The sequence below is a fragment of the Trachemys scripta genome, chromosome 6 (assembly GCF_013100865.1).
Source record: "Trachemys scripta elegans isolate TJP31775 chromosome 6, CAS_Tse_1.0, whole genome shotgun sequence".
Classification (NCBI taxonomy): Eukaryota; Metazoa; Chordata; order Testudines; family Emydidae; genus Trachemys; species Trachemys scripta.
Window position 1 is genome coordinate 38,831,234 of NC_048303.1, and position 144,179 is coordinate 38,975,412.

The 144,179-nt window shown below is 40.7% G+C and overlaps 2 protein-coding genes and 1 long non-coding RNA gene across 7 annotated transcripts in view; 1 reads left to right on the forward strand and 2 right to left on the reverse strand.

The window, feature by feature from the left end:
• The window catches only part of LOC117879243, a 21,986-nt gene extending 14,618 nt beyond the window's left edge, over positions 1 to 7,368 (reverse strand). The window contains exons 1-2 of the long non-coding RNA XR_004646210.1: positions 6,317 to 7,368; positions 1,675 to 1,786 (exon numbers count right to left, since the gene is read on the reverse strand). This is a non-coding gene — a long non-coding RNA (uncharacterized LOC117879243). The remainder of the gene's footprint in view (positions 1 to 1,674; positions 1,787 to 6,316) is intronic.
• Positions 7,369 to 15,988: 8,620 nt separating this feature from the next.
• Positions 15,989 to 75,381, forward strand: SREK1 (splicing regulatory glutamic acid and lysine rich protein 1). 5 transcript variants are annotated; one of them, XM_034774290.1, is made up of 12 exons: positions 15,994 to 16,224; positions 30,253 to 30,386; positions 39,337 to 39,452; positions 44,637 to 44,801; positions 46,144 to 46,322; positions 47,023 to 47,153; positions 48,275 to 48,389; positions 52,779 to 52,898; positions 57,113 to 57,709; positions 65,123 to 65,218; positions 67,756 to 67,900; positions 69,018 to 75,381. In XM_034774290.1, exons 1-12 carry the CDS (start codon positions 16,064 to 16,066, stop codon positions 69,168 to 69,170), a joined length of 2,112 nt encoding a protein of 703 aa, XP_034630181.1. In that variant the 5' UTR covers positions 15,994 to 16,063; the 3' UTR covers positions 69,171 to 75,381. The 5 variants fall into 5 exon arrangements, 4 of the variants coding, with proteins under 4 accessions (XP_034630181.1, XP_034630182.1, XP_034630183.1 ...); XM_034774291.1 differs by having other exon boundaries at positions 15,995 to 16,224; positions 67,759 to 67,900; XM_034774292.1 differs by lacking the exons at positions 15,994 to 16,224; positions 30,253 to 30,386 and adding exons at positions 34,279 to 36,781; positions 38,922 to 39,045.
• A 15,298-nt stretch (positions 75,382 to 90,679) lies between these two features.
• On the reverse strand, positions 90,680 to 135,801 carry LOC117878759 (interleukin-6 receptor subunit beta-like). The gene is made up of 15 exons (XM_034773192.1): positions 135,756 to 135,801; positions 135,485 to 135,535; positions 127,819 to 127,930; positions 121,302 to 121,468; positions 119,078 to 119,214; positions 116,514 to 116,655; positions 116,293 to 116,375; positions 113,212 to 113,422; positions 108,544 to 108,702; positions 107,390 to 107,512; positions 106,561 to 106,713; positions 103,973 to 104,116; positions 101,422 to 101,518; positions 97,379 to 97,460; positions 90,680 to 91,171 (listed from the first exon to the last, which is right to left on the reverse strand). The coding sequence occupies exons 1-15, from the start codon at positions 135,799 to 135,801 to the stop codon at positions 90,680 to 90,682; spliced, it is 2,199 nt and encodes a 732-aa protein (XP_034629083.1).
• Positions 135,802 to 144,179: the final 8,378 nt, after the last annotated feature.

Below are 144,179 nucleotides of genomic sequence, written 5' to 3' on the forward strand. Positions count from 1 at the left end.
TGTTTTGTACTTATCTAGTGCCTTCCATCTAAAGACTTGCTGCACTTTAATAATAACTGGGATTTCAATAAGGCTTAATTCATTAAAATGATTAAAGTATTAGCCACACTTTATAGATGGGGAAAGTGAGGCAGCAAGCAATTAAGTGACTTCCCCTAGATAGTGAACAGCTTCTTTTCCAGGACCACAGATTGCACATCTTTCCAGATCTGGCAAGGGCTAACCAATGGAGACGGTTAGATAGATCCAGGTACCACTATTTCAGGAGTGTGCGGTACCCAGAGACATTCCTATACCCTACAAAATTGAGCATCAAAGCTCGAGTGGAACCAGGTCAACAACCTGTGTTCCCTCTAAGCTGCGTGGTTGGGCGGCCGCCCAGGAGAGATTCAAGTGCTGCCCACTTGAACAGCAGAGCCGCGCACATCCGGCAGCGTGTTTTTAGGTGCCCCTCCTCCCCGCTGCTTTGCAGCCATATTGCTCCTGCAGCTGCTCCTGGGACCCTCCTGCTGACTGTGCAGAGCGAGGAGGAACAGCTGCTGATGTCAGGGTGTCCCCAGCCCCTGTACCCCATCTCCACAGAGCAGGGGGGAGGGGACAGGGTTCAGGACTTGTAGCAGCTCTCAGGTCTGAACAAGCCTCCCAGTGAGTGAGAGCCTTAAAGCGACAGCGCACGGTCTCAGACTTCTCCAGCAGCCAGCATACACAATCTCTGTGTCTTTTTCTCTCTCTCTCGCACGTGCACACACTCTCACAGTCTGTGTCCCACGTGCGCACAGTGTCTTTCGCTCTTTCTTTCATTCTCACACACACACACACACACACACACACACACACACACACAGTCTGTGTGTGTCACATTCATCTCCCCATACCTACTTATATTATTATTGTTGTTGTTACTTGGTACTTCCTGCAATGCACATATATTCTCTGTAATATTATTCTTTCAACGTGTGTTATTTTAGTCTTTTGACTGGTCTATGCATTTCATAATTTTTATTTTTCTTACACTTAAATTTAAAAACTGAAAATTGAACCCCCTTTGAGTAGTGAGTTCTAAAATGCCTAACCTGTCCTGGCTGGAGTAATTATCCCTATTGGTAACTTTTTAAAAATATATATATTATATCTAGGTTTTTTGTTTCTACTGGTGGTGCACATCCACACATTACCTTGGTGCACATATCAAAATTTATTCCGCACATGGATGGAAAAAATTAGAGGGAACATTGACAACAATCCAGAGGTTTGGTTTTGCTCTTTTCTGAGGCTACTGTCTTGCTGTCTAGATGTTGTTGTTAATTTAAAAGCTCAGAAGTCCCTAGCCCTTATGATTGCACAGACAACCTTCAAATCAAGTGTAACTGATGCTGTGACGTTTGCTGAATTTGAGAATGCTGCCACATATAAGCCTTGAGCTCCCAGCATCCTTCACGGTTATGTCAACAGAGCTACAAGGTATAGTGGCTTTGAGAATATTGAATATAGGTAGGACATGCACTAAAAGCAATGAAAATGGATCTCAGACATGACCCATTTTCATAATGTATTTTTCTTCTTTGAATGATGGTCCCTATTGTATTCCACTGTGGGCTACACGTATCACCCATGTGCCCAGAGCCAGAGGATTTGAAAGTAGTGTCCGTTGATCCACGCATGCACCTGGCTCACCTTGTGCCTCCGACTGAGGGGATAAAGAGCAGGGTGGACCAACCACCTCTCCAGTTCCTTCTCACTGCCACATGATCCAGGTTGGAACCTCTCTGTAGCTTCGTCTTCATCGCTTAAGAGAATATTTAACTTTGTAAATAGTTTTAGCATCTTGTACCGTGAAGTTTTAATGTTTCCATAGTTTTAGTGCTAGATTAATCTATAGGGGAACACTTCCCCTTCCCCACCCCATACCCTGTGCAGGTATTGGACTACAGCCTTTAAACTCTGTTTCTTACCCATGATCCTTCTCGGTCAGCAATGACCACCAGCACTGCCTGTATGGCCTTGGGGAAGCTCACATTGCAGTGAGGTGTAGTATTTGCCGCTCATTCCCTAGCCATATCTGAGAAGGACAGGAACTCCACCTTTGAAAACGCCTCATGGAAAAGACCATATGGCCTCAATCGGACCCAGGGTCGGAACCCCCACCCCATACATTGGCCTGAAGCAGCAGGAGGTTTACCTCTTGCTGAAAAGTCCAACGCTGGTGCCAGAGAATCTACCCTCAGACATTCCTGGCTGTTACCAGATGTGCCCATTACTTTGGGGTATGCTCATTTATTCGGGTTACTCCTCTGGGGAAGAGGTTCTGTAATCCTGTCAATGTACTGCTTGTGTCACTTGTGTTTACATATGGAGCTCTACTTCTCCCTTCTGCAAGTCCCCTCCCAATGGAGCTATCTTGCAGGACCTAGAGTCCCTAGGGCTGGGTTACTCCCACCCTAGAACCGGATGAACACCCACACATACATTAACAGAGCAAGTCTGAGCGGACTGGGTCAATCAGCACTGTCAAGCTGACCCCTTATATGTCTCTGGGCTGGAGGAAGCAGCACTTTCAAGCTGTCTCTCCTTATATGCCCCTGGGCTCCATGGACTGGGTCAAGCAGCACTTTCAAGCTGTTACCCTTATGCGTCCCAAATTCAGCACGTCCCTATCCCCACTCCCCCAACACAATTGTACTGACAGTAACCTACTCGATGAGCAAACCCTACAGTATTTTGGGCGCTGCAGGGATCTTTAGCTTAAGTAAAGTAGAGTGAATGGGGGAAGCTAAAAACACAAACGAGTAAAGTTCAGCAAGAGCAAGAGAAGCAACCAACTTAACCACAGAAGTTATTTATTGAATAATAGTGATAACTACACACGGAGGACTAAAGCAACGTAACATACATGGTTAAAGGCTAATACCTAAGGTAGACAGGAAAACGGGGGGGGGGTCTCACCGCTCCCTGAAGCTTGAACTGGTCGGGTGGTAGCTGAGGGTCCTGAGGGCAAGAGGCAGGCAGAGTCCCCAGCACGATCAGTGAGGAGATGATGGAGTTCCAGTGGAACTGATGCCTATTTGGATCCAAGCATCAGAACCCTGACTAGAGGGATTTTTGTAGAGAAAATACAGTGGTTCAAGGGAGAACACTAAATTTGTTTATAGGTAAACTGATGACTCAAGGGTTTTCTTTAGACTAGACAATAGGAGCTGATCACTCTTGGCTATGAAAAAACAACAAGGAGTCTGGTGGCACCTTCAACACTAACAGATTTATTTGGGCATAAGCTTTTGTGGGCAAAAACCTCACTTCTTCAGATGCATCTTGGCTATGGGTGGTGTTTTCTTCCAGGGAGCTCACAATACAACTCGGCTGCTTCAGTATTTGGATATCAATTAAGGATTCATTACTAGAATTGGTCTGATAACTGCTGAGCTGGGTGTGTGTGCAGGTGCAGAGTAGCAGCCGTGTTAGTCTGTATCCGTAAAAAGAACAGGTACTCCTGTTCTTTGTGCAGGTGTAGGTTCATTAGCATCTGGAGCAGAGATTCCCAGGATGCAGTGCTTCCCTGCTTTTTCTGGTCCCAGAATTCAGTGTGGTTCTCTGTCTCCATTCTGTATGTAAATTGAGATGTCTTCCTGTCCCATCTTTCATGCAGATGAGGCTAGGGGAGTTGTCTCTGCTCTCCATTCTGTATGCTAATGGAGATGTCTGAATCTTGTCACCCTTGTCGGGAGGGATCTAGGTGTGTCTCCCAACGCCCTTCACTGCTCTCTGCAAGTTTTCTTCCTCTGATGGGTTTTGGTTTAAGCAGAGGCTGGGGGGGAGAAGGGGGTTTCTTTCATGAGTCAGGCTGGGCTGTTGCTGAGCTCTGTGACTTTATCCTCACACACAATTATTTCAAATTTGGTGACAATATATACCTCCAGACCAGTGGCACCGCCATGGGCACCCGCATGGCCCCACAATATGCCAACATTTTTATGGCTGACCTGGAACAACGCTTCCTCAGCTCTCATCCACTCACGCCCCTTCTTTACCTACACTACATTGATGACATCTTCGTCATCTGGACCCATGGGAAGGAGACCCTGGAAGAATTCCACCATGATTTCAACAGCTTCCACCCCACCATCAACCTCAGCCTGGACGAATCTACACGGGAGGTCCACTTCCTAGACACCACAGTACAAACAAGCGATGGCCACGTTAACACCACCCTATACCGAAAACCCACCAACCGCTACGCCTACCTTCATGCTTCCAGCTTCCACCCCGGACACACCACACGATCCATCGTCTACAGCCAAACGATGAGGTACAACCGCATCTGCTCCAACCGCTCAGACACAGACCAACACCTAAAAGATCTTCACCAAACATTCTCAAAACTACGATACCCACACAAGAAAATAAAGAAACAAATCAACAGAGCCAGATGTGTACCCAGAAGCCTCCTGCTACAAGACAGGCCCAGAAGAGAAACCAACAGAACTCCACTGGCCATCACCTACAGTCCTCAGCTTAAACCTCTCCAACGCATCATCAGTGATCTACAACCCATCCTGGACAATGATCCCTCACTTTCACAGACCTTGGGAGGCAGGCCAGTCCTCGCACACAGACAACCTGCCAACCTTAAGCATATTCTCACCAGCAACCACGCACCGCACCATAACAACTCTAACTCAGGAACCAACCCAGGCAACAAGCCTCGATGCCAACTCTGCCCACATATCTACACCAGCAACACCATCACAGGACCTAACCAGATCAGCTACAACATCACCGGCTCATTCACCTGCACGTCCACTAATGTTATATATGCCATCATGTGCCAGCAATGCCCCTCTGCTATGTACATTGGCCAACCTGGACAGTCACTACGCAAGAGGATAAATGGACACAAGTCAGATATCAGGAATGGCAATATACAAAAACCTGTAGGAGAACACTTCAACCTCCCTGGCCACACAATAGCAGATGTAAAGGTAGCCATCTTACAGCAAAAAAAACTTCAGGACCAGACTCCAAAGAGAAACTGCTGAGCTCCAGTTCATTTGCAAATTTGACACCATCAGATCAGGATTAAACAAAGACTGTGAATGACTATCCAACTACAGAAGCAGTTTCTCCTCCCTTGGTGTTCACACCTCAACTGCTAGCAGAGCACCTCACCCTCCCTGATTGAACTAACCTCATTATCTCTATACTGCTTTATACCTGCCTCTGGAAATTTCCATTACTTGCGTCTGATGAAGTGGGCATTCACCTACGAAAGCTTATGCTCCAATACTTCTGTCTTAAAGGTGCCACAGGACCCTCTGTTGCTTTTTACAGATTCAGACTAACACGGCTACCCCTCTGATCCTAGAATGATGTTCGCTTTTTTGTGCAACAGTATTACATTTTGACTCATATTTAGCTTGTGGTCCACTACAACCCCCCGATCCCTTTCCACAGTACTCCTTCCTAGGCAGTCATTTCCCATTTTGTATGTGTGCAACTGATTGTTCCTTCCTAACTGGAGTACTTCGCATTTGTCCTTATTGAATTTCATCCTATTTACTTCAGACCATTTCTCCAGTTTGTCCAGATCATTTTCAATTATAATCCTATTCTCCAAAGCACTTGCAACCCCTCCCAGCTTGGCATTGTCCACAAACTTTGTAAGTGTACTCTCTCTGCCATTATCTAAATCATTGATGAAGATATTGAACAGAACTGGACCCAGAACTGATCCCTGCGGGACCCCAATCGTTATGCCCATATATTCCAAAATGATATCTATCTTTTTTGTAACAGCCTCACACTACTGACTTGTATTCCATTTGTGATCTGCTGTAATCCCCAGATCCTTTTCTGCAGTACTGTAGCCTAGCCAGTTTGTTCCCATTTTGTATTTGTACATTTGATTTTCCCTTCCTAAGTGCTGTACTTTGTGTTTGCTTGAATAGAATTCCTCTTATTGCTTTAATAGAATTTTCTCTTTAAATTCTCCAATTTATCATGATCATTTTGATTTCTATTCTAACACAATGCTCTTCATGCACACTCAGCCCCATGGCGCAGACACCTGACAGTTATACTTGGCTTGAAGCACAATATGGCTGACATACCATCTTGTGATTGGCAAAGAGTGTGGTATTTTCCATGTTTTACTGAAGTATTATTAGTATTGTACGCTACATTAACCAGACAATTGGCAGCCAAGCTTCCTTACGGATTCCCAGAAACCCTATCTGTTCTTACTCACATCTCAGTGGCAGTCAAGAGTCTTTCATCTGTTTTATGACAGCAGAAGAAATATTAAGAATAACAATAGTCTCACCTGACAGTTGCACTCCTTCAAACGCTGTTCAATATCATTTCAATCAAACAGAAAGTATAGCTGGTTTGCTACAGTGGGCAGTTCTGGCCATCAGTCATAAAAGACTTTGTTAAGATCTTTCTCTTTGAGGAAGATAGATGATGATGCAGGATACTAGTGGATTGTCTCTGTAAAGAGGTCAATAAGTTTTCTTAAGAATATATGTAAAGTTTCTAAGAAGGATGAACATTACAATCAGATATGTACCAACTATAAAAGATATGGGCAAGAAAACATCACACAAACATCCAAAGACTTCCTTAGACTATTGGAAAATGTCTATTATGGCTATTTATTGGAAAATGTTTTTCTGAATCCCTTATCAACCAAGAATGATCTACTGAGGGATTTAACTGAGGAGAGAGCCTGACCTTTGCATGACACAGGGACGGGCACTTAAACTTGTTAACTACAGAAGAGTTCTCCATTTTGAAAGAGAAGGAGGAGAAAGAAGCACAAGGGCGTCGTGTGTCCATAGCATGTCTGTGTTTTGTCTCTGAGAAAGAGATGCTGATATATTTAAAGGGTTTAAGTGGTTTCTCTAACTTTAGTAAGTCTCTGCCTTAGTTTTCTGTATTATACTGAATTAGTGTAATTGCATATGGACAAAATATTGTCTATACATGTTTTCCTTTGCACCATTTTATTGGAAGGGAATAGTACACTTGCATCATAGTGTAGCATTTACAAGTCTTTACATGATTCAAATGAAATCCTAGCCATCCTATATGTCTGAAGGATAGCAATATGTAAATAAAGTCCAGAATCAACCAACCAAGATGTCCAGAGCTTCAACTATCCCTAGCTATTATCAGGGAGAAGTAGGGTGAATTTGATTTAAATCAAATTGATCTAAATCACTAGTCAGGAAGACTGGGTTTAATCATGGATTTCTACATAAAAAGTACATTCTTGGTGGTTGCTATAACCTTAATACACGTTCTTCACAACTCAGAGGTAGATGTAGGTTTTATTTTTAGAAGGTAACACTATACATTTTTTAAGTGATTTATTTTGAAAACTTTTCAGAATAGTTTTACAGCTATATCAGAAAATGAATGATTATTTTGTTTACCAAAGGTAACTGAAGCAGATACTTATGAAGTCATTGGGAGGTGAACTATCTCCAATTCAACTGGTTAATCGCTAATATTTGGAGGATTTTCTTGCCATGATGTATTAGGAGGAGAACATCACTGTTAGAGAAGAATGAGCAGGTTGACCCAGAGGCGGATTTGTGTACGAGCTTCTTTATTGCAATACTTGTTCCCCTCAACAGAATTGTCGAGTGAGTACTGGATTAGTTACATAACACTTCTTTTATTTAAGTTAGTATGTAAACGCCTACATTCGCTACAACACCCCAAAAAACCTTATTAAGTAATAAACTCCCATACTATGATTATACCCACCCCTATTGACTGATTACAGCATTACGCATATTATACATACATTTCTTTGCAATAATTGTTGCTACAAGTTCCCTTAATCAGCAGTTCTCAGGGGAGGGAGTGAGGGAGGGACCATGACCTGAGCTCGTTTGTGTAGCTGGGAAAGGAAGGGAGGGAGAGATAACACTTCTTTACACAAAAGTATCCTTTAGACAACTACAATTCTTATGCAGCTGCAACACTTATTTATTTCCAGCAAGCTGAAGGAGAGGGCGAGGGATGGACACTTATTCTGTCAGGCACAGAAACGGTGCCTGCCTGTGACTCTCTACTCCTTAATACCATACCAACACACCAGCTGTTTCCCAGGTCTCTACTTAACCCTTATATATCCCAACAATCACCAGACAGACATTTAATTGTTTTATTTAACTAAAACAATAATGTTATGTATTCTGGATTTTTTTCCTCAAGAGCAAACATAATATTTTAACAAAACAAGCATATGAATTTTTGAATTTAAACATTCAAGTTTTTTAAAATCAGGTTTGTTTTTGTTAAAATTGTTTTTAACTAAAAAAGTTAAATGAAATATTTTTTTAAAAAAATTTAAATAGACTATGTCAGCCAAGTCAACATGAGAAACTTAAAATATTGGCTTCTGCAGCTAACTTAGTAGTCTTCACCTTCATTTTCCTATTTGTTCATAATTTGGAAAAGAAAAACAAGCTTTCCTGCTTTTTCAGGTCCCAAATGATTTCTCAACTTGGAATGAATTAGTCCAAAAGAAGAAAATATTCTTTCTACACCAGCAGAAGAAGCTACTGCTGTTAAAAGTGAGATTATCACTTCAACAGTCTCTGAATCCACGTGTTTAAGTGACTTCCACCAGTTCACTGGTGTGACTTTCTTTAAAACATCATCAGCAAACATATTTCTTGAATAGTTCACCCTTAGCTCTGAAGTTTATTATAGTTGGCATTATGGAGGGATGATTGCTGGATGTCCATGTCATAGATAACTAGGGTGACCAGACGTCCCGATATTTGCTTGTTTGTCCCTTCGCTCTGGTGCACAGGCTCTTGCCCCCCCCCCCCCCCCCCTCTGCCCCCTCGTCCCCCCATTGTCATCAGATTAGGCCAGTTCTTGATATAGTGCTCAAAACAGTCCACTACTGAGTTCCATCGCACGTCTTGTGGGAGAGTTAGCTTGGTTCTTCCCACTTTTTTCAGAGCAGCTGCTGCAAAGTGGTTGTTATGGAAGTATTTTGCAATTTCAACAACATTAGCCTTTATTTCTGGAACACTGAAGTCTTTGGCTAGGAGGTGCATCAAATGAGCACTGCAGTCGTATTTTATTAGCTTGGGACTCTCTTCACGCTCTTCTAAATTTCTTCTCATCTTGGATACATTTACAGCAATGTTTGTGACCAAGCTGCGTACTAGACATTCGAATTTTTTTTTCAGTTTACTGCTGCTTCTTGTAAGTATTCTGCTGTGTGTGCATTTCCTGATGTATCAATTGTTTCTGTAAGGAAGATATTCCCTTCTTCTGTTGTCACACAAGCACATACCACAGGATCACTGTGGACTCTGCTCCACCCATCAAGATTCAGGTTAACAATTTTACCCTCTAGACCTTTTGCACACTGCTCAATTTCTCTTTCATACACTTTATCCAGCAATTTGCCTGCGACATCTGCTTTGTTGGGTGGACTGAATCCTTAATGACTGAACCATGTTAATGAAGTGTGGGTTCTCAATCATACGGAAAGGAGAGTTTGTTGCATAAACAAACCGGGCAATTTTTTCATCAATTACCTCTTTTTGTAATCTGCTGGTTCTTATCACAAACTTATCTATGGTTGTTTCTGGATGATGGAGATTTTTTTCTTTTTTGCTACAGGTGATATACTATGATTGTGACATGCATGATGTGACCGAAACACTATCATTGGCAGATAACTCTGAAACTATAGAAAATGATGGTGATCTTGAAGGTGGATAGTCTTCAGAATCCTGTATGTTGAGGATGGATTCTCATAAACAAAATAAGTCAATGCAGTTATTTAATTATTACCATACTGTTCATTTAGTATTACTCACTGCATTCACTGACACTCAGTACTACTTTAAAAGGTGAAATTGTAAAAGGAAGATCTGCCTATTTCAGCTATTTATTTTTTTATCAAAACTGCATCTAAAAGGATAGTACCATAGAGTAACAATTATATTTTTTTGCTCAAACATGAGAATTCAAGAATAGTCCAGAAGGAAGACCAGGCAGTTCTTTACAAAGAAATATGAAATAAAAAAGTTTACCAACCTGAAGATTTTTGCATGTTCAGAGATGTTCCTTTCATCATCTTCCACGCAGTTTCCTCCTGAGAAGGAATGCTTCTCATGATGTTGTTTCTCGGGTAACCAGGCCTTGCATTTCTTTGTTGCACTGTGTGCATTTTGCACACATGCCTGTCTTACCCACAGATAGAGGAACTTCATTAAAATATTCCCAAACTGGGTCTCTTTTACGGCCTCCTGCCATTATAGGCTTTCCTTTCTAGAGAATAGTATGGTAGATCTCAAATCAATGAAGGCTCTCAAATCAGAAAGAGTTCAAGACTTCTGGAATATGCTGCTCAAACGGTTTCACTTTTGTTTCTACTGCCTGTCCCTCCCTTCTCACATTTATCTCCAGACTTCTTCTCCTTGTTCAGATCTAATCTACCCCCAACAATCTTCTATTCAACTTTTTGAAACTTTGCACTTTTATAGAGAGGTAAGGGATTGACTGTGTACACAAATTTGCAGAAGGACAATAGGGTGGAGGTCTGTTATTTCTCACCTCTATTATTTATTTATTTAAAAACATTTTTTGCTGTTAACAAGCATGTTATCTCTGGAGAGACAAATCCACAGTTTGAGAACTGCAAAACTAAGCATCTCTGATGGTATCTTCTAGACTGAGCACTGAATCCCATTGGGTAGATAGAAAGATTAACCTAACTAATCTATACAGAAGCTCCTGGAACCCCGTAAGATTGGATCCCTAATCCATGAACTATTGGAACTCACTTACAAAACTTTTCTTAAACATTACATGAATATATTGTCTCATACTATAGGATTAGAATTTATAATCTCTATTCCATTATGAGATATCTTGACCTATAATGTATCTTAAATAAACTATCTTTAGAAAGGTTTTTTCCCTCAAAAATCCGATTTAAATAAAAAAAATCTTTTTTTTTTTTTAAATAATTGATTATTGCCTCTCTCCAGGGTGGATAAATATCTACCACATGTGGGTTCAGTAACTCAAGGTACTAACTAAAGTCATAGGGCCCAGTGCAGGCAACAGATAGACCCAGACAGCCCTTAGTGAAATCACTGGAAGCTGTGCATGCATGTCTAAGGACAGAATGGAGCCCAGAAGGTCAAGATGAGCATGCACCTGTGACAAGTTTTTTTCTGTAGTATTGAAACTCATATGTTTGTAGAGTGAAGATCTGGTCTGTGCATCCACGCCCTTTCTGAAACTCATACACTTTTCCTGGCTGGTAACAGCTCTTGTTGTATACAGTATGTCTTCTTATTGCTTACTTTTAATTCTCTTGACTCCCCTGGTGCCCAAGTCTCAATTTTTTTCATCCCCTTCCTTCCAGGATTTCATAAACTCTAAAACAGATAATCTCTCTGACCAGCTACATATACCTCAAAGTGGAGAAATGGCAGGATACAAACCATTTTATCACGGTTTCTCCTGTATAGTCTATCTCCCTTCCCTCTTCACTTCTTTGTATCTCTTCATCTTTCTCTCACACATCAGGCTAGCAGTGAGCAACAGTGCAGCACTAAATGTCAATCATAGCACTACAGCCGTATTGTGAAACTCAGAATGATGGTCACTTCACTCATTTGCACAGGCATCAGGATTCAGTGCTATGCTGATACCTTCTGTTGACCCAAAGTCCCTGTCTACATTAGTTTTTAATTATTTGTATCCAAATTAGTGACAAGGCTGGTTCAGCTGTGTCCATATGTACGCATTTACTTGTTTAGTAACCATGGCAACTAAAAATATGTTCTATCACCGCCCAGAAGCTTAGGCAGCCACAGAGTAGTCCTCATATAACTGATTCAGCACAGCATAATTTGCAGTATAGACAGGACCCTCTGTGTCTGTATAACTGATCTGTCTGGTCAGCTTTTCCTCTTAGCTTTCTTTACAGTGGACTATCTCAGAATACATTATTCCAAATGGGGGTCGCACTTCTCTGTAAGTGTCATCTGTGTATCTCTCCCTGCTGAGGTACTGCTTGTAGGGAGATTCTTTTTCCACAAATGCAGGAAACAAATTTAACAGTGATACAAAGAAAACTTCGCTGTAGATAAAGGCAAAAAAACTGAAAATCCTCAAACTTCCTGTACGTCCCACAGACTCTGTAAGGATTACATGTGAACAGTAGCAGTTACTACTTTCTGTTATCATTCTAAGCTTGTTTGTATGGTTTTTTTTTTTCCAGGCTAATTATTGCCTACTTTGGCAGAGACTTTTGAGTTTAGAATCAGAATCACTTTGTCATCCTATGGTGTGTTATGGAAACTGGCCCTAAAACAAGGCATTCTAAGTCTTATACTTACAATGTAATTGAATCCCTACTCTACTATTTTATAGTTAACCTAAGTATGTAAATGTTTTACTTGTCTGTTTCACAATCACTGCATGGAGAGGAGCTAAAATGGACAATTCCCAGGATCCAAAGAGCATGATTATTCATGAGTATGTTTATCAAAACCTCAATTGTAAGCCAAATTTGATCACTGTTACTTCAGCAAAGCTAGTCTGGGAATTTCCTTTAACAATGTTTTCCATGTCACTTTATTTTCACTTCAAAGGTTTGTCTGTTTTATATTTTGGTGCTAAAATTTAGAAAAAACTATGAGAAGAATTATGATGCGATGTCCATTTTTTCTAGCTTGTGTAAAAACGAATATTCGGGTCCAGAGCAAGAAGTCTGCCAAATGTAGGCCTTGGCACACTAAAATTCCCTGCCCTCAGATCCTCTGTGGACTCTCACATTTGTTATAGAGATATTAGTCTTTTGTCCGTAATAATGATTTCAGCATATTTTCTAAGAATTCTTCTTGGTGTATATTTAAGCCGTCTTGTTGATCAGATATTGTTGGAATGGGTTTCCAAGTCATCTGTTTTTCTTGATGTAGTTTACAGCTTTTGTTTCCATCTTTGAATTTTTTTCTTCCAGTTTCTGTTGTTTCCCATGGAGTTGATTATTTTCTGTTTCTCCCATATTAGATTCAAGATTAATTACCTTCACTTTGACCATACAATTTCTTCTATTGATTTTTTTAAAATACTTTTTTTTTTTTTTTTTTTAAATATATTACTTTGAAGAGTTTGGCCAGAGCAAGACCCTAAGTTTTTCTTTTGGTCTCTATGTCCACTGTGACAATAATTTAATACTCTTTGGGGGATAAAATTTAATTTTTACTATTTTTAAATGGGTAATTTTGTGCCCTGTAGTTTGGGCTGTTAAACAGCATTTTTTTGTTGGGGGGAGGCGGGTGTAGGTGTAAGCTGTGGTTATTTTTTATCATAATCATGATCAAAGTGGCTCCAGGGAGGGCGTCTCAGACATCTCCTCAAATAAGTTTTTCCATGAGGTTTACTATTTCAGTGCTTCCGTACCAGCTTAGCTGTTGATACTAGATCCCAGCCAGAGAAGAGAGATGTAACTACACTCAAAAACAAAATCATGTAAAACTTTAGAGCAGTGATTCTCAAAATTTTGTACTGATGACCCCTTTCACATAGCAAGCCTCTGAGTGCGATTCCCCCCTTATAAATTAAGAACTTTTTAAAAATATATTTAACACCATTATAAATGCTGGAGGCAAAGCGGGGTTGGGGTGAAGGCTGACTCCTCACGACCCCCCACATAACCTCATGACCCCCCGAGGGGTCCCGACCCCCACTTTGAGAACCCCTGCTTTACAGCCGACAAGTTCACTCAGTCCTACTTCTTGTTCAGCCAATTGCTAAGACAAACAAGTTTTACATTTACGGGAGATACTGCTGACTGCTTCTTATTTACAATGTCACTTGAAAGTGAGAACAGGTGTTCGCATGGCACTTTTGTAGCTGGCGTTGCAAGGTATTTACATGCCAGATATGCTAAACATTCATGTGCCCCTTCGTGCTTCAGCCACCATTCAGGAGGACATGCTTACATGCTGATGATGCTCATTAAAAATATGCTTTAATTAAATTTGTGACTGAACTCCTTGGGGGAGAATTGCAGGTCTCCTGTTCTGTTTTACCCACATTTTGCCATATATTTCATTTCATAGCAGTCTCGGATGATGACTCAACACATGTTCATTTTAATAACACTTTCACAGCAGATTTGACAAAAAACACAAGGTACCAATGTGAGATTTCTATGGACAGATACAGCACTCGACCCAAGGTTTAAGAATCTGAAGTGCCTTCCAAAATCTGAGAGGGACGAGGTGTGGAGAATGCTTTCAGATGTCTTAAGAGCAACACTCCGATGTGGAAACTACAGAACTCGAACCACCAAAAAAGAAAATCAACCTTCTACTGGTGGCATCTGACTCCGATGATGAATATGAACGTGCGTCAGGCCGCTTGGCTTTGGATCATTATCGAGCAGAACCCGTCTTCAGAATGGACACATGTCTTCTTGAATGGTGGCTAAAGCATAAAGGGACATACGAATCTTTTGCACATCTGGCATGTAAATATCTTGCGATTCTGGCTACAACAGTGCCACGTGGAAGCCTGTTCACTTTCAGGTGACACTATAAACAAGACGTGGGCAGCATTATCTCCTGCAAATGGTAACCAAACTTTTTTGTCTGAGCAATTGGCTGAAGGAGGACAGAGTGGACTTGTAGGTTCTAAAGTTTTACATTATTTTATTTTTGAATGCAGTTATATTTTGTACATAATTCTACATTTGTAAGTTCAACTTTCATTATAAAGAGATTGCACTATAGTACTTGTATTAGGTTGTAATAAAAAATAAATATAAAATGAGCACCATACACTTTGTATTCTGTGTTCTAATTGAAATCAAGAACATCTAAAAATATTTAAATAAATGGTATTCTATTATTGTTTAACAGGGTGGTTAATTGTGATTTTTTTTAATTGCTTGACAGCCCTACTATTTACCAGTGTGGGCCATATCTACCTGTATGGCCCTGAAGATGTCACATAGCTCAGTGGTTCTCAACCTGTGGCCTATATCAATCTAGTTTTCAGATGTACAGCGGGGCTGAGATAGGATATGGGGCATCCAAGTTCAAGTGCCTGCTCCAATGCGTATTGAAAGTGGCACCGCTTCTACAGAGAAATGGAAAGAGCCCACTACCAGACTATCCCATTGCCTAGGGAGCACTCTCCAGCAATGTAGGAGGTCCAAATTCAGATTGTTGAACCTGCCTGGGAGGGTTCCCTAACCACTTGGCTAAAGGCTACAAGGGAGGCTGCTTTTCTCAACATGGCCAAACCCAAAAGACCGGAAATGGGTGAAACGAACCCTTGTTTCAATCTGACAAAGTATTTTCAACGTTTCATTTTGCCAAAAAAAGTTTTAAAAAAAATCACTGTTGGTTTGCCTTGACTGACACTGAGAACAGCTCACCTGGGCCAGGAACCAAAACTCCACTGGGCCCAGCTCTGCCTTAGCCAGGAGACCCCTGCCAATGGGTCAAAAAGCCAACGGACAAAGTTCTTCACCCTGTGCAGGCGCGTGCTCCGGGGCCGGCGGCGCCCGCCTGGCAACTCCTTGGCTTCAGCTGCACCCGCTGTGCAAGCGGGAAGGGCACAAATGGAACTGGGTTGGTTGCCGCTCCCCTAACGCCGGCCGAGCCACCAGCAGGTTCCCGGCTCCGCGCTAGCGCAGCACCCGCCCAAGCCGCTTTGGCCGCCGTGGGTGGCGCACAGCACGTGCCCGGTGGGTGACCCGCGGAACAGGCCGGACCCAGAAGGCACGCACGGCCGCGCAGCAGCCGCCCCCCGCGAAGCGACCGGCAACGCCGTGAACCTCTCGCAGGCCCAGCCCTGCGCCTCGACGCCTCCCCCACGGGGCTAGGGGAGGCTGGAAAGAGAAAAACCGCCACTGCCACTGAGTAGCCGATGTCGTTGCTAGAGCGTCCCCACGCCGGGACATTCTAACAAGCACCGCACGCTCTTCTCTATGGTTGGCCCCGCCTCCTGAGCCCTTGGCTGCGAGTGCACAGCACGGAGCAGTGGTGTAGGTGCTGCCATGATGAACAGCGGTGGAATCGGGGTGCCGCTCGGCTTCCCCTTGGGCCCTACCTCCGTCATCCAAGTCACCAACCTCTCCTCGGCAGTAACCAGTGAGCAGATGCGGACGCTCTTCGGCTTCCTGGGAGAAATCGAGGAGCTGCGCCTTTATCCCCCAGAGTAAGTGAGGCCTTGCCCGGGCCATAGAGAGGGTGAGGAAGAGAGGAGCCCAGAGAGGCTTGTGGGATGCCGCGGAGGCCATCTTGGTTATGGGCGGCCGGCCCATCTCCTTGGGGATGGGGTCACGTGACCCCATTTATTTGGGCTTTGCCGGTCTATGGGAAGGAATGTTGCCCGAAGCTAAGATGGCGGCCGCCGTCCGCGGCCTGGGAACTTGCCCCTCCCCCAGCCACAGGGAGGGAGCCGCGGGGTCTCTGTTGTCTCCGCTCCGACCCAGAGCGGCCTCTGTAGCCTAGTAACCGGAATCAGGGCTGCGGGCTCCCGACGCGTCAAGTGCCTTGGGCTCAGCGACTGTAGAAAAGTGAACCTGAGTCGTCCCCCGCCTGCTGTCCTGAGACTTCCCTGAGCCCCCCAGTGTGGGGAGTTTCCTCCTCCTTACACCGCCACTCTGGCCCTTGCCCTGAACCTTCGCCCACTCTGGTCTCAGTCCTGAATCCTCCCTCCGCCCCCCGTGAGGGCGCACTCCTCTGAACCTACCCCCAATGATGGGAGCCTCCTCCCACTCTCACCCTTGCCCTAAACCCCTCCCCAGTGAGTGGAGCTGTTCTCCACCCCCCTCCCGTCCCTGCCCGATGAGGGGGGCCTCGTTTCTTACTCCCTCTCTCGGCCTAAACTAAAGTCCACCCCAATGGGGGAGTCTCCTCTCTACCATCTGGCCCTAAACCTCACTCTGGTGGTGGAATCTCATCTGTTTATAAAGAATATAAGCTCAGAAGTAGTTCCAGGTTAACAGGTACTACTATATCTGTCCCTAAGCCCACCTACCATTTTTTTTTGTTTTACAGTAAGTGTTGCTCTGTAAAAGGTATACACAAAGGGGAAAGTGATTATCACTTTTAAATAATGAAACTGGCCTTACACTAAGTGTTCTGAAATGTTTACAGTAAACAAGATTGAAAAAAGAGAAAAATAACTAATCTCTTTTAACTATAATAGTCTTGAGTTCTGTGTGAATGTGTAACGACAGTACGTAAAACATTTTCAGACAGCATGATTTTTTTTTATGGTTTAAATTGAATGTGTTCCTTTTAAATATTTGCTGGACTTATGGGTAGGACTTCACAGCAGCAAATAGGAAAAGGAAAAAGTGCCTTCTCCCAGATGACATATCTGTCCTTTGAAACTGAAAGTATATGTATTACTGAAGGTTTGAAAGCTATAAATAGGAATGGGAGGTAGGGGGAAATAAGGATACGTCCATCAAAATATATTGGACTAGGAAATTTCTAAATGAGGAAAGTTTAAAAAAAAAAAAAAATCCAAAATGAGATTTAAGATCTTATTGACTGACATACAATACAATCTTCTATACCCACAGGGAGAGACTTAAAATAGCCTTAACATAGCACTTATATGCTATATTTTATTTTAAAAGTGCTCTACAGATATTTGCTAATTAACATGAGTTTTCTTCCAAATGTATGGTTGGATGTAGCTGTTGATCTCATTTATTATTGTTTTATATTGTAAGATTTAAATAAAGTGGATGCTCCTTTCACACCATAGAGAAATCTGTTTATGCAATATATAGTATATATTTAAAACTTAAATTAAACTGAAATCCAATACCACAGCAAATCTTAATTTACATGTGCATGTTAAAAGGATTTAAACCTCAGCTATGGTGGATCCATTCTGTGTTCAGAAATTTTGTGGGATAGAGGATATATTCCCATTTTTCTGTAATTTTATTTTAGATTTTATTTTATTTAAACCTCTTTTAAAATAAAAAGAAATCCATAATCTAGTGCCAAATGGTACTGGAGTTCCAAGACTTGACATGGTTTGCAATTAATATTTTAGATAAAACTGAGGATTTTAACTAATTTCTTTTGTGAACCAACAATAACATACTTGTTGACAATTTAAAATTAAAATAAATTAAAAGTAGGCTTTCTAAACACAGCAGTCATTTGAAAAGCACTTTTTTAAACATTAAGACAAGCACAGGGTGTGTGTGTGTGTGTGTGTGTGTGTATAGCTAGATATATCTATATATAGATATATATGTATTAGTAACAAAAGCATATTTAGGAAAAAGTCCTTTGAGTTAACAAAGTGACAGCAACGAATATCAGACAGGAATTCAGTACAGAATGTTGAGAATACTTTTCTGCTTTCTTTTTGTTACATATTTATTGGGTTTAGATTTTAGAATGGAAGTACATTTCCAAGAATCTTCCTCAAAGCTTTAAGAACAAAAAAGTACACATTATGAATAGTAAAGGGTCACTGTTAAGCAGTTTGGGTTCAAAATAGAAGAATATTTTAATATTTTTTAAAAATTCAAGTGATGATAACTTTTATTTGGATTTACAAATTTAGGTGTAGCAATTTCAACTGCAGTGTGGCAGCATGGTACTGCACCCGAGAAGAAGAAAGTGAAATTGACTAAAAAAAGTGAAGCTGACTATTTTGTCTTCAATTTCCAAGTAAAATAAATAAATCAAACAGAAATGATGATAAAAAAGTTAGATTTTAAAATTTTATCTGGTTTCAGTTATCTGAGCTATTGGTGCATAGATAAAAAAAATTACTCTTTTAAAAAAAAGTTTCATTGTTTTAACTTGACAGTGTCCGTTTGAACTCCCATACTTTCGGATGGAATTCACAATATTGGTTATCTTAGAGATCACCTGTCCACTATGTGGCAATTAAGATCTTCAGGATCACTCTTGTTGGTAGTTCCTGGAATTGTGCTATGTCCGACAACGGTGATGGGGCATTCTCAGTTAAGAGGCTCACTTTTGGAATAAACTGTCTCTGACATACCAGAGCCCAGATTTGATGACCTTAAGGAAACAACTCTCTTTTCAGTTAGATCTCCAAGTGAATGGCATAATTCGGGGCATAGAATAAGTGAACCTCAGGTTCTGCCATGAATAGCAACTCTTAAGTGACAAATATTTAGATACATTTTTTGAAGTGCTGTTTCATGTTTAAAAGTGACAGTTTAAAAATGGTTCTGGGGGCTTCTATTATTATTTTTATTATGGTAGTGTCTAGAGGCCCCACTTGAAATCAGGACCCTACTAGGCACTGTACAGATGCATAGTAAATGACAGTCCCTGTTCCGAAGAGCTCACAGCCTAATTGAACAACACAGAAAAGGGGTAAGGGAGAATTATTATCCCCATTTTCCAGATGAAGAAATGAGGCAGAGAGAGATATTAAGTAATGTGCTCAAGATTTCTCAGTAATATTCATTTTCTGTCATTGAAACCATATTGAATGTTTATTTCACAAATAAAAAATATTTTAATGGCCAGTTTTGCAAACTAAGTCTCAACTCCGAGAGTCAGTGTGGGTTTTTTTCCCTTGTATGCATCCTCTCCGGTAATAGTTTTTGTAGGATAAATTAGGGCTAAAGAGGTGCTTCTGTAATCCCTTGCCTTTAACGAGTTTGCACATATATAATTGATTTTAACTTCTGTTCCAGTTCTACTGGTGATTCACAAGAATTGCTATAATCCATCTCTCTCACTCTCTGCTGTGGAAGCTATACCGTGCTAATAGTAGTAAAATTCAATACAAGTTCATTTTAAACTGCAGTCTTGCTGTTGGATCCGTGCAGACACAATGGTCTGCCTATGAAGATCAGATTACAGGATTGAGGTTGTGATCTCTAGAGCCTCAATTGTGCAAGATTGTTGTTGGGGCAGGGGGGTGTAGGGGACAGCAGTCTTCGTATCTGGAGAGAGCATGCAAGAAGTTACATGATTGGAGCTCAAAGTAAATAGCTATGATTCCTAACATGAATCAGGAGCAGATCAGTTGAATATGAAAGTATAGAGTAGAACTACATTTTAATGGTTGTCAGGCACCCAGGTGTCTCAGCAATGGGTGCCATATAAAAATACATAAATAACATTAAGTATAGCAAAACCCCAATTTTCTAATCGGGAATCAAAATATTATGGCCTCTTCCAGATGATTAAATGTTTATTATTAAATAAAATTATAAAGTAACACCCCCCCCCCAAAAAAATTCTATCATTTTTGATCATAGAGGCTCAATTTAAATGTATACCTCAAATTAAAAAACATAGTAAAAGAACAAAAAATGTGCCACTGTGGCTAAACAACAAAGTAAAAGCAGCAGTGAGAGGCAAAAAGGTATCCTTTAAAAAGTGGACGTTAAATCATAGTGAGGAAAATAGAAAGGCACATAAACTCTGGCAAATGAAGTGTAAAAATATAATTAGGAAGGCCAAAAAAGAATTTTAAGAATAGCTAGCCAAAGACTCAAAAAGTAATAGCAAAAAGTTAAGTACATCAGAAGCAGGAAGCCTGTTAACCAGTGTGGGGCTACTGGATGATGGAGATGCTAAAGGAGCACTCGAGGACAATAAGGCCAGATGGTATTCACCCACGGGTTCTGAAGGAACTCAAATGTGAAATTGCAGGACTACTAACTGTCATCTGTAACCTATCATTTAAATCAGTTTCTGTACCTAATGACTGGAGGATAGCTATGTGACACCAATTTTTAAAAAGGGCTCCAGAGGTGATCCCGGCAATTACAGTAAGCCTGACTTCAATACCGGGCACGCTGTTTGAAACTGTTGTAAAGAACAAAATTGTCAGACACATAGATGAATATAATCTGTAGGGGAAATGTTTTTTGTAGAGGGAAATCATGCCTCACCAATCTATTAGAATTTTTTGAGGAGGTCAACAAGCATGTGGGCAAGGGGGATCCAGTGGATATAATATACTTAGATTTTCAGAAAGCCTTTGACTTAAGAACCTCAGCAAAGGCTCTTCAGCAAAGTAAGCTGTCAATAGGATAAGAGGGAAAGTCCTTTCATGGATTGGTAACTGGGGTTAAAAGACAGGAAACAAAGGATAGGAATAAATGGTCAGTTTTCAAAATGGAAAGAGGGGTCTGTACTGTGACCAGTCCTATTCAACATATTCATAAATGATCTGGAAAAGGGGGTAAAAGTGAGGTGGCAAAATTTGCAGATGATACAAAACTACTCAAGATAGTTAAGTCCCAGGCAGACTGCGAAGAGCGACAAAAGGATCTTTCAAAACTGAGTGACTGGGCAACATAATGGAAGATGAAATTCAATGTTGATAAATGCGAAGTAATGTACATTAGAAAACATAATCCGAACTATACCTATAAAAAGATGGGGTCTAAATTAGCTGCTACCACTCAAGAAAGAGATCTTAGAGTCACTGTGGATAATTATCTGAAAACGTCCACTCAAAGTGCAGGGCAGTCAAAAATGCTAACAGAATGTTGGGAATCATTAAGAAATGGATATATAATAAGACAGAAAATATCATATTGCTTCTATATAAATCCATGGTACGCGCATGCCTTGAATACTGCATGCAGATATGGTTGCCCCATCTAAAAAACTATATATTACATCTGGAAAAGGTACAGAGAAGGGCAACAAAAAGTGATTAAGGGTATGGAACAGCTTCTGTATGAGGAGAGATTAATAAAACTGGGACATTTCAGTTTGGAAAAGAGACGATTAAGGGGGATATGACTGAGGTCTATAAAATCATGACTGGTGTGGAGAAAGTAAATAAGGAAGTGTTATTCACTCCTTCTGATAACACAAGAACTAGGGGTCACGAAATGAAATAAGTTGGCAGCAAGTTTAAAACAAACAAAAGGAAGTATTTTTTCATACAACGCTCAGTCAACCTGTGGATCTCTTTGCCAGAGGATGTTGTGAAGGGCAAGACTATAACATGGTTCAAAAAAGAACTAGATAAGTTCATGAAGGATAGATCCATCAATGGCTATTAGCGAAGATGGGCAGGGATGGTGTCCCTAGCCTCTGTTTGCCAGAAACTAGGAATGGGTGACGGGATGGATCACTGGATGATGATTTGTTCTGATCATTCCCTCTAGGGCACTTGGCATTGGCCACTGTCAGAAGACAGGATACTGGGCTAGATGGACATTTGGTCTGACCCAGTACGGCCACTCTTATGTTCTTATGTCATCCTTATATTTTCTCTTTGCACAGTACAAGCTATCAATTCTTTAGTCCAATCGTTAAATTAAAATATGTTACATATAAATATTTAAATCTCTCAAAGTTACAATACTATTCTTGTGTGATACCAATTTTGATCATCTTTTGATTGTTTTTAACTTACAGAAAAATATGGGCTGTGATTAAAAAAAAAAGAAGAGGAGAAAAATGGGTCTATAACTATTATCCCATAATATTGCTATGAACTAATGGAAAGAATTAAGTTTTAACCCATTTTCCACCAGGAAGCACAATGAAAAGTTTGTAGGGGAGCACTCCTCACTGCTTGACAGAAGTCTTTAATTTTTTCCATTCTTGCAGGGAATGATCATTATATAATAGTTTCAGATTCTTTCCAACAATATAGCCCCTTTGCAGTGCTGTGATGGGTAGAAGAAGGATGCCCCTGTTGTAGGAGAATTGGTGGCAAAGAACCCAGCATAACTGGCTACAGACCACCCTACTCCCAACTTCCCTGTATAGGGAGGACAAGGGCTTGTTTGGAATATCTGGCACTGTCCAGCTGGCATTCTGGTCATTGTAGCAGTGTCACAGCTCTGCTGTAGTTAAGCTTAAGACCAGCTTTCTGTTTAAAGCTTGACTGTTCTGAGTGCTCTGAAATCTACAGGTTAGTTGCCTTGAAATTTGGTGTGCAGCATGGGATATGACTAGTGACCCAAAGTTGGGACCATTTGATCAACAGCTTCCTGAGATATAGCCTCTGGGATCAGAGGAGGCTTTTCTTAAAGTGGACAGATTTTGGCAACCTGTTTTTGCTCACAGGTACAAATCAAACCAGGTCTTAGATCATTGCATAAGGGTCTCAAATGCTTGAGGATTACTCCAACAGAGTGCATGGCACCCACCAGCCCTTGGGGGAAATCAAATTAAAACAACATTTGAAAGAAATGTTGCTTCTCCTGTTAGTCATGCAAAGGCTCATGAGCCTATTTATACACCTAATGGATTATATTGAGCATGTGTGGACAGAGGAATAAATAGGATTGTTAGTCTTTAAAGTTTCACACCAGCAGTATAACCAGTAGTCCTTTGAACATGACCCATTCTGCCAGCATCAGGCCTGGTCTACACCTAAAACTTGGGTCAATCTAGCTTTATCTCTCAGGGCTGTGAAAAATTTCACGCCCTGTGAGATGCAGTTAGGTCAACCTAACCCCCACTATAGATGCAGCTAGTCAACCTCGCTACCACCTCTCAAGGGTGTGTATTTACTATAGCAACAAACAAACAAAAAACCACTTCCATTGCTGTAGCAAGTGTCTGTACTACCGCAGCATAGTTGCAGCTCTGCCACTGTAGTGTTTATAGTGTAGATATAACCTTGGTTCAAGTCACATCTTGTGTAGCAATATGGAAAAGATTGGGTGGCATGTTGCTGAAATCTCTGAGTGAGGCTTTTTCAAATTTTATTTTGGGGGAATATAATCAAAGTATTTTTGTTTAAAAAATAAATATGCGAATGCTTGCTGGCAGGGGAGTAGAGGAATGGAGGGAATAAGGGTAAGATGAAGGTTTAGAAGTGCAAGAAGGGGTGGATAAATGGGGATGGGTAATATGGGATGTGAGAGCGGTTGGGGGCTTTGGGGAGGTACACATGGGGCTGAGTGGCAGAAGGGCTGGGGGAAAACAGGTATAGGTGACTGTTGACCTCACATTTTCCCCTTCTGTATATATGCCAGGATCTGGGTGGTCTGAACCCCTCTCTCTATCCCTCGTGAGCTGGGATCTGGGAGTCTGCACCCCAGCAGGCACTCTCTGCCCCCTGTGTGTGCCAGCACTGGGCCTCTGAGAGTAAATATATATATAATTCTCCTTTTAACATCATCCGTGGACAATATTTTTTGTATGTATATGCCGTGTACCAGGACTTCTTGTGCTAATAGACTATTTATGGGTCCTACCATCTTCTTCAGTCCAAGACTGTGACTCTTCTTTTTTAATGGCAGTACTGGAGACAGTTTATAGCTGTTCACAAGACCCAAAGGCTTGCTCACACACCGCATACTGGCTGTCAGCACTCCTCCCTCACCCATTGAACTCCCTGCTTTTAAGCATTGGTAGCAGTGAGCAGAATCTTTTTACCTCATTCCATCGTCTGCCTTAGGGGACCAAATGGCTTCAGGGGCTTTACTTCCCAAACAGGACCATCCACTACCTTCCTTCGCTCTGTTTATTTCCTCCTGCGTTATCATGGCAGAGCAAGCCAAAGGTTAAGAGGTCCCTATGTGAGGAGACACCCAGAAAATACAGAGGAGAAGCTCTGCCAGACTTGGTCCCAACCCACTGTTGCTTTGCTAAGGCTCAGTGTTTTGTATGGCTTTTAGTAACCTCTCCATTCCCTTGCAGCAGCCGAGATTCCTCTGGAGAGACCACTGCAAAATCTGTTCAGTCCTCTTTAGCTCTTGAGTCTCACCAAACCAGACCATTCAAGACTCTTTGGGGTAAATCTGAAAAGCTACCTGATCACTTGCTCCAGCCCACCTCTGAAGGGCGTCTGGTCCCATCCTAATCTCTTAAGTAGGTAAATGAGTCGCTTGGCAAAAAATTGAGTATCCTTTTTCCCCAAGAGAAAGATCTGGGCTCTTAGGGATGTTTCCTTGTTCTTTCTCTCCACCTACATTTTAGATGATGATTAGCCTGCTTAGCTGAAGTTCCCTCTGACAGCAAGCTGGGTCCTCTAAGGTAATACAAGAACATCTTCCTTATGAGTGTGACTACACCCCCACAAAAGACAAAAGTAAACCCTAAAAGCCAAAAATCTCATCTCCTTCCTTCAATTGTAGCTCTTCTCCTAAAGAATTGGTTTTGGATCGCAATAACTCTGAACCAGAGAAGCAGAAGTCTCTCTTTCTCTCAGCTGTTTGTGACAATAGGGAAGAAGGCAGTAGCCCCATAGAGTAAATGTGCATGTGCAGACTAAAGCAAATACATAAAATTAAATCAGAATTCACCTTTTTCCTTCTTTCCTCGGTTTAAGAAGTCGTTTGGGAAACTCCTGACAAAGGAGAAGGCTCAGTCAAAAAGTTCAATTCTTCAACTTCTTGATCTTCCTTAAAGTTGATGTAGCAGTGACGTCCCTGGCAAAGATTGTGGTAACTCCTGCTAAGGGGAATTTCTTCCTAACCGCTCTTCAACAGACTGGGTGATAGAAGAAACCCTTAGAAAGAATATTGAAACTTCTTCATTAACTCTTAAAGCTTCACTGGCAACCGTGTCAGATCAACAATTTTCAGGTGGGATATCTTAAACAGTTTCAACCCTCAGAACCATGACAAATACAGTTAATAAATTCATACATCATAAGGCCAGAAGAGACTATTGTGATCATCTAGTCTGACTTCCTGTATAACGCAGGCCATAGAACTTCCCAAAGTACTTCCTAGAGCATATCTTTTAGAAGAATATCCACTGTTGTTTTAAAAATTGTCGAATGGAGAATCTTGGTAAATTACTCACCGTTAAAAATGTATGCCTTATTTCCAGTCTGAATTTTTCTAGCTTCAGCTTTCACATGCTCCCCCCACTCCAGCCCGCAGAATTCCTGTGCTTCCCTGCTGAAAACAACAGGGAAGCAAAGGGAAGCCGCACCAGGGGGAGGGGATGACCATGGGTGCAGTTTTTTTGGGGGGTTGTCCCCCCAAACAAAGGCAAGGCATGGGGAGGCACACAGGTTTATGTGCCACTGCCCCCCCCACCCCCCAATTTCTGCAAGCGCAGAGATGCCCATCTGAAGGAGGCTTCCTCTCAACTCTGCTGACGCTGCAGTTCTATGCCGCCTCTGCAGCTGAACGCTGCCTCCTGGGACCTAGTGCCAGTCGCGCTCTCCTTCTGTGTGCTGGGAGCCTTCCTGTTTTCTGTGCAACAATGAGTGTCCATGGTGGGGCTGGATAAGGGGTGGTGGAGGGGGAAAAGAGGGAAGAGAGGGTGGGGAGAAGAAGCAGTGCAAAAGGAAGGGGAGTGGAATGGCAGGGGATGAAGAAAGGAATAGGGGAATTGCGGGAGGAAAGCGGAAGCCCATCATGCAGCGTCCCCTCGGCAGCAACTGGGGCAGCAACTGTTAAGCAGGCCCATTGAACCCTCTACACTTGGACTCTTCTGAGCCCCTCATACCCAGATCCCCACCCCACTGATCCCCCAAGCAGCTGCACCTGGACCCCCACCCCATCAAGCTCCACTCCCCTAGCACCTGGATCCCCCCCACAGAGCTCCCCTCACCCCCTGCTGAGCCCCAATCACCTTCACCTGGATCCCCTGCAGAGTCCCATTGCCCCTGCACCTGGAACCGCCCCAACAAGCCCTTGTGCATCCAGATCTCCCACTGAGCCACATGCACCCAGATTGCCCCACACAGAAGCCTCTCAACCCACACCTGGATTCCCCCACACTGAGCCCCTCCACACTTGGATCCTGCTGGGCTGAGCTTGCCCACCCACACCTCATGCACCTGGCGCAGAGGGGCAGGCCCAGCCTGGTGTGTTTGGGTCAGGTGCAGCCTCACTGCCGAGTCCCTGTACCGGGGTAGGTGAGGGCTTCAGGGTGATCTCCCACCTCAGTGCAGTCTGTGGCCTGTGCTGCCATGCTGGAACCACATTTATTTATTGACATAAAATTTGCAGAAATTTAAAATATTGTGTGCAGAACTTCTAATTTTTTGGCACAGAATTCTCTCAGGAGTATTTTCCATAAAACCATGTTGATTTGCATTAATTACACTGTCTTCCTTTAGTTCTTTATTAATCAGGTTCCATATCAATCGCTCCATTATCTTGTTCAGGATCGATGTCAGGCTGACAGGTCTATAATGACCTGGGTCATCCTTTTACCCTTTTTAAAAATCAGCATAATGTTACGTTTCTTCTGATCTTTTGGAACTTTTCCAGTGTTCCAAGGCTTATTGAACGCTCCTCAGCAAGCTCCTCAGCCTGCTCTTTTAAACCTCTTGTATGCAAGACTTTAAAATGTCTAAATGACTGAATTGGCTTCTCTATCAGCTTTCCACTACTCTTCTAATAAGAGTGATTCAGAAGATAAAAGAGGAGGTGGCAGTGGTCTTGGGTCCATTGTACTCCGATCTAGTGGAAGATTGCATGGAGATTTCTGGGACATCATCTTTCCTGGAGGCCTGCTTATGCATTTCAGTCAAAACTACATGAACCTAACAGCTTGGTGTTAGTAGCAAACCCTAAACAAAATAAGAGAGGCCTCTAGAGTAGTAAAGACTCTTATCTTCATGCAAGGTTTCCACTCTCTTTTAAGCTATGCCAGTGTTTAGACAGGATTCTGCAACTGGTGTCAAGATAGAAAGATCAGTCTTTGAAAACAAAGGAGTTCAAGGTCATCTGGATTTTTTCATAGCAAAAATGTCGAACATCTGGCCTACAGGCCAGATCTGACTGCTTGATTTATTTATTTAGCAATATGGCATATTCAGAGTCTACTAAAAAAAGAACAGGAGTACTTGTGGCACCTTAGAGACTAACAAATGTATTTGAGCATAAGCTTTCGTGGGCTACAGCCCACTTCATCAAAAGCTTATGCTCAAATACATTTGTTAGTCTCTAAGGTGCCATAAGTACTCCTGTTCTTTTTGCGGATACAGACTAACACGGCTGCTACTGTGAAACCTGTCAGAGTCTACTGAATCTAAAGCATTTTGGGGTGGGGACCCAACCCCCCAAAAACCCAGTAAATCTCTAGTCCTTAGGGGTTCAAAATTAGCCTTTTAAATGTGAACCAAGAATAAATTGATTTCTTATCAATTTCATTCCTTCCTTAAATACCTGGGCCACCCAAATCCTCCATAGCCAGGTGGATACATATTGTGTCGCAGAAGCTTACTCAGCTGCAGATAAACCAGTTGCAATAGACCTCAGAGCCCACTCCACATGTTTCTCTGTGTATACCATTCTGCTTAGGGGTGTGCATTTTTCACACTCTGAGCAGCATAGTTATGCTGGCCTAATTATTTAGTGTAGACCAGGCCTACATTGTTCCGCAGGAGCATTCTTTTGTGGGAAGGTGAATCCAAGAAGTGGTTCCAAAGTAGCGTAATGCTGCTAATTTTAGGAAAGAAGGGGAAACATGCTTTTTTCTGTTCTTCTGATCTCTCACTCACCTATTTATTTTTTCTTCCCTCTTTCTGTGTGCCAAATGCCTCTGATTGGGGGAGAGGTCAGATCCAGAATGGCAAACTTTTTACCTAATGATTATCTTTCTGGAAATGACCCCCTCCACTCCAATCTACTCATGCTCTAATATTTAAGTGCCCTTGGGTTGCTATGTAATGATACTTCAGGTTAATTTACATAGTTAATATGGTGAAATAAGGCATTTCTGTTGAGAAGTTTATGTTCTGTTAATTAGGATTTAGTAATTGCACACAGTTCTGGAAGTACTCAACTGGAGTGAGGACTTAAAGGGTGTAAGCAACCTCAAGTGCCTCATGGAAGGTGTGAACTGTTTCCAGTATTTGCAGGAAGAGAGCCACTGTTTAAATATATCTGACAGGGGTAGAGGCCAGTCTCAGAAAGGAAATAATCAAATTCCATTGTTAGCTGCTTTATTAAAAGACATTATCATATGAGCTTCTTCTAGGTCTTGTTGAATGCAATTCGCAAATCCCAATAATATCCCATTTTGTGTCTGTTCTTAATCTTTTAAGACCTCGAACATACCACTAATCTGCTTTTGACATGAGGAATATAAAGTAAATATTTGTACAATGGATACAAACCCTGTTTAGAGAACACTTCTGAAAAATTTATTTTAAAATTATTTTAACTGATTTCATTGTGCATAGTTAGACTTAAAGGATTATATATTTTTATCAGTACATGTCGGCAAATGTCGATTTCACCCTAGGCATGCAAATATTTTCCTCAATAACAATAAAAATTTACAGATAAGCAAAGTTAGAAAAATGCTGCTTGAGAATTTACTAGAGTTTGATTTAAGAATATTTACTTTGTCAATATCACATGTTAAAATATACAATTTGGTTTTTTATTACTATAAAGTTTTATCTTATTTAATTTTAGTAGATGCTAATATTCAAAAAGTATTGTCCAACCACTCTATAATTTTCCCCAATTGCAAAAATTTTAATAGATTAAAATAAAAAAAGCTTAAAAATTAACATCAGTATTATCCCTCAAAATTGTTTTTTAAAAACATTAACTTCTGCCAAGCCTATGCAGAGCATATGGTACATAGATATGAACTTGACTGGTCAAGACCATGGCATTTAGAAGAAATAAGGCTAAAACCTTGATTAATAGGATGTCTAATGAATGTGCTGACAGATTTCTTGTTTTTTGTCTTACTGTGTTTCACCTTAATCTGATCTGTGAGTTTTTTCATGACAAAGTTATTACATACTTTACTGCACCATGCTAAGGTAGCTGATAGAGCCCTTCTTTCCACCAGTAAGCTAAGACCAATTTTCCTGCTATTGGAGAACATTTTTTTATTAACAAGAATGAACAGGGTCTAATTAAGGGCATAGACACGAAAGTCAATTAATATGTGCTGATGTCTGGAGGACTCACTACAAATGACTCAATTTTGTGTTCTACAGTAAGTGAACAAAGGCTATTTGGGAAAAGAAAGATTAAATGTTCTCCATTTATTGACAAGTGTGCTATAGTTCAATTTACAGTATGATTTTTGGATTATACTGATAAATGTTCTATAGCAGGTTTTCTAAAGGCACTAGTGCCTTATTAATAGAACTCATAGCTACACTCTGCCACTACTAAATCCTTTCTAAGAGGAAGATAGTACCATTTTTGTGTGTGTGGATGAGAAATGAGTGATTCAGTTAATTTTTGCTATAGGTGTCTTCCTGTGAATGTATATAAGTAAACTAAAAAAGACTTTTGAGGAAAACGAAAATCTGTGTTTTCATGACACTAATTGATTTTTCCTTTTTATTTTGCAGCAACGCTCCTCTTGCCTTTTCCTCCAAAGTATGTTATATTAAGTTTCGTGAAGCATCAAGTGTTGGTGTGGCCCAGCATCTAACTAACACCGTTTTTATTGATAGAGCTCTGATAGTCGTACCCTGTGCAGAAGGTTGGTATTTCAGACATTCTTCTGTAATGTTGGTCTTTGTCCTGTATGTTAATAGCTTTCCCAGAAACTGGCAAGTAACTGTTGCTCTTCTTTTTATTTTCCCCCCTCATCTTTTTGTAAGCAAAATTTTAGATTTGAAAAAGGTAAAAAGAATAAAGTGTTAGAAGAAGTAGTAGTAAAATATGTTGGCTACACTTTTAAACATCTTTTGTATACATTTAGCTGTAACTATGCATAAGCAAAATTAATAAGTTAATTTAAATTAGTAGTTTTATTCTGGTTTTCCATACTTGTATATGGAAATACTTGAAAAAACTTTATGAAATAAGACTGCTATCCTCCAGTCTGATCCACATGAGCGGACCCTTATGCCTATCCAGAGTCTTCATTCACATCAGTGTGCTCCTGCAAAGGTGAGGGAGTCTCCCTGCACAGATCAGATTGCAGTTCAGGGCCTAACTGTGCTTCGGTTTATTGTTGTTTTAAAAGAGTTTAGTAATCCTTTTAGTATTCCTCTTAAATTATAACATCAATTAAGCTGCAACTTCATTTGGGACCGGATTTGTAAAGGCATATATAGGAATTGCTGCACTCAGCATTGCAATACCTAACTAGTTTAGAAATCAGTCTCCTTTCCTAGTGAGATTTAGGCACTGTGGAGCCTAAATCCTTCAGAAAATGAGACTGAGACTTTTAAATGAGTTAGACATTGTAGTGCTGAGTGTAGCAATGCCTATATGCATTTTTAAATCAGAGCCTAAAGCTAATTTTTTGATAAATTATTTAATCAAATCTTTAAATAAAACTTCAGAACTGGACTGTTGTCAGGAATTCCAGTTCTAATGTTAAGTACAGACATGACTAAGTATTTTGTCAATTTGGGTTTCTCCAATAGAAATATTTTCAATGTTTATGGTTCCATTTACTACTTGAATATAAAACGTTTGAGTTACTAGTTAAGCGCTTTGCAAATTGTGGTCTTGATACTGCAGTCTGATGCACATAGACAGATCCCTGCACATATGCAGAGCCCCATTGACTTCATTGGGATGCCATGTGACATTTAGGCCAGGTCTGCACTTAAAATTTAGATCAACATAGCTACGTTGCTCAGAGGTTTGAAAAATCCGCACTTCTAAGCACTTCTATGCTGACCTAACCCACTTTGACGATGCAGTTAGGTTCCATCAGTCTAGCGACTGCTACTCAAGGAGGTGGATTACCTATAGTGACAGGTAAAACCCATTCCATCGCTGTAGGAAGTGTCTACATTATGGCACTACAGCACCATAACTATGCTGCTTTAGTGACTGTAGTATAGGCAAGCCTTAAGTGTCTGTCCACATAGATCAGATTGTAGGATTTGGGCCATAAGTCCATAGAAATCACTTTCTTAAACCAGTGGAATTCAGCCATCTTTAGGTGTACATACCAGCTGTCTTACCTTGCACAGGAAATCAGAGTGAGCTAATGGTAATCTGCAAAGCTAATACATCTGTTGAATGCCACCACTAACCAAATAATCAGTTAGTTAATAAGTCTTAATTGATCTTTAAAAAAAAAAATACTGTTTGGCTCCACAAAGTCTATTTTTGGCTTCTTTGGGTTTGTTAGCAGTACCCTCCAGAAAGCTTTATTTTGGCACAGCAAACATACCAAGAGTTGTTGCTTGAGTTCTATGCCTACAGCGGAGGTGGGCAAACTTTTTGGCCTGAGGGCCACATCAGGGTTCCAAAACTGTATGGAGGACTGGGTAGGGAAGGCTGTGCCTCCCCAAACAGCCTGGCCTCACCCCTTCCCACTTCTTGCCCCTGACTGCCCCTGCCAGGACCCCAACCCCCATCTAACCCCCCCTGCTCCTTGTCCCCTGACTGCCACCATTTCCCCCCACCCCACCCCCCGGGACCCCTCGCCCCTAACTGCCCCCTGGGACTCCACCCCCTATCCAACACCCCCTGCTCCCTGACTCCTCCTACCCCTATCCACACCCCTGCCCCCTGACAGGTCCCCCGGGGACTCTCATGCCTATCCAACTGCCCCCCGGGACCCTCTGCCCCTTATCCAACCTCCCCGCCCCCTTATCATGCCGCTCAGAGTACCAGGACTGGCAGCTGCACCGCCCGGCCGGAGCCAGCCACCGCACTGCCCAGCAGGAGCTTGCAGCCCTACCGCCCAGAGCGCTGGTGGCACTGCAAGCTGAGGTGGTGGGGAAGGGGGGAACAGCAGGGGAGGGGCCGGGGGCTAGCCTCCCCAGCCGGGAGCTCAAGGGCCAGGCAGGACGGTCACGCAGGCCGATGTGGCCCGCGGGCCGTAATTTGCCCATCTCTGGCCTACAGAATGATCCGTACTGGGATGTCTGTAGCAAACTCAGCAGAGCAAGCAGACTTTCATGGATCCTTGAAAGTATTTTTTTAAAGGTTATTTAAATCTTATTTATGTGCTACTACACCCACAACCATGTTAATTTGTGCATACAGCACATATTTCTGAGCTTCATGGAGTATAGGTTTTGATTTTTTACATTTACCTTTAATACAGGGATGGTCTAGACAGTATTTGGTCCTGCCATGAGGGCAGGGGACTGGACTCGATGACCTCTCGAGGTCCCTTCCAGTCCTAGAGTCTATGAATCTATAAGTCAGGGAGAAAAGAATAATACTGTATCCAATTGAAACTGCAAAAGGAATCCAGGTAGGCAGAAGATATCTGATGAGCGTTGATACACTTGAAAAGGTCACACAAGATCATTCATGAGGATGATCGGGAACAATTTTAGTTTTTATGTCTCATCTAGAAAACTCAAACACTGGTTCAGTACTACCAGAGGGGGAAGATTTGCTTCCTAATGAATCAACACCACTCTTGGGTTTTTCCTTGTGATGGGGTCATGGCAGCAGGCAGGTAAAGGTGAATTTTTCTCTGTCTCTTGGTGATAGATAACAATAGAGGAAGAATACAACAGAAGTTATGAGAACATATTTTTTACCTCCCCAATCATGTTCAAGCCATTTCATAGCTGACAGAGGCAATCTGAAAGCAGGACTATTATTGTATAGCAGTTTGTTTACAAGTCACTGTGGACTCTACAGAATAATACAGAGCTTGTGTACAACTAACTGAACGTGATTAGGTTGTGGGACAAACCCACTTGAAAATTTCACACCATAAATATGCTGTTTCTATGCAACTTTATTACAGAACCATTCATGTTAGTTTGTAAATACTATCTGTATTGATGATAGTTTAACTTTCCAAGGAGATGTGTGCTGATATATATGGCTCTGAAGAGCACAGTGCAATATTTGGTGATATAGCTGTAAACGTGATTGATACTATGGGCTGCTGAAGCAGTAACAGCTGTGTTCTACTGCAAAGTTTAAATTCTGCCGTTGGCCAAAAGTGCCATTTCTGAAAGGCTTGGTGTACAGAAGCAAAGCTTGATGGGATGGATAGGAAAGAGAAAAGGATACAGAAAGCTTGGTTTAAAAAAAATAAATAAATTTAGAATGCCTTTCAACAGTGCAACCTCAGTAGTGTGTGAAGGGGAACCCCTAAGCATTGAAAATAATGTTCATTTTTAACGTTCATATATGTACTTCACCATTGCTACTTTATTAACCAAAAATGATATTTTAAATGAAGTAAAATTTCATTGCACTGTCAAAATGTTACCCTTTTCTTTGTTTCTGCATCACAGGTTTCCTGGGTTTTGTTTTTGTTTTGTTTGTTTTTTAAATGTTATACCTTTAGAAAGCAAAGGTTGAAACGTAACAAAGATGTTGCCCTAACCATCATTCTAAACTTTATGTCCACATTTTCTGGTAGATGGATTTTGACTATTAATTTGGTTTTGTATGTTTTCTCTGTGTGATATTTGTGCATTATTAGATGACTAGACTGGCCAAGGCAGACCTGTTACACTTGCCTGAGTTAGGCATTGTTTGCCATGCCACTAAACCTGCCGTCAAGTGAAACCTTCATGGGGGAAATGAGATCGAAGTCTGGCCCGCTGAAGATGGACGCCCTGTCTCTGTTTTTATTTTTTATTTTGCTTTCCTTTCTTTTTTTTTTTATTTTGTCCCTTTTTTTGTTTTGTTTTTTGTTTTTGCTGAATCTCTTTCACTTCTACTTGTGAACTGGTTCTTCAGTTCTGTAAAATGGTGTTTCATAAAGGGGTCATGATGTTTCATTTTAAAGTTGACTTTCTGAAGCTGTTTATGAGGGTGGTGGATGGTATATTAGGTCAGCTAAATTCTCTGTTGTAAACTAGGGATAAACACTGCCTTAGAGATATGTTTAAGGATCTTAATTCAACTATGACAGGCAGATCAGTATTTGATGTCTGAAGACTAAAATAGTGATAAAGATATATCAGCTCTCACGTGTGTGTGTTCCTCCTTGGACCATATTTTCAAAAGTATGTCTCTGAAAAAGCCAGCTGAAACTTTCTTTCTTATTACTTCTTTCTTAAGAATCTAGCTTTTCCAAACAAAGTCATGGATCTTAATCAGTCTCTTTCCCATGATCAGAAGCACAGTTTTATTTTAAGCTTGTATAACCAGCACAGCATAATGTTTCTGTATTAATTTTTAATATGAAGAAGTTAAGATATCTATTTTGGAATGACTCTAGAGAAAATTCTGAACATTCTAGAATTTTTATTCGCTGTGGGTGAAATTCTGACTCCATTGACGTTAACGGAGGTTTAGCCGTTGACTTCAGAGGGCTTGGGATTTCATGTATTACTTTTGTTTAAGAAAAACCTTTACCACACGTTAGTGTAAATGGATTCTGAGGCTTTGATGGGAGAGTATTTTGTCAGATATGTTGTCTTTTAACATTGCTATCTGTGGGAAGATGGAAACAACTTTTTGGTTTGTTTGTTTTTTTTGGGGGGAGGGGGGAGATAGCATTGTTTGTTTGTTTGCTTGTTTTTTAACCTTTACACATTAGAATGGCATTTTCATTTAGCTGCAATAGAAAGGGAAATGGTTTCATCCATAAATTTGTATTTCCCAGTGATTAAACATATTAGGAAAATAATTTATTCTTCTAATCTCCAGATTAGATATGAGCATAAAGAGTCTTTGATTGAAGATACTTGTTCATCACTGAAGCTGGGTTTTTTTTGTTTGTTTGTTTTATAATCTATCAGTTTATAGTACAAAACACAAGGAAACTGATCCCTTCTGAACACTTGCATGAGAATGGAATCTTGTGACTAATACACTATAATTTTACTGATCTCAGGCCTAATTGTCATTTACACTAAGGCCATTTTACATTGCTCTGATAAGCCATGTCTACGCTACAGAGCCAATGCTATCATCGCTGTGCTGGCATAGCTCTTCAGTGAACTTGCAGTGCACACTGATAGAAGGAGTTTTCTCCATGTGCAAGAGCACCACCTCCCTGAACAACATTCTAACGAAAGCATTTTTCTGTCAGCATAGTTGTATCTACACTGGGGCTTTTGACAGCATATCTATGTCGCTAGGTGATGTGGATTTTTCACACGTCTGACCCATATAGCTATGCCAGTATAAATTTGAAATGTAGATCAAGCCGCTGATCCATTGAAGTGTCTTAAAATGGATGTAAAAGTAATTTACGCCCCCCTTAAGAGGTCCCTCTGTAATGCTAGAATAGTCTAAAGGGGCCTTATTGCAAATGAGAATCAGATCTGTCATTAATTATTGAACACCCAAAAGTCATTAAAACTATTTTAAGGCACCGGCATAAATTGAAATAGATCAAGAAATTGATATACTTTTTAAATAAATACATATTTGGGGAAAGCATTTCAGTTCAACTTTTAAGGCTTGACTTCACCCATCCCATAGCAATATGCATTAAGAAAAACATGCAAGCCTTAAACTTAAATGTCTTAACAGATATCAGATTGTGCAATAGCCTAAATGTTGTTCATATTTTTTCTGGGTTTGTATTCCTTTTTTATAAAAAAGATTAAGGAAGGTAATAAAATATTACTCAAGAACATAACAGGTTCCTTTGGAGCTCTTAAATTGATTTTTAATGCTAAGTAATCTGATCAGCTTTTTATTAGAGTTCCGTTGGGGGGAGGAAAACAGGTTGTTGTGGGTTTTTTTGGTGGAAAATTTCTGAAATTTCTAAACTGTTTCCATTTTTCAGGGTTCTGAATTGATTCATTTTTTGGGACAGTTTCCACAGGATTTTAGTGTGTGAAATTTTTGTTTAATATTTTTGAGCATTAGTTTGATTTTAAAAAATCAATGAAAATATTGAAGAAACATCTGCAGAACCCAGATGTTGATAATTTTTCATGAAAAGATCTTTGAGAAAAAGCCACTTTTTTTTCTTAAGTAAAACTATGGAAAAACTTTGACCAGATCAACTTAATTTTTTTAACATAGGTGAGAAATCAAAAGTATTAGGGAAATTTCAATAAAAATTTCAATTTAAAATGCATGTTATCCACCTGGCAGTCTGCTATAATAGTTTACCTTATGCGGTCATGAGTCAGCAAGTTACTTTAGCATGTACCTAATTGTAAATGTATGAATAGTCCCATTGACTTCAGTGGCATCGTTCTTACTCTGGAAGTCTAGGCACATGCTTAAGTACCTTTCTGAACTGATGACCCTCATTCAACTAAATATTTATGCATGTTCTAAATTCATCCCTATTCAACAAAGCACTTAAGCATATTAAGCATCTACTTAAAGTTAAGCATATGTTTAAGTGTTTGCAGAATAGGGATAGATTTAAGTGCATGCTTAAATTAGGCATGTGCTTAAGTGCATTATGGGGCCTACATTAGAATGCAGCATTACTACTAGCTTCCTGTAGGTGGATCCACCCATGTAAAGTCCCATTGACTTTGTGGGATTTTATATAGGTGCCAAGTGTAAAGACGGGAGGATATCTCTGCAGGATTAGGGCCTCATTGCTCTGTAATATCAACGTTCGTGGCTAGTTCATGTTTCAACAGCAATTTAAAAACATAAATTATGTTCTCCCTAAAATCAGCTGTGTAAATATATGCCTAATTTGCATGCACAGTTACTGTGGTTATGTAGGTAAATGTCTGTTCAGCTGCATAACTGACAATTTGTGCAAGCAAATACCTGTTTTTTCATGAGCAGTCATGCAAATCAGGCATTATAACTTCACATGCTATCGCATGTCTAATTTTAAAACAAGGCTTGTAAAGCGCTATATTCATGCTAAATACAATTTTGGCTTTAGATCAGATATGTTTTTTAAAAGTTACGGAAGAAGTTACTTTGAAGGTAATTTTCAGATACTAATAATTTGATTTTATTTTTCTCTTTAAGATAGCAATGTGGCTTGGTCTGTTGTACATTATGGACCAAAGTTTCACAGAATGTATCTTAAAGTTAAATAGCTGTGTGTTTGATTAACAGGAGTGCAACATAATATTTTAGATGAAATTGTGTTTTTTATTGCTTTCATTCAACATCTATTCACATTAAAATTGAGTTTATTTACATTTATTTTCTTTTGGACAGAGCAACTCAAATACATTCCAGAGCTGCAAATTGTGGTGCATATTTTCAAAACATTCTTTTAGTCAAATAACTCCTGTGGGCTTTAATGGGAATTGCACTGCCAAAACTTTTCATAGTGCTCTGAAAATTTACCCCATATTTTACTTTTAAATCAGGAGTCCTTTTGTATGTATTCATTATAAACTCCTGAAGTTAGAGATCTGTAATGAAAATGTATGTGCAAATTGAAGTACTACCAGAAGAGTACTGTTACAGTACTTATAAAGTTCATTATTGTAGAAAGCCATTAACACCTCTAAATTGCATGAGATAATGTATGAGGGCTGTTTTATGGTTACTTTGGCAATTTGGTGCAGATTATGAAGTCCTTAATTATTTAGTGTGATTAGGAATTCTCTGACAGTTTTTCAGTTCACTGTTTAGATTTTGTGGTGATTTAATTCCCTTAAATTGGAAATCAGTATTTGCATTTAGCAAATTGTTTAAATATTATAGAGTTTAATATTCTGAAGATTTCTTAGCCCAGCATTTTTGTTATAACTATACATATAACTAACATTCATTTTATTCAGATGAGAAATTATTTTAATAAACTATTGGCATGACAACAGGGGGAGTTTGTTAGTCACAGCTGAAATATATATGAAAGTGTAGTGCATTTAGAAGGGAAACGTAATGGAGCAACTATCTCAGTAAATTTACAATTAGGCGACAAGAGATTTAAGTCTTGTAGTCCCGGTTACATTGAGACAACCTAGAAAGAGAAACGGTGCAGGTCTTTTTTTTTCCTATTGACTCTACCTGCAGTACAGAGTTTGTATGGGGTCAGTGGTAATTTTTATATTTATTTATTTATCAAAAGCACGTAGCAGCCGTAAAAGAAAAGGGACAGATTTCAATTAGCACATACTTTTTTTTTTTTTTTTTTTTTTTTAAACTAATTTGGTTATTTGCCATTTCTGGGGATTAAACTTTAAAAAATGTTCTTCTTTTCTGTATCTGATGTTCTGTGTGCTATTAGTGATGCAGCCTACACGAACGGTTGTCATGTGTAACACAACTTTCGATCACCGCGAAAACACCGCCCTGGGAAAGCGTCCATGCTTGATATCGTTTGGTTCATGAACATTAAGTTTCCAGTACAGGTGACCCATAGCTCAAAGTGTTAAATAATTGTCTACATTATTCAGTTTTTAAAATAATAATCCATTAATGAGATTGCTAGTCTTTGAAGTTTTGCTCACTTTTGTTTTTCCTAGTAGAGCAGGGTAAAAGGAAAAACTTAAGTTCTTATTTGTTTTTTGTTAGGATCTGGTAGATAGATGCATTTTTCTTTACTGTTGTTTTTAAGTGCAAGGGTAAATAGTAAAATCATAAAAAGAATAACATTAGTTTGGTGTTCAAACTCTCTCTAACACTTCCATTTGCTTCTCCAGGTAAAATCCCAGATGAAGCCAAAGCCCTCTCTTTATTGGCTCCTGCTCCTACTATGACAAGCCTGATGCCTGGTGCAGGGTTGCTTCCTATACCCACACCAACTCCTCTGACTACTGTAAGTAAAATTAATCTCTTTGACTTGGAGTTAATAAATTGTTCTGTTTGTTCTAGCTCCCTCCTTCAGCCCAACCAAGAATTCTCCCCTTCTGGGTTGAGAGAAAAGGAATATCCCGGTTCCATGACATCACACCCTACCTACTAAGTTGGAATAGCCCAGTCCCATGACATCACACCCTACTTAGTAAGTCAGTGAAGACACTAAATCCCTCTGTCTTGATTTTTCTCAAGAGGTCAGGCTAGAGTATGGCCAGCACATTCACTCTGTTTTTCTTTATTTCCAAATTCCTATTCTGCAAAGTACTGGACTAGATTCTGTAGTTGATTACATCCATCTTAGTTGAATGGGTATAGACGGAGCAAAATCTGACACAATGCGTATACTACCAACCATTCCCCTTCCCCAAATAATAATAAAGTTTAAAATACTAGAATTAAACACATTCAGTCCTGTGGAAGGCTAGAATGCCACATTAGGATGCTCAAGGACACTCCCTCCAGTGACTGGGGCTGTTGCATGTTTGCCTCAAAATGGGATCACTGCAAAAAGAACGGAGGCTTTTATATTCTCTAGCTTCTACTTATTGCATATTCAACTTCCCTTTTGTTTCTGCTAACTCTTTCTGGCAGCAACAGGCTACCATCCCCCTTCCCTCTCCACCAGGAACGAAGGAATAAGCAGACCTTCCTTCAACAAAAAAGGGCTTAATGAGTCTTCCCTCTGTTCCCCTGTCATCAGCCCCACGTTATTTGAGGAAATGGGGCCTTGAGCTACTGACCTTGCTGCAGCTCTGCATTCACCAGAACCGTTATTCGTACCATCCTAGATTTCTACATTGTGCATTTGACAGCACCACTACAGACACTGGCAACAACAGTGTGCCCTTGAATGGCTCCTCACCAAACTCTGTTACTGGCATCTTTAACAACACCTTGAATTTCTTGGTTTGATATTGATCAAACCTCTAGAAGAAATGAACATTCTAAGGTCTCTTCCTCATATACAAAATGGCATAAGAAAAGCAGGCTTGGCTAAGGGCTCAGGCAATAGTTTCAGAAACATTGGAAAGGACTCTTTTCTTCCTTCTGGTAAGCATTATTCCTTTTTAGAATATGATGATTTCTGCCCTATTAGTCCTTGTAGACAATGTGAATATTCATAAAGAAGCAGTAGTCATTCAGCCACTAGTTAGACACACATGATAGATTCCTACTGACCTTCTGCAAACTAATATGCACAGTATGACACCGGCTCACCGTAGTAGTTATATAAGGGACACTGTAGTATTTTAAAAATTTTCCTTCTAAAATGAAAAGACAAAATTCCTGCAAAATGATCAATAGTTCAATCCTTTTGTAATTTCCTATAAACAGTACCCATCCTCGTTTACATGCCAGGGAAATTCATTAGTCAAAAATGTTGTTACTGACACTTTAATGCCTTGTGCGCATAAATGCCCCTGCTCCAGCCATAAATAATCCACCGTTTGTATTGTGAACCAGATTAATCTAATCACCTAGCTCAGATTACCCCTGTTTATTATAAGTCATCTTCCAGAAGTTAACTGCTCAGTTTATCTGCGCTCTAGGACTTTAGCCAAGAGAAAATATTCAACCTTCAGCATTGTAAATAATTTTTTAGAATCTCTGCCCAATTCTACTCTCAGAATTTTCTGTTATTAAAGTACACCTCTACCCTGATATAACGCTGTCCTCGGGAGCCAAAAACTCTTACCGCGTTATAGGTGAAACCGCGTTCTATCTTTCTTGGTCAAGGTATACTCAAGTCCAGACTCCAGAGAAAAATAATAACAATAATGATAAAAATAAGTAAATAAGAAGATTTTGGAGTGTGTTCAAAAGCATCTGGCGGTCTGGATTTGGCTACCCCTGCCTTAGAGCCATCTGGCATATTAATTACGGTAATAGGTTTGGATCCACTTTAATTCCTCTATAGGTGGATGGATGTAAATGTGGATGTTTTAACATATTTTAAGAAAATTTCTCATCAACACCAGTGTGGTGGTTGTGTTATTTCAGTTTTAAAGATTTGTTTTTAATACTGTCAGTGTATGTTTGGGAAACCAGATTTGCTGTAAATAGCGCTCAGGTATTTTCAGACGCATGTACAAGAGAAGACCATTACTCTTAGCATTTTTATCTCTGGTAGTTTACAGACTAAAATGAAAAGGTCCTTTCCAGTCCTCAAAAGTGTATTTATTTTTCCATTGCATGTTCAGATTAGATCAAAAGATAATGTTTGTACTTCACAGTCCAAGAGACACAGACCAGGCTTTCATCTTGGGGCCAAAAGACCAAACATATCGAGACACTTGATAATAGCCTTTAATAGGCTGAGAGACTACTTACACGTGATCTGAGCTCCTTGCAACCACAAAATAGTGACCTTTTAAATGCCAGATAAAGGACTGACAGTTGTGCTTGTGTAAAGCATTTGACGATATTTGATGTTTGTTTAGAAAAATCCTAGTTCTGTATTCTTTATGGATTCTCCAGAAGGTAAAAGGAGTGAATACAAGCCAAAGTGAGCTGCTGTTTGCCAATGAATACATTCTGGCAGAAGAGGAAAGAGGGTGAAATTTGGTGCCAGTGACCAAAAACTGGAGAATCATTAAATTTAAACTAACGCCCATGATTTCCATTCTGGAATTAGGAAAATAGTGATTTATACATAATCTTAGAAAATAGCTCATCCCTGCATTTTGAAAAAGGAGCAGATCTTAACTACTTGTGTTTGTAACTTCAGTTATCAACTAGTATTTCTGTGTTACTTAAAAAGAAACACAGAAGTTTATACCGTATAAAGATTTGGAAATAATTCTAGAAATTCAGAGATTGACATACATTTTTTCTTATCTCTGGTTCAGGAGCAGTAGTTGGAAAATCATAAGAACGTTCTTTGTACTCCAACAATAGATATTTAGTTCTGGCAGCTCAGAATACAGAAGATTTTAAGTCACATTATTCTGATTACTGTCTCACTTATTCCTCTTCAGTTGTGGCATGATTTTTGCAGCTGATATCTTGAAGAGCTGCTAGAAATAAGACTAAATGCTCTATAATAGGAAATTCTCAACTTTTTCATGGCATACATTACATCTTAATGGAGAGTGTGCCTGGTAGACCAACTCCTCCCATCTCTCCAGTCATAATCCTGTATACAATTGTGCAGCGTGCTTACATGGAATGCTAGTATTAAGAAAGTTTTAGGTACTTTGTTTGTTTGTTTGTTTTTTTAAGCAATTAGTGTTTTGTCTGTTTTGGAAAAAATAAGTATCTCCTGCTCTTTGTTTCATTTCTTTCTGTCATCGGTCCTATTTTTCACTCTTTCCCCCAATCAGCTACATGTATTTCTCTTTTGCTTGATCATCTTCTCTCCCTACATGTGCTTTGTTGCTGCCTGTTCCTCTTTGTTACGGGCATATGCTGTTTGGCCTTTTGGTTCATTTCTCTGCTCCCCTGCAGGCTTGTCCTCCATTTCCAGAGGTACGCTGCTTGGTGGTCCTCCTCCCCACCTGCCTGTTTTCTTTGTTCCCTGAACATTTTTCACCTGGTGAAGGGCTCCCTGCACCTCTCGTGCTAGTGCATTGGCAGTTCCATTCCCTGAGATCAATTACTCTTTACTTTCCTCCTCCTCCTCCTCTTTTTCTTATTTCAGAGTAGCAGCCGTGTTAGTCTGTATCCGCAAAAAGAACAGGAGTACTTGTGGCACCTTAGAGACTAACAAATTTATTAGAGCATAAGCTTTCGTGGACTACAGCCCACTTCTTCGGATGCATCCACGAAAGCTTATGCTCTAATAAATTTGTTAGTCTCTAAGGTGCCACAAGTACTCCTGTTCTTTTTCTTATGTTGCAGTAACCCCTAGTGGATATAGCTAGACTGGCACCTGGTGGATGTAGCTAGACTTTGTTTTTAGACACCTGAACTCATGTAGAAGCAATTGGAAATAAGGAGGAAATGGTACCATGTTACTTACCACCTCTCTGTTGCCTACCAGATAGTGCTTTATAGTCCACAGAATTGCAGCATAATGCTGTTTGAATGCTAGAATTCCAGGTTTTCCACCAGCATAAGGAATATGAAAATCTAGCAATTGTCAAGATACTCGTTAAAATCACTTTGGAATTCAATTGCGTGTATGTATGTAACGAAAAGCGTGATAGTTATTTGAATTGTTGGATTTTTAAAACCAAATCTCTCTCAATCTACCAGGGATAGAAACAACTGCTGTATACTAGCTATGGAATTCTATTTTCCACTGGTACACGGTGTTCATTTACCTCTCTGATGTTGCACAAGATCTATCACTGATCCCCAAGACTAATGCTGCTTCTGTAGTTCTGGACCAGGACTGAATAAGGAATATTTAGACCTCAGCCAGTTTAGGTCCTCCTCTGAGCTTTCACATTAGCAGTGGGTCCAAGCTAGAAATGCTTTAGGCTGAGATGTCAAAGCCATGTAGGGGATTTGGATGCTCATTTTTCTTTAAAATTAAGGAGAACGGTGTGTCTAATTATTCCCATTGGGCTCTCCATGGCCCCTGTAAACATTGCAACCAAAGCATTAATCATAAGAAACTCCTTTGTTGAGCAATATTAGTCTTTCCTCCTCCAATTTGTCAATTTTTATATTAATCTAGGGGAAAAACTCAAATCTAAGCACATGTTTCACAAAAGAAAATGTAATCTGGTCTCTTTCTCTACAATTTAAGACTTGGGAGGGAATTATGTCATTCTTGACGGCATAGCTATGGAATTCTTGTTTATTGTCTCATGCTAGGAAGGTGCAATAGACACAAAGTAGAAAGTTGCCTTTTCCCTAGATGCTAATTCTATGTTTATTAATATCATGGGCATAAATGTTCATGTTTTATATTCTGCAGGGGAATTCTTCCATTATCTTTCTGTTTGATTATGCTATAGCATCACTAGCCAAAAAGCTCAAATAAGATGGTGACTGTGGCTGAATTTTGGAACATTTAATATATGAGAGGCTCAATTTGGGGGATAGAATTTTTGTAAGGTGAGGGTTTAACTGTAAAAATATTGTCTCTTTACTTAATTTGTATTTTATTTATTACTCAAATGTACTTGGGATAAAAGCCTTGCTGGGACACACAATCTCCCATTTGTTTATAAATCATGTTCTGTTTTTTTAGCTTAGTGTTTCACTTGGCACGTTGGGAGCTATACCAGCAGCAGCACTGGACCCTAATATTACAGCACTTGGAGAAATACCACAGCCACCAATTATGGGAAATGTGGATCCTTCCAAAATTGATGAAATTAGGAGAACAGTCTACGTTGGAAATCTGAATTCTCAGGTACCATCCTTTTTGTCAAATTTGAAATGTTAAATGTAGTTTTTAGCCCATGTCAGTGTGATTTATAATCTTAAACAATTTTGAAAAGACCCATATGTGCATAATGAGTTTGTTCCACATGGTAAAAGTAGAAGCTAATAGAAGATAATTCAAATAAATAGAAGAAGATACTTTTGTGGTTATTAGTTGTGTTGTGAATGCTGCTTGGGAAATGGCATGGGGTGAAAGGGAGAAGACAGCCTGTAGAATTCACTGCTGCAAAGAAACAAATACTACAGATTTTGATGGTTTTATCACTGTGTATTCTGAAATAATGATGATCTGTATCAGAATAAATAAATTGATCACTTCAGGGATTATGAAGGAATTAGTGTCATCCCCCCATCCATGTGCAGCATTGCTTTGTGGGGAAGGAATTTACCTTTTTCTCAAGTATGAATAATTGGCCATCACAGGAGGCTCGTCTTGGTGGACTTGTATAATCTAGTATGAAAAGTCCTCTGTATCCATAACAGGGAAATGAAGTCCTCTTCCTTAAATGGCCAATTATTTATCAGAGGGTTATTTAAATATGAAAATGCCACTCAATCAAGAGTAAATGTGGCTTTTGTTTTGTTTGCCTAACAATATACCTAAGTAGAAAGTCACTACTGTGATGAGTTCCATTCTAAAACCCTGGATGGGTGAATAGATAGAAACAACATTTTTAAAAAATATTAAAAATATTATTTTGATGCACTTTCAATCAGTATATGTAATGCAAATGAAATTTTTCAATTTGAAATGTAAATAAATTGCTTTTTAATGGATGATTTCAAATGAACTACCCTGAAAAAAGCAGATCTGTATGGAAATACATTAATTATTCACAGGTATGATGAGTTCAGGGCTTGCAGTGATCCTTTCCTTCATTTCTACAGGCAGTTGAAGGGGGAGGATAAGCATTTTCACCTTTCCTTTCCTTGATTATTTTAATTTGTTGGATTAACATACCTCTGTTAAAATGGTTGATCCAGAAACATCTTTTTTTTTTTTTTCCCAATAATGTATAATTTCCAAACATCACCCTTTCAAAATATCTTCGTATTAGTGGCACCATTTTAAATAGAAGCAGACTTTTTAGATGTGTGGAGAAAAAAAATGTTATCCTCCCTTTTCTAAATTGGCTAGTTTCCAAATAACTTGTATGGGGAAGGAAAGAAATGTAAACGTTTTGGTTCATGTTGCCTTTGACTAATGAAATATTTTTTCTAATCTCTGAAGTTCTTAGGTTACTTGGTATGTTGGATAAGTGTTTTTCATTACATATTTTACTTCACCTGAGCTTTTTGACTTTTTCTAGACTACAACAGCAGATCAGCTGCTTGAATTTTTTAAACAAGTTGGAGAAGTGAAGTTTGTGCGAATGGCAGGTGATGAGACACAACCAACACGGTTTGCTTTTGTGGAATTCGCAGACCAAAATTCTGTACCTCGTGCTCTTGCCTTTAATGGAGTTATGTTTGGAGACAGGCCACTGAAGTAAGAAATTAAACTGAAAATATCCAAATGAATTCTGAACGAAAGATTTCTCAGTATCTTTATAAATATGTCTGTAATTATGCCTCTCATCTGTGGAGGTCTGCCATACAAAGCAGTTTGCAAGGCCTGTATTAGCAGGGTACTGCTTTCTGTAGCCTTTGATAGCTGTTGTTTTACACTTTCAAGAGTGAAATATGACTTCCCCTGGATATGGGTATAGTGTAGAACAGAGCAGCCTATATTAATATTTAATCTCTGAGAGTGAAATCCATCACCGTGTAGATAACCTGCGCTAAGCTCTAATTAAGCCCTAAATATGGTGCTTATGTGGTGAATAGGTTTCAGGATATAAATTTTACCTTTAATAATTTAAAAAAAAAAAAAGTTAAATTTCTTACTCTTGTATTGTTTGAAAATATGCTTGTATGCCACACAAATATGGGCATCACCATGTGTATTAATGCATTTATTCAAGGTAAAAAAGGTTTTAGGCAATAAAAACCAGGTACTACGTGTAAATACTTGAATTGTATTGTGATTATAAGGAAAAAATCTATAAACACGCTAATTTTGGATAGGGTGCATTGTATATTTATCTTGTGTTTGTTTTTTTTTTGCTTTTGTTTTTGTTTTTTTAATCAAGTTTAAAACAAAGTGTGCACGGGCATAAATTTAAAGCTAGGTTTGTTCCTTACTTTAGAATAAATCACTCCAATAATGCAATAGTGAAACCTCCTGAAATGACTCCACAAGCTGCTGCCAAGGAGCTGGAAGAAGTGATGAAGAGAGTAAGGGAAGCCCAGTCTTTCATATCGGCAGCTATTGAGCCAGGTAAATCCATTATGTTCGCTAGTTAGGATGAAACAAGTATATCTCAAACAGTGTATCTTGACATGCATTTATAGAGCATTTTCAGACAGAGAAAAGGACTCCCCCAGGATGAGCAGTATTTGTCTTTGGTAAAAGTTGAATAATCAAAATTATTTTCTTATGTGACAAGCCAGTGGGTTCCAGGTTTCTTTTCAAATTTGTTTTGACATATTTTGTTTTCAATGAATGCTGTCAATAGCTTAAAACTGTGAAGTCAATACTATTATAATACCTAATAATGCTTAATGCTAGTGCTTTTTTATGTTCAAAGTGCTTTACAGACATTATATTTTTCACTCTATCAGTTCTTTGTTGTCCTCTGCTTGTCATTAAAGAATATGAATTGGCTTATCTTTTTAAAAAAACTTGTAATTAAGATAAGAATGAAGATTTTTCATAGACCTTTGAGATGTTTCATTATCATTAACAAACCTAGATGCTGCATAATTATTTGCCTTGTACAAAACTGGAAGACACAACACTCTAAAATTTCCTAGTTATTTCTTTAATGCATTAATACTACTCATAGTATCATCAGATGGGACCTGATTCACTGCCCATCAAAGTCAATGGAAAACTTTCCATTTACTACAGGGTTTTTGGATCATACCTTTACTTACTTCTCCAGAGGGTTGTGAGGATTAAGTAGTTATTATTTATACAGTGCTTTGAGTGCTGAGTGTCATTTAACTTTTTGTGCACGTTTTCAAAATTACTACTCTCTGAATTTTGTCTATTCTCAGAAGTTAATTTTTTTCAGAAAAAGTAATTTATATAATTGAATAAGCCAAGAAGAGAACATGTTGTAATCTTGTGCATTGTGGCAGCAACATAAATCCCATTCCTTACTCAGCTAGCTGTTTATAATTATCTGGTTTATGTGTACTGCTGCAGGATGGCTGCACTCAACGAGTATATGCAATGACTTTCTTGGATGTTTCTGAAGGATTTTTGCAAAGAAGGAAGATGTGCAGAGAGTAGGCCCATTGCACTATATGTGGTACATTCCACTTGTGCCAGATTGTTAACTGGGATCTTTAAATGTTCTGAGCTTACACTGCAAAGTGGTTTTTTCCTCTCAGAGTCTGGAAAGAGCAGTGAAAGAAAAGGCGGTCGATCTCGTTCCCATTCTCGTTCAGAGTCCAGATCTAGTTCAAAATCCCGATCTAGAAGGAAAAGATCACACTCAAAACGCAGGTGAGAATACTTTCCATTTTACACTAAGAGATTACACTGTGTTTCTTGATGGCAGTAGCTTTTGAGATTATCTTTGAATTCTGCTGGGAGAGATTTATTGAACTACCTGATACTGTTGACTGGACCAAAATAAGAACGTTCTGTGTTTTGGGCAGATTTTCATTCCCCAAAACCAGATAATCATCATGGAAAAGCTATTTTTGGACAGTGTTGAAAAGATACAGGACTGATTTAGAGCAGACAAAGATAAAATGCTCACATTTTAGTAGCTTGATTTTTTTGTTAAATTTTGAAAGGTCTGGATTTCAGAATGTGATACAATTAATTGTTTTGCTGGTGGACAATGTAGTCAGATTTTTTTTTTTTCTATTGATGGATTGTTCGATGGTTTGGTAGCTTTTACTGGTATGATACTCCTAGCATCCCAAAATTATAAATGTTACTTAATGGACTCAGTCTGAAAATGCTTCTGACACAAAACCCCCGCACCAATTCTGGCTAAATTTTTTCATACTTAATCCCCGCTATTTTGGTCTGAGAATTTGTTTTGATTTTCAAGGTTTAAAATTTGGCTAGGTTCTAAATTCCAAATTATTTAAAAGTGGAAGAAAACTTGTCTGTATACTCTTAAAAAATTACCTGAAAACTTTTTTTTACCCATAAATGAGACAAGGGTAAACTCTCTTGTTATCTCAGTTTTGGAAATGTCTCCTGAAATCAGAATTCCTGTTCTCTGAAACTTAGAAATATTCCCAGAGCCATTTAGATAATCAAGGTTATGTACCCACTACCTCAGATAGCAAAAGAGTGAGAGAAATTTAGCATAGAAGTGAATGTAAAGTAACTTTTTTTTTTTTTTAAAGTTGTTTCCTCAGTATTGCATCTGCAGTTGTGTTATGCCCCTGAATGCATTGTCCTGTCACGTGGCAACTACCAGAACTCCATGGTGGGCAATGAGGTGACCCATAGGGACTCACCACATCCATATACTACCAAAGAGAAGCGATTTGTCAACCGCTGAAGGGTTGGCTTTAGTTTTATGGTTTGTTCCAGTAGGTGTAACCAGAGATTGTGTTCTATGATGTTAGAAGATTGAAGAATTATTTTTTTACAATCAATTACTTGCTGAATGCCTATTTGGGACAGTAGGCACATAACTAGACAACTTTTTCTCTTTAGGAAAGCTTTACATGTCACACACTACAATTTTCAGATTCTTTTGTCTATGGATAACTCAGAACTGACTATGCTTTAAGAGCCAAATTCTCACTTGCCTATTTCAAAATTAGATACAGGTAAATAAATGTCTGAATCCAATGCTTTGCATAGTAGTATGATGGATTTATTTTGAAGTCAGTTCTGGGGACTTATTGAACTAAAGATCATTCTGATCCTGGCAGAGAGTCAACAGCGTTTTCAGAATAAACCTCCCTCAGTCATTCCCTGTTTCTTGGTGGCTTGTCATTCCCGAGTTACTTTCATCTCAAATTCATCAATCACAGAGGTCTTATTCTAAGTGAGCTGGAATTAGTTGACAGTCTATTCCACATTAATATGTGAAACACAGCTGTAGGCAAAACAACCCTAACCTTTCCCCTGGTATTACCCTCTTTTGAGTATGCATCTTGAATTGCAGAACACAGGGAGTGCTGGCATTTTGTGCATCTTTTTGTTCCTCAGGATTTAGACAGTAATAAACATGATTGCTTCCTGTCAACCTCCACTTTCCTTGGTAAGTTTAGATGGGGCAAGGCAACTTAAAATTGGTCCCTAAAATATTAAACTCAGTAGAACTGATCTGGAATTTTTTGATGAAACTTCTTTTTTGTCAGAGAATGCTGATTTGTCAAATCCTAAACTGTTCATGGGAAAGGTGTTGATGAATTTTTTGTTTTGGTATTTTTTTGAAAGAAAGTCTTGAAATTTTGACATTTTCTAAACAAAAGTTCCTTTTTTGGGGTTGACACAACATTTAATTTTTAAATTGAAGTTAATTTATATGTTTAAAAAAAAGGAAAAGCGAAAGTTTGAAATTGAAACAAAGCATTTTAAAATTCATTAAATGAATTTGTCTGATCCAATCCTTCTTCTACCGTAACCTCCCAGATTTCTGGTTTGTGAACATTTTCAAGATTTTCATCCTGATTTGGGACAGGAAACTTTTCAAAATCTTGAAAATTCTTGTGGGACAAAAACAAACAAACATTTCCTGCCCAGCTCTAGTACAAAGTTTTCTGAGCGGATGTACTTTTTTCAGAGTTAAAAGAAAAAAGGTTCAAATCAGTAAATTATAATTTATTGAAAATAATGTGGAGAATATCACAGCATGTCATTTTCTACACCAATCTGATTGCATACTGAGTATGTTTATACAGAAATAAGTCAAGCATGTTTCTACTTAAGTGTCTGTACATTGGAATAAATCTATTTGCATTTATTTCTATGATTTGGCATTCAGTAAATGCATATACTATATTGGAATGTCATATATACAGACTCAGAGAGAATATATGATGATATGGTATAAAGGATTTATTAGCGTGGATTTGAGATGGCCATGTTATACCCAAGTGCAAAGCCACAGATAGGTTGGGCAGATAATCCAAAATGAGGACTATTAAAACTTTATATCACACCATCATATGTTTTGGATCTGCCACCTTTTTCAGAAAAAACACTTGAGAGGTTTCAGAGAGTTTTTAAAAGTATGTTAGTACTAAGGCTGGAAAGCCAAGCTAGATTAAACCTGTAAAGCCAAATTGCTTTAATTACCATGAGCCAACTGAATAGGACTTGGAGGCAGGGGAAAATGTAATTAATTTTTAGAGGATTGTAAAAATTAAGTGCTGTGTCCATCAGTATGTGTATACTGCACTTTTTTCTAGCCCTGATGGTGCCAGATGTAGAACCTTGAAGAAGACAAAATAACATAGGAAAAGAAAGACAGAGAATGGAGCGGAAAAAAGATAACTATTTACCCAACATAGAAAAGTCAAATTGAAAAAGACAAAAGATAAGAATCATGGTGGTAGAAAGGGAAAAATAAAGTTAAGGAAGTTAAAAAAGAAAAGAACAAATGCAAGGGAGAAAAAAAATCTACCTAATAGATACTGTTCATGCAAAATGATACAGTTGTGTTAAATGGGATGGGAGTGTGAAATGGGTAGGGATAGCAATTCACCTAGAATCAATCCTACCTGGCTGTCTCTTCTCTCTACTGATTTTTTTGTTGAATAACATTCTTCCTATTGTATTTCTGCACCCCATTTTTTTTCTATGATTATACCTATGCAGACTGAGACCAGTACTGGAAAACTATGTTCTGATCTCTCTATTTTAAAAAAAAAAAAATTGACAAATTGGAAAGGCTTTGAAAAAGAGCTAGAAAAATGGTTTGAGGTCTGGAAAACCTGCATTACATTGGGAGACTTTAAAAGCTCAATCTAGTTCGCTTATTCAAGAGAAGGTTAAGAGGTGATTGATCATGGTACCTTTAATTGGAACTGCTTACTTAAGGATATAGTGGATTCTTGATTGCTTGATGTGTTTTAAATCAAGATTGGATATTTTTTCTAAAAGATATGCCCTAACTGAACCAGAAGTTAGGAACTTTGATGCCAGAATTGCTAGGTGAAATTTTGTGGCCTGTGTTACATAGGAGATTGATTCTTTCTGGGTGTAGAAAATGCAAAAATTAAGATTGCCTGTCCACACATTGAATGATTGAAGAAATGCAAGAGAAAACATTATTAAATGTAACATTGTGTTAATTTAAACACAGGAATAGGGTGATCCAAAATATTGTAACTGAGCCATATTGTGTATACATACGAAGGTATAGATTTAACAGCAGTATATTGTAAAATTAAATTGTTTATCTTACAGTAAAATTCAAATAGCACAATCATACTTAATTATTCCTGTGGTAAAAATATGTTAACTGAGTGGGCGTAGTTTCTATATTGCATGCCAGCAACATGGACTGATTAGTGCAAATTGAATTTTTTAAATTTAAATTAAATGCATCATATTATCATCCCTCGTTGGGATGATAATATGATGCATTAATATTTTACAGTATATTCAAGGAGGTTCAATTGCTGTATGATTCATAACTCTGCTTTTCCTGATATTTCTGTGTGTTAATTCTTTGCTATGACATTGCAGTAACAGAGTTTTTTTAAATGGTATATTGTTTTGAAAGAGGTGGAACAGCCTGATCAAATTTTAAATTTGGAGAACTGTGAAAAAGTTCACTGTGGGGTAGGCATAATAATTAGATGAAATACCATGTATTTATTTCCATGGTTTATGTATTTTTTCAGTTGTTTCTTTTCTGAAGTCTCAAGGTTAAATGTAGTATTTATTCTCTGATGTTGTTTGCTGCAGGAGTAGATCACACAATAGATCACTCTCTAGTCAGAAGGATAGGCGTAGATCCAAAAGTCCTCCCAAAAAACGTTCCAAGTCTAAGGAAAGGCGGAAGTCAAGAAGTCGTTCTCATTCCCGGTGAGCTTTCTTTGCTAACAGTTGGTGTTATTATCTAGTTTATAGCTTCTGGAAAAACCTTTACAAATTTAGACTGCAGGTGAAAAATGAAATCTCTAAGTTCATCTCTAAGCTATTCTGTCTTGAATTTTCAAATTATTTCTATTTTATACCTACCTTTGTGATATCAGTTTCATGGCTGTAGAAATGTGGAGATTTCCATGGTGTTTGAAATAATGTTTATTTCCCCAAGAAGAAAACTATGCAAAATAAATACTATGGTTAAAATTTTCAAACTGGGGTCCCTTAACTTTAGGTACTGAGCTTCCTCAACTTCCACTGAAGTCAGTGGTCACTACAGTTGTTCAGCATCATTGGAAAAAAAAAAGATAGTTTTTAGTTAAATGCCAGACCTTAGGCAACCAAGTTTGGAAATTTTACTCTACATGACAAATTCAACCGTGGTGTAAGTGGGTACAAACTATCACTCCAAAGTTGTTGCACTGGCTTAGACTAGGGTTGAATTTGGGCGCAAATCAGCAAGTATTCAGAAAACAGACATCCACCGTGTGTGTGTTAGCTCTGCCAATTTTCTAGTTATTTCGGGGTGTTGTTTTCCCTCCTATAAATAAAACTATACATCTTTGTGTTATGAAATATTTACTTGTTACCAGCCTAATCCAAATCCAGTTATTCATGATCAGTCCCCTTGACTATCTGGCTTGGCCAACTACAGGATTCCATTAAGCTAATTCTTCATCTTATTGAACAATAGCATAATTCTCATACACAGGCAATCCATCACTCTGGGAATATGCACATCAACAGATACTCATTAACGCAGCTTACTGGATAGAAGTTTTGGCGCCAAAATGGTCTTTAGTGTCCTGCCTCCATCTCCTCCGTCTGGCAGAAGCATCTCTATATACTCTATCTCAGGGGTTTCCAAACTATGGGTTGGGACCCCAAAGTGGGTGAAGACCCCATTTTAATGGGGTCGCCAAGGCTGGTGTTGGCCTTGGGCCCCAGCAAATCTGAAGCCCAAGCCCCAATGCCCAGGTCCCAAGTCCCAGCGCCCTGGGCTAAGGTTACATCCCTCCCCCCCGCCCAGGGCAGAAGCCCTTGGTCTTCAGCTTCCTCCGTCTCCGTTCCCGTCCCCCCAACCCCACCTGGGGCGGTGGGGCTGGGGTGGGCTCAGTCTTCGGTCCCACCTCCTGGGGTTGTGCAGTAATTTTTGTTGTCAGAAGGAGGGTCACGATGCAATGAAGTTTGAGAACCACTGCTCTACCTTAGGGAGGCTTCAGACTTGCTTTTGTAGGTAATTTGGCCTCTTCTCTCCCCATGACACACACTTCTCCTCCAGCATGTCAGAGAGCAACGCACCTCAATGGTGGAATTGGTTGGGCCTGATCCATCGATGACTAGCTCCTTCTGGCCACAGGGTATTAGCACTGCCCTGCTCCTGACCTGTTCAGCCTTTCTAGATGGTATGTCCCATTGGTGGGGGCAGTGGTCTTCACAGGCTCCTCTTAAAAGGTGTCCCCACCAGAGCCTTTGGCCACTGGATCTTGATCATCTGAAGGCCTATGTGGAAAGAACTTTGACCAAACACTGGTTCTGGTGGAGAAAGGTAGGGATCATGGGGACATGGCTGGACTTTGTCTGAAGGGAGCCCTAGCTACACTTATGAGCCTCCTAGAGTAAGTCCCGTACTGGTGACCAAAGCAGCTTAATCTTTCTCAACCAGTCTAGGTATCCTGGGCTTTGCAAACCTATTACTGGCTCCTCTTATTGTGATCTCTTCTGGCATTTATCCTCACAGAGTTTTTACTTATCCCGAAATTTCAGTGTATTTGTTTTGAGATATTTATGCAATCACATAAGCTTTTCACTGGGTATCTTTTTGGAGGGATCATCCCAAATGAGCCCCACAGCCAAGAGAAATCTTCAGATTTCATCTGACTCGTAAACAAAAACCACCAAAACAAAACCAACCAATCCTGCAAGATGGAACAATTGCTTCCAAAAGCTCAGTGGCTAAAAGATTGGAACATTTTCTGAAAAGTGATTCTGATGCCTCTTCAGCAACCTCTGCTCTCAGATGACTACTCCTCACCAGAGACCTTCTGATTCAGAGATCATTTTGTTGTCAAGACATCGACAAGTTGTAGGTGTTCTTGTGGAAGAACCTGAGAGGATGAATCTGTGGGAACTTGGGTACTCCAAGCAAATACTGGATGTATTCCTCCAATCCAGGAAGAATTATACGCGTCAGGCCTACTAATATGTCTAACTTGTCTTCAAAAAGCCTTGGCTCATACTTGTCTTCAAAAAGCCTTGGCTCATATTAAATAACTGTCAAAATTAGTCTTCTTCTTTGATAGATCAAGTAAAGGTCTGAACCTCAGCCCCTTATATGTCCATATGGCTGCATTATGAGCCCTCTCAGCTGGGAAAGGAGAGTTTGTGTTCAGACTTTCATATTTGCAGGTTCACCAAGGCAGTAGCAAAATTTCATTCTCCGATCAAAGCTTCTGTGGCCAGCTGGAAGCTGAAATCTTTTTGGTTGAACTAAAAGAGCTGCCCTTGGAACCAGTGGGTGCTTCCTCATTTTCTTTTCTTTCCATCTTGGTTCTGTCCCAATTCTTCTTCTCATTCTAGGGAAGTTAAATGTCTGTCAATCCATTAAATATTACTTGGACAGAACAAACTTGTTCAGGAAAAAGATCGTTTTGGCAAAACCAAAGGCCTCATAGCTCCAAAAGTAACCATCTCCAGCTGCAAAAGAAACCATCTGCTGATGGCTACAAGTAATAGATGTCTTATACAAAAGATGGTAAAATTCTTCCATCTATTATAAGATGCAATTCTACAAAATCTGTATCCACTTCTCATGCATATTGAAATTGTTTGTTACAAAGAAATGTGCAAAGCAGCACCCTGGGCATCTGTCCACTCTCTCACAAAATATTACAATGTGGATATCCCATTTTCCTCAGGTACAGCATTTAGACATCAGGTTCTACAGTCTGCCATCCTTTCGTGAGCCATATGTTTCTGTTTTCTTCCTCCGTTTCTGCGTTTTGGGTAGCTTGCCAACTCCTAATAGCTTAATCCAGACTGATGAATTGCCTCTATATGAGAATAAGACAATGTTGCCTTTGCCTGTAAATTTGCCTTTTTATAACAGGGAATCCATCGGTCTGTATATTTTTCCCTCCTTTGTTAATATGTACGTTAACTTCCCTTGTTTAAAGTCCAATAACAATTATCCTGGATTTGTGGCACAGTTCAGGATATATATGTATGTATATATGTGTGATGGAGCAGTTTAGGACTAAAACTTATAATTTGAGTTTCTTTTGTGAGTTCCTGCGGATGTGGTTATCCTATAGCAGGGGTTCTCGCAACAAAATTTTTGGTGACCTCAGAGTGTAGCCACCAACTCTTGCTGCTGGTATCCCTTACAATTTTTCCTAAATACTTAAATATGCACATATATACATCGAAATCATTGTACTTTATTTGTGTAGGGTTTCTTTTTTGCAGACTCAATAAAAATAATGTACAGTTGTCTCTATTCTTTACTGGACCTAACCACAAATAGAAACACTGTCCTATAGTCCATTTTAGGGTGATGGATTCCCTGTTATGAGAAGTATCAGAGGGGTAGCCATGTTAGTCTGTATCCACAAAAACAACGAGGAGTCCGGTGGCACCTTAAAGACTAACAGATTTATTTGGGCATAAGCTTTCATGGGTAAAAAAACCCACTTCTTCAGATGCATGGTTTATGCCCAAATAAATCTGCTAGCCTTTAAGGTGCCACTGGACTCCTCATTGTTATGAGAAGAAATATTTAAAAGCCAAGTTTAAAAAAATCTGATTTCCCACAAAATGCTGGAAAGTCTACTTCAGCAATCAGGTTCCTACAAATGTCCATAGGCTGTATACTGCTCTTATTCATAGTCTGTTCCTATGCTATTATGTTATCAGTCTAAAGATTAATTGTTTTTTCTTTCTTTTTTATACCTCTGCCTTCAGCTGCTGCAGGGGGAAAAAAAGCTAGATTGTTAGGAATGAGGTGGGTGGGAAATTTACATTTTGCATAGTTGTGATTATTTTTGAAGGAGAGAATTATGAGTTTTGTTGAGCGTTTATTAGTAGGGTAAAGGAGTGAATTCAGCTTTTTATTAGGGTCATTTCAGTGATGAATGAATGTTTCTTTTTCATAGGGACAAGAAAAAAGACAAAGAAAACAAAGAAAAGGTCAAGGAAAAAGAAAAGGTCAAAGAGAAGGACAAGGACCGAGACAGGGAGAAGGAGAGAGACCGAGATAAAGAAAGAGAGAGGGAGCGGGACAGAGACAAAGAGAGAAATAGGGACAAGGATAGGGAGAGAGATAAAGAAAAAGACAGGGACAAGGACCGAGAGAGGGACAGAGACAAAGAAAAGGAGAGGAACAAAGACCGGGAGAGGGTCAAGGACAGGGACAAAGAGAAGGATAGGGAGAAGGACAGGGACAAGGAGAAGGAGGTAGTCCGGGACAAGAAGGAAACGGACCTGGAGAAAGGGGGGGACAGGGACAAGGAAAAGGATCGGGAGAAAGAGGGGGAAAGGGAGAAGGTTAAGGAGAAGGACAGGGAGAAAGACAGAGAGAAGAAGGAGGGTGACAAGGAGAAGGACAAAGACAAGGAAGGGGACAAAGAGAAGGAACGGGAAAGAGAAAAAGAGAGATCCAAAGAGAGTGATGATAAAAAGAAGAAAGAGAAGAGATCCAGAACACCTCCCAGAAGCTACAGTTCTCTAAGAAGATCTCGTAGTTCCAGCAGGTTTGGTTCTGTTTGATAATTTTGCTATGCTATTTCTTAACCTGTCAGTACAATGAGATAACACAAAACCTGAATATTATGCATCAGTATTGCAATGTCATTTATTAATAAGATAGAATTTAATTTTCTGTGATATTGTTCTCTCTAAATTGATTTTGGGGAGGAAACCTTGAAGCTTTGTTTCTGTTCAGAAATTATTACATGTTTTATTTCAACTCCAGGGAAAGCAACATTTAATTGCATTTAGCTTTATGACATAAATAATCAGCAGGAAGTTTGGTTTTTTTATGTCACAGATGAGATTAACATAGAACAGGACTGACAAAAGTTTGTTTCAGATTTAGTCTGGTCCTTCTGATAATTGTGCAGTATCCTCTCTCAGCGTGATAGTTAGTTCTTTTTTGAGGTGGTTGCCTGCTTTGAGACACACTCTTGAGATGCACCTATATTGAACACTGGATTACTTTAGAAAGCTTTGTCTGTGAGGCAGCATGCACGCTCCCTTGTCTCACCAACCATTTGGGCTCCAGGTTATATAGTTCCTCAGTTACTTCTAGCCACTAGAGCCTCATTGCATTGTTTCCTACATGCCAAAAACAGCCAAGAGACGCCAGAGGAATATTAGCTATTTATCTTGTTCTACTTAGCTTTTATTGTAGTTTAGTAAAGTTAGTGTGAATTTGCATTGTGCAGTTTAATCCTGGTTTGTTTTTTTGTATTTGTGCCAAGGGGATCTTCTTTTGGAACTGAGGACCGATACATCTGGCTTCAATGGTGCCCTTTGCGTAAAGCCAAGATGTACATGGCAGACTCACTGACACAATACCTCCTATACTTTAGTGAAACTTGCCTATCTGTGAGGTTCTCTCTAGTGCCACTTTCACCTGAAGAGCTCAGAGGGATTGATAGTCCAATTTCTGGTAATTTCTGATAGGCTAGCTCAGAAGGACTCTCCATGCACATCAGAAGCAGGCCCTTTTTGATGGAAGGCCAAGTTGAATATGAATTCCAAAGTGCAAAAAGAGACCAGTCAGTTCAGGGACTAAGAAGAGTCAAAAAGGGAAAGAAATGTCACTCTTCTTCTGAATTCTGTAAATTGGACGCCCTGAAAGAGGCCATCATTACTGAGATATTTCTTTGTGCGGGAAAAAAAAACAAAATGCATCCTCCTCTGTCTCAGTACTTGAAAGGTTCTGGTGATGCTGAGAATGCTGCTGGTTTGAGGCAAATCTCAGAGCCTTCCCCAAACTCCTCTATTCAAATAAGCAGGGAACCAATTATGAATGTGCAGAAATTCCTCTTTAGAATAATTCTGTGGACTGCCATCTCGGAGGGAGACTGAGGATCATTGTGGGAGTTCTCATTTCCATGAGGATGTCCCACTTGCTCCCTTGTTTCTGTCAAATTTGGCTGTGGGAATAATGGTGTAGACTACTGCATCAGGATCCAGACTGGGCTTCACTTGACCCTTTTCACTCAGTGAAGGATCTGTTTCAGACTATCACCTAATCTTCTTGTTCTTTGCACTGTCATGTTAAGACCTACTATTCAGGATGGCCACTAGGGAGCTGAGAGTAAGGAGATAAGAGCCTGTGTAAACAGGAAATAAAGACAGTTTTGTATTCAGGGTATCAGAAATGAGATCAAATAAAGACCTAACAAATCCTTAGAATCCAAGAATGTCAAAGAATTAGTCCTAAAAAGTCAAAATAAATCCCTGATACAAGACTGAAGGTTTAGGCAGGCTACCCTATTTATTTGTGTTTTGTGGTGATTAATGAAAAGTTTGGATAAAGGTTTTATCACCCTTCCGTTTTCAGAAAGAGGGAATATAGTGTTAGTTTCCATAGTGTTGGCATAGCTCTGTAGTGAAGATGCATACCCCAACATACAGAGTTTTTCTGTCAGCAGAGGAATGGCATTAGCTATTTCAACTGAAGTGTTATTCTGTCAACCTAGCTGCATCTGCACTGAGGGTTATGTTGGCATATCTACTTTGATCCCCCTTACCGATGTAGCTATGATTCTATAACTTTCAAGAGTAGACCAAGCCTTCGTGTAGAATCATAGAAATGTAGGCTGGAAGGGACCTTGAGAGATTATTTTATCCACCCTCTTGTGCTGAGGCATGAATACTTACGCCTCGACTATCCCTGACAGTTGTTTGTCTAATCTGTTCTTTAAAACTTTCAATGATGAGGATTCTACAAACTTCCTTGGAAGCCTATTTTAGGGCTTAACTAGCATTATAGTTAGAAAGTTTTTCCTATTATCTAACCTAAATCTCCCTTGCTGGCGATTAAAGCCAATTGTTCTTTATGTCCATTGAGGGTAGGGCAAAATGTAATCAAACACCGTCCTTTTTATAACAGCCCTTAATGTACTTGAAAATTATCAGGTCCTCCCCTCAGTCATTTTTCTTCTCCAAGATAAACATTTCCATGTTTTTAATCTTTCTTCATAGGTCATGTTTTCTAAACCTTTTATCATTTTTGTTGCTGACTTCTGGATCTCTCATATTTTCCTCATCTTCCTTGAAGTTTGGTGCCCAAACCTGGACATGCCATTCTAGCTGAGCCCTCACCAGTGCTGAATAGAGCAGGAAAATTACCTCTCGTGTGTTATGTATCATCCTGTCAATACTCCCCAGAATGATATTAGCCTTTTTTGCAGTTGCATCACATTTTTGGCTCATGTTCAGTTTGTGATCCATGATACCCCCCAATCCTTTTCTGTAGTGCTACTGCTTAGCCAGTTATTCCAATGTTGTATTTGTACACTTGATTTTTTCCTTCCTAAGTGTAATACTTGTCTTTATTGAGTTTCATCTTGTTAAATTGGAGAACTGATCTAAAATCATCATTTTGAATTCTAACCCTGTCCTCCAAAGTGCTTGCAAGCCTTCCCAGCTTGATGTCATCCACAAATTTTACATGTATACTGTTTACTCAATTATCTAAGTCACTAATGAAAATATTGAGTAGCACTGGATCTGGGACAGACCCCTGTGAGACCCCACTAGATACCTATTCCCACTTTGACAGCATGTCACTGATAACTTTCATGAGTATGGGCTTTCAACCAATTATGCATACACCTTATAGTAATTTCATCTAGACTGCATTCTGTAGTTGGCCTATGAGAATGCCATGCAGGACTGTGCCAAAAGACTTACTAAAATCAAGATTTATCACGTATACAGCTTCCCCTCTATCCAGTAGGTCGGTAACCCTAAAGGATGTAATTAATTATATTGGTTTGGCATGATTTGTTCTTGACAAATCTATGTTGGCTCTTCCTTATCGCTGTATTATCCCCTAGGTCAGGGGTGGGCAAACTATGGCCTGCGGGCCAGATCCGGCCCACCAGCCATTTTAATCCGGCCCTCGAGTTCCCATTAGGGAGGGGGGTCTGGGGCTTGCCCTGCTCCGATGCTCCAGCCGGGGAGCAGGGTCAGGGGCCACTCCACGCGGCTCCTGGAAGCAGTGGCATGGCCCCCCTCTGGCTCCTATGCATAGGCGCAGCCAGGGGGCTCTGCTCTGCATGCTGCTCCCGCCCAAGTGCCACCCCCCCCATTGGCCAGGAACTGCAGCCAATGGGCGCTGCAGGGGCTGTGCCTGTGGACGGCGCAGTGTTCAGAGCCTCGTGGCCACACCTCCACATAGGAGCCGGAGAAGGGACATGCCGCTGCTTCCGGGAGCCACTTGAGGTAAGCATCGCCCAGAGCCTACACCCCTGAGCCTCTCCCCACGCCCCAACTTCCTCCAAACCCCTGGATCCCAGCCCAGAGCACCCTCCTGCACCCCAAACCCCTCATCCTCAGCCCCACCTCAAATCCCGCACCCCTGCCCCAGCCCTGATCCCCCTCCCACCCTCCGAACCCCTCAGTCCCAGCCTGGAGCCCCCTCCTGCACCCCAAACTTCTCATCCCCAGCCCTCCACCCTGGAGCCCGCACCCCCAAAAAAAGCCCTCACCCCCTCCTGCACCCCAACCCCAATTTTGTGATCATTCATGGCCCGCCATACAATTCTATTCCCAGATGTGGCCCTCGGGCCAAAAAGTTTGCCCACCCCTGCCCTAGGTGCTTACCGATCGATTGTTTAATAATTTGTTCCTGTATCTTTCTAGCTATGGAAGTTAGGCTGACTGGTCTATAATTCCCCAGGTCCTCTTTGATCCTCTTTTTAAAAAATAGGTACTGTGTTTGCCCTTTTCCTGCCCTCTGGAACCTCATTTCCTTGAGTCTCAAAAATAGTTGCTAATGGTTTTGAGACTGCTAGTTCCTTAAAAGTACCATAGAGTGAATTTCATCATACCCTGCCAATTTGAATACATCTAATTATCTAAATATTATTTAATCTATTATTTCTGTATTTTGCCGTGGGTTCCTTCCCCTTTGTTGTTAACATTAATTGTGTTAAGTATTTTGTTACAGTTAACTTTTTTAGTGAAGACTAAAGCAAAATAGGCATTTAACACATCAGCCTTCTTGATGTCATCCATGTGCTCTCTTTCCCTAAGTAGTAGACCTACACTTTCCTTTGTCTTGCTATTGCGCCTAATGTATTTATAGAACCTCTTATGTCCCTTGCTAGGTGTAATGCATTTTGTATCTTAGGGTTTGTCTACACTACACAGCTTTTAGCAACATGGCCGTTGAAGGACATAAATCCACACCGTGTAGAGGTCAAGCATAGGAGTTTATTACACACAGCGCTAGCGGAGTGTCACCTGGCTTATTAGGCTCAGAGACACTTTCAATCAATTGATTACAATGGAATATATAGATTTACCATGGGCGGGGGAAAGTGACAGGGTAGGCAGTTCCACACCCTGGGATAGGTTTTGCAGCAAGACAAGTTAGCACAGTTGCTAATGGTTAAAAAGGTTACATAATGTCTCGACCATGGTCTCAAGTTAGCAAGTTAACATTTAATTAATACTTTGATAAAATGTTATTAGTATAAAATATATATGTTGAATTCTGATTTGGGGTCCATAGGAATGGAGCAACTCCTTTGATTGTCCAACAGGTACATACCTAGGGGTTAAAGCAAAGAAACAGTGAAAGCATATGGCAATAGAGATTGTCTCCTTTATGTCGTAAGGCAGGTCATTGGTCCCTGGGAAGGGAGGTGGAAGGATGCCATATCATTATAGTGACATGTGCCAATTTTTCATAAACTCAAGGTTGGATCTGTGGGAAGACTGTTTTCCCTTCAGGAGAAACACAATAGGAACAGGGATCCTTTGTTCAATTTGAAACATTGGATGAAACATAATTATTCAGTTATTGCTTCAACATCTGGCATTTCTACTGATCAAGCATATCTTAGCAAAGACAATGTTATCTTATTTATTCTGCTTTTCTCTTAGCTAATCACTATTTGCAAGGCCTCTGGTCTCCGGACTAAACTGGACTTTGGGTCTGGAAATGAGCTGGCACAATCCATATAGCAGGTTGTTATATAAAATGCACATGGATTTTAATTCTTCAGCCGTGTTGCTAAAAGTCGGGCAGTGTAAACCTGTTTTGTCAGCACTTCTGCTGACAAAATACTTCCACCCCGTACATGCAGAGTTCGCGTTGTCGAAACGAGAGCGCTCCTGCTGACAATGAGCCATTTACACTGCCACTTGCCGTGGCAAAACTTATGTCTTTTTGGGGGCTTTTTTAAGCACTTGTGAATGACAAAAGTTTTGTCATTCAGTTGGCAGTGTAGACAAAGTCTTTACCTTATTGATTTTGTCCTACAGTCTTGTGGTATTCTTTTGTACTCTTTCTTAGCAATTTGTCCTTGTTTCCTCTTTTTGTAGGCTTCCTTTTTGATTTTCAGGTCATTAAAGAGCGCCTGATGGAGCTATATTGGCTTCTTACTATTCTTTCAATCTTTCCTTTGTATAGATAGTTTTCTGTTATGCCTTTAATATTGTCTCTTTGAGAAACTCCCAGCTCTCCTGAGCTCTTTTTGTCCTGCTTGGTCAAATTTCTGAAATAAACCATGACACAATTTTCTGTTCTGAAAAATGCCAACAGGAAGGGGGCATCCATTTTGATATCACTTCTACTCTACTTTAATATTAAACTGTCTTTAGATCTAGTTAACTTATTTTTGTTTTATGCCTGGTTCATTGTACGTGCAGTCAGAGGGAGTTATGAGAACTCAGCAACACCCTGAATTAGATCTTAGAATAGCAAACTTTGGTAACTGGTAAAAAAAAAAAAAAAAAAAAACCCTACCAAACTCCTATTTAAATAAAATGTTAAGAATCTGACTTAATCTGAACTTCCTGTGTTTGTTGGATTTTGTTGGGCTTCAACCTTCCCATACAACTATTGTGTCCTATATTTTTTTTACACAGCATTGTTTGTTAACGATAGCATGTCATCCTTTGAGAAATAATAATAATAGAAATGTTTTAATCCATATTAAAATGTTCCCTGTCATGATTTACAACAAACACCTCTGGGACTGATACTGTGTGGAACTGGGTCCTCTGGTTCTGATCCCACAAAGCATTTCAGCTCGTACTCAAGTTTAAATACATTAGTCTATTGAAGCGGGACTATTCACATGCTTAAAATCTGTGCACATACCTAAGCGCTTTCTTTGATCAGGGCCGCAGGAATCATATTTTACAATTGAGCTTCAGATCACTGTAAGGCATGCAGCTCCATACAAGGTAAATTGTAGTGGTTTCATCAGCTCCTGTAGAGGAAATTTAGATCTCCAAACTCAAGACAAGACAGTTAAAAAGCTTTCTTTCATTTCCCCTTTAAAATGTATGTATTTGTAATTCTTAAGGTATGTGTTCTAGTAATAGTTTATCTTTCATTACTCATCAACTCAGCTGATAATTTAAAGATTCATGTTTAATAATGATAATTCTTGGCTCTTATGTTGAAGGAGGAACATTTCTTGTATTGCAAACTCTTCAGAGGAGGGACCATAGGTGACCCTGGCCTCGCTGAGGTCAATAGCTTCTAGTACAATGAGGTCCTCATCCTTGGCTTTACTGTAATGACAATAGGTAATAATAAATTTAACTCTTATCAGGTTCCCATTATCACCTGATAGAGGTGTTTGGGCTGAGAAGGTAAATTTATTCCCTTCCAAAATGTGATATAGCAGAAATCTGAAGAAGCATAATCTCCCTCTGCTACTTCCCTCTGCCATTCCTCCTCCCACAAAACTCTCACTTACACGAAGCTTTAAATTTCTTGACTTGTGTAATGTATGTACAATCAGTGAGGCATACACTTAGCAGTGGCCAACATGTTGCAGGACATTAACAGTGTCAACCAGTTGTCATGCCAAAGAATAATGTTAAGAACCATCTGTTTTCTTATGCCATTGTCTAATTTATTGTGCATCTTCATTGCCTAATTTTGAACTTGTTGGTCTTAACAGAGAAAGGCGTAAGAGGAAGAGTAGAAGTCCTTCCAAGTCTCCAAAAACATCCAAAACATCAAAGAGAAAGTCCTCTCGGTCTCCATCACCAAGGAGGTGGGATTTATATACATATTAGAACTAAAACGGACAGCTAAAAAGGAAAATCTTTAATGATCTTTCTCCCATACTGAAATTTCATCAGCTTCCCAGTATCAGTACCAATATCATGCAAAAAAAATTGTTGAGATTTGGATTTCTTCTGGGCAGTTTTTTTTTTTTTTTTTTCAGTACATGTAAGAAGCTTTCTACCTATCTTGTACGTAAATGACAATGACAAGATCAGCCCTCTTTCTCCAAAACAGAATCTTAGATGGAGAATTGGAGAATATGAAAAAAACTTGTTTGGAAACACTGTTCTCATCAGTTTATCACCCCTGCCTGAGTCTCTTTTATTACACTTCCGTCGCTGCAGATAATTTCATTTGGTCAAAGTGATTCAAGTCTCAGTTCAATCTTGCATTGATTTATTATTTTGGAGCTCTTCACATTCTTTACCTACAAACCAATCAAAGATCCTTATTGTTCTGTACAGCTGTCCTTTGTGTGACAGACCCAGACCAGTGGGGTACAGGAGTCTGGTAGAGGGCAAATATACTGGTCACTAGATAAGTAGTTTTCGGTTCCCTGAGTGACCAGAGCAGGGGCTGCACTAGAGTTATCAGGAACCTGCTAGAACCAGTTAAGGCAGGCTAATTAGGACACCTGGAGCCAATTAAGAAGAAGCTTCTAGAATCAATTAACGCAGGCTAATCAGGGCACCTGGGTTTTAAAAAGGAGCTCACTTCAGTTTGTGGTGGGAGTGTGAGGAGCTGGGAGCAAGAGGCGCAAGGAGCTGAGAGGGTGTGCTGCTGGAGGACTGAGGAGCACAAGCGTTATCAGACACCAGGAGGAAGGTCCTGTGGTGAGAATAAGGAAGGTGTTTGGAGGAGGCCATGGGGAAGTAGCCCAGGGAGTTGTAGCTGTCATGCAGCTGTTACAGGAGGCACTAGAGACAGCTGCAGTCCACAGGGCCCTGGGCTGGAACCCAGAGTAGAGGGTGAGCCCGGGTTCCTCCCAAACCTCCCAATTGACCTGGACTGTGGGTTCTTCCAGAGGGGAAGGTCTCTGGGCTGTTCCCCAACCCACCTGGTGAATCTCTGAGGCAAGAAAATCCGCCAATAAGCGCAGGACCCACCAAGATAAAGGAGGAACTTTGTCACACTTGTCAATTTGCTCCCCTCTTTGTATATTTTTGAAAATTAAATTCTTTAGCTCTTTTGAGTAAGAAAATTGACAGTGTTTTGCATTTTTACAAATATTTAATTTCTTCTCTCTTTTACCCATTGTTTTTGAAAGTCTCACAGATGCGGGTCTGGTTTGCAATTTAATGTTTTGATAGTAATTCTAGATCTAATTGGAGATTAAAGGAATCAAACTGTAGTTACTGATCTGCAAACCATTGAACTGCTTCAGTCAGTTGTTCATAAGAAAAAGATTGTGAATTTACTTTCCCAAAGTCTGATAGCTATTAAACAAAAGAGCAAATGATGAAAACCTTATATGTGTGAGCAGTTATTTCCAGATCAATGTGAGTGACTTGGGAATGTAAGATAAATTACCCTTCTTTTCTTTTTTTTTTAATGGATATAAGTATACAATACAGCACAGTAACTTCTCATTTAACGTCCTGGTTAACATTGTTTTGTTGCTGATCAATTAGAGAACATGCTCGTTTAAAGTTGCACAATTCTCCCTTATAACGTTGTTTGGCAGCCACCCGCTTTGTCTACTGCTTGCAGGAAAAGCAGCCGTTGGAGCTAGCTGGTGAGGGCTTGGAACCAGGATGGACCGGCAGCCCTGCTATCAGCTCCCCTAAGTTCTCTGTGCAGCAGCTGCCCAGCAGGCTATCAATTGTGTTAACCCTTGAGGGCTCAGCCGAGTGCTGGTTCATCATTTAGCAGTAAGGCATTCCACCCTCTTGACTCCACCACCTCAACCAAGCTTCACAAGCATCATTGCTGTGTACAGTATTACATTGTTTAAAACTTATACTGTGTGTGTGTGTATATATTCTTTTATCTGGTGAAAAAAAAATTCCCTGGAACCGAACCTCCCCACCCCCATTTACATTAATTTTTATGGGGAAATTGGATTCGCTTAACATTGTTTCGCTTAAAGTAGCATTTTTCAGGAATATAACTACAAAGTTAAGCGAGGAGTTACTGTACTGAATAAGTTTTGCGTGTTTGCACATATGGACTTCGGATTTTTTTTAGCATTGTTAGCTAAGTCATATATGTATTCAATTAGAAATACTTCTGATCACTATTATTTGGCATGAAGAGATTTGTCCTTTCAGTAAATTCTGCCAGCTGTACATCTTCAGGGTCTCTTAGAAGTATGCTACCTGGATGATTCAGAAAATTTACTTTTTAAAATAAGCTGTGGAATTACACAGTCTCTTACATAGGAGCCTCCAGTTGAAACACATTAATGTTACAGTTCAGCACTGAAAATGAAGGGTTGATTCTAAGAATTACAGCTTTCTAAAGATAACTTCTTAGTATTAATTTGGTTTACTTGATTATTGAATGTCTAAAAACTTTCTTAAGCAGAAATAAGAAGGACAAAAAGAGAGAGAAAGAAAAGGATTCAAATAATGAAAGAAAAGAGAGAGAGCAATCCACATCCAAGAAAAAAAGTAGCAAAGAAAAAGATGGGAAGGAGAAGTCTGACAAAACCACTACTACACTGAAGGTAAGCACTTGTGAACAACTGATGAACAGGAGAGTGACTAAGCAGTAGAGTTTGATTGATTCTTGGCAAAATCTGTCATTTCTGTCTTCATTCTTTGCTAGTTTGGACAGTTAAGTATAGTTCCTACGAGCAAGAGACAGGTGCTACAAAAGAAAGTGACTTTGGCAGATCCATTAGATTAGGTCTCCCTACTTGAACCTTCCCAGCTCTTCAGGTGCTTGAGTGGGTAGGTAGGGAGAAATGAGTGGGATGGAATAAAGAAGCATAGGGTAAGGAGTGGGTTGACTACCTGTAGCCATCCAAAAAAGGCAGCTCAGTTTCAGAACTATGTGTCTACCTTGCACTTCCCTTCCACAGTGCTGCCTCCTGGTTCCCCAGGGTTAAAGGCTGGCTAGAGAACTCTACAAGGAGCAAAGCTTGGACGAGCAGGCTCAGTAGGTGGGTCAGGGAATAGAGGTATACGGATATTATTAGCAAAAATCAAGTATTCAGACTGATTACCTTGTGATCTTTTGATTTTAACATTTCAAAAGTAGCCTGTCCTTGAGAGAATTGTAATTGTGGCTATTTAACTATAGAAGTGAAAAAGTGAGACTGCAAGTGTCCAATTTAAAAAGTGGCTGACTTCTAATTGCTTCCTCTACAGACTTCAATAATTATTTTATCCAAGAGCTATCATAAAAATGTAGTGGACATCTGAACAGAAATTTTGGTAAAATATTTAACCATTAAAACTAGAAATAGAGAGATCTAGTCCTCATTTAAATGGAAACTCCGCAACGTCTTAACTATGGAGTTGTTAGTGATAGCTCCCTAGTATTGTTGTTCTGTTTTATTTCACTTTTGAATAATTGTATATAGCAAAATATAATTCTTTAAGGCAAATATTTCCAGAAGTGATTGGTGTTTTTTGGGTGCCCAACTTCAGACACCCTTAAATGGGACAGATTTTCAGAGGCTGTTGAGCACCCACACTCTTAAAACTGGCCTCTTTAAGCTGTCTCACATTGGGTATCCAGAAATGTAAACATCCAAAATCACTAGTTACTTCTGGAAATCTTGGCATAATAAGGAATATTGTTATTATGAAAATATAACTTTTTAACATTCTTGGTAGGACAAAGATCACACTAAAGAGGATCCGAATTCAGAAATTAACAAGACAGTAGACAACAATGATGTACAAAGGACAGAGGAAGTCAAACTACAACAGAATGGGAACTGTCAACCAAATGAAGAAAACCTTTCAGTTAAAATGGAAGAGATATAAAGTAATGAATGGACCTCTGACTCAACTGTGGGGTGAATCCAAAGCTTTTTATTTCCCTGAAAGAGGAAGAAAACATCAAAGCAATCTACTGAGCAGGTTGATATGTACTAGTAGCTCTTCCAATCCTTGTGATAGCTTTGTTGTCTTCTTGCTGGAAAGCAAGAAAGACTATGGACCAGTAATATATGCCATGATAAAGGCAAATGCCATCAGAACTATTCATCTGTGAGAATCCATGCATTTCCATGATGGCTGTACTTATTTGTAAAATGATTTATGTTAACTTTTGCCAAGAACTGTTTCAAATAAGTGGAAGTTGAAAGATGTAGACCTGTATAAGCTGGCGGTATGCATTGGAAGTTGTTAAAATATTGCTAGTTAATGAATTTTGTATTGTTTTTCCTTGTGGTTTTTTTTTTTTTTTTTTTTTTAATTTCAATGTGTACTGTTTTGATGATGTGCTTGGAAATGGTGCAAAAATACACACTTTCCCTTGTAAATGACAGCTATGGAAAAAAGGGTTTTTACTTTAGTACATAGTTTTGCTGTTATTGCGTTAAACGCCCACTGACTATTAAGTTTTCATTTGCTCACTGCTTGGATTCATTTTTTCTTATTTAAAGTCATTTTCTTATTACTATCCCTAAAATGAATATTTCTTTTAATAGTAGTTGAACAAGGCATGCTACTGTCCTATTTATAGAAGGAACAACCACCATATTGTAGATAATAATTTAGCTTACTGGGTTTCTTTCCCCTCTCCTACCCTCAAAAGTGAGCACATCTGTACAGTGGTATCAGAACTTCTGGTTTTGTTTTGAGCCATATTGCAGTGGGTCTGTTCAGCTGCATATGGTTCAGGTCTCATTATGAAAATCAATACCCCTGTTTTCAAAATAGTATATGGGAGCACAAGCTAAAGCTTTAGTGCCTTCTTAAAATGTGGTATATTTTCTGGAACTTTATGTATGCTATTAATTTTCAATTACATCTTACATAATCTCGATGGCTGTTCTACCAACACCACACCAGTAGACAAGAATGTGAGTGTTTTGTCAGAAAAGCTGTGCTGGGTTCACTTGGTACAAGATTGAAGCTCCATTTTTAAGAAGAGATTTATAAATGATTGCAAAAGTGCAGTTTGGAGACCATCGTACTATGAAGTATGGTAACTGAATACAGAGCATGCTCTAATTTCACCAAAATCAAAGGGAGCTCTTTAAACTTTTTCTGTACATTGAATGGCCTTAATCATTACCTCTCAATCATCTTCTCTAATGTTGGTTGTGTGATGTGAAAGGAATTGTGTGCAAAGTTTGTTTGAAAAGAATAGTAGTTGAATTTACATTAGAGTTATATGATAGAGATTCTATGTCCTTCTTGGATCCATTCTTTGGGGAGAAAGCATGTAACTTGAGAGAATGACACACTGCAAATATTTTGTCAAGTAAAATGTGACTTGTGCTCTGAAGTAATCTCATCATTGTAAGATTTCTAAGTCAGACCTTTAAAACTTGTTTAATACTAAAATCAAGTAGACTTATTTTTAATACAGTGTAATACAATCAAAAGACTTAATTGCCTTACCTCATGGGAAGAGTTATTTCTATCAATTTTAAAAGCTAAGTAGCATATTAGTTAGTTACTTTCAATTTGATTTTCCTTTTTAAAGTTAATACTTACAGAAGCCTAAGTGTTTTATGGGGAATGAAAAGTTGCCCACTTTATAAGGTAATGAAACCCAGTTTGTGCAGCTGCTTAATCACTCTTTATTTTTGTTAGGATTTGAAGTATCTCGCCATTGTGTACCATTAAAACTATAGAAAATGCTTTACCGTGTAAAGTATAGATGGTCATTTTTGTGATGTTTAAGCCACATGCAGTTGGCTGGTGAACAGCTTATTCCAATAAAAGAATGACAAATCTGTATGCTTATAGAAAGACTGAAGGATCAGGTCTTGCAACAACAGCTGTCTTATTTATGTGTAAGTAGCATAGAGCAAAGATTGTTTGTATACTTGTTATCTTTGGTACCATTTCACTAATAAAATTAAGTATTTTAGAGGGAAGTTTTTGCTTATATACATATATTTGAAAGGAACATTCTTAGTTTATTATTCATCTACTTTTTCTCAGGGGGTTGCTTTGATTTGGAAAGTGCATGCCAGTAATATACATAGCATTTAAAAAATTAGCTTTTATATGATATCTTTCCTTGTGAGAAGTCAAACATGGCTTCATGTTTCAGATGTCAACATTTATTTTGATTCCTATTGGTTGTTTTTCTTTCTAGTATTCTGAAATTGCACAGCTCTATAATATGGTAGAAATTCATAAAAGATTACCTACGGTTGTCTAAGAACAGTATCTTTGAAAAATTGAAAATTTGCAACAGCAGACGAGCAGTTTTACTAGCTAGTTGGAGTATGTGTTCCATAATTTAGCATATTCTCTTGTACTGCGGGATTTTTCCTAGAAAGTGTGGTAGTTTTCTTTCTCTGAAAAAAATAGAAATTGCTGTTTTCTTACAAGCCCTAGTTTTTCAGTTTGCTTTGTAAATATTTTTCATTTCTATTTTCAGTTTTTCTTTAAAATAATTTTTATTTTATTACTCCATTTTTCCTTCCCCAAAAGCCCACCACCAGGGAATTAGCCTCATCCAAGAATAGTGCCTCTGCAGTAGGTAAATTGTATTTATAAGGCTGGTGCTTAGTAATACAGTTCATGCCCTGCTCCCCAAGGATCGTGTGCATCAACTATTCAAAATGCACAGCCTCCACTAGATGACCAGTGTCTCCTTCATAGCAGGGTTGCATGCTGTGCTGCAATGTCACATTGCATTTTTTATCATCAGTCTAGGTAAACTAGCTGAAAGTGAGTGAAGTATATATTTTCAAGAACAACATATTTAATAATGGTTAGATAAATATTTTAAATGTGGTTTCATCTGAATCAACATTTGCCGTAGCTGAAAGTGTTGGCGAATCATAGTTTAACTTCTGGGATTTTTCCACTCTGAAAAGAGACTGTAAAAATGGCATCTTTTATCCAACAAATCTGAATGTTTGTTCAGAATTATCTGCGAACAGTAGTGACTAACATTATTTTTGCAACTTATTCTTGTAGGGGTGACACAGCTAAGAAAAAGTGAGCTGGATTCTGTTTCAAGATTGTTGTTTTTTTGACGTTCCAATTACGGGGCTACGCATTTAACTCTGTGTAAATCAATTGAGGTAAATAGGGTTACACAGATGCTACGAAGGAAATAATTTTCCCTGCAAAACCTTTATTGGGGAAGGGGAAAGAAGATCCTCGATCCCACAATTCCATGATTATAGTCACTTTTCAGGGTAGAACTCATAAAGTCAAAATTTCATCCTTTGTGCAAAAATGTGTTGTGTTTATCCATTGTAGAACTTAAAGGTTTGAATTTCAGTACTTTTTACCTAAGCAGAAAATAATAAGCAAAGGCAATTTTGGATGGTAAAAAAAATTGCTCACATGTACGTTCTCTTCAGAATGCCTTCATTTTTTTCCATTCATCTAAATAATAATTAAACACAAGTAGTTCTTGTCTCTTCAAGAAGCTATCTTCTACTTAGGTTTTTAGAACTGAAATATCTGATTTGTTTTTTTGTTTGTTCATCTTATAATGAAATAGGATTATAGCTAACCCATTCTTATTTTGCTAGACTTTCTTTAAAAAAGATGATGAAATTGTATGTGTCTTTTGTAGCTGTTAGCCTGAAAATTGGGTTTCAGCAGTATAAACTATGAACCATTTTTAAATATCTGCACTATTACAAGCAAGTCTGGGGATATGATGGACCTGATCCACCACATGTTGCTCCTCCAGCTTTATTTTAGTGTGACTATTGATTTCATTGCATTTTCAACCAGGTTAAAATGGGAGTGACACAAAAGTAACAGTGATGAATTGGACCTAGTGGGTCTGATCCTCCAATCTTCACTCTGGTAAAACTCCCATTAAAATCAGCAGGTGCTTATTTGAGAAAGATGTAGTGTTCCTCCCCAAAATATGGAGAATGGATAGATGAAATTCCTAGATGTATGTCGTTTGTTTTACATTAAAGGCTTGTCTACACTTTTTAGTGTAGAAACTACTTACACTGATGGAAGGAATTCTCCCGTCGGCATCCACCTCCCTGAAAGGCAGTAGCTAGGTTGATGGAAGAATTCTTCCGTAGACTTAGCACTGTGAGATGGAGACTTAGGTCAGCTTACCTATGCCATTCAGTGGTATGGTTTTTCACACCCCTGAGCAATTTAGTTATGCCAACTTAATATCTAGTGTAGACCAGGCCTTAGTCTTACAGTCAACTTATCTTCAGATGGCGATTATTTGATTATTGTGTAATCATGAAAAAAGCTGAGTCAACTTCCATCTAATGTTTATTATATATTGAAAATGAAAAGTAAAGCATTTAAATGTAGTTTTGTGTGAGATAGGCATCCCCTCAGCCACAAACATTTCATTCCAATCTTATCAAGAGCTCCTTTGCATACAGTATTTATATCCTATTTCAAATCCAACAACAAGGAGGCTTGTCATCACGTTTTCTGCATAGCTCGTGCTGCTCTAGGCATCTATCTATCATACCCTGCATGAGAGCCATCTAAGTATCTGAGCACATCAGTGTATGTTTTTTTCCTTTACTGCATTCCGTATTCAACAATTGAATAAGCTGGTCTTGAGATGTGTCGGCTACCTTTCCCCCAGTGCATCTCTTACATTCGGTATAAAGCATGACCCAGTCAGACACTGGCCTGGTCTGAGAAGAAAACCATTTTCCCCCTTTATACTTTATCAGTTGTATTTGTAATGGTATTCTACAATTCAGAAACATTACAAACTATTTCTCATAGACTGTTTTGAAATGATCAATTCTACAATTTAAGAAGATGAAAAAGAGCTTTGTCCCAGTAAAGTTTGACTATTTTGTGACTATTGGGCCTTCTGCAGGATGATAGTGCCTTGTAGAAATGGACTCTAGCTGTTTGCTTGTTTTCTGCTTTAGAAATCTTTATCCTATGATTATTTTTGAGAATATTTGGCCTGTTTTGGTTGTATATTGTTTTAAAGAGTCAGTTTAGTGCCACGTTTTGACAGACATGGATACTGAAGTCTTTTGATCACAAAATAAGTATCGCCCTGCAGGAGCGGCTCCAGGCACCAGCGCAGCAAGCGCGTGAATAGGGCAGCAAGCCACAGAGGGTGGCCTGCCAGTCGCCCTGGGGGTGGCAGTTAGGCTGCCTTCGGCGGCATGCCTGCAGGAGGTCCGCCGGTCCTGCAAATTCGGCGGTGGCGACGCCGAAGGCGCAGCTCTGGTGGACCTCCCAGCAGACAAGGCTGCCGAAAGCCACCTGACTGCCGTGTTTGGGTGGCAAAAACCATAGAGCCGCCCCTGTCATCCTGGCAGTAGTAGTACAATCTTTCTCACAGATTGGTTGATGTGCTCACATCTGACCTGAAAGGACTGCCATTGGTAGCAGTAAGAGCGTAGCTTAGTCTTACCATCCATTCAGCCCTTAGAGTCACTAATGAGACTTCCAGCTCAATGGTGCCAATTGAGAGTGGTTTCCAGGATATGGAGAACTGTCCACGACAAACTAAATTTGGGACAACTAATTCATAACTCTCAGGTCAGTGGGCTTTCAGTCAGTGACTAATGAATTTGGCTTTGAACTGGTGAGTTAAGGTAAAAGGTTCATACATCTACATCAATTCTGTAATCCAAACAACTATTTTTCATGAACTGCTGAAAAATTGCCAGTTAACAGATTCATAACTCCACTATTATTTAAACAAAACAACCTGGTGGTGGAGCACTGGAGATAGCTAGGTAGTTATGCACAGTTCATTTCATTAATCATTAGCGGATCCTTGGCCTCTTCTCTAGATCTCTAAGGTGCAGAGCCCATGTTTTACTTTTTGCACAATATCTAGCACAAAAAGCTCCCTGATCTGACTGGGGACTCGGCACTAATGTAATAAAAATTGTTACTAATAATTTCCCTTCTCCTAATATTAGATGTTTCTGATAATAAAAAAGTAAAATTGTTCTGTGTGGGTTATGTATACTTGTGTGTTAATAAAGTAATTATTAAATAGTATGAGTAAAGAACTGTCAAATGCTGCTACTATTATGTTGCTATTTTTGTAAATAAATAAGTCCTAAGGTTTTTTTGATTTATGTGTGTCTTGGAAACTCTCTCGCCTAACCCAGTCTGATTTTAGTGAAAAAAATGTCACCTTCTTGCTGGCTGGCTAGCATGACAGATTGCTCAGCTTTCTGAAGCTCTTTGTGCTTTCAGGCTGCATCTACACCAGAGAATTGAATGGCTGGTAACTGAACTTGAGGGCTAGAACTGGAGAGTGTATTACAGGAATGAGGGTGGGAGGCTTAAACAGTGTTTAGCACTCCAACATTCTCTAGTGTAGACAAGGCCTCAGAGTGCTAAGCGATCCCGAGAGGCTGGTTGGGAGGTTACTTGTCTCTAAGCCACCAAGGATGCGTTTCCTTTTAAACAAAAGAGGTGAAAACTTGGTTCCATTAAAGTCAATGGCAGTACTCACATCTCACATTTACTTAAATAGGGTCAGAATTTCACCCAAGTTCTTTAGTGCTAACAAATAATATTAATTCATTGAGTGTGAGATTTTTTTCAAAAGTATCAAGAGTCTATGGGAGTTAGGCACTTCACATGTGTAGGCACTTTGTAAATCCCATCAGGCACCTATCTGCATCTTCCAGGGGCTAAATATCTTTGGAAATCTAGCTCTGAGTGGCTTTGGAGCACAAATCCAATTGTTTTCCTATGTCACTTAGGCACTCTTGAAAATCCTGCCCTGTGTCAATAAGAATCTTGCCATATTGGTTTTGAAAGTTGCCCTATTTATGGTACATTTTCTGGCTGGTTTGACTCCAACTCTTCCCGTTCCAGCTGACCACAGTCTTCTACTCTGGGTGCTTGTGCTTCATTGTGAGGAGACTGCATTGCTCTCCTCTGAAGGGTGAAGAGGGAAAAAATCTTGTTCATGTGAGAAATAAAGTGATGCCTCAGCATTGGGCCCAGATAATGTCCTACTTGTTTGAACAATGTGCCTTATGGCTTCATTAAATAAGGTTAATTTAAGCAAAGATATTTTTAAATCAAGGGCAAATATTTATATTCAAGTAGGGGAATGCAAGTGGACAGGGAGTGTTTTAAAAATAAGATATGCCTCCTGTATTTAACTTTGAGTTTATGAGACTAGTCAAGTATAAATGATAGAAGTATTTCATTTTTTGAGAGAGAGTCTGGAAGAAAAGATTTTAGGTTTAAATCAAATTGGGTCAATATTTTAAAGGGTTGATCCAGACTCCTTGATACTTGCACTTTCCTGCTGTTTTTAATAGCATCATGGTCAGAAATTCAGATTGAATCTAGTATTCCATGTAGAACATGCCCACTGAAGTGTTTAATCTTATACTTTCATTACACTTCTATTTACTGCGCTAGCTGTCTAGACTAGCATTTTTTCATAGATTTTTAAAGGGGAACATTCATTATTTTACCAAGCTGCCTTTAAAAGTTTTTTGCTCTTGTAAAATCCAGGAAACTTGCCTTTCTGCTATGTTAACATTTTTTTTTCCTAGTTATGTTTAGCTATGGAGCATCATACTCCCACAGCTAAAGCAGTTCATCAATAAGCATCTCCATAAATCATGCTGTTAAAATACATCCAGCTGAACTGTGAGGTCTGAGATTAAATTTGCTGCCTTGTATATCACTAGAACTCATCTCAAGGAATAACATTGAGAAGAGAGGTGGTAAGATGTACTTTGTGTGAGCAGGAACAGATGTGAAGCCCAGAGCCACTTTTGTTGTTAGTGTTTTAAGCTGCTCAGTCTAGATCCCATTGATTAAGTTTGTCTTGGGAAAGTTGTTTTTTTCTTTTTTAAACTGGTCTGTTAGGGTGACAAGGAAGATGGAGTATCCCTTCTTTTTGGTTAACCCCACTAAAAGCCTAAGGGCTTGATATGTATTAGACTACTATTCCGTTTAGCCAAATTTCATTTCACCTTAGCCTTGAGGCTCTTATGATCAGAAAGTGACCCCAGTCCTGAAGATACGCTGTGGTCATTTGATTACTTAAGACAATAACTTAAACATGCTCAGGAATCATAGGATGGCCATATACTTAAGGGTTGCAGGAGACTGGGTGTACTTTCATTTCTCACAGACTTGCTGTGTGACCTTCAGTAAAAATACATGTGTGACCTTCAGTAAGTCATTTAAATGACTCAGTGCCTCATTTTTCTCATCCGCATAACAGGGATACAATACTTACCTTTTTACATAGGGGTGATGCAAGGCTTAATTTATTAATGTTTGAAAATTGCTTTGAGATGTTTAGATGGAAGGTGCTATAGCAAGTCTGTGAAATGTATATAAAATATTAGAAGCAGACACCTGTGCCTACCTATTACGCTTGGAATAAAATATTGCAGTCAAATGTTGCAGAGGTTCAAATTTGTGTCGACTCAAGATTCCCCCTTGATTGTTCTTATATGGTATACATTTTAATTGTAGCTAGGGAAATATTGCTGGCTTGTGATAGTGTGAAATCTTATGCTTAGGTAATTATGAAAGTAGCATTAGAAACACTTTAATATTTAAACCGATAAAGCTCTAAATAGCCTGCGACTAGCCTTCTAGAAAGACTGCCTCTCTCCCCTTTAGAGACCATCACAGCTGTGCCCAGTAAAGACACTGATGGTAGATCCCCCGCCTCACTATAAAACAGGAGGCATTTTCCACAAGGGCTATAGGTCTCTACAGTGCCCTCTCAGATTGATCTGAAATAGCCTTTTGATTTTCAGGACATTCTGTAAGGTCCATTTGTTTCACTGGGCCTTTAGGATTGGTAGGGGATTGAGGCATTGGCTGTGGCAGAGTATGATATGGTGTCCACCACACACTTGTCCTGAAGGGGTTAATGGAGGCTAGATAGGCCTATTAGACTGAAGGCTAAGAGGAAAGCCCTAATTAGAGGAAGCTCACCTGTGCAGGGACAGGCAGGGCTTCTATAAAGCCAGGGAACTGAGAGAGGAAGGAGGCTTCGGGGAGGTAGCCTGTAGTTACCCCCTGAGGAGAGGGAAGAGGATTTGGTGCTGGTACAGCCAGAGAAAGTGGGGGAGGAGGAGGAACCAGAAGAATAGGAAGCAGGCCAGGGCGTAAGCAGCAAGCTTGGGGACTGAACAGACCTTGGCTGTGTGTTGGTAGGGGTCCCTGGGCTGGAACCTGAGTAGCAGGTGGGCCCAAGTTTCCCTACCAGCCACTGAAGGAATGGCACCTGAGGCGGTGAATGGGACGACTGCCTAGGGCTGCTGAAGGAAAGACTGATATACCTTGGAAAGAGGGAACGCTGAGTGACCTGGCCAGAGGGCTGAGTCATGAAGAGGATGATGTGGTTTCTGGAATGAGAGAGGGACTGCGGAACAAGGAGAGAGAGATGGAGTCATGGCATGTAACCGCAAGATGGGGTGTCGACCTGATGAGCTAATCTGCAGAGCAGGTAGGAGGAGGCATCAAACTAGCGGTGAGTGGAGCACCCAGTCACACAAGGATTAATATTTGATTATGAGCTGCTACTTGATAGAACACATGGTTGATTGATTGAACTGTGGCTTTGTTTTTAACTGGCTGCCAGTACACTCAGAGCCTGGGTATAGGTAGATGCTTTTTGTTGTTCTACATTAAAAATAATAATAATAAAGTATGTACTCATGTAAATCGTGTAGGCCTTACTCGGTCCTTGAGTGCAATGGGAGTTTTTCCTGAGCAAGCATTAAATAAGGACTGTAGGATTTTATTCCACCTGAGCAACACTAGACATTGTGCCATACTGTTTACTCTGTGATAATAAGCAATGCTCTGGCACGCAGACATCAGAACTAGTTCCAAAGCTGCCAGATGTTGGGTGCATTGCAAAGGCAGCATACTTAAGCCAGAGGACAGATGGAAAAGAGAGCTTTGTGTTTCTGTCTTCCATCCTTCTCCTTATGATTGGAGTGGTTGGAGCAGCCTTCCACCGCCTGTGCGCCAGTCAATGCTTTCTCGTCTTTTAAATCCTGCCTTCAGATACACTTGTTCTTCGAAACCTTCCAATGATACCTACCAATATTAATAAAAAATAAAACTTTAACTATCACGATCTGAGGCCTATACAATTCACTTTCTATAGAAATAAATGCTACCCCACCAAAGCAACATTCCCTACCTTTTGCCTGTTTTTTTTTTTTTCCACTCACCCCCATCCCTATATACCAGGATTCCAGTTCATATTTTGGTCCAAATTAAACTAGTTACAACGTGTCCCCTATACTACTACATACAAAATAAACAATGGTAGTGGCTAGTAAAACTTCTGGTGGACTATAGAGCGCGCTATGGTCAGAGCGAAGGTCACAACAACACTAGGCCTTTGAGGAGACATAAAAAAAAGTATGGGGCGGGCGGGGGGAAAGCAACCAAATGTAAAATGACCAAAAAGTGCTCAGTTAATATGGCTATAAGCACAATTTTAAAAAAAATTAGACTGATAGAAGCACAAATAGCCAACTCAGATTTTGAGCTATTTCCTGACCTCACTCTTCTTCTCAGCATCTAAACAGTTTATGCATGATTGGTGGAAATAGTTATTTTTCTACAAACAACGGACTTGTTGCTAAATCTTATTAGTTTTCATCCAATACACGCATCATGTGTCACATCAGTTTCATCATAATCTTGAGGCAATCTCAGTGTTACAATTGGAGAGTGTGTGAGACCCAGTGCAACTGGACCTGACAAGATGGGCCTTGTAATTAAATACCTACTTCTGCATTTAGCAACAAGGTACTTCGTTACACATACTTTTATGATTACAGTGAATACTGTGCAAGGGTAAATAATTCAACTCTATATGTTTTATGGGTACTGCCAGGCACACTTTGTTCAACACCTCGTAGCAAAAATGGAGGTTTGGAACAGTATGTTAATAACACACTATTATTTACATATATATTACTGGCCCGGTGGCCTGTTGCTATGGTTTTGCTAACATTGCAATAGACTGTTTACACACCAGGCTAAATGTAGTAAGGGGCTATTGAAATTATCTGCTGTAGTTTGCTGTCATTTTAATATGTTTCTGCAATATATGATTATAGAAAATGGCAAGCTTAGAATACTAGGAATATGTTGCTTGATTGTTTGCAGTAGCTTCAGTACTGCCAGTTGGTGGCAGGGTGATCCTTTTAGCCTTTTCATTTTGCATATCCATTTCTGTGGGTCCTGGTAAGGTACCTATTATTATTATTATTATTAATTTTATTTAATAATTTTAAAAAAATCCCTCTAACACTTTTTTTCAGCCTATTCTCCACCTCAGTCAGGGGCACTGGAACAATCTGTATAGTGGGGGTGCTTAAAGCCATTGGACCAAACTGCAAACCTTGTATATGATGGAAACCACTTCAAGCCAGAGGTGCAGCAACACCCCTAGTTCCAGCACCACTGGCCTCAATTGCAAATGGCTTGGAACCAAGTTTTCATGAGGGGGGAAAAAGTAATTAGACAGATGGTTTGCTGGGTCAAAAAGAAAAACCTGACTGCTGTATGTGTGTAATTGTCTTGAATCCCCCAACAGTGTCTACTCATCCATGACCACAGAACAGCCTGGCCAACAATAAGTCAGACTTAGCATTTGTTTTGTTTTTTTCCTAAGGTTTCCAACCTATGTTTGAAAAACTGTTAAATTTCTTTCCTCTTTGCTGCTCCAAGTTTCTCAAAAGAGCAAGGCAGGATTTCCATTTTCCAGTTAAGAAGGAGCACATCTGACAGGCTAATAAAACTGTCAGTTTCACTCTCGACCAGGTTCTGTTTTAGACTGTGTGGTATTTACAATTGATGTCGGGCTCTGTTTTGAGGTGAGTGAGGCTCTGTGTTGTGAATATGTGGGCATGGTAGTAACTGGCTCAAGATAACAATGTAGCCAAAAAGAGAGTGGAGGAAGAAAAAGCCAAAAAGAGAGAGAGAAGAGGTTATATAGAAAGGGTTATTTTGGCCTATTATGAGGGGATGTGAAGTTGATGACTGGAGTTACATGAGCTTTACAATGTTTTATTTCAAATCTGGTTTTGGTGGAGAGAATCGGGATAATTTAAAGCTGGAATTTACTCATTTTCATATATGTCAGATGAGTGTGAAATTCACAGGAATGACAGCTGTGGAAACCACAGTCCTTTAGTTACTCAGAACAGGAAGAGGAGAACCACTAACACTGCTATCTTCCTCACATCACACCAGCAATATGCAGTCCGTTCCTTAGAATTGCCATTTTGCACTAACAGAAGTTAAACATTAAATGGAAACCACCCTCTGGCTTTGAAGAGCCACCTTCTGTAACAAAGTATTTGTAAAATGTGTTCAGAGGTACTGGGGGCTGATTACAAGCCCTCAGTATCTAGATTGTTCACTTTTATTCCCTTGCCTGTCCCCTGGCAGAATGATTTTTGTTCATCGGTATCACTTGTATAGCTTTAGTTACCTCTACTAAAGATGCATGACCTTGTTAAAAAGACCACCACACACAGTTAGTAACATAGCAACTGCCAGAGTGGAGCAGATTGTCTAGTCTAGGCCTCATCTCTGGCAAGTTGAACTTCATACACCTTTTAAACTAAGGCATTTTCTTTTCCATGCTGAACACCCAAAGCCCTACATCAATGTCAGTTTTACACTTTCTCACCTAGCATGAAGAAGACTTACAATTCTTTATTGAAAATTTATATATGAAAAGCACTGTATAAGAGTTAGGTAGTATTCTTATTGTGGAATACTAGGGCCAAGTTGGCACTAATCTTAAGAAGTGATCTTTCCAAGCATTTTCAACATAACACAACAAAAGAGCGTGGCGGGCGGGGGGGAAGCTTTCAAAATTAGTCTTGCATTTGCCATTTTCAACAAAACATTATGCCGTTGTCTCGCTATTACAGCTATGCAAATTTATACACATGGCAGGGCCAAAAAGTGATGTAATTATCAAGTTGGTATAAATTAAGGCTGTGAAGCCTTCAGAGGCTTATTTAACATCTAATAAGTGTTTCGTAGTGTTTGAATTAAGAGGAAATTTACAAGGCTCAAACAAGTGTGGAAGCTTCATAGGAATAGCGATTACTTTGGGGACTTTATAGCAGAATAAGTTCTAACTAAAGACTGGATTAAACACATGAAATTGAAATGCTCTGAAAGGGAGTTGAAAGTTAAATACATTACAACATAATGGCAATAACAACTTTGCCCATAACCTTTATAGCCTGCAGGTAATTTTCCACAAGATGATTTTATATTCCTAATGATGATTACTCTGAATGTTCAAAAAAAGAACAGGAGTACTTGTGGCACCTTAGAGACTAACAAATTTTAATTTTTTTTCATTAAGTTGATGGATTTCCACTCCATATGGCTAAGTGCAGTGCCTTGCATAATGGCAGGTTTCAGAGTAGCAGCCGTGTTAGTCTGTATCCGCAAAAAGAACAGGAGTACTTGTGGCACCTAAATTCGTTAGTCTCTAAAGTGCCACAAGTACTCCTGTTCTTTTTGCGGATACAGACTAACACGGCTGCTACTCTGAAACCTGTCAGAATGTTCAGTTTCCCTTTAGTTACAGCTGCTGTAGCTATTTTAAAAACTTTTGCTCATAGAGGAATGTTGGTTACAGTTCATAGAGGAATTTTGCCTGAGCTCACATTTTCAATCTTGATCATTTAAACTTGTCCTCTTAATTATGGAATTATATTCATAATAAAGCTGGGCCCGAGCTGCAAAATTCAGCTCCAAACTTTCCCAAAGGGCAAGTTTGGGATGCTCATATCCTTGGTTAATATTGTAGTTGCTGGCAGCTGCATTTCATACAGCTGGACTGGCACTTCGGAAAGCTTTCTTTCTTGGCAGTATCTGCACGTGTACATCCAATACCAGGTCTTTTGCAGAAGTTTGGGTCATTAGTGCAGGTGGAAAGGTATGTAGTATAAGATTCAGTACACGTGCCAAAAAGGGATGCTTTCATTAAAAGCTACTCAATGAAAAGCCTCCATTTTGAGGCAGCAGGAACCACCGTTTAAAATAAAAACTAGGCAAATGTACCACAAAATTATGGCAGGGAACTGCACTGGCAAATGAATTAAGTGAACAACCGTACAATGCACTTGTCCAGGTTGTGTGGGAACTGACCGCTATGAAAACGCAATCTGTTCAAGTTTTCAACCTATATTTCTCTATATTAACTTAAACGATCTTGTTCATTTTTTTGAGCTCATTGGGATAATTGGCTGGATTTTTGTGTCTTATGCAGAGTTAAGCACGTTGTTGTTTAGCAAATAATACTAAATTAGAGTTACCTATATCTGTCACAACTATTGCAACTGCGTGCAATGTCTTTGGGAACCATATTGTAACCAAGTTTATAAATGGTTTATACATTACTGAGCCAGGGACTGTATACAAATCCAGTTGCGGGTTGCGGGGACTAAGAGCAGTGCAGGGTGATTAAGGTGAATCACTCAGGTCTTATCTCCCACAGGGAGATACCATCTCCTCAGGAGGCTTGTATAGACTGGTTCAAACTGTTGGGAACAAGAAGACTGGTGTTGGGGGATTGTTTGGACTTTAATTACTTTAGAGAACATTCGTCAGTATATTGAGGCAGTGGGGACGCAGTACGTTGTGTTACTGCTTGGGGGGAGGTGTCTAATTGAGTCATTGTTTCTGCCCTGCTAAAAATGTTTTATAGCTGAGGTGCAGTATTTATTTCTGGATTTAATTCCTGCCTCCCCAAAGGTATGGTAGGGAACCAGGATTTCACGCATAGTTGGGGGCAAGCAGGGGTCTTTCATGCATGTGACTTGGGCTCCATTTAATGAACCCAGAGTTCCCCCCCTTCCCCGTCTCGCACCCCCAACATATATTATTCCTTAGACCTGCACTTGGTTATAGAAATGGGGATGGGTATGATTGATATAGCTCCTCAGATACAAGACTGGTCTCTTGGTATGAATAATATGACTTGCTTCAGGGGAAGGCTTCCTAAAACATGAACTGTATTCTGAAACCCTGCCATGAACAGTCCAGATATAATTGTTACATGCCTTCCTAATAAGAACATAAGAACGGTTGTACCGGGTCAGACCAAAGGTCCATCTAGCCCAGTATCCTGTCTACCAACAGTGGCCAATGCCAGGTGCCCCAGATGGAGTGGACCTAACAGGCAATGATCAAGTGATCTCTCTCCTGCCATCCATCTCCACCGTCTGACAGACAGAGGCTACGCACACCATTCCTTACCCATCCTAGCTAATAGCCATTAATGGACTTAACCACAATGAATTTATCCAGTTCTCTTTTAAACGCTGTTATAGTCCTAGCCTTCACAACCTCCTCAGGTAAGGAGTTCCACAAGTTGACTGTGCACTGTGTGAAGAAGAACTTCCTTGTATTTGTTTTAAACCTGCTGCCTATTAATTTCATTTGGTGACCCCTAGTTCTTGTATTATGGGAATAAGTAAATAACTTTTCCTTATCCACTTTCTCCACATCACTCATGATTTTATATACCTCTATCATATCCCCCCTAAGGCTGGGTCTACACTACCCGCTTGAATCGGTGGGTAGAAATCGACCTCTCGGGGATCGATTTATTGCGTCCCATTGGGACGCGACAATCGATCCCCGAATAGATGCTCTTACTTCACCAGCGGAGGTGGGAGTAAGCGCCATCGACGGGAAGCCACAGAGGTCGATTTTGCCGCCGTCCCTACAGCGGGGTAAGTCGGCTGCGATATGTCGAATTCAGCTACGCTATTCGCGTAGCTAAATTTGCGTATCTTAAATCGACCCCCTTCCCCCGTAGTGAAGATGTAGCCTTAGTCGCCTCTTTTCCAAGCTGAAGAGTCCTAGCCTCTCTAATCTCTCCTCATATTGGACCCGTTCCAAACCCCTAATCATTTTAGTTGCCCTTTTCTGAACCTTTTCTAGTGCCAGTATATCTTTTTTGAGATGAGGAGACCACATCTGTATGCAGTATTCGAGATGTGGGCATACCACCGATTTATATAAAGGCAATAATATATTCTCGGGCTTATTCTCTATCCCCTTTTTAATGATTCCTAACATCCTGTTTGCTTTTTTGACCGCCTCTGCACACTGCATGGACACCTTCAGAGAACTATCCACGATGACTCCAAGATCTTTTTCCTGACTTGTAGCTAAACTAACCCCCATAATATTGTATGTATAGTTGGGGTTATTTTTTCCAATGTGCATTACTTTACATTTATCCACATTAAATTTCATTTGCCATTTTGTTGCCCAATCACTTAGTTTTGTGAGAAATCACTTAGTTTTGTGATTCACCACAGTACTAGAGCACAGTTAACATAATTTAGACAAAAGAAATGTACTTCCCCAAAGTAGGATGCTGATGCCAATGTTAATGCCACTAAGCCCAAGCTAGGCAAACCAACTGCATAAAATAGGGTAACACAAGCTTGGAAATCAATGCCTGTCACTTGTAGAAGGCTTAAACAAGGAAGTGCATTTCAAAGAGCTTTCTAGCTATGACCTGGTTTGGGTTCAGAGTGACGTCCAATAGGCCCATGTACCAGAGCTGAGGGACCAATACAGAGTGCACCTTTCTTCCAGTCCCCATGCCTCCTTTATGAAGACAGCTGAAGTGTTTTTTCAAGTACAGATGCCATGGTAGAGCTGAGCGAGAGGTGGTCTTTGAGATAAACAAAGCCTAGGCCATTCTGGGATTTATAGACTGTAACTAATATCTTGAATTAGACCCATGTGTGAACTGGTAGCCAGCACAGAGTACAAAAACTTGGTGTGTTAACATCTTGCCAATCTACCATATACCAAAGCTGAGTAGCCATGTTTCTCACTCACTGAATGCCACATGGCCTTTGGGGGAGCCCAGATAGAGAGCTGTTGTAGACTGACCTTAAAGTAAAATGAAAGCATGGATAAATGTAGCTAGGTCTGCGCATGAAGGAAAGGTGTGCAATCTCTAAGATGAAAAAAAACATGTTTTTGTGACAAAGATTAGTCCATAAATGACCTGAGACTGTAAATCACTTTGACAATCTGCAGCCAAATGCCCTCACTTGAAAGTGCATGTGATCACTAATTGCCAATTCCTCTAAATGTTAGCCTCTAGATCACCTCCACTAGCTAGAGTCCATCTAGGACACTATCCCCTACAAGCAGCTTGTTAAGCAAGAAAACACAGTCCTATTCAAACCTGATATAGAGATGAGTAATCAGCATAGCAATAATATTTTAGTCCATGAAACTATTACAGTTAACTTTTCTGGCTTCATATATATTTTGCTTCTCCCTTTCAGAGAGTGAGAGTTTGGCAACTGTTCTTCCCAGAGCATGCTGTTGTGTTAATTTAAATGGAATAAGTGGGACAATAGAGTCAAAGGTGTTAACATGAGCCTGTCACTGTACAACACTAAACAGTTAAACATGGTTTGGGGGTTGAGTACAAAGGCTTTGGCCTGCTTAGTTGTATTGCAAACACACCATTATTTTTTTAACCTTTTATTAAAGATACAGAAAAAGTATAGTTTCTGTCTCTGGTGCTGATTTTTACTTGCAACCTTGCTGCTAAAGACACATGGGTCAGCACATCCTTTTGCACTCTGAGACTTGGCAAACCTGACACTGGTATGTCAGGTAAAGGCTTTTGGCTGGCTTTCTGGTCACAGGGTTCACAGTAATATTACAAAAGATGCAGTCTTGGCTGGCTAAGACGGATCCTTGCCTCTGTGCCACTTACGTTAGACTAGCTCCTCCATCTCAAGCAGCAGGGGTTGTCCATGTCATCAATAAGGGTTCACTTGGCTGCCATCTCTGCATTCCATCAAGGCTCAGAGGGCCGGTCAGTCTTTGCTAACCCTATGGTCAGCTGTTTCCTCAAAGGTCTCGCCAGACTATACCTACATGTCAGGCAGCCGGTCCTGGCCTGGGACCTCAACCTGGTCCTTTCCAGACTGATGGTGCTGCCTTTTGAACCACTAGCAACGTGCTCCCTGCTCTACCTCTCATACAAGGTGGCGTTTCTGGTGACAATAACCTCAGCCAGGAGGGTGTCTGAGCTCAAGGCCCTAACATCAGAGCCCCCTTATATGGTGTTCTACAAGGACAAGGTTCAGCTCAGGCCACATCCAGCTTTCCTACCAAAGGTTGTTTCACATCAACCAGGACATCTTCCTCCCAGTGTTCTATCCCAGGGGTCGGCAACCGGCGGCGCGTGTCTGGGGTTCTGTCTGCCGGCCCTGCTCAGCCCACTGATGGTCTGGGGTTCTGGCTCCCAGCCCCCTGCCCTGCTCAGCCTGCTGCTGGTCTGGGGTTCCAGCCGCTGGCCCCTTGCCAGCTGGGGTCCTGGCCATTGGCCCTGCTCAGCCTGCTGCCGGCCTGGGATACCAGCCACTGGCCCCGTTCACCTCGCTGCTGGTCTGGGGTTCCAGCGCCCAGCCCCCTGCTTGTTGTGGTCCGGGCCTCTGGCCCTGCTCAGCCCTCCTGCCGGCCTGGGATACTGGCAGCCAGCCCAGGGCTCTGCTTCTGGCCTGGTCGCAGCACTCTGCAGCCCTTATCAAAAATTACATTACAATTAGCTTAAAAACTTGAAAACTTAAAAACTTTTTGTATATTACAGTAATCGTTAAAACATGTATAATGTTAATAAATACATACGTTTGATGAAACAAAGTAGTTGTACTTATGTGCCTGTGCTTAATTTGTGTTTTCGACGATTTACCTTTTAAAAAAATATCTCGCATGTCTTGCACCCCCAGAAAGGGCATCCTGCACCCCCAGGGGGTGTGTGCACCCCAGGTTAAGAATCACTGGACTAAACTGATAAGATCTGCATTTTAATTTAATTTTAAATGAAGCTTCTTAAACATTTTAAAAACCTTGTTTACTTTACATACAATAATTTAGTTATATATTATAGACTTAGAGAGAGAGACCTTCTAAAAACGTTAAAATGTATTACTGGCACGTGAAACCTTAAATTAAAGTAAATAAATGAAGACTCGGCACACCACTTCTGAAAGGTTGCTGACCCCTATTCTATCCTATGCTGCACTCAAGCGGCAGGGAGCAAAGGCTTCGCTCTTTGGATGTTCGCAGAGCGCTAGCCTTTTACGTCGAAAGAACAAAACCATTCCGGAAGTCCATTCAACTATTTGTGGCTGTGGTAGACAGAATGAAGGGTCTTCCAGTCTCTTCTCAATAAATTTTGTTGTGGATCATGTCCTGCATCTGTGAGTGCTGCAGCCTGGCAGGAGTGCCGGGCCCTCTGATCACTGCACACTCCACCAGGGCGCAGGCCTGTTCAGAGGCTTTCCTGGCTCAGGTTCCTACCCAGGAAATATGCTAGGCAATGACATGATCCTCCATATACACTTTATGCAATTACCCAGCAGGCCAGAGACAACACAGCCTTTGGTAGAGCGGTACTCCAGTCGGTGGACAACTCCTACCCCGCCTCCTGAATTTGGGCTTATGATTCACCTGATTGGAATTGACATGAACAAGCACTTGAAAAAGAAAAAACGGTTACTCACCTTCTCATAACTGTTGTTCTTTGAGATGTGTTGTTCATGTCCATTCCAATATTCATCCTCCTACCCCACTGTCAGGGTACCAGGCAAGAAAGAACTGAGGGGGGTCGGGTCAGCAGGGCCCTATATTGGGCGCCAGGAAGGTGCGACTCCAGAGGGCGCCCAGGCTGACCCTACGGATACTGCTAGGGGAAAAATCTTCCAGCTGTCGTGCACACGGCATGTGCACACCTGATTGGAATGGATATGAACAACACAGCTCTAAGAACAACTGTTACAAGAAGGTGAGTAACTATTTTATATAAAGCTGGAAATCATAATGCCGGTTGCAGATTTAACTGTCACCCTTCACTTAAGAGAACTGTAAAAGACAGTTAAACAAGCTCAAAACAAAGGAACAGGCAGGTCAGCTCAGGAACTTACAATCTAGGTGAAAGGAGAGAGTGTGTGTGTGTGTGTGTGTGTGTGTGTGTGTGAGTGAGTGAGTGAGAGGGAGAGGGAGAACAAACTCAGGACAGAGAGAGTTTGATGATGTGGCCCTGGAAGAAGCTAGAGAGAGGTTTTGGGTTGGGGCTATGGGATGAAAGAAAGGATTCTGTCTTCTGTTGTTGCTTCCTCCTTTGTTCATGGAAACTGGACTTTGTACATTCTGTATACATAAACAGGATTGCATCAAAGAAATACCTGCCTCTATTATTTTCTCTTCCTAGTAGAAACAACCCACGGGCCTTGAACTTTGATTTGCTGCTTGAGTCAAAAGGGGGAACACACCCACAATAGCACCACTACTTCAGGCTGTAAGGTGCTTTATCAATGTGAAGTGCTGAACTCAGGGAATCATTTCCTCCTCCTCCTGAGTTTGGCTAAGTTATCTAGCAAATATTCCCACTCTTGCAGAAAGTGTCACGGGGTCTCCAAGGGCCATGAGGGCTTTTTTTTCCTTTCCTTCTCATCCTAAAGATGCCACCTCTACCAGCGAAACATCTGCCTGGGGGGGTTGATATATCATTGACTCAAAGAGTCTGACTCACTAACATCACTTACAGTAACCACTTAGGTTTTCATTGAAGATGTCTCATCCATATACTGAGCAAATTCCGTGCCTGGCTTGTGAGAGCCAAGACTATCAGAGCCTAGTGTGATATGGCTGAAAGCTTGCTCTCCCGCTATTGAGGATTTTCTGTACCCTTCACAATGACCAACACACAATGATCAGGAACATCTTTTGGAAGGAATGAACAGGAACCTCGTTGAGAAAGTTGCCACAATGCCCCAAAATGCAAAAGACAGACAAGTTGGTTGGATTCCTTTCCAACAGCTTGATGGGGTTTGTTAACCAGCTCTGAAAAGCAGATCTTAGTTATCTCAAATTGCTCACCCAAAATTAGATGTCACTTTTGGAGATTTTGACTTGCTTACAGCAAACCAAAAACAAGGCTGGGCCTAGAATCAAGGGGTCTTGTCTACCAGTGCTGCAGTTGAGTCACGAGACCACATTGCATTTACTACATTAACACTGACAAATAATCAGACTCAAAGTAGCAAGGAGCCATAGCCAGATGGAAAATCTTTTGAGGACTCAGACTGGAGCTTTGTCCATGTCGTGCCTGTAAGAGTTAGTTGAGCATGATTTGTGGTAAGAGCAAGGGCCTGAAATGGCTAATGTAACTATACACACGAACCACTTTAGCTGTGGAACTTATTAAAGCAAAGAAGCGTCAACACTCACAGAATCACCATCCTACAATATTGTAACTGCTCCGATCAAGCATCAAAGGTTTTGGGGCTTGATCCTATGTCACAGAGAGGCATTGAGACACCTCAGCTCAAACTGGTTTCTTCCATCAGTGTTGGTCCAGTTGGCGTAAACACCACCTGGCTCTGTTTCACATAGTCTTGAGGCGTAAACAGTGTGTGTTGCTCCACTTTTCCTGGCCTGTTGTTCAGTTTCCCCTCCATATGAGGATGGGCAGCCCATGGAGGGAGATTCAGCGCCAGACTTAGCATGGCTTTCTGACTGAATTCCATGCTGGTGTAATCATTCAGGAGAGGTGCCCTCATGCTAGAGCTGACTCTTTCTTTTTCGGTTGCAGTTGCTTTTTCAGGGATTTTCAAAAGACTTGGACAGATGTCTGGGCTACCACTAGCACTTTCAGACTGGCCTGCATTACACTCACTGTTGTCTTCTGTGTCCTCAATAAAGGGCTGCAGCTTCAAAGAAGCCTTTGAATCCTCTTCTATCACATGAAGGCTGGTAGTATCATTGTCTGTTTGTGTTTGAAGCAACAGCCTTGAAGTGGGTCCCTGGTTAGCCTACAAACAAGATGAAATGGAAAGAAAAAAATAATTGCATGTTTCTGCACATAGTGTAAACTTACAATATTGAAATAAATAATTTACTAATACTGAGCAACAGAAAAACAGTCAGTTAATGGGCAGCATGGCCGCAGCTATTACTTTCTTGTTTAATCAAGCTGGCCAAGCTATTTTATTTAATCTTTAAATTCCATTTACAATGTGCATCCGTATGAGGAACCTAATTAAGGAAATAAATATTTCTGCCCAAGAGGACCATATTCTCCATCTCTTCATTGTTAACGTGAGGTGAAGTAGGTAACACATAACTAATAAAATGTATATTGCAGGGCCCTATAACTATCGATATGTGTGATTTGCATGCTGATATCAACATTTAACAGGTTGAATTGAACAGTGCAATTCTGCCTAACTACCCTTTGATATCAACGTCCATCTGCAGTGCCTTCTATTCACTTCACTATCGCTTTGGTCTAGGTAAAGATTGTGTATATTTCGGCTGGCTAAACTGCAGAGCAGTGTGTGATGTAAAGCCAAGTACTACCTGCTTAGAAATGTGTGTGTCCTATTAGAGCCATAGAAACTATCACAAAACACACAGAATAGAAAGGCTTTTTAGAGTCCATAAATAGCATCCTTCCTTTCTGGTGACACTGCCTTGGTTTTTCCATTATCTATCTTAAATTACAGACTGGATGTCATGTTCTCTGACCCACCAGTAACTGCTTCCCTCTTCATTTATTTTAAGTGGAACAGGTGAATTACAGCATTGATGACCTGAGAAATTATCAAGATTTGATTGTATTTCATTCATTCTTTCTGATTCCCATTCAAGAGCGGAAGAATGACTGCTACTTTGGGCCATTCACCCAGCCAGGGCTTAGCTTTCTATGAAACCTCACCACTCCTACATAAAATGTCAAGGTTTTTCTTACCAGCAGTGGTAGTTGGTTCAGCAGGTACCTCAGCACATTCAGAATCTGTCCTGTTTTGAATAAAGACCTGCATATTGTGTGTGTATTTTTGTTGGACCCAGCTAATCTACAAGATTTCTGCATCTCTGAAAACTGAGATTGCATATTCAGGCACTGATGATATTCCATGGTTTATGGAATGGTCTGACATACACCAGTGGTGACAACTGGATAACAGCTGTACCACTCTACCTTATGAGTCCAGAATAAGCTTTCCACAAATTCCTAACTGGAAGATGCATTAACATATGAGGAAGAAGCATGAGCTGCATATTATTACTCTACTCTGTGCCAAAATATTCAAAATTATGCACACAATATTTAAAAATTCTGCAAATTTTATTGATCAATAAATAAATGTGGCTCCGGCATGGCAGTGAGGAGCACAGGCCACTGGCTGCATTGAGGTGGGAGATCACCCTGAAGCTCCCACCTACCTTGGTAGAGGAACTCACAAGTGAGGCTGCACCCAACCCTGACACAGTGCAAGGGTCACGTCTGCCCCAGAAACACCCCGGGGCCCTGCCCCTCTGCGCCAGATGCACCAGGTATGGGTGGCTGGCTCAGCCTAGCAGGATCCTAGTGTGGAGGGATCCAGGTGAAGGTAGTTGGGGCTTAGCAAGGGGTTGTGGGGAGATGGGCCTCAGCAAGGCAGGTCTGGGTGTAGGGGGACTCAGTGGGAGGTCTGGGTGCTGGGGAAGTGGGGCTTGATGGGGGTGGAAATCCAGGTGCAGCTGGTTGGGGATCAGTGGGGTGGGAGGCTCATCAGAGGGGTCCAGGTGTAGGGGGATAGGGCTTATCAGGGTGAGGGTGTGATGGGCCTGCTTAATGGGAGAGTCCCAGCTGCTGCCAAGGGGATGCCGCATGCCGGGCTCCTGCTTCCCCCCATGATTACCCTTTTCTGCCCCCTCCCCCTGCCCTATTCCCACCCCACTTCCTTCCCCACTGCCCAACCCCCTCTTACCCAGCCCTACTGCGGGCACTCACTGTTGCACAGAAAACAGGAAGACTACCAGCACACAGAAGAGGAATGGAGCATGACTGGCACTAGGACTCAGGAGGCAGCTTTCAGCTGCAGAGTCGGCAAAGCTGAGAGGTAGCCTCCTTCAGCTGGACAGAAATGAGGCGGGGCAGTGGCACTTAATCCCATGTTCCCCTCCATGCCTTGCCCCCCAAACTGCACCCATGGTCATTTCCCCCCCTCCCCACCCCCGCGTGGCTTTCTTTTAATTCCCTGCCATTTTTGTCAGGGAAGCACATAAATTCTGCGGGGGGGGGGGGGGGTGTTTTCTGCAGGTGTGCAGTCACGCAGGAGTAGCATGCACATATATATATATATATATATATATAATCGCCTGCAGGTTGATGAACTAGTGCAAAATCCTGATCATCTTGCTTAAGTGTATAGCCCTACTGACTTCAATGGCAATACACATACGAGTGAGATGAAGAGAAAATGAAGACTGTTTAACTGAATCTGAAAAGCAGTAAGAACAGACTTCAGACTTCCCTCATTATGCATTATGCAAGAACAAAGGTACATCCAGTGAAATAGAAAGGCGAACTTAAAAGTGATCAAAGGAAATGCTTTTGTTTTTTTACACCATGCATAGTTATCTGTGGAACTCATTGCTACAAGATAACATTGAGTTAGAGTCTTCCAAGATAAAAAATATTATATATTATATTGATCCCATATAATATCATTTTTGTAACCTTACAAATATAAGTGCCATTAAATCTGCCTGTTTCTTGGCATAAGGCATCCTCTAGCAGTCTGAGGTTAGGAACAAAAACTTTCCTGTGGTTAAGTTACTCCATAATTGTCCCTTAAAGTGATTCTGGTGGGGAAATTTTTTGGGGTGGAGAAGCTGGGGGTCAAGGGAGTAATCCCTGTGACCACCCTCCACATGACCCCTCCCCGTGTAACCTCTCCCTGTCCTACCCCTAGCCCGGGACCCCCACACTCTCCCTATCCCATCCCTTCCCACCTTAGCTGGGGAGGGCCAGGGGAAGATGTCCCTGGCTTGGCTGGAGCTGCTCCGGCAGGCCGGGCGGCACGGCCGCAGCCTGCCAGCCACGGAGCTGCAGCTGCTTCAGAGGTTGGGGGGAGAAAAGCGTGGCTAGAAGTGGAGAGACTGTGGCCCCGCCTCTTCCCTTCTGTTTCTGCTGGCTGTGCTGCCACTCCTTGCCCCCTATGTTGGGGAGGTGGGGCTGTGGCCCACTTCTCCACCTCTCTATACCCATTCATAAGCCGACCCCTTTCTCTGATGCTTCCCTTTTTTACTAAAAAAAATTCAGCTTATGAACAAGTATATATGGTAGGTACTTTTAATCCTATGCTTGATCTCCTTTACTCCTTTATTTCTTCTAGGAATTTACTACTGATTTACTTGACAGTGTTCGTTCGTGACTTGAAGCAATTATGTGAGCGCTCTGACTATAGTGAAATTAATTTTAGGCTGGAAGTTAGTTAATGAATGGGGGAGGCAACCTAGTGACAGATGTGGAAAAAGCTGAAGTACTCAATGCTTTTTTTGCCTCAGTCTTCACAGATAAAGTCAGCCCCCAGACTGCTGCACTGGTTATCACAGTATGGGGAGGAGGTGAACAGCCCTCAGTGGTAAAAGAACAGGTTAAGGACTATTTAGAAAAGCTGAACATGCACAAATCCATGGGGCTGGATGCGCTGCATCCGAGGGTGCAGAGGGAGTTGGCTGATGTGATTGCAGAGCCATTGGCCATTATCTTTGAAAACGTGTGGCGATCAGGGGAGGTCCCAGACAATTGGAAAAAGGCAAATATAGGGCCCATCTTTAAAAAAAGGGAAGAAGGAGAATCCAGGGAACTACAGAGTGGCCAGCCTCACCTCAGTCCATGGAAAAACCATGGAGCGGGTCCTCAAGGAATCCATTTTGAAGCATTTGGAGGAGAAGAAGTTGATCAGGAAAAATCAACATGGATTCACCAAGGGCAAGTTATGCCTGATCAACCTGATTGCCTTCTCTGATGAGATAACTGACTCTGTGGATATGGGGAAAGTGGTGGATGTGATATATCTTGACTTTAGCAAAGCTTTTGATATGGTCTCCCACAGTATTCTTGCCAGCAACGTAAAAAAGTATGGATTGGATGAATGGACTATAAGGTGGATAGAAAGCTGGCTAGATTGTCGGGCTCAGTGGGTAGTGATCAACAGCTCGATGTCTAGTTAGCAGCCGGTATCAAGCGGAGTGCCCCATGAGTCGGTCCTGGGGCCGGTTTTGTTCAACAGCTTCATTAATGATCTGGATGATGGGATGGATTGCACCCTCAGCAAGTTTGTGGATGACACTAAGCTGTGGGGGGAGGTAGATACACTGGAGGGTAGGGATAGGATACAGAGGGACCTAGATAAATTGGAGGATTGGGCCAAAAGAAATCTGATGAGGTTCAACAAGGACAAGTACAAAGTCCTGCACTTAGGATGGAAGAATCCCATGCGTTGCTACAGGCTGGGGACCGACTGGCTAAGCGGCAGTTCTACAGAAAAAGACCTGGGGATTACAGTGGATGAGAAGCTGGATATGAGTCAGCAGTGTGCCCTTGTTGCCAAGAAGCCTAACAGTATATTGGGCTGCATTAGTGGGAACACTGCCAGCAGATTGAGGGAAGTGATTATTCCCCTTTATTCGGCACTGGTGAGGCGACATCTGGAGTATTGCTTCCAGTTTTGGGCCCCCCACTACAGAAAGGATGTGGACAAATTTGGAGAGAGTACAGCGGAGGGCAACAAAAATGATTAGGGGGCTGGGCACATGACTTACGAGGAGAGGCTGAGGGAACTGGTCTTATTTAGTCTGCAGAAGAGAAGAGTGAGGGGGGATTTGATAGCAGCCTTCAACTACCTGAAGGGGGGTTCCAACGAGGATGGAGCTAGGGTGTTCTCAGGGGTGGCAGATGACAGAACAAGGAGTAATGGTCTCAAGTTGCAGTGGGAGAGGTCTAGGTTGGATATTAGGAAAACTATTTCACTAGGAGGGTGGTGAAGCACTGGAATGGGTTACCTAGGAAAGTGGTGCAATCTCCATTCTTAGAGGATTTTAAGGCCCATCTTGACAAAGCCCTGGCTGGGATGATTTAGTTGGGGTTGGTCCTGCTTTAAGCAGGGGGTTGGACTAGATGTCCTCCTGAGGTCTCTTCCAAACCTAATCTTCTATGGTTCTAACTGACCATGAACATGCTACTTTATCTACTTGTACTTTGTAAAAATCTGGAAGTGTTAAAAACAACAAAAAAACAAAACAAGAAAGGATCAGATCCACTCTGCTATGGAACACAGTAGGATATGATCATAAACACTGCCATACTAGATCAGACCTATGGTGCTTCTAGTCCAGTATCCTAGCTTAGACATTGGCCAGCACCGGATGCTTCACAGGAAGGTGCAAGAAACCTGACAGCATACAAGCTAGAGATTTCTTAAACCCTGAAGAATGGATCTTTCTAGCTAGCAATTTGCTGACACAGAACTGATGTAGCCAGCTCCTCTGGCCCCTGCCCCAGCAGATGGCATATGGCAGGCATGTGTAGATAGAGAAAGGGCATGACTTGAGCACCCTACTGAGTTCTGGCAATACTTGGTTGGTAGACAATCTCTTGCTGCGATTACTCTCTGTCTAGTTAGAGCAACCCCAAAGCCCTCAAAAGTGTGCTGAAGCTGAGGTCAGTGAAGAACTGGTCCCAGAATCAGATAGCAGAAACCAGCTCCTTTGTGATGCAGTTGTGAATTTGGATCAAAATATTTTATCTAACTTTCATATATTTGGGGATTCTATTAATTGTGGATTTGAACAATTCCAGATTCACATGAACTTTCACACTCTGGATTTCTCAAGTAACCATCAATCCTGGTGATTATTGGCTCTTACATAATGGACTTTGTTTAAGTCAAAAAAATGTAACTCCCCCCACCCCCTTTTGAGTTACTTCATGGTTTTGTCTTTGTTTTTCACACATTTGCCTTAGTGCATATTGCATAATGCTTGGGGGGGAAAAATCAATAAAACCTTTTTAAAACGGAGTAGGAAAATCCCTTGTAAAAGCCTGACACTACATTCCTAATACTATCAGAGCTTCAGCTAGATCTTTAATGCTGTACATTTACCAGGCACAATTAAAAAGAGAAGATGCTAGTAATCAGTGCTGCTGTAATTCACTGAAAGGGCCCATTCATAAACACTTTTCATACCCGTGGAATGATTCTTGCCACATCTTGGATAGCGCTGCTCTCTCTTGGACTTGGTAAAGTTGGCCAGCACAATTTTCTTGACCTGGAAAGACATGCTTATTAAACTGAGGAGCCAATTAAATAACTGAGCCTTCATATACTTCTGTTTTCATCACAAGTCATGTACATAGTTTATCAGTGTTTTCATGCACATCAGACCAGGATGTCTTATAGCAGCTATTAACAAGACACACAAAAATTGGAGGTCCAAAACTATAGTCCATATTTTCACAGTAAGTTAGTGAGTTACTGATGCACAATTATTTAGTGTAATTAACAAGAGCTATGAAGGCCATCAGCATGTGACTCTCTTCCCATCTATACTACATATCAGCTTTCTCTTTCTTTAATCCACCACTATTTCATGGCTCCTCCAACCCCCTTTCCTCCCTTGCAGGTTAGGCTTGTTTTACCAGTAGCAACTTATAGATAGATTTCCATTTAGAAATCTGCCCATCCCCCAAAAGCAAGCATCTGCTCCTCCCCCATGATGCTACAAACCTGTGGAGGCCTAGGGACTAGAAGGCAGAGTGCAGCAGAGCTATCTTGGCATATTAGCCCATGTCACCCCTTGCTTAGGACTCAGACACAATGGGAGCTCCACCTATCTTGACTGAAGGATCAGACATGGTATTCAGTGAACTAGCTGTAGAGCAATAGGTACTTCCTCATGCAGACTTGATATAAAATCCAAATTCTAGCTGCATTTTTCAGGGCTCAGATAGTATGTCTGCCTCTGTGCTTAAATCCTACTAGGATTAGTGGTGGGAGAAAAACTGTGGTGCTTTTCCAAGGTAAAACCAAATTAATGAGCCTTGTTCAAATTAGTTTCAGCTGAGGGCCTTCATGAATACCATCTCTCAGTGGTTTATAATCTCTTATTGAACTTGGGACCTGAGAAATAACAAGCTTTCAAAAGCCCTACTAAGCTATCCACCTCTAACTCTGGCTAACTTTACCATGTATGTGTTCAAACTAAGCCTCCAGACCGACAAGAAATCAGACAGTATTTGATGGTTAAACTGAGGGGCAGATGGGGAAAAGTGATACTATTTTATATAAATACAAAACTAATCTAAAATGGAAATAAATATACATGCCACAGAGTGAACTGGGCCTTTAAGAGGGTTGGGGCTCAGATACATCTGTGCCATTTTTGGCTCACTAGGGTTCCCAGGCATCCGGTTTTCAACTGGAATGCCTGGCAACTCCGGTCGGAACTGCCGACTGGGCCATTAAAAGTCCAGTCGGCGGTGTAGCGGGGGCCCAGGGCTAAGGCAGGCTCCCTGTCTGCCCTAGCTCTGTGTGGCTCCTGGAAGCGGCTGCCAGGTCCCTGCAGCCCCTAGATGCATGGACAGCTAGGGAGGTTCCACAGCTTCCATTGGCCACGAACCACAACCAGTAGAAACTGTGGGAATGGCGCCTGCGGGTGCGTAGGCTGCACGCGGAGCCTCCCTGGCCACCCATGCATCTGGGGGCTGCAGGGACCTGGCGGCCGCTTCCGGGAGCCACGGTAAGCACTGCCAAGACCCCAAACACCCTCCCATACCCCAACCCCCTGCCCCAGCCTGGAGTCCCCTCCCGCACCCAAACTATTAAGGGAAGCCAGGAGTGACTTTTTTTTTTTATACTGCCACCTGTTGAGGTGATGCAGTGAACTCTGTGAATGAAGGGTGGATGAAAGGACAGACTAGAGCCCAGGAAGGATACAGCTGAGCCCAGGAGAAGGGTAATGCTGAATGCGTGTAGTGTGGAAGAGAAGATGAACCCTTGATAGAAGGACTGTGTCAGGTGAGTCTGGCATGGAAGACTTGTGTGTGTTTGGACTTGGCTTATACTCCAGAAGGAGTGGACTTTTGACTTGACTAGAAGGCGAAGGCAGAAAGAGCCATTTCCAGGCAAGGGGAAACTGAGGCAGGAGACCAGCCCAGAGCCAGATTGGGTAAGTCTCTATTACAATATGTATATAAAAGTTACATCCTAGAATGTCATCACCCCTCCCATCCCAACTTTCATATGGGTCATCCTAGACTGTAAGCTTCTCAGAACAGGGACTGAGACTACCTCCATATAGCTCCGAGCAACACAAGGCTCCATCTTGATTAGTTTGGCACTGCCATAACAATAATGGAGCTCCTGGCAATTATTTTCCAGTGGAAATGGCGGAGAGCAAAATGTGGAAGCAGGGAAGGAATTTCAAAAGCAATTAATGTTGGCCTAACTCTGCTCCTATTGAAGTCAGTGTGAGTAGAATTAATTTAACTTGTCCACTATTGAGAATCTCCTGGCCTCAATTCTCTCTGTATATGAAATCGGCACAATAGCACTTCGTATGTGTTTTTTTTTTAATTATTCACTTTAATATTATCAGTGCAGTAAGTCAAAGCTAGATTGTATTTTGTTGGATGTATAAACATTTTCTGACTCTGCTCTCGTGAGCTGAGAGCCTTCCTGGAGTCACTGAAGGAGTTCAAGCTCTCTGTCTGCTCTCCCTTTAGATGCACTTTTTATGAAATCAGTGTAGCTCATGTGACTGAGTGAATTCATTTTCTTAGACCTCCACCCTGCCCCCCACTCCCACCCTCCAAAAATATCCTGTCAGAAACAACAGAAACTACTGTTATGTAGGTTTGTGGCACCTTAAACATTTTTTTTTATATATATTTATTCTCCCCCCCCCCCCCCCATGCAAAGGGCAGGGTCACTCTTCAGGGTTTTTTTTTTTTAACTTTGGAATGCTCCAAACTGGAAATCATGTTCACATGATTTGACACACTATTTCCCAGTGCCCTGATTCTGGCCTACACAAACTTAAGCTGTCCCCTCCGGCTACAGAACAGATACCAATGAGCCTCAAATTCATTCTGAAAGTAGCAATAAGCCAGAGAGAGGCCAGCAAGGATGAGTAGTTGCTGCAGGGAGAAGGGTTGTGATGGAGCAGTAGACCAGAATAAATCATGCCATGGACCATATTTGACCTTAGGGCCATGGTTTTGACATCTTGTCTGGTCTAGTCACTCAGCACCAGTCAAGTCTGATAATGACAAGAGAGGTAGTTAAAGCAGAGAAAACAGAGATGGGGGCAGGGTTCCAGGGTTTCCTTATCGTAATCTATGACAGGTTTTGTATTAGTAGACTATTGGTGCATTTTCAGATGCACAACAATAGTTTACTAATGTGCAACCAGTCATGGTTTATTATTATTATTATTATTTTATTTATTAGATTATAGCTCCTTCAGTTTGCATTTTGTAAAAATAATATTTTAAAAAGACAGTTTTTGGGGGGAGGGGATGTTATGCAACATTCTTCCACTATAGAAAGTAGTTCCTCACAAAATGGGAAAAACCACCATCACATCTCAACAGGTGTGTTGTTATCCCTGTCTTCTTCCCCTCATTGTTTCCTCTTCACTCATTTAACATAATGTTGCGGGTGGTATGAGATTATGTCCCAGATGTGCACTAGTGGGAGTTGATGCACTATTAGGTTAGCTGGGCTTTCTAAATTATATCCATCTGTACGTGGCACTGAACAATCAATCCACAGTCCTACTGTAATAGGAAATGGATGATCCCAGTCCATCAGGAAATATGGGCCATAATAATCAATTTGACAATTATTCCTTGCATAAGAACTTTTATCTATTTTTGGGACAGTAGGAAGTATTACATACTTATCCCATTGATGTCTGAGATTGTAACTGGACTGGCAGCTGTATCAAAGACTAAAACATTCTAAGTTTATGGCAAAGAAGCCTCTTTAGTCATCTGTAGCTTGCACATTCTTGGTTTGTTAATACTGTTCCAAAACCACAAGTATTGAGTAAATTATCAGTATAACTTGCTTTTTTGCATCCTGTCTCATAAGGATTTGTCATTTCTAATTTCAAATTAGAAAGACCAATTGTGCAAAAATAAGACATGACTCAACACTACAGAATGTGCAAGGTCAGTAAAATGTACTTATGCTGTGCAATAGCCCAATTAATATTACCCTCTTACCTTCTAAGCATCAAAGAACAAATGATGGGTAGAAAAAACATGGTGGATATGATGCCAAGACAAAGGGCAGCAACAATACCTTCAAATTCCCCTTTATCTGATGGGAGATAAATAGAGAAGTAAATCACTTATGGGACCAGGTTTTGAGAGACTGGAACGGAATGGAATTATCTTTGCACAAAGCATAAACCTCACAGTTATAGCATGGGATTCCTGTGAGCTTAGTCACAATCAAATCAATATAAAACTAATTTCAAGTTCCACACATGACTGAATGATAAATCTTTAAATCCACACACTGACCATAGAAAGGAGCTATATAAAAAGTGGGTGGAGTAGGGAGTATTCTGTCTTGTAAGGTCCCATCTAAGCTATGGGCCAGATCTGTAGCCCCAGATTATGAGATTGCTTCAACCAGCATAATTTAAAGTAGCCCTAAATTAAACCAGGAGCCATTTTGGTCCAAGGATCTTCTCTTTTGTCCCCTATAACTATAACTTTGATTCTGTAATCAGCTGATGACCTGCTAATTTGACCTGGTTACAACAAAAAGGCAGCTTTATTCACAACACAACCATGTCAACTGTGGCTGTGCAACTACACCTACTACCCGGCCTACCATTATTTGTATCAACAATTTCTGGGAAAGTATTGCTAGAGACCCCTTTCTTTCTCCCTTTCTGCCCCCTTTCTGAGTGCCCAGAGGAGATGCACAAAGACCACCATCAGCACAGAGCTGTAAGGAAGTACATGTCATCTTGGTTACCTAGATGGCAGGTAGAGAGTCCTGTGTACTCAGCAAAACCAACAGCATTTTAGCCTAGCTACTGGAAGATAATCATATGCTAGCCTATGTTGTTGACGTGGTCAATGCATGATTAGAACTGAGTATTAACTAAGTTTTGTGTGGACACAAACAACACTTGCAATAAAGCTGGCTGAATTATTTTTTCTTAAATAGGTATTGTAAATTTTTTTAGTTCCAAAAAAAGGATTTTGGTAAACAATACATCATCCATTTTGATAATTTTTCATATTTTTAAATGAGTAAACTGTGAAACTTTGAAAAAATGAACACTTCAAAATAAAAACGCTGAGTTTTTCTCTTTACAAAATTTGTTTTTTTTTTAACCAGCCATGTCAGTAACCGGTCAAATTCATTTGAAAGTTAGTGCAAATAGAATCTGATACAAACAGTGTGTCCTTGCTTTACTCACTGATTGTACCAAGCTTGATTCCTTGGCAGCAGCATGTCACAGTTTTTTAAGGCTAGAAGCGACCGGCAGATCATGTACTCTGATCTCTTGAACATTACGAGCTACAGAAACCCACCCAGTTATCCCTACATTGAACCTAATAACCTAGCGATTAAACTAATGTAATACAGCCCTCAGGAGACTAAACTATTATGTGCCACAGGTAGAGAGTACAAGGGACTGAGGCAAACCAATGTCCGAAGCCCCTGCAATGGCAGGGAATTGATTTGGTGCGATATATCCAGATTTGGTGAGATATATCCAGACGATTCTAGCAAGGAACCTGTGCCCCATGCTGCAGAGGAAGGTGAAAACCCAAATCAAACCAACCCCCTACCCCAGGTTCCCTGCCAACATGACCTGGGGGAGAAATTCCTTCCTGACCCCAAATCTGGCAATCAGTGACCCGGAGCATGTGAGGAAGACCCACCAGCCAAGTGAACGGTAAAGAAAATTCTCTACACAGCCTCAGTGCACTAGCCCACCTTTTCCAGAGTCCCATCTGGGCATAGTCATCTCTGAAGCATCGGAAGAGGGAGGGGAAAAAACTCTGATTATGCCAGGAATGGGTGGGAAGGAAGGAATTCCTTCCTGACATCTACAGCTGACCAGCTAAAGTCCTGCATGAGATTTAGGAACATAAAACTAACCCAAAAGGAACCCTTTGGGCCACCAAGCCCAGCCTACCCCTCCTCCCAAGCAACCCAGTCATTAAATCCCACTAAAACGTATCTAGTTCATTCTTAAAACTAGTTAGGTTGTTTGCCCCCCACTATTCCTGTTGGGAGGCTGTTCTGAAACCTCACTCTTCTGAGGGTTTATAGAAACCTTCTTCTAACTTCCAGCCTAAAATTTATTCATGGCCAATTTATATCCAAGTGTTCTCATATGAAAGTTGGTTTAAGTTGATGATGAACCATTTCATGTTTGCAGGGGAATTTTAATTCCTTTCCCATTTCTGTCTGCTTCAAGCCCTAGGTGTGTGGGTTTATTTGTTTGTTTGTTTTTGCGCTGTACAAAAACTGACCGGAATGAAATTATAGGCCTCCCTCATTGCTTGTCTCCTGAAGAGAGTTCATGGGAGTCTATCATGTTTACCCGTCCTTCAGGTCAAAGAGGCAAAAAGCTGTAGGGGAATGTCACCCTTTCCCTAGCTCTGTCTTTCAGTTTTACAGGTTGTTCTACTCATGGCTAATATTGCCCAGGACTGAGGTTTTGGAATAAAATACCACAACCGATTTTTATGGTATGAATCAATGCAGCACAGCACAGTCACACAAAGAACTTCACGGTACCATATTTCAGAGTAGTGAAAAACTGTGAACGACTTTGGGCTCCTTCTCCTGCAGTGGTGACTCCTGAAATTTGTACTTTATAGGTAGTTTTTTCTTTAAGTCCTGTTAACAGGTAGCAGGTGGTAGAAGAATTGACAGCAACAGCTGCAACACAAGAGGGTGAGGGATCAGCAAAAGTAGCCAAATTCAAGCTGTACATAGGAACAAGCCCATAAAGCTGTAGCTGAGAAGAGGCCTAACTTCATGCCCTCATCCCAAACCTGTAGGAAACCATACTCTGCAGACCTTCGATGCTTGGTGCCAAAGGAGGAAGCATTCTATGGCGGATGCTGGGATTGGGACTCACTATGTATCCTCTCTTCTTGAAATTAATCAGGATCCTGGAACAAGTAATCTCAGTGTATGGCTATTTGAAGATGGTGTGCCATAAACTTCCAGTATAGGTAATTGCCTGGGTATTTAACCCAAGATCTCAAGAGCTAAAAGCATAAGCCTCTACCACTTGAGCTATCCTTAAAGGGTAGCCATGATAGGCTCGTATACTCTGTAGACCGGGTGCAGGCGTGGGAGGGGGGGAAGGGAGAAGAGAGGTGTGAAACACACTGAAAGTGAGTTTCCTGTGTATCTACTGTTGTGACAGTCAGAATAAGGACTTATCTGAAGGTTATTGCTTAATCAGTATGCTTATACATCTGCATTAAGTGTCTAGGCCCTGAATTTGACCCCTAATGTAGAATGCATGACTCAAAAGAGCTTGTAGATGCCTGGTAACTGTCAAAGCAGGTGATAGTAGGAACATACCATGGGGCCTAATCTCGCAACTTTTACTAACATGAGCAATCCTCATTCATCAAGCAACACTCACCTTACTTGACTTCAGTGATGTACTACTCAGGTAGGTATTTGTGAGAGAAAGGACTGTATGTTCAGATCCACAGCTGTATTGCTTTGGTTTATTCAAAACTATATTTCCTTTCTGAAGGTGCAGTGGATGGTTTTGCTGTCACCAGAATAACTTCACTTGCAATACAACAATGCCTTTTATGTTGTAGAATGCTGCCAAGCATTTAGATACTCTTGATATGGAAGTTTTAATGTTAAAGAAAATAGCCTATTTCCTGAAAGCAAAAGGTGTGACCGTAGAGCTGAGTGAGGCAAAGAGTCTGCGAAATGAAGCTTATCATCCTTCCTTTCTGGAAAACCCAGTAATCATCTGTCAGGTTAATTCTCGTTGCAGCAACTTGAATTGTCACTACACTTCAGCAGTTTTTCAACTCTTTCTGCCCACAAAGTTCAAGCAACCCTGGGATTTGTTTTTGCAAAATACTAAACTTTCTAAGCAGGCACCTGGGGTGAAATCTGCCTTTGAGTCAATGGAACTCTTGCCATTGACTTCAATGAAGCCAGGATTTCATCCACCAAGTTTAGATTATTTTTTGATCATCCATTACGTCCATCGGCTGATTTTTTTTGAGTTCTAGAAACCAGTGGCTCTTCTATTTTGCTCTTCTATTGTTTTCAGGAAATATTTGTCATCTCTCTTGATATGCAGACTGCACTAGCTATGAAAGTTAAAGTTCTAAACCTCAATGTGTTGTAACTTGCAGCTTGGAATCTTTCCCCTGCAGACAAGAGCGAGGATATCAATCAAAAGAGAATCTGTTGTAAATTTTCTCTGATATGAGCTCATGTAAAACGGATTCAGCCCACCATTCATTAGCTATTTAATGAATCTTTCTTTGTAATTAATATAGTGCCTCTAGGAACCAACTGAAAACTATATTCTTTGGAGCTGGTAATAACCGATCACTTATCTAATCTGTCTTTCAATACGAGCAGGAAACTGTTGAGACTATATTTAATTTTTGTCTAATAAGCAGCAAATAAGAATCATGCATTATCTTTGACCCCCCAGTAGAGATCTTCAGAAACAAGATGGGCTGAGTCATAATACAACACAGAAATAGTGTGAATTGTCACAATAACTTAAGCTAAGTGGTAAACCTGCTGACAGCATATCCTTCCTTTCAGTGTTTAACAGAAATTGCTACTATATTTTTAGCAGCAGGAGTTTTAAGCATCTTTGAAGCTTTTATTTGGCCATGACACTAAAACCTAGTGTCATGAAAATGGCTGAAGCTTTAACAGCAACTTGATCACTTGTAAACTAAAACAAATTGTATTGAACTGGAGGGTAATTCTGTGAACCTTTGAACATTTTTCTGAATTCAAAATATGTTGAGTGTTTCTTTCATGGCCTAAATTGATCTGAATTTTGGCTTCCTGTGGTGATGCTGATGCTTAATCTTTAAAGATACATTTCATAATAAACTGAGAACATACCCTGTAATCATTAGAAGTCTTTGGATAGTCTAAACCAGTTAGAATATTAAAATGTTCACTTGCAGTTGATCTGCTGATAGACTCAACTGCCACTGAAATCAAAGGTGAATAAAGTTCTATGTATGGTTTAAAGGTATTAAGTCGCTCAACACTTGTAATTTGTAGGCAACAGTTATGTCTGATTGCTACTGCTCTATGTGGGAAATGTTGGTCTTGTCTTATGATGATGTGACATAGTGACCTACCCAGAGAGAGATTCTTCATTGTGTCTGTGTAGTTGATTCTGTATCCCTGGAGGAAGCCCAAACAGTCTTCTGCAGGTACTTCAGTCCATTTCACAATAGCGGAATGCTTCATGATATTTGAAATTTTCACAGTAGCTGGACCTGTCCTAGGAACTTAAGCATCAGGTCATTTAAAAATAAATAATTCAAATCATACAGATAATTATTGTCTGTAATCCAATGTGCAGCATGCTAATCCATACATAGAAATTGACCGCTGAATGGGAAGCATCTCCCCAATTTGCAGACTGACACACAGATAACTAATGGCAGAGAAAGGAAAGAGAACAATTACATACAGTGGGAGGCTGAGTCCTGCTTAAAACAATACCAAAGAAGGTAGACACATATCATCCATCTGCTACAGATACAATTTCTAAGGATACCCTTACTCACCATAGTCACATTGGCATGAATGGCTACTCACCTAGGAAGGTGCTAGTCAGTGTGGGTAAAGGTATCAGAATCTGGCCACAAATCACACACTGCAAGAAGGGACAAACCCCCTGCTCCATTGCCTTAAACATCTCTGCCATGAATAGTAATAGTTACCCCATCATCTCTGTGGACCCATCACTAGCAAGCAACATCACATTCACTCACACACAAAGCCAGCACATCACAGCTTGGAGTTAGGGGCATGACTGAGTGGATAGTAGTGTTATGTTAGGTCATCCCAGCAAAGATGTTATGGTGGAGCTCCCTTATTACTGATGGTGGAGAAATAGGAGAAAAAGTGGAGGGGAACAAACGGGGCGAGGGGGGGGAATGAAGATTTTCTAGGAAATACCTCCTTGAACTGAGTAGAAGTGGGTCACTCCAAATGTCCTCTCATGTCTCATGAAACTTTCACATTCACATATGTCAGATGCATGCACCATTATTTTGTACAATTTATATGGTTGTAAATGGTCTGGAAAACAATCAAGTTAGAATCAGTATTTGCTGAACAGGTAAGGGGAGGGAACTTTCAGATTTTCTGTATAGCCCCCCCAAATATAGTCTAACAAATTTCAGGTCTTCATGTTAAGAGTCCAAATGTACACATTCTCCAGGGGGCTTCCTAGACCACCCTCATACAACCTGTATATTGGATTTTTTCATAATTAAAATGACAAATATTAATATACAACCTTGTTTGTAAAGTATGCCAAATTGGTTTCTAGTCTGCTTCTGTTGCACAGATGGAGCTACAGGGTGGAAAGCAGGAAAGTGAAATAGCTTGAAGGCCTCTTGGCTCAAGCATGGATTTTGTTTTTTCTGTCTGGGAACTTAAACTGGGGTGCACATATATTAAGAGGATCCATGAAAACAGTGGATGAATTATTGATAACATTTCAATTGTGACCCTCAGATCAAATGTTTCCAATGTACATTGACATTAATCCTGATTGATCTTTGCCAGAGTCACTTGTATGATCTCATCAATATACAGAATGCAAGTCCTGTAAAATGTTCCTGAACAGAAGCACTTTGCACATAACTCAGATATGCTGCATAACAAGCTTTGTTTTGTTATTGCAACTTTACAAGGACAAGTTATGGGGAAAGGGATGGAATGTCATCTACTGGGCAGCCTGTGACACAGCTGTCTGTCATGTAATGAAGTTTACCTAGGAGGGCAAAATGTTGTCACCATTGTCATGCTGTTAGCCTGCACTATATAAGTCTCTATCCTGGATTTGGGGGAGGGGAATAGCACAAACAGTCTGTGTTTTTATAGCTGCATTTCTTCACTGACCATGACCAGTAGGCTTCCCAGGGAGGACTGAAACTCCCATGTACTTCAATATTTTTTTTCCCTATATACACAGAACAAAGAAGAGTAGAAGTATGAGGAAGGATCTTCGTCTTTCTTTCACTTGCAGTTTTAAAAACCACAAGACAGAGGCATGTTTCCCATAAAATAACTGGACAATCCATGAAAGAAAGTTGAATTGTTACCTAGTGTGAAATTTCCCATGGGCTTAGTTATTATTTTCATGTGCATATCTTCTTTACCAGTGCCCCAATCAACCACAAAACACTTTGGAATGTATTCTGGAGTCCAGGTGACAACAGTGTTGTTTCCCTGTGGTATGGCAGTGATTTGTTCAGGCAAAACTGAGGGAAAAGCAAAATATTGTATAGATCAATAAATAGGAAAGCAAATATTTAAAAAAAAATTCACTGTGAAGTCAGCATCCTGTGGCAAGTCATGGAGACCCTGGGAGTAGTAAGGCTTAATGAACTCTAATCACTAGTAACAATATAGTTTATAAAATAGTTTCAAGCCAGTCTAGTGCTTTGCTAAAAATCTAAAAATTCCCAATGAACACTAGATAGTGTAGTCGTTAATAATCAAAATTGGCAAAACTAACTGGCTGACACTAAGAAGGAAGATGGGCAATTTATACATCAGGGAATGTTGTGGTTGATAGAGACCTCCATTTCATCTTCTATCTGAAAAACAGTAGGAGAGTGGCTATAAGGAAGAATGAAAGAGTGACAAAACTAGCTGAGGAGAACTTGATCCAAGGGTATGTCTACATTATGAAATTAGGTCGATTTTTATAGAAGTCAATTTTTAGAAATCGATTTTATACAGTCAGTTGCGTATGTCCACACTAAGCGCATTAAGTCAGCAGAGTGAATCCTCACTACCGTGGCTAGCATCGACTTACGGAGCAGTGCACTGTGGGTAGCTATCCCATAGTTCCTTCAGTCTCCACTGCCCATTGGAATTCTGGGTTGAGCTCCCATTGCCTGATGGGGCAAAAACATTGTTGCGGGTAGTTTTGGGTACATGTCGTCAGTCGCTCCTCCCTCCATGAAAGCAATGGCAGACAATTATTTCACGCCAGACACAAGGGCGATTAGAAGAGCACAGCAAGACACACTGCGCATCAGAGAGGCTTTGAAAACCAGTTTCATGACTGGCCAGGCTTCGGTGTGACAGTTGTGTGTGTTTCTCCTTGATGCAAACCTGCCACCTTTGTTGATTTAAATTCCCTGTAAGCCAACCACCCTCTCCCCTTTGAAATAAAGTAACTATTGTTTTGAAACCATGCATTCTTTATTAATTTTTTTTTAAAAAAGAGAGAACGGACAAGGTAGCTTGGGTGGGGTGGGGGAGGAGGGAAGAAGAAGGCCACATTGCTTATTGGAGCCACACTAAAAATCAAACTGTTTGAATGACAGCCTTCTGTTGCTTGGGCCATCCTCTGGAGTGGAGTAGCTGGGTGCCCGGAGCCTCCCCCACCGCATTCTTGAGCGTCTGAGTGAGGAGGCTATGGAACATAGGGAGGAGGGCAGGCGGTTATACAGTGGATGCAGCAGGGGTCTGTGCTCTTGTTGGCTTTCCTGCAGTTCCAACAGATGCTTCATCATGTCCATTTGCTCCCCCAACAGATGCTTCATCATGCCCATTTGCTCCCCCATTACCCTCAGCATCGCGTCCTGCCTCCATTCTTCGCGGTCACTTAATTCTTTCCTGGCCTCTGCCACTGAATGCCTCCATGCATTAAGCTGTGCCCTATCAGTGCGGGAGGACTGCATGAGCTTGGAAAACATGTCATTGCGAGTGCGTTTTTTTTCGCCTTCTAATCTGCAATAACCTCACGGACGGAGATGGTAGGGGGAGAAACATTCTATGATTCTGGGGGGACTGCATTGTCACTTGTGCTGCTGAGTTTGCCATGCTGACCAAGCAGTAAATGAATTTCAAAAGTTCCCGGAGCTTTTCCTGTGTACCTGGCTAGTGCATCGGAGTTCAAAGTGATGTCCAAAGCAGTCACAATGGCGCACTCTGCGATAGCTCCCAGAGGCCAATACCGTCAGTTTGCATCCACATTACCCCAAATTTGACCCAGCAAAGTCAATTTTAGCACTACTCCCCTCACCGGGGAGGAGTACAGAAGTCGATTTTAAGAGCTCTTTAGGTCGATGGAACGGGGTTGGTTGTGTGGATGCATTCATTTTTAAATCAACCTAATGTGGCTAAATTTGATCTAACCCCATAGTGTAGACCAGGTCTAAGAAAACGTCATGGGAAACAAACTGAATGCCTATATCATCACAGTAATGCTTTTATTGATGCGCAAGACCTTAGGCACATTAGGGAAAACAAAGGATGAAACTATGGCTAGAGTTGAAAATAACTGTCTAAGGAAAATCATGACGCTTAAGTGGGCAGACTTGGTAAACCATTGACTATCAGTAGGATTAGTCAGAAAAGATTGAAGTGGTGGATACTATATTCCTCAGTGGCAGGGAAAGGTAGAGGAAAATTATGGTTAGAACTAAATAAGTCAAGAATAAGAGAAACCAGAAGAGAGATTTGCTAAGGTGACAATGACGTTGGAGGAAGGGGAAGAATTGTGTTCAGGACTAATTGGAAAATTCTGGTGGTGGGTGGAAAGGAGAAGATATGAAACATTAACTGCAGACACATCATCTGGAGACTGATAGAGGTACCCAGATGCTGATTATTACTCACACACAGTATCAGGCCATAGGAAATTCTACCTTACAACAATACATTGTCCTAATATTTCAATAATAATATTACAATAACTACACTCAAATTAGAAAGTCTTACAGCAAACTACTCAGAATTGAACCCTGTTATAGTCTTGGTCTTCATAACATCCTCTGATAAAGTTGTCTGTGCATTATGTGAAGAAATACTTCATTCTGTTTGTTTTAAAAGAAACAAGTTCATAACACAAAAAGGGGAATATCTTTTCATACCCTCTCTCTGGGGTGTTCCATTGTTATGCTGGCCTCTGGGTGCAGTCCTTCCCCTAACAGTCCATTAGCATGGTTGCTATCGGAAGGAGCGCAGCCTTCCACTCAGGAGAAGCCTTTTTCCAATCAGCATCTTATCTCCCCTCCCCTCTCTCACCAGGAGGGTTTTTTTAAATGTCACTGTGAGCCCTTAACTGGCCTCAAGTGTGTCTAGTTAACCTGAGGTAACCCTTGTTAAGCTCATAGAGAACAGGCCTCTACCATTCTAGGGCTGATATATCTGCCCTCCACCATTCTGGTATACCTCTCAGGACTGACTTTGTCACAATACTAATTATAACTTTGATATGATCAGTCAAAAAATGCTAGTCCCACTGTAGCAGGTCCTGTACACTTAGCATTGCCCAAAAATATAGGAAGACATGGCCTTTCCCTGAGGTGCTTAAAATCTTGTTTGGAATAAGATTCAATGATTGAATATGGCAAACAAAAGGAGGAATGGGTAGGAAAGGACAAGAAGGGTAATAGAAAACAAAGGTGTAGCTACAAAAGGTAATTATTGCACAACAGAAGGTTCTAGACCATTTGAAAGTTTTAATAAACCAGATGTCACTAAACCTAATCACCACTGGTTATTTTGTTTTTTTAATAGGCATCAGAAAAGAGAGAATGTTTAGGAGAGAGAAGGGGAGAGGAGTGGTCTTGAGGTTAAGTTCTGAGTGTTCCTTCTATGAGTTTGGGTCGCATAGAAGACAGTGCAGATATATTTGTGGGAGAAATGAGCAACTGGGTGCTTAAATCTTGCACTGTTGATGGAGAAGAGAAGGTGGGGAGGGGATTAAGAGACAACCCATAAAGACAGGGAGAAGTAGAGTTGTGCAGTGTCTTGAAGGTAAGGACAAAAATCTTGAATATGATCTGGTGGACAATGAGACAGGATGTCATGGTCAGAGTAACAGGGCAGGAAGAGATTCTTGGCAGCTGCATTTTGTATGGATTGGAAAGTGGCAATATGGGAGGAGGCCAGAGGGAAAGAGGTCACAGTCATCATGATATGAGATAATATATAATTACAATTAGCATTTGTGACATATTTAATCTATAAAGCACTTGACAAACATTGACCTTTACAATACCCATTACATTTATAATACAATGTACTATAGGTACCAGTCCATGGGAACATTGATTTTAACTATGAATGGAGATATACAAGCAAGTGTCTAACAAAGCATGGAAATTGTACTGTGGCAGTTATATTTCCTGGATTTCTTAGAAGCCTTCTAATTTTTGGAAGGACCTCCCCATCCTCTCTTAATTTTGTTCTTACCATCGTATTAGTTTCATGTTGGAAATTTGTGCGCACATGCAGCTTGCCAGAAGATGACATAAGATAAAGACTGAATGGAGTAGCAGTAGATCATGATGACTTTTAATTGTAAATATGCACCTGACAGGTCATATACAGCTATAACCACTTCATACTACAGTGTTTGTAATGCACAGTAAAATTAGTCTGCTAGTGGTTAATCCAATGGCCTAGCTGTAATAAATGTAGCTGTTCTCTCAGGTTTCAAGATTATTTTTCAGATTTCTTGGTTTGGATCAGCTCACACAGAATTCAGTTTGAATTCCTCCTACAGGCATTAATTTGATACGAGTAACTTTAATCTTCATAATAGATAGTACCATGTGACATAACGTGTTCTGATAGAGCTCCATAAAACTGCTCTTTTTGGCCAGTTTTCATATGAGTCCTTAATCTGGTGCAGGTTTAAAGAAAAAAATAAAGAGGAACAATCATTCCCAAACTGTTGCTATCACAAGGCAACATTGCTCACAAAAGAATGTTTCTTCACCTATCTGGAATAAGTGATAAAGTACCTGTTGCGGTGAAATCTGGGACAACATAAGTGATCTGTGGAGATTCTCCTGCTTCATTATAGGCAGAAATATTAAACCGATAATAAGCCATGGAGAGATTCAGATGCACTCTTCTCTCGGTTACGTTGATGCGTTCGGGTCGATCATTGCAACTGTTGGGTATTCTTTCAATATTAACATAGTATCCAATGGCATTCCTGCTTTGTGTTATCTAATAGAAAAAGATTAGTACTGAACAATCAGATATCAATCCCCTTCTTAATAAAATTAGAACAGTTACAAAAAATTGCAAGCCACAAAACACACATAAAATTATGTATAAACAAATCTTCCCTGTCTTTGCACATTGATTGTCAAAAGGAGATAAATTTAGTGCTGTGATTGCGGATTTAGGAAATGATTCAACAAAGCACTTAAGCATGTTCTTGGGACTGAAATTATTTAAATATATAGCACATAATCGTGTGCTTAAATGCTTTGCTTAATTGGGTTCTGCAAAATATGTTATGGAAATCAGTGCAGAGAAAACCAAGCTGATGACAAACAAACGTGACGGGATCACATATCACTGTTGGTGGACAAGAGCTGGAGATAGTGAAACAGTTCAAGTATTTGGGGGCAATCATCACTGATGAAGGATCAAAGGCAGAAATTCTGGCAAGAACTGCGCAAGCAGCAGCAGCAGTGGGAAAGCTAAAGCCAATTTGGAAAAATAAGAACATCTTCCTGGAATCCAAACTGAAACTGCTGCATGCACTGGTCATCTCAATTTTTCTGTATACGTGTGAGACATGGACCCTTACAGCAGAACTTGAATGGAAAATACAGATAGCAGAGATGAGAGACTTCCATAAAATCCTGGGCATCTTGTACTTTGACCACATCACTAGGTGATCCTGGGCATCTTGTACTTTGACCACATCACTAGGTAAGAGGTCTGCAATATCATCACCCAATGCGCTGGGTCATATGAAGACCTCCTGACGACCATGAAGAAGCGCAAGCTGAAGTGGTACAGCCATGTAACAAGATCATCTGGCCTATAGCCAAGATCATCCTCCAAGGGACTGTAGAGGGGAAGAGAAGAAGAGGTAGAGAGAAGAAGAGATGGATTGACAACATAAAAGAATAGACAGGAATGGACGTCGCAGAGACTCAAGCACTGACACACAATCATCAGGGATGGAGATAATAGGTTGATTGATTATCAGTGATGGTGCCCCAATGACCAATGCGATTATGGGAGTGGTGGTGATGATGATGATGAATTGGGTTCTTACCTGTGCAAATCCAATAAACGCTAATGAGGATGAAGCCACTAAAACACTTTGTACGCGGCACTCAGAATGTGCCCCTAATTATTAGGAGCCTGAAAGTCAGTGAGAGTTAGGTGCTTAACTGCCATGTATGCCTTTGAAAATCTTAATCCCCTAGGTTCGATAGGGCATTTTGAATTATCTTGTGAGGAGGAGGGGACTGGTAATTAAACTGCTACAGCAGAAAGGTGTCCTTGCCTACTGATATTAAGTTTGTTTAGTATGGTAAAAGAGCAGAGCAATCCTCCAAAAGAACAAGGTGAGCGCTGACCAAGGCAAATGCATCTTAAGCATCCAGATACTAGTACTAGATACTATAGTCTTGTGTTACAAACTGGTCTCTGCTCCAATGCTGTGTAAATAGCCGTGGCAGGAGAGTGCATTTTTTTTCTTAACATTTTATAATTATTAAAGACTCAGAAGCACATCCCAGCTACTCTTACACTATTGTGCATCTTTAAAGTCATTAGGCTCCAAGTCAGGAAAGCACTTAAGCATGCACTTAAGTGCATCCCAGTTGAGTTGAATGGGACTAAAGTGCACAAAAGGCCTTCAATTTTATAGAAGATGGGATCAGATGAAACAATTACATAAGCTCTAACTCAAGCTCTCAGTCTAAAGATGATTTCTTCCTTCAGTTTGATATTGGAATTAGTATGTACAATTTACAACATTACTGTAAGAGGAATAATTTTATTTCTAGTTTAGCTTCATCCTAAGAAGTTTCTTTTTTTTCAGCAGATTGCTGCAAAATGTCCCTTTTGATAGATCACTTCACATACAGATATGGGTGTCTTTGTTGATTCTCACTTGGTCTCTTGGCTTCACTCATGACAGCCCCCTTTGATTTAGAATTGGAAGCCCTCTTTTTCCCTCTGGTTTTAGATAGAGAGTCTTGACATGAAGACCACAGGCCTTGAAGTCTATAATAGCTCCTTGGTCATCAAAATGTCCTGCTAGCCCCCTGGCAGTGAACTCAAGGTTGTCGGATTTACTTCCCTCACACTTTTTATGTGCTAATTTTGTCAGGAAACCTTCACATCATTAATTCAGCAAAAATGGCTGATGTACAGTAGTCTGTCAATTGATGATCATGATGTCCATTATGGAAGAAGGGACACTTCCAGATTTCAACTTCTGAAGTTTTAATGGCATTATGGTGAATATGCAGCACTCTGCATGGTGAATAGACATTTTTTTGTCAGCAAAAGCCTCATAACCTATGCTGTATCTAGATTTTTGAATAAATAAACTTGGAAGTTGCTTTCAGAATTCCTAGAGTGGAGCTCCTTCAAAAGCTGTAGTTCCATTTGAGAATAAGATGACACCTTATGAATATGTGAGACAAAGAGAGTCTTTTAGCTCTACGGCCTCAGGTGTCTCTGCCTAAAGGAATCTTTCAAGGTGAAGTGTGAGGGTGATTGTGAGAGAGAGACTTGAGAATCCAGCTCCTACAAATACTTAGTGTAGAATGGAAAGATACTTCATTTAAGCCAATGTCCAGAGTTCAGATGTTGCTGCGTCAATCATTTTGTAAGTTTACAAAGGGGTTTTGCTCACTCTTCTCTAAGACCATGACTGTACAAATTTATATATATAGTGCTAGGAATTGCTGATGCAAAGGTGCACAAGATCGCAATACTCAAATATAGTTTTACTTGCATAAGAATATTTGCTGACATTTCAATATAATGAACTAAATCCCCTGTGTCACTCAAAATGATTAACTTTTTTGCTATATCCATCATAATAACAAATACATTACCTGCCACTGAAGAAAAACATTTATTCTTCCTGGAGAGATTTCTATGGTTTCATTTGCTGAAATTGTTGGCTTGTCAATCAGCTCTAAAGAAGAGAAGGATGGGGAAACCCAGTCTCATAATTTGATTTTAATATTTTCCAATCTATAAATATTACATAACTTTATGCAACAACAACTGATTTATACCAATCACCAGAACAACCAAATGAAATGCCACATACTATGAGGGACTAAAATCTCTTTACTCCAAACACAAACGCAGTGGTGATCCTCACTGGGTAAGCATCTGAGATGAATAACATATGAAGATGTACTGTTTAAATCGGAGACAGTCACATTGACAGCATCGTTTGCTGTGGGCACCTGCAAACAAACAAATTTTAAACAATATTTGGCATCATTAAACTAAAGTTCCCTTTTAATAATTTTATACTCTGTAATCATTGCTCTCCTTTCTAAGGGCCCAATTCTTTAATTTCCAGGGAAGTTAAGGGTACTCACCAACATACAGGAGTCACTAAGGCCCAGATCCACAAAGAGATGTAGGTATTGCAATGCTAAACATCATGGCACCTAACTTTTAGGCACTTAGAAAATCACAAGAACAACACTGTGATCCACAAAAGCCTGAATCAGGCACCTGGGCTCCCTGTATAACAAACGGGGAAGAGAAGTGCCTTAGAATGCAAGCCACGAAAGCCAGCACAGAAGGCAGGGAGCCGCTTAAGCTAGCCAATGGGAGATGCCATTAAGAGGGCAGTGTCCTAAGCTCCATCTCTCTCTCAGAGGCTGCAGGGAGACACCTATCTCTGCCAGTAATCCATGAACGGGAACGGCTCTCCTGGAATCAGGTGGCTTAGGTGTCTTAGTCATTTGTTCTGGGACAGAGTTAGAAGCCTGACTTGTTCCTTACAAAATGGCTGGAGGCAGTAGTGTCCAATGGTTAGATCACTCACCTGGGATGTGGGCATTTCAGGTTCCATTTTTCCCTCTGCCTGAGTGGGGCAGAGGATTTGAACAGGGTTCTCCCACCTCTCAGGAAAATGCTCTACCCACTGAGGTATGGGATATTCTGACATAGTGTTTCTTACTTTCTTCTGGTGAAAGTGTTCTACTGTGTATAACTAACTAGTCATTGGAACAGGGGGACTGGACCCTAAATTATAGAAACATTCATTTGCTCTCTTTCTGGCCCAATGACTACTTAAGTATTTATTCATAGTGGAACAATCATTGGGCAAGAGAGAGAGAAAGTGAATGACTGTATAGTTCAGTGGTGAGGTCATCCACCTGGAAGGTCCCAGGATCCAGTTTCCCAGCTCCAACAGGATGCCAGATATTGAATGGGATCTGATCCAGTAGGCAGCATCTGAGCATGCCTATTGGATTGGGCCCTGCGCATGACTAAGGAGGAGCACCTATCTTCCCCCGCTTTGCGGATCGGTCTGGGGCATAGACAGGAGCTAGGCATTCAGACACCTCGAGTGAGGTAACATTGTGTTTGCTCAGAGTCAGAGACATAGGCACCTAGGGTACTTGAGTGAGTGTAGACACCTAGGGGGTTTGGTGGGGGTTTTGGGGATTGCAGTGGCGCATAAGTCTGGGACTTACGCACCTAAGCACTTTGAGAACCATTAGATACTCAAGGCATGTACTATGGTCCCATTTCAGGAAAGTATCCTCATTCAAGAAGGGTACTTAAGCACATGTTTAAAGTTAAGCTCGTGCTTATGTCCCATTGACTTCAATGGGACTCAAGCATGTACTGAAAGTGAAGCATAAGCTTAAGTACTTTTGTGACCAAGGATGGATTTAAGCACAAGCTTAGGAGCTTTACTGAGTTGGGGCCTCATTTAGGAGCTCAAAAGAGCTAGAAAATGAGATAAAATGAAGTATTAGAAATGCACATTGGGCTCAAAAATTTTCAAAACTGCATGCACATACTTAGTGCCTCAATGCTAATTTGTGTATGCAGTTAATAGTAGTACAATTACAGTGATCACATAGGCAATGTACATAGTTGGCAGAGATGGACTTTTGAAAATTTGGGCCTAAAAGTCTCCTTACTGCTCTCCATTATAATTTTTATTGCCATGAAAATATTTGCGATAATTATGAATAAAAGCAATTAGGTGGCTAGCTCTTGCTCTAGTGCTACGACAGTGAGCAGAAGCATTTTTAGGAGACAATATTTTGTTTTGTAACATATTTCTATTAATAAAGTTGATTTGGGGGAAAATACAGAATCATGGAAAGAGTTAGAGACTTTCCACTTTCTTTGGGGTTGAAGCTGAGGCACATGGAAGAGGTGAGGTAATACATTCAAAGCCCTCAAGCCACATGTGCAACTTTTGAGATTGATTTTTGATAAGAGTTGTGAATGCTCAAAATGCTAAGCTAGCTTTTGCACTGGCACTGAAAATGCCTTGTGTATCTGATTTCTTGAACACCAGTTTAAAAATGTAATGTGTGTCTAAGAGGTGGGGTTTAAGCATGAGCAGAGGGTGCAACATTTGGCACTTTTTTGTCAAGCTGAAATTAGCCATTAACAATGTAGGGTCAGAGCCTCAGCTGATGTAATTTACCATGGCTTCATTAATGTCAACAGAGCTATTCTGATTGACACTAGCTCAGGATCTGTCCCACAGCCTGGGACATCTTAACAGAATTTAAATGGTGGTTAACAGGGAGTATTTTTTGGTCTTGTCAGAACAGTGCTGTGTATCGTAGAACCAATAATATTCAGCTGAATCTTTTAAATTGATATCTATCTTCATATACTCACCAATATCCACTGTGAGGATGTTGGACGTGCTTCTTTATATTGCAGTTCATATTGCATAGACTTTTTTGGTGCGTCCCACTTAATTATTAATTTGTTTGATAACTGGTGAGCACTTATGGAGTGTATAGCACACTTCTCTAAAATAAACAATGCAGAAGCCGTAAACACACACACACACACAGCAGGAAACCAATGATAAATACAATTTTTTTCTCCCTTCTGTTTGTTCAGTACTAAATATGTTGATTTTAAATCTTCAAAATCCAGAAAGAATTCATTAGTAAAATTTTGCAGTATGAGACAAAGGCCCAGTTCTGGCACATTTACTCAGCGAGGGTAAGATCTTTCTCTGCAGGTAGTCCTGTTGATTTCAATGAGAATTGATGGTATCAGACACCATTCAAAGTCAGCATGAGTGGCACAATCCTCAAATCAGAACGTCTACAGCACCAGCAATAATGCTGTTTAAAAAGACTATCCTGAACTCTAATTACTTCTGTATTTTATGGGTATGTCAGTGGTGTAATTTCAAGTACAATTTCTTTTTCTCTAAGGTTATGGCTACACTTGGAGCTGAGGGTGTGATTCCAGCTCCAGGAGAAGTAGCTGAGCTAGCTAGCACACTAAAAATAGAATGTAGTTGCAGTAGTGCAAGTGATGGGAAGGGTTAGCTGCCCAGACTACATATCTAGCATCTCTGACTGGCAGCACCTCCCACCACTCTCACTGTCAGGGCTACAGTCTATTTTTAGTGTGCTAGCTCATTGAGAGCTATCATGGGTGTCTCCTCGAACTGAGAATCACACCTCCAGCTCAAAGTGTAGACATAACCTAACACATGTAAGGTGGCCAAAGGCCCCCAACAGAGGCTAGAGTAGCAGCTGTGGAGTGGTAGGGTGCTGCAGTAGTGAGGACTCTGTTCTCCCTTCCACCTCCAATCCCATGTCTCCTAGAAGAGCCCATGTCTTTGGGCAGCACTTGAGGATTAGAGCAATAGTTGGATACCATGGTGAATTCACTATAAATACCTAATCGGAAGAACAGGACTTGATATCTCATTTGTAACCAGGTGGTATCCTTTTATATAAAATTATTGTGTAACTAACTTAAGTATGTCTACACTGCATTGTAAATCCAGGTCTGTGGGACCCAGGCTTGGTTTCCAAGGCTACACCCGAGCATGCACACTGCACTGTAAACCTGGGCTTACAATTGCTCGGCCCAGGTCTCAGCTGTGCTAATGTGGCCATACTGCACTACACAGACTGACTGACTTGGGTCTATGGCTTGAGCAGTGTCCACATTGCAAAATGGCAGGGCTTGGACTACAGTCACAGTAGGACACTGGCTCTGACCGAGCCCTATAGCAGGGTCGTAGGACCCAGGTCCTGGGTGTTTGCTGATCCAAGTCAGACTGATTTGTGTGTGGATGGAAGGGGGACTTGAGCTCAAACCTGAATCAGACTTGGTCTTACCCAATGGGTAGATCTACACTGCCCCCTCCCCCAAAAATAAGCCACTGTAGCGAGACTCAGAACCTGGGTCTACAGACTTGTGCAGGCACTACATTACAAATAGCAGTCTAGATGTTCCCACTGGGGGTCTGAAACCCAGCAAGCAGGGTGGGTCTCTAAGCCTGAGCGAGAATGTCTACACTGCTATTTTTAAGCACTGTAGTGTAAGCACTGCAAGCCAGAGTCTGTAGATCTGACCTCAGACTCACTGCCATGGCTTGCACACACACACCCTCCGCCCCAGGCCCCCCCCCCCTTTTTTAAAGTGTAGACATACCCTTAGTGGTCCAAGAAACAGACCAAAACCTGGAAAAGGACTGAGAACACACAGAGATTCTAACTATATAGATTTCCTTAAACACAGGCTGCTGAACCAGCCCCCCCCCTTCAGAAAGCCAGCAAACAAAATAAAAGCCTACGTAGTGTGTGTGTATTGATGTATATGTTTCTGGATATTGCTCCTTTACAGTCTCGCAAACACTCCAGGTGTGAAATCCTTCCCACATTAACATCACTAGAGTGGGGATTTCACCCCAGAGGTCCAAATTATGGTTTAACTATTTGATTTGGTGGTAAGAAGTTTATACTAAGAGTTACAATTTAGCAAATAAATCCATACTTTAATAAAATTATACTGTAGTTTTAGCCAAACTATTGCATCTTAGATGCTATGGTAATACAAATAATGAACCATATTAGAGGCACTGTACCTGCCTTGCTGGGTATAATGGAGATGTTCTTTGTTTTCACACAGCTCTCATGGGAGTAATTTGCTGATACCCAAATAATTACAGCACGATTCATGTAAAGGAATTTTCGTTCTATTGTGATGGACGTTGATGCTGTAGTTCTTGCAAAAGGTTTTGAGATTTTATCCCTTCAAGCAAAGAGCATTAAAATAAACATTACTGAACTATAACTCATTAAAGCAGCAATATGACAACTGGTGAATTTGGGGGGCAGTTAGAACACACACAACAACTTTAAAAGGCAATCTCAAAGGTGTAGACTTGTATTAATTTTGATGGAATATATGGGCCCAAAGACTTAGTGGTGTTAACATGACCCTGTTATTGTCCAGTATTAAACAATTTTAAATAAAGTTCAGGCTTGGAATTCAGTCACCTCAATCTGCTTAGTACCATGGCAAAGAGATTTTTTAAAATCTTTTAAACCTGTTACCAAATATACAAAAAGAAGTTAAAGCATTTGAATTTGTAACAAAGTAATAAAGCTTATATTTTAATAATATCCTTTGTTCCCTTTCCCTTTAACTGTAGAACATTTTCATAAAGAAAAACTGCTTGTCTGACAGTCTTTTAGATGGTATTAAAGATGGTGATAATGGTCCTTTTTTGGGAAAGAGAAATTTAGTTGAGATGGGCTGGAGCAGCTGTTGTCGCTGTTAACATCCAATCCCATTTCCTAGAAAACAAAACAAGACAACCGCATACAAACGGGGAAAGAAGAAAACAGCAGACAGAAAATGCAGCTTCTGATTTTGGTGCTCACTTTTCCTTGTAATCTTACTGCTGAAAAAATTCAGGCAAGGCACACTATCAGCCACTCCAAGACCTGGCAAACTTGTACCAGTGCTGGGCTGTTTAGGACATTGCTTTTAACTGTCTCTTTGGGTTTGTTGCAGTTTAGGCTGGCTAACCCAGCCTCTTATTAGGGTGACGAGGTGTCTGGTTTTTGGAACACACGTCAAAAAGGGACCCTTGTGACTCTGGTCAGCACTGCTGACTGGGCTGTTAAAAGTCCGGTTGGCAGTGCTGAGGAGCTAAGGCAGGCTAGTTCCTACCTGGCCTGGCTCTGTGCTGCACCCCAGAAGCGGCCAGCAGGTCCGGCTCCTAGGTGGGAGGCCACGGGGCTCCATGCACTGCCCCCGCCCCAAGCACTGGCTCCGTACTCCCGTTGGCTGGGAACCACGGCCAATGGGAGCTATGGGGGCGGTGCCTGTGGGTGAGAGCATTGCGCAGAGCCGCCTGCCATGCCTCTGCCTAGGAGTTGGACCTGCTGGCCGCTTCCGGGGTGCAGTGTGGAGTCAGGACAGGCATGAAGCCTGCCTTAGTCACCCCACTGTGCAGCTAACTGGAAGCCACCTGAGGTAAGCCCAAGCCCCAACACCGAGCTCCTACCCCAGCCCTGAACCCTGCCCAACCCATAGCCCCCTCCTGCATCCCAACCGCCTCATCCCCAGAGCCTGCACCCCCAGATAGAACCCTCACCTCCCCTGCACCCCAACCCCTTGCTCCAGACCAGAGCCCCCTCATGGACCCTGAACCCCTCTGCCCCACCCCCCAGCCTGGAGCCCCCTCCTGCACCCCAAACCCCTGCCTCAACCCACAGCCCCCCCGCACCCTGAACCCCTCATCCCTAGCCCCACCCCAGAGTCTGCACCCCCAGACAGAGCTCTCACCCCCTCCCACACCACAGCCAGTGACAGTGAGTGAGGGTGGGGGAAAGCGAGCCACCTAGGGAGGGGGAATGTAGTGCCTGGGGGGGGCAGGGCCTCGGAGTAGGGGTGGGGCCGGGGCATGGCCTCAAGGAAGGGGCGGAGCCAGGGTGTTTGGTTTTGTGTAATTAAAAAGTTGGCAACCCTAACTCTTATTAAACAGAATGCAAAGGAAGAAGGCTAGGAAAGAGTCAAAAATATGGTAGGGAAGGAAAAAGGACATATGGGAGGAAGTGACAAAGTTTCACACCCCAGATGCTGTTTGGAATTTAGCCAGAACTGGTGGGAATGACATCTGGGTCTCTGTCTCTGGTCAGGACATCTCTCAAGATTAGGATGAAAAAGACCCAATTATGTCACAGTGGATCTCGTAGTCCTAGGAGACCATGGGTGGTCAGAAATGATGGAGAAGCTTGCTTCTTCCTGTGTTTTTCATCTTTCACTCATTTCTAGCTTTCCCAAAAAAATCTTTTTGAGGAATCCCAAAAGTAGTAATGAGCAGAATAGCCCACCCCCTCATTATTCTGTTAGGCCTCACTTCCAACACACCAATATTGGTTCATTAATTTCTGGTCCCACACTTTTCTTGATTACCAGATATGATCTTAACACAGTTCTTGAATTATATCAGTAGGCCTTTTTGTTTAGATTAATTTAATCTGATTCCCTTTTGAACCTTTGTCCATCCACATTAATTGTTAATTTATTGTGATACTTTATAAACTTTTATCCACTTTCTCTCAGTTAGGCTCAGAAGGCCCCAGTTATCACTACAGTGCAATCCAGTTGAACCAGACCAATGAATGTAACACTGGTAACCAAGCAATTCTATTTATGTCCAGATTTAAGTGTCTTTACAAATTTGACATGTAATTTTTGTTGAATATGAATGCAAATAAAATAATGCAAGCCTTACTTTGAGATTCCCTACATGAACTTTACAAACACTTGAGGCTTTACAGTCAAAGGTTAACTCTGCCCCCACACATATCTGAATCACATGGTTTCTCAGATATATCACTTTTCCCACTACTTTGTAAGGTGAATCTTGTCAGGTGCAGAGGCAGGGCTCCACAGGAACCTTTATTTAGTTACAGATCAAACTTGCAAGATCCAGAGGGTTCTCAACTGCCACTGTCCTCAGGATAAAACTCTTTCACGTACCTGGTATAGGAATGATTTTAATACGTTATGGTCTCAATGCTTTTCAGGAGGAGGAATGAGAAGGTATCATGTGCTAGCTAAGTGCCAAGCTAGTTCCCTGGCATAAATTAAAACAGCCTGAAGACTGCCCTAAACTGTGCTTGCTGTCAGTAGCTCCTATGGGCCATTGAGGCACCCAGGAACTGCCTCCACCAAATCCCCTTACTGTAGCCATGACTCCATTGGTGGGACCAGGAAGGGAGATTGGTGCAGGAGCCATTGTGGCATCTCTAAACAACCCAATGTTTCTCCTATGCTGGGGAAATGAAAGCAGGTGGAGTGGCCCCAGCACAGTTGTGGATTTGGACCTTTTTGTCTGACAGTCGCAGTGTAGGACAAAGTTCTGCAAATGTTACATCTGTAACCATGGCTGTAGAAAATAATTGTATATTATAGTTGTGACGTTATGAGTGTAATATAATATCTCATTGAAAGGTGACAGGGCAGAAAAGAGTTAATTACCTCGCAGACTGACCTGACCCATGGCTGAACTTTAGAGACTGGTTAGGGAGATTTGTAAATGAATAGAGCTTTGAAATGCAAGTCTGCATTGTTAGAGATAGAAGGATAGGTGTTTGCTCAGGTCTTGTGATCTAAGCAAACAAGTCTTGTCTATTGCTATAGCTTTAATTCAAAGATCAAAAAAGGAATATTAACATTTATGATGACACTTGAGTGAATAGTATTATTGTCTATATGTCTCTTTGAAGGTTGTGGTATCCTGTATCTGAACTGTTTGATAGATAAATTACCCTGTGCTAATTGCCAGGATGTTTGGGAGAAGGAGAGTTAAGCCTATTGTTTTCTCAGGCCAAAAGGCTGCTGGAAATATATAAGAACCCTGGGACACAATCCTGCTTCATCTCAGATCTGCTTTGAGTTTCAAGACGGGGAAACCTTAAGCCATAAGGATTGAGATCCTCAGTCACTGACTGGAGCCACCCTGAATATGGACATTGGACTATAACCTATGGACTATTTCTAAAAGGACTTTCGGCAACTACAAGCTCACCTCTGCTATGTATCTGAACCTCAAGAATTGAATTCAAGTCTGTATGTATATTGATCTTTTAACCAACACTCTCTCTCTCTTTTCTTTTTTAATAAATTTTAGCTTAATTAATAAGAATTGGCTTTAAGCGTGTATTTTGGGTAAGATCTAAGTTATAATTGAACCTAGGTATGTGGCTAACCCTTTGGGGTTGGAAGAACCTTTTCTTTTATATGATGAGATAAGATTTTCAGTAATCATCATCATCATCATCTAACAGGTGTGTCTGGACGGAGGCCTGAGGCTGGGTAATTTAAGGGAATTGTCTTGTTTGGACTTCTGAGTAAGCAGTGAGGTACTATAGAAGCCGTTTTGTGCTGGCTTGGGAAATCTAAGTATTGGAATATCCACCAGCTTTTGGGGTTTGTCTGCCCTGTTTTGTTTGCAGTTCACCCTAATTGAGTGACCTCAGCAGGCTCCCACGGGCAGCACCATCACAATAGTACAGGGCATTATTTGGGAAATAGTATGTGATGTAATTAAAAATTGCATTTTAATGCATATACACAAGGGGGCAGATTAACTTTATGGACAAACCTTTACTTTGGCATTTCCTGACCTCTGAGTGATTTAACCATGGAGCCTTAATGATACTTAAACACAGCTTTTAATAGAATTTCCTGGCATGTAAGCAAAAATGGGAGATAAACACTGTGGAACATCCTATCTTTTTATCTCATATCCCCTAAAAGGTTATACATCCTTACCTGCACACTGAGGACAGGAGACTTTGTACAGCTAAGGTGTGCAGTCTCACTGTTTTTAAAATGGAATATTTATTTTATGGCTAGTGATATTACTTACCTACCAGATTTTTTAGAATTCAATATGTGCTCACAATGCAATATTTAATACATGAACAACGTTTCAAGGTTTTCTCCTGCATCTTTTAAGTCAACTTAGCTGTAGATTAGCGGTTAATGTTTCAAAGCATGATTTTTTGAGTGCACAGCTAGAGCATCTGTGTGAGGTTTTTCTTTAATCTCTTCCTTCATGACAGCTAAATCCTATTCAGTACTCTTCCAATTTCCAACTGATGTTAATTGCAGAAAGCAATAATGTCCTCAGCTTGGCTTAAGCAAATGCTTTTTTAAAACCCAATAAAAAGGAAGAATATTTTCTTGTTAAGAGCTCTGGACTAGAATTTGGGAGATCAAATCCTATCTTTGCCACAGTCCCTCTCTGTGACTTTGGAAAAGTCATAATCTCTTTGTGTCTTGGTTCTCAGTCTTCTGCTTGTATGCTGTATCTCTTCTTCCTACCCTTCATCTCCTTTCTCTCTTCTGAATGTGAGCTCTTCAGGGCAGGATCTCTCTCTTGCTATGTGTATATACAGCACCTAGCATAATGGGGCCTGATGATGGCTGGGGTCTTCTGGAGCCATTGGAATACTCACATCCACTACATATATAGAAACACACATTCAGCAAGGAGTGAGGCAAATGATAGGCAAGACTTGCCTGCTCTGCATGGCTACAGAGTGCAACAGATTTGGTGCTTCTGCTGGGTCAAGGCAAGTGCAATGGGTTCTCAACACAAGTCTGTGCTCCAAAAGGGTTCCCAGCACTCCAGGGAATAGAGGCACTTTGGAGACTGAGCTGGGCAGGGGAGGAGTTGAAGTGGAGTTAGTTCATCCTCCATAGGGTGGATCCACCAGCCATTCTTCACAGAATGGGAGAGTGCAAGAGTCAGTGAGAAGCACTGCAGCTGCCAAGCACCTCCACTGCCAGACCAGCCTGTAAGAGATTATTCTCTTGGTCGCTGGCCCCAGTGGGACCAGGGGAATTCCTCAATGCACAGCCATTTACATAGCATTAGGATGTATGCTCCTAACCACGGCTCTTGTAAATGTAAACAAGCAAATGGTGTACGTGTCACCCCCCCGGTATGGTGAAAAATCACATCACAGTTCAGACCACTACTTCCCCCTCCTCCCCAGTACAACTACCAACTGGTACTGCTGCTTTCTACTACTACTTTAAAAAAAATACATGGGCAGGTTGTCCCCAAAGGAGGAAGAACCTTTGCAAGGGACAAGAAACCTGTGAGATCATATTCATGGCATTTCCATTGATTTGTCCCCAACAAGGAAGAGATTGTCACCCGCACCTTCCCCTATGGAACTAGCAGAGCAGTTAATCCCTTTACTTACTGAAATTAGATACTAGTGTGGTGGACTCTATAGGAAATGTTGAGATAGATACATAAACTGGTGGAGGCCAGAGCCATCTATGCAGAGGTCCTGTATGCTTCTGAACTGCTTACTAGCCCACCTGCCTTGAATCTTTTTCATCCTCCACACCAATTTCTCCCATCTGTTTCTAAAATGCAGTTCCCCCTGAAATCAGTGGGTATTACATGTGAGTACAAAATCTGAGGGAAGACTTTGACCTTCAGTGTTTAACTGTCCTGAATCTGATTGCTTGTCTAATATAGGAGAGAGAACTTAAGTCAGGACAGAAAGAATCACACCAAGTAACAATGACAGACTTTCTGAAATGTCTTTCAAACTTACCACTTTAAAATTATTGTATAAGTAGTAGTTTTTGGAGCACAGGGGACAGGCAACCAGGAGCAAAATAGACTTATTTTTCTCTCTGTGTAGCAAGTCAGTTCGCCAGGCCAATCTGCAAAATGAAAGCAAACTAAATAAGCAATCACACTATATAGTGCAGGCCTATCTTGGACATCTATTTATAATACCCCATTAACAAGAGGAAGGCAACTCTCAAAATAAAAAGGCAACAAGTGTGAACTGGGTTTGAGCAAAACAGACATCTATGCAACTAGGACTACATTCAGGAATTACTTAAAACCCAACCACTTTAGGGCTTGTCTATACAAAGAGCACCAGAAGGGTGTGATTTGTAAAGCACACAAGTGTGCTGTGCTCTAACTGCCCATCTAGACCCTGCTGGTATATACTAAAATGTACCTAGTTCAGGTTAATATAGACTTGTTTGAAATTAACTACATCAACACAAACTAGGTACGTTTTAGAGCATGGTGTGATCTGTTGTGGGGGCTGTGTGCTGAGCCAAGTGGCCAGCTAGGCTAGGCTGAGAGCTTACTAATGAGGCTCTAGTGTGCTATTCTTTGATCCCTAAGCCCGTTAGCCCCATGCCCTTGTCAAGGTATCGTACCTCAGTGAGAACAGGGGTTTAAAAAGCCAGCTCCTAAGTGACCACCAGCAGCAAACAGGGGAGTTATGTGAGGGAGTTCAGAGAGGCATTCCTTCTAGGTCCAGCTCTCAAGCAGAGAGAGCCCTGGGACAGAGTGAGCTACCAAGGAGAGTTTGGCAGCAGAGACAGTTCAGTGGCAGGAAGAGGAGGCTGAGGGGTTTTAACCTAACTACTCCAGACAACCCTCAAGAAAAAAAACACAGAAAGGAGGAGAAAAACCAAACAAAAACAATCTTCTACACCTAACATTCTCTAAACTTAGGTCACAAACAAACCCGGCAAGAGTAAAAATAATACCGGCAGAAGTCAGAACTAACCAGTTTACTGCACTGAATGCAGCATGTACAATTACCTGCCTTGTGGGCAGGTGACGTGTGTGTATTTTCAGTGCAAGCACTCATGGCCCTCAGAGACTGAGTATGGGCTCTTGAGACCAGAGTGGCTGAACTGGAAGAGCTAAGGGAGACAGAGAGGTACGTAGATGAGACTTTCAGACACACATTAGAACGGTCCCACTCCCAGTCTGACAGCGTCTGTACTGCTGAGGAGGATGAAAGTCTCAGGGAAGCAAACAAAGCTGGAGCAGAGGGAAATGATTCCATAGCTGGGACCTCCTTCTAGATGATGTCATGATATCCCCTCATACTGAGGCTACCCACTGAAGGAGAGGACCCAGTTACTAGGAAGAGCCAGGTAGCAGAGTGGGGGATTTACTTAATAGAAATATAGATAGCTGGGTTTGTGATGACTGGGAGAACTGCATGGTAACTTGCCTGCCGGGTGTGAAGGATGTGGATCTCATGAGATATCCAGATAGACTTTTGTGTCATGCTGGGGAGGAGCCCACAGTCATATGTTCCACTGACATAGGGAAAGGTAGGAGAGAGGGCCTGGAGGCCAAATTTAAGCTGCCAGGTAAGAGTAAAGTCCAGGACTCCCATGGTAGCATTCTCTGAAATGCTTCCAGTTCCAAGCACAGGGCCAGGAAGACCGGCAGAACTGCAGGGTCTCAATGCATGGATGAGATGATGGCACAGGGAGAAGGGATTTAGGTTTATTAGAAACTGGGGAGGCTTTGGAGAAAAGAGGAGCCTATAGGAAGGATGGGCTCTTCCTAAACCAAAACAGAACCAGATCGCTGGCATGTAAAATTTAAAAGGTTATACAGGATTTTTTAAACTAAGGGGTGGGAGAAAGCCAACAGAACCATGAGAACATGGTTCAGGCAGAGACATCCCTTAGGGATGAATTTTTATTAAAAGGGGAACTCTATATCCTAGAAAAGAGGATAGGAGAGAAGTTGGTAAAGTACAGGTAGGAGCTACTGAGGAACAGTCAAATGTAAAAGTCCTACTTAAATAGAACACATGAAGGTAAGCAACTGAATACTCACAATATACAAGTGCTTATATATGTAACCCACACACCTCCTGGGTGAGGTGTTCTGTCCCATCTAGTGGCACCGAGATCACTTAGAGAGAGAGAGAAAATGAGTCTGTTCTACAGCTTTAGCTAAGAGCCATATGGCTTTTAGCTCATGCACTAAGCTTCAGAGGTCCCAGGTTCAATCCCACCAATGACCAGGGTGTGTCAGTGTACAAGCGCGGGCTCATCTGGGATTTCAACTGGGAAGTCTCTGAAGCTTGGGACACGCTTCCTCAGTTAGGAGAAGTATGTAACCCACACACCTCCTGGAGTGGCGTAGCCAGGTGGAGGGAAGAGGAGGAGCAGAAAAAAAAAGGCGCCACCTGCTGCGGCGCTTTTACTGACCGGGCAGCGCTCCGGGTCTTCAGCGGCACCTCGGCAGAGGGACCTTCACTCGCTCTGCAGGTCTTCGGCGGCATTTCGGTGATGACGCTTCAGTGCCACCGAAGACACCCGAAGCGAGTGAAGGTCCCACTGCCGAAGTGCCGCCGAAGACCCAGAGCACCGCCCCGTCAGTAAAAGCACTGCCGAGGGGACGCCTTTTTTTTTTCCCCGCTCCCGGGTGAGTAAAATTAAAAAGGTGTCATTTGTGCTCGGTGGGGGGAGCAGCCACTCCCCCTCGCCCCCCCCAGCTACGCTACTAACCTCCTGGGCATGATTTTCTGTCCCATCTAGTGGACCGAGAGACCTCTGAGAGAGAGATTAATGAGTCTGTTCTATAGCCTTATCTAAGAGCCAGATGGCTTTTTAGCTCATATAGTAGAGGCTCATGCACTAGAGGTCCCAGGTTTGATCCCACCCGCTGACGACCGGGATCTGTTCGTGTTATATATACACATGCTAGGAGTCTAAATAGTAAGATGGGTGAACTAGAGAGCCTGGCATTAAATGATGATATTGATATAATAGGTATCACAGAAACTTGGTGTAATAAGGATAATCAATGGGACGCAGTAATACCAGGGTACAAAATATATAGGGATGACAAAATAGGTTGTGCTGGTGTGGGCGTGGCACTAAATGTGAAAGGAAGCATTGAGTCAAAGTAAAAATCTTAAATGAATCAAACCATGTACCACAGAATCTCTATGGATAGAGACAAGTCTTGAACAATAAGAGTATAGCAGTGGGAATATACTGCCGACCACCTGACCAGAATGGTGAGGGTGACTGAAATGAACAGGGAAATTAGAGATGCTACAAACTAGGGCTGTCAATTAATCACAGTCAATGCATGCAATTAAAGCAAAACAAATTAACTAAGTTAAAAAAATAGTCATGATTAATTGCAGTTTTAATCGCACTGTTAAACAATAATAGAATACCAATTTAAAATTACTATAAATATTTTTGGATGTTTTTTCTACTTTTTCAAATATATCGATTTCAATTAAAACACAGTACAAAGTGTACAGTGCTCACTTTATATTTTTATTACACATATTTGTACTGTAAAAAAGATAAACAAAATAAATAGTATTTTTCAATTCATCTAATACAAGTACTGTAGTGCAATCCATATCATGAAAGATTTACAAAAATAGACTTTTTTAACATAACTGTACTCAAAAAACAAAACAATGTAAAACTTTAGAACTAACAAGTCAAAACATGAAGGGGCATATGAATGTTTAGCATATCTGGTATGTAAATACCTTGCAATGCTGGATACAACAGTGCCATGTGAATGCCTGTTCTCACTTCCAGGTGACATTGTAAATAAGCGGGCAGCATTATCTCCCGTAAATGTAAACAAACTTGTTTGTTTTAGCGATTGGCTGAACAAGAAGCAGGACTGAGTGGACTTGCTTGAGATGAATTGAAAAATGCTTTATTTTATTTTTTTACAGTGCAAATATTTAACCAATAATAATATAAAGTGAGCACTGTACAGTTTGAATTCTGTGTTGTAATTGAAATCAATATATTTTAAAATGTAGAAAAAAATCCAAAAATATTTATAGTCAATAGTGTGATTAAAACTGTGATTAATTGTGACTATTTTTCTAATCTCATGATTAATTCTGATAATTTTTTAATCATTTGATTGCCCTACTACAAAGGCAGACAATGCAATAATAATGGGAGATTTCAATTATCCTCATTGATTGGGATGCAGAGATAAAGTTTCTAGACCCATTAAATGACTGCTTCTTGGAGCAATTAGTCCTGGAACACACCAGGGGAGAGGCAATTCTTGATTTAGTCCTAAGTGAAAACCAGGATCTGGTTCAAGAAGTGAATCTAGCTGAACTGCTTGGTAATAGCAACCATAATGTAATTAAATTTAACATCCTTGTGGGGGTGGGGGGGAAATGCCAAAGACACCCATCATAGTAGCATTGAACTTAAAAAAGGGAAGTTTACAAAGGAAGCTAGTTAAATAGAAATTAAAAGAACTAGTTATGAGGGCAAAATGTCTACAAACTGCATGGAGACTATTTAAAAACACCATAAGAGGCTCAAACTACATGTATATCCCAAATTCAAAAAGCAGTAAGAGGACCAAAAATACCACCATGGATAAACAGCAGAGTAAAAGAGGTGGTTAGAAGCAAAAAAAGCATCTTTTAAAAATTGGAAATCAATTCCATTGAGGAAGAGAGAAAGGAGCATACGCTCTGGCAAGTGTAAAAGTATAGTAAGGTAGAACAAGATAGAATGTAAAGAACTAGCTAAATACACAAAAACTAACAGCAAAAAGTTTAAGTATATCAGAAGCAGAAAGCCTGCCAAATAATCAGTGGGGCCACTGGACAATGGAGCTGATAAATGAGCACTGAATGAAGACAAGACCTTTGTGGAGAAGCTAAATGAATTCTTTGCATTGGTCTTCACTGCAGAGGATATGGGAAGGAGCAGGGAGCCAGAAAACTCCAAGAATTTGACTTTCTGATATTCCCAGGAATCTGTTCCTTCAGTTAGAAGGCGTTTTAGGGCCACAAAGTGGAGACGGAGTGCAGCCTTTAATTCTTGTGGCCCTAAAGCTTCACAGGGAAAGGAAGCTTCAGTCCTACAGCCAGCCCCGCCATGCTATTTGCTGGCATCTGTTCCTCTGCCAATGGTCAAGCACACTGCACCTGCATAAATCCCCCTGCACCCCTACCCAAAAGAAGGGCTTCTGTGGAGTCTAAATTAATGCTGCATTAATTTAAGTGCAGATACCTGTTACCTTTGCAAGGGCAGAGAGTAACTCTTTCTCCTTACCCCACCAGTCAAAATTCCCTGGATGCATATGGGGCTTTTGTGGGGTCAGGGAAGAGGTGGCCATAGTGTTGAAGAGCTCCCTATGCTTGTGGAGGAGATCATCTGAGTCTTAGTACTGGTGGCTTTACAAAAATGCTTTCAGTTTGCAGGTGATTACACTATAATGAGCAACTTGGAATCATAGGAATTAGAGATGGACAAGGGCTATTAGCTCAGCTGATCCCTCTCCCCGCTAATGCAGGTCTGTTTGTACATTACATTCTCCATACGTTGATCAGGTCAGTTTTCATTTATTTAAACAACGATGTTCCCACCACTTCATTCTACAGTCAAATAAAGATCCCATTATCAAGTGTTTCCTTATTGAGCTTAAATTTTCCTTTGCAGTTTCATCCAATGACTTCTACTTTCACTCTACTGTATCTCCTCCCACCAGAAATCTAATCTTTTTTGAAAAGACAAAAGGGAAATGGCCTAGTTTTTTCATTTTGACAACTCTTTTTGTTAGTCAGCAAGATTTTTCAGCAATTTTTTCATAGTTCCAATCTAGATTCTCTCCAATTTGGCTTCCATCCCTTGCAGTTCACTGAAACCTCTCTTGCCAAAGTCTTCAGTGACCCCTTCCTAGCAAAGCTCAGACCCAGTCTGTGGGGGTTCAACAGGGCTCGGTCCCTCATCCCCCTTCTCCTCTCACTCTACATCTTATCTGTGGGTAATCTCATCCACAAATCCAAATTCAACTGCCAGTGCTATGCAGACAGCTCACTAAACTACCTCTCTACTCCAGTTCTATCTCCTTCTGTCCAAATTAAAATCTTGGTCTGTGTCTCAGACAACTCCATATGGCTGTCTAGCAGTCAGTTCAAGCTCAACATGGCTTCAGCAGAGCTTTTAATCTCCCGCCCCAAAACCCTCTCTGCTACTTCCTTTCTCAATCACTGTGGACAACTCCACAATCCTGGTGGTCACTCAGGCCTGTAACCTGGGTGTCCTCTTCAACTTGGACCTCTGTCTAGGGCCTTGTATCCAGGCTACATAGAGATGTTATGCAAGATTTTGATGATATTCCTATCTATCCACACAGCTAAAACTTTCATCCATTGGCTCCCCCTTCCCTATTGCATCATCATTTTGCACCTCGATTACTGCAACATCCTTCTCTCTGGCCCTGACAAATACAATTTTACCCCCATTCACACCCATTCAGAATTCTGCTGCAAAGATCATTTTCCTAGCTCGGCGTTTTGACCATATCACATCTCTCCATTGAGGCAACAGAGAAGGGGGAACCAAACATAAGCTAATTGTCTTAATTTTCAAGGCCCTTCACAGTCAATGCCCATCCTACCTATTATGTATCATTCACTATCAAGATGTTGACTCCTGCCTCAGATTGACCCTTGATGTCAGTCTCCATTGGCCACTTATTTTCAAACAAGCCCTTTTGTGCTTTCTCCCATAATGCTTCTTGTGGCTGGGTGGAGCTACCTGTAAACATCCCTACAGCTACCACATTATCCTTCTCAAAATTCTCCTTTGCTACAATGCCTACCAAAAATAAATGGACGATGGTTAAGCTGCTGAGGTGCTGAGACAACTGCCTTTCATGTTGATTCCTTGCACTCCCCATCTGTTGTCTCATCTTCTACCTACAGCAAAAGCATTTTGGGAAAGGGACAATCTTTTTGTTCTGTGTTTGTACAGTGTCTAGCACAATAGGGTCCTGGTCCATTATGGAGGCTTAGAGATGTGACAGTAACATTAATAACAGCAGCATGTCAGTTGGTTCAACAACTGTGTTGAAAATAGTTTATCTAAATTAGACTGTTTTGATCACTGTGATATGAGATATCAATCACTTGTCAGTAGATGCAGAAGCACTATCTTTCTCTATCACATATTCTAAAATCTTCAGTGTTTGACATTGTCATCCTAGCTGGCCCTATTGCTTTAGACTCCATGGCCTGGAAAGCTGCATGTTTGCATGGATTGGTTGTATCCATACAATCGTAATGCTCAGATGTTATATGTCAACCATTTCAATGGCATGAATGTCTCTGCTTTTCACTAAATCTGCAAACATAAAAAGTTAATCTTTCCAAGTAAAGCCCTCTGCTCCATGCCCTTGAATTAATTCATTGATTGCAGTGGGACACCAATGAGTAAAGGTTCATGCTCTGAAGTAACTTCTGGTGCTACTTTCAGAAATCCCTATCCAATGGAGATTGGATTGCAGCCAAAAAACTTTACACTAATGAATATTTCAAACCCAAATTGATTACTCAATCACTTCAACTGGGGGATTTCCTTCAGCAGTGGGGCTCATCCTTGCCATTAACTGACTATTGCCTAAAGAGAGTTATTTACCTGTAATTTGCTTGCAAAATGGAAGATCAGATTCCAAGCAATTAGAAGAATCTGGAAGATAACATAGGATAAAATTAACAGCAAGAATGTAAAACAAATATGGAAAGAATATATGTGTTGAAGTTCTTCCTTTTTAAAGTTTTTGCATAGTCTCTCCTGCCATGAGTTAATACAGACAGTTCTTTGGGCATGGGGTGATCATATTTAAATAGTTTATTACCATTTTTTACTGTTTGTAAATGGATGAGTTATGCAGTGAATGAAAACTCACCTGTTGTGAACAAGGCCATAGACACAAGCAATAAGAAGTGCTTCATCTTCTCCTTTAAAAAGAAGCATAATCGTTAGTATGGGCGTATTCATGGGCTTCAGTCCACTTCTAGCTGAAACTCTCCAAACTGCCCGTTCAATCCACTATCTACTACACTAACATCAGGTGAATACCAGTGACTCTCTTATGGTGCTTATTGGTTATACACTGGCTTGTAAGAGACTCAAAGTCAGCTGTTAGTTATACTCAGGTGGGGAGGGGTGTCGGGGTGGGAAGCTCTTGTGGCCAGTCACCGGAATAAGGATCTTTCTGTGGACATGACTGCAAGGGGCCACAACTGGGATGCTGACTAGTGCAGGATAAAGAGCAAGCAGCTCAGGAGGATTTGCATTCAAATTGGGGCTGACAGGAAAAAGTCTGGCAGTAGAAATGTGACCTGTCCACTTTTTTCAGGAGTTGGACAAGATTTTGATCAATTACCCTACTGCCCAACCCAGGAAGGTTGTGGATGCTGCTGCCCACTCTGCTAACCTCCCCCACCTCTCAAAGGATGGCCAGTAAGACTCATTGTATGATGAGCATGAGGAGGTCAGTGAAGAGCTGTCCCCAGAAAGCCAGGATCTCTGGGACAGAGGATCTTGATGCGAGCAACAGAGCCCAATTCCCAGCCAGAAATCTAGGCCCATGCCATGGAGGACACCATGTCCATCCACATATTTTCCTTTCCGCTTTCCACGTCTGTCCTGCCTGGTGAACCCCTTTACATCCAAACACAGTTTGCCAGCTCAAATCTCTGAATTCATCCAGCTTTGAGTGCTGAAATACAGCCCAAGCAGCCTCTGCCTATTCTGAGTTGCCAGTATAGCATTGCTGAGCATTATTGGGTCCATGCTGGCTGACAGCAATTCAAAAACAGAGCTAGCTCAACCAGAAAGGAAGCATGGGGTGAAGCCCGTGGAAACCTGCCTGGCTTCTGCTATGCATCCCAAAATGCAGAGCAAGAAAAATCCCAGAATGCACACTGCTCAGCAGCAAAAAAAAAAAAAAAAAAAAAAAGCCATGGGATGCTCTCCGAGAATGTCGTATGCTTAGTACTCAGCAAGATGCTGCTTTGTGTACACAATAATGCAGATTGAAAGAGGAACAGCTGTTTCATGTGTGGCTTACATACTGCAAGTTAAATAATGCATGTCTAATCAATCCATTTTGAACTACCCCCTAGAAAAGTCCTTAGTTGTGAGATTTTTTAGGCTGTCCCAAAGAGAAAGGGTGGGGGAGAATACAGTAATCTGAGTCACTGAAAAATAGGATTGCTCAAAACCAGTCAAGAATAGTTTTCCATCGTTAAGTTATGATTGCTAAAGAAAAACTCAAAAAAGAAAATAAAAGTCAACTTGTCAATTATAGTTTGATGGCAGAAACAGTGGATCAAAGAGTTATAGATTAGACCATAAAAGACAAGAGATGAAACAAATCAAGAGAAAACAATAGAGCCAACTTCGTTAAATACAAAGTTCTTGTTTGAAACAAGAGGGATAACCACATTTAAGGCAGCCTGTTTCCAGTGAAGAAAGCCTGCACTGTGAACAAAACAGTTCAGCAGCAAATATATTGAATTTGATAAGTGTAGGGTATGAGGAAGCTTAGAGAGGAGAACACCATAAACCAAGTCCAAATTATATTTATTGGCACTCCAAAACTCCACATTACTTTAATGCCATTTTAAAAATAAAGAATTTGGGCCAAATATAACAAGTATAATAGAACCTTGCGAATCAAAATAGCCGAGATGATAAAATGCTGAAAACTGGAATTTATAATAGGAATGAATAAGAACTCATCTTTAATTATAGCAGCACTGCCAGGTTCCTATAGTAACCTTTTTATGTATAATGAACCCTGAATTATTCTATGTAAAATGTACTTTAAAAATAGCAGCTTTCTGCAACCTGTCAATCTTATCCTTTCACCCTTGCAGGCCTGGACTTATATCAGAAGTGAAATGAATTTTTCTGGTTTCTGCAAACCAGGTTGAATGTCATTCTCTGAGATGTTGGCAAATGTTCAGTATTGTCTAGACTAGACCACCAAACTCACTTCACTTGGGACAAATGCAGAATTTCAGCCCAAGTTTCCAGAGGAAAAAAAAAGGCTGATGCATAAAGTCAGTGTTCTACTGGATGTCTTCATCTCCTCCTCTCATTTATTTAAATTTGTACTATTTCACAATAAGACAACCATTGCAGGTTCTGGGCACCCTAAAGCTCTTCAAAACACAATCTTAAAATAAACCACTTCCACCAATCCATCAGTTACCCTAGATAACAATAATCTAGCAACAACAAACCCCCCCCACAATAGAATCTCTCACTCACTCCAACCCTCCCCTATTAACCATCTCTTTCTATTATACTCCAAAGAGGAAGTGTGTTTTAAAGGTCGGAGCCTTAATGAAGAATACCCTGCTAGGCTTTTTCAGCTTTCTACCAATGGGGCTCCAGCTCATGCATCCCCATATATCACTAGCTGAGGTGGTCAGACTCTGATCCTGCAGCTGCACTCCTGTGGATAGACTCCTGCATTCACACTGAGCCCCACTGAAATCAGTAGGAGTCTCCCCATGTGAATAAGTCCGTTGCATCAGGGTCTTGGACAGATAGGTTAGGCCGTTTAGAGCTTGATAAGTCAAGCCAATGCCTTAAAATCAACCCAGAAACCAACAGGCACATCATAGAATACAGCTATATTGTATATGGTAAGCAATATAGCATATTTAATTAAGGTCCTACCTGGTTTGAAGTATGGTAGCTGAGAAATCTTCATTGCCCCTTTGCTGAAATTGCATAATATAGTTATTTTAAATAAGTATTGTTTCTGTGGGATATGGACATTTTAATAAATTAATACTTTTTGGGTGTTTTATTAGTAAAGACTGAAGTTCAATTTATCTCCCTTCTAATCAAGGTTAGCTTTAATTAAAAATCAACTCACAGACAATAGGATACTGTACCCAACACCACTTCCTCTAGGTTCACCTCCAGGACTCCAAGATAGTAAAAGGTAGGACAGATTCTTGCAGAGTGTAGTTGCCAAAGAAACACATTGTGTTTCTGACCTCAGAGACTAACTCTGACATGTTGTACAGAAGAAATCCCACACAGCCCTTAGCCACACCCCTTGAGGGAAATTTGGAACCACAGGGAAATCTTCACCCCACCCACTTTCCTCCTTGTCAATTTCAAGTTACACCGTAAAATAGCTTATTGCTAAAATATTTACATATTATCTCAAAGAGAATCAGGATGTACACCCTAATGTGTTCTCTAATCAGAGACCGTCAAAAGGTTGAGTTCCAAACAAGAGGTTGAAAAAATCCCCCCAGAAGCCTGTACAAACCACAAATAATATATATACTAGATAGCAAACTCAGAATACAGAAGAACAAGCAATTCACAATCTCAGGGGAAAGCTTCTTTTGAAGAACAGACTAGAAACCAAAATCTTCCTTCATTTTATTAAGAAAGTCTTGAGAGAGCAAAGTCTAACTTTTGTTCACAGTGGTGTAAATCTGCACTCACTCCACTGACAAAGGAGTGACCTGATGTACACTCCAGTACCAGCGGGGTGGCCGTGTTAGTCTGGATCTGTAAAAAGCAACAGAGAGTCCTGTGGCACCTTTAAGACTAACAGATGTATTGGAGCATGAGCTTTCGTGGGATGCATCTGACAAAGTGGATATTCACCCACGAAAGCTTATGCTCCAATACATCTGATTTACACTGGTGTCTGTAGGAGCAGAGTTTGTCCTAGTAGGTCAGCTAGAATATTTTTAAGAAACAAGAAAATATTTTTAGAGGGACAGGCAATGTCTCTTTTTTGCTACAACTTCACAGTTAAGATATGTCTGCTCTGTGGCTGGGAGCATGCTTTCCAGTGTGGGTAGACAGACATGTACAAGTGTGCTAAAACTAATGTAGCTAGGATAGCCTGGGCAGCTGGCATTCCAGGCAGGTTTGTACTCAGACAGCTAGCCTGAGCTGCCATCAGTGTTACCCGGGTGATACTGAAATTTGTAGTGTGCTAGCTCAAGCAGAGCTAGTGTGTATGTCTGTCTACCTGCTCTGGCCTGGCTACCTACCCAGCTGCAGTGTCGATACTTGTTGTGCCAACAGGAGAGACACTACCTATGCCTTAGAATGTGGGGTTGTTTTGTGGAGAAAAGTGGGAAGAGATGCTCCTTGAGATGCATGGCATTTTACAGAAACAAGCTGACAGCTCCTTATGCAGGTCATGTGTTGTGAGTACCTTGTTTTGAATCAATAGTGCTTTGCCTGGCTTGCCTCTGAGCGCACTTTACATGTTAATTTTAACCTGTCTGTTTTCAGATATTAACCAGCTTCTGAAAATAGAAAGTGAATGTAATGACTGTTTTTATAAACCCATTCCTCATTCATGTATGCTCACCACCTGGGGCCTATGTTCCTCAACAACCAACACTCCCATTTGCATGGAGAAGGATCAGCCTTATACAATCACTAACAAAGTATCAATCAATATAAAGGTAAATGCAGGATTGGCATTGGTAGTGTCTCTCCTGTTGGCACAACAAGTAGTGTCTACACTGAAACGCTGCAGTTGTGCAGCTGTGCTGCTGAAGCATTTTAAGTGTAGACAAGACCAAGACCTTATATATTACCTTATAACATGGGATACCAATACTGCAAGTGAGATTAGTGCATGCAGCAACTTACAAGCATTTCATAAAGTCTAAACTCATTCTTACAATTCTAATTCCTATTTTAACAATAATAACACACCAATAATCCAGACTGGTTCCCACCACGTATTTATCTGGGTTCAGCTGAGACCTAGGGACCTTGGCTTGAGCTGGCACCTAGTCTGCCAGCATCACACTTAGCCTCTCGCCTAAGTCTGCTTTTGTTGCTCATTAAATAATAATGACTATGAATGTTAACCTAAGAAGCTGCTGCTGCCATCAATCCCACCTTCACATCAGTTTGGGTGTTCCTAGGCTTTTCCTTGGCAAGATCTCTTTTCCTTCTCCTTTTCTGTTGATATGGCAACACCCATTTTTTCATGTTCTTTGTGTATATATATATATTCCTACTGTATATACCACTGCATGCATCTGACGAAGTGGGTTTTAGCCCACGAAAGCTTATGCTCAAATAAATTTGTTAGTCTCTAAGGTGCCACAAGTACTCCTTGTTCTTTTCCCTTCTCCGTATCCATGTTCCACAAGAAAGACACTGAAATCCTTTATAACCCTGGGTCGGAGCTAATATCACCTGGTCTGGCTTTCAAGCTGAGTTAAAAGGATAGTTTTTCCAGCTCTATATAGGCTTCTAGCATCTGGATATTCTGTGCATTTTGGGTGCTGTGAAACTAATTTCTTTTAAAAGGGTTTCATATCTTTATTTGGTTTTGTCATTTGTGACGCAGGATGCAGGAAATCACAGCTAGTGATCTGACCATCCTCTGTTTAACTTTCCACAAAAACCCTGTCACCTGTAAACCCTTAACAGACAATTTCATCTTCTCCCTCCCCCACATAAGCTATTTCCTTTGGACTTTTGTAAATGTAAATCTCATAGGACTGGCTTCTGCAATGTGCTGAATCACTATAACCAGCTCTGACTATAAAATGGAAAATCCCACATAGGGCACAGAAAAAGAAGATCAATAACCTATGTTCTTAATACCCAGTGTTGAGATTGCATGGACCTGCAACTAGGAACTCCATTGGCTATGCAGAAAACAAATGTCTACATTTTGACAGGTTTTATTTTTTCCATTCTGTGATGAAGTTTTTCGCTACACTAAAATGCAGCCTATGAGAAGCGGAAAACAGATGTTGTTAAAAGGGAACATACTTCAAGCAACAAGCAATTAGAAACAAATTTTACTGAGGGGTCTTGTTTCAGAAGGAAGCATCTGATGTAAAATAGACTTTTGGGGCCTGAATCTGTTCTTAGTTACACTGATGTAAAGCAGGAGTAAAGTCAGTTGAATTACAATGGTAAAAACAATGCTATTAGAGTGATCAGAATAAGTCCCTTTTCCTCCAATCTGTGGTGACATCTTTTACTGAAATTTCTATTAGCTCTTTGGAGACTGGGGACATACTATATAAAGCTGTACATATCCTAAAGTATTCATCAGCTGCTAGTCTGAAAAATATTGATGTTCTAAGTTATAGTGGTTAAACTGTTTTGCAAATAAATTAGGGCTGTCAAGCAATTAAAAAAAATTAATCACGATTAATTGCGTGATTAATCGCACTGTTAAACAATAATAGAATACCATTTATTTTAATAATTTTGGATGTTTTCTGCATTTTCAAATATATTGATTTCAATTACAACACAGAATACAAAGTATACAGTGCTCACTTTATATTTAGTTTTGATTCAAAGTATTTGCATTGTAATATAACAAAAGAAATAGTATTTTTCAACTCACCTAATACAAGTACTGTAGTACAATCTCTTTATCATGAAAGTTGAACTTACAAATGTAGAATTATGTACAAAAAAACTGCATTCAAAAACAAAACAATGTAAAATTTTAGAGCCTACAAGTCCACTCAGTCCTATTTCTTGTTCAGCCAGTTATTCAGACAAACAAGTTTCTTTACATTTGCAGGAGATAATGCTGCCCGCTTCTTGTTTATGACACCTGGAAGTGAGAACAGGCGTTTTCATGACACTGTTATATCTGGCATTGCAAAAATATTTATGTGCCAGATATACTAAAGATTTATATGTCCCTTCACGCTTCGACCATCATTACAGGGGACATGTGTCCATGCTGATGATGGGTTTTGCTCAATAACAATCCAAAGCAATGCAGACCGACGCATGTTCATTTTAATTATCTGAGTCAGATGCCACCACCAGAAAGTTGATTTTCTTTTTTGGTGGTTCAGGTTATGTTGTCTCTGCATCGGAGTGTTGCTCTTTTAAGACTTCTGAAATCATGCTCCACACCTCGTCCCTCTCAGATTTTGGAAGGCACTTCAGATTCTTAAACCTTGGGTCGAGTGCTGTAGCTATCTTTAGAAATCTCACATTGGTACCTTCTTTGCGTTTTGTGAAATTTGCAGTGAAAGTGTTCTTAAAATGAACAACATGTGCTGGGTCATCATCCGAGATTGCTATAACATGTAATATATGGCAGAATGCGGGTAAAACAGAGCAGGGGCATACAATTCTCCCCGAAGGAGTTCAGTTACATATTTAATTAATGCATTATTTTTTTAACAAGCGTCATCAGTATGGAAGCATGTCCTCTGGAATGGTGGCCGAAGCATGAAGGGGCATACGAATGTTTAGCATATCTGGTACGTAAATTCCTTGCAACACCAGCTACATAAGTGCCAGCTGAACGTTTGTTCTCACTTTCAGGTGACATTGTAAATAAGAAGAGGGCAGCATTATCTCCTGTAAATGTAAACCAACTTGTTTGTCTTAGCGATTGGCTGAACAAGAAGTAGGACTAAGTGGTCTCGTAAGCTCCAAAGTTTTACGTTGTTTGTTTTTGAGTGCAGTTATGTAACAAAAAAAATCTACATTTGTAAGTTGCACTTTCACAACAAAGAGATTGCACTACAGTACTTGTCTGAGGTGAATTTAAAAATACTATTTCTTTTGTCTATAATTTTTACAGTGCAAATATTTGTAATAAAAATAATATACACTTTGATTTCAATTACAACACAGAATACAATAGATATGAAAATGTAGAAAAACATCCACAATATTTAATAAATTTCAATTGATATTCTATTGTTTAACAGTGAGATTAAAACTATGATTAATCACAATTAATGTATTTAATCGTGATTAATTTTTTTGAGTTAATCGTGTGCGTTAACTGCGATTAATCGACAGCCCTAAAATAAATCAACATTTTAACAGAAATCCAACAGAGAGTTGTGTGCTAACACTACCCTTTTGGCCATAACTTATTTCCTCTGGCCTTAACCCACTTTTACTTTGCATTCAGTATAAATGTTTTAAACATTGTTATTAATCATATTTGGCAGTCGCTAGTCACATCTACACCAGTGTAAATCCAGAGTAACTTCAGTACTTTTGAATTTACATTGGTAGAACTAGGATACTGACTCACTATCTGCTTTTCATCCATGGAGCTCAAAGCACTTTACAAAACTAGAAAAGCTTCTCCCTCCTCACTCCCCTCCCCCCCCGCCCAGTTGGGAAAAGTAAGGCATAGAAAATGTAAGTGGTTTGTCTGAGGTCACACAATGAGTCACTGGCAGAGTGGGGAAATATAATCCAAGTGTCTGCTCTCACTAACACCAGTTTTACACTGATGCAGTGATTTCAGCAGAGTTATTCCTCACTCACACCAGTGTAAGAGCCTGATCAAAGTTCACTA

Excerpts from the sequence above, each read along its gene's own strand:
- SREK1 (XM_034774290.1), top strand. The coding sequence starts at position 16,064 with ATGATGAACAGCGGTGGAATCGGGGTGCCGCTCGGCTTCCCCTTGGGC. Across the intron at positions 39,453-44,636 it reads CACCAACTCCTCTGACTACT|CTTAGTGTTTCACTTGGCAC; the intron begins GTAAGTAAAATT and ends CTGTTTTTTTAG. Across the intron at positions 46,323-47,022 it reads TTTGGAGACAGGCCACTGAA|AATAAATCACTCCAATAATG; the intron begins GTAAGAAATTAA and ends TCCTTACTTTAG.
- LOC117878759 (XM_034773192.1), bottom strand. The coding sequence starts at position 135,801 with ATGAAGCACTTCTTATTGCTTGTGTCTATGGCCTTGTTCACAACAG. Across the intron at positions 119,215-121,301 it reads CATTATACCCAGCAAGGCAG|AGAAGTGTGCTATACACTCC; the intron begins GTACAGTGCCTC and ends TGTTTATTTTAG. Across the intron at positions 106,714-107,389 it reads CTTCTACTCAGTTCAAGGAG|TTCCTAGGACAGGTCCAGCT; the intron begins GTATTTCCTAGA and ends CTGATGCTTAAG.